This window comes from Thermobia domestica, chromosome 6, assembly GCF_964235325.1.
Source record: "Thermobia domestica chromosome 6, izTheDome1.hap1.1, whole genome shotgun sequence".
NCBI lineage: Eukaryota > Metazoa > Arthropoda > Insecta > Zygentoma > Lepismatidae > Thermobia > Thermobia domestica.
Genome location: NC_137459.1, coordinates 46,678,852 through 46,823,030, shown reverse-complemented (window position 1 = coordinate 46,823,030; position 144,179 = coordinate 46,678,852). Strand labels below are relative to the sequence as shown.

General features: G+C 36.0%; 2 protein-coding genes across 3 annotated transcripts; one reads left to right on the top strand and one right to left on the bottom strand.

Moving 5' to 3' along the window:
- The first annotated feature begins 25,159 nt into the window (after nucleotides 1–25,159).
- On the top strand, nucleotides 25,160–51,573 carry LOC145687974 (uncharacterized). The gene is made up of 4 exons (XM_081761595.1): nucleotides 25,160–25,414; nucleotides 37,452–37,574; nucleotides 42,505–42,691; nucleotides 47,138–51,573. The coding sequence occupies exons 1-4, from the start codon at nucleotides 25,351–25,353 to the stop codon at nucleotides 48,693–48,695; spliced, it is 1,932 nt and encodes a 643-aa protein (XP_081617721.1). The 5' UTR covers nucleotides 25,160–25,350; the 3' UTR covers nucleotides 48,696–51,573.
- A 19,650-nt stretch (nucleotides 51,574–71,223) lies between these two features.
- LOC145687973 (B-cell receptor-associated protein 31) lies at nucleotides 71,224–103,952 on the bottom strand. Of its 2 annotated transcripts, none has more exons than XM_081761593.1 (6): nucleotides 103,800–103,952; nucleotides 97,948–98,053; nucleotides 94,004–94,104; nucleotides 89,146–89,296; nucleotides 81,567–81,781; nucleotides 71,224–73,001 (listed from the first exon to the last, which is right to left on the bottom strand). In XM_081761593.1, exons 2-6 carry the CDS (start codon nucleotides 98,037–98,039, stop codon nucleotides 72,850–72,852), a joined length of 711 nt encoding a protein of 236 aa, XP_081617719.1. In that variant the 5' UTR covers nucleotides 98,040–98,053; nucleotides 103,800–103,952; the 3' UTR covers nucleotides 71,224–72,849. The 2 variants fall into 2 exon arrangements, with proteins under 2 accessions (XP_081617719.1, XP_081617720.1); XM_081761594.1 differs by lacking the exon at nucleotides 103,800–103,952 and adding an exon at nucleotides 103,342–103,607.
- Nucleotides 103,953–144,179: the final 40,227 nt, after the last annotated feature.

Below are 144,179 nucleotides of genomic sequence, written 5' to 3'. Positions count from 1 at the left end.
TGTGGAAAACTATTACAGTAACCTTATTTTCATATTCGTCCCATTCTATGCCCCGTCTGAGATACGAATACAAATAGCCCTTCTCCCGCATTCAAGTCTAATTTCACACTTCAACTCACGATGGTTATCATCATCCACGATGCACAACTGATAATTTGACAACTTATGTCTAGGTTAGGTATTCCCCGCCAGCCAATCCTCACGAGAACCTCTAAAGCTATAATCTGTTTCAGAAATGCATTAAAAACGTAGAATAAGATAGGCTATATTTACTGCTTGTGATGTAGGGATATAATTTACATAAACGTTCAATTGAGGGGTTAAGTAAGAGACCAGGCTAACCTGCACACAAATACATATTTAGCTCATCTACTTCATATTTTAAGAACGTTTGGTAGAACGCCGGAGCTCCTTGGGTAGGGTTCGGAACAAGACTCTAGCAGAGAAGGGGAAGAAAACCTGAGAGAATGTTTTTTTGTACAATGATTTTCTACCAAAATAAAAAAAAATATGAGAGTTTATTCTACATTAAATTCATTAATTATTATCGAATTGAAATAATAAAAATTATCATGAATAGCAGGGTGCGAAATGCTTGGGGAACGGGGGAATTCCCCCCACTAAAAATTTTTTAACAAAATTTCCCCCACAAAATCATTGCTGGGAGATAATAAAGTGAAATAATGTCAGAAGTTTTCAAAATAATTACAGTAATTCATATGAAGGGTAAGGGGAAAAAAGGAGGAATGTCACAAAACTACATTTTCGAGAAAACGGCGTTTTTATATTTTAAACCGCATTAAAAAGAATAGGACACTTAAATCTTTTGCCCCTTTTTACATGGAGATTTCGACATTTACGCATGCATGGCATATACTGTCAAATAGTACCAAGAGTCACCAACAGATAGGACAAAGCACCTGATAAAGGACACATATGGACATTCCTTGTTTTTTCCCCTTACCCTTCATATGTAATCAACGTGTATTTTCATATTTAATTATTAAGTGAACTAGTGGTAAGCGGTATACTCGTAATATTTAACTGTGTATAGTTTATTACTTATGGATGCCCAAATACATGAACTTTCTATATCGAAACTCTGAAGCGTAAAAGTGTGCAAAACTTTTTTCTTTTAACTCTTCAGTCGTCCAGTCTCCTCCCACTTTGATTTCATGATTTCGCACTCTGATGAAAGGTGTTCAATATCGGCAGGAAAAATATTAATACGTAATCTCCCTTTTACGTGCCCCTCCAAACACGAGCCCGGAGCAGTGCCTCGTTTGTTCTGCCCTAGTTGAGGCCCTGTAAGCTACATAGCTTTAGTAAAATACAGTGGTTAGGCAATGCTTTGACTTACAAATGCTTTGAAGAAAGGAATAATTGCAATTTTTGTTTAATCTTCCGAAAGAAACAACCACGGTATTAAAAATAAGGTAGGAAAGACAACCCATTTGTATGAAAATGAAATGAAACACACACCGGTCTATGCTTTCACCCAGCAGACAAATTGTTTGGCTCCCTAAAATGTGACTTCTGGAATCTTGCACTTAGGTTCACTGCAGAAGCGACGAAATGACTTGACTCCAGTGCCGTGCTGTGGTAACTCAGCGCCCGGGGCGAGAGTATACCACGGCGCCCTGTACATATGAGTGAGGTCGACGGACCAGCCACGAAGCGCCACAATGGTTGGCGCGAAGCATAAGAAAATTTTCAAGATTAAACCCTGCTTTTCCTTGATTGTGAGCACTTTTGATTACTTTTTTCCTTCCATTTTATACATGTGCATATGCATTTTCCTCACGAATTTTGCGCCCCTTACATCGGTGTCCAGGGCCGTCGCCCCGCTGTCTCCCCCGGCATGACACTGCTTGACTCATCCATTGTAACTTTCCCTCCACCGAACAACACCCTCAGAAACCTACTGTGATACCATTCCCAAAACACATTTTGTTGAGTTCTCCCTACTCGAAAAGCCCTGTAAATAGATAGTCTTACTGCAAAACAGTACTGAAACAAGCTATTGTTGCCCTTTGTATTAATATGATCACCTTTTTTTTTTTTTTCAAAGCAAAAGTTCTATTCACACACAAAGCAGACACGGTTACACAATATATATTCACTCTGGTACTACTATGATATTTTCTTCCCTATGATATTTTACTATTAGAAAAAACTCTTATATTTTTCAAATTTACATACTGTACATAGTAAAAAGTTTATACTAACCAATCACTGACTTGTTCTTATTTATTAATATTAATTCTTATTATTCTCTTATTAATCTCCACAATCTGTCTGTTGCCTTGTATACGCTCTTGTTTAAATTAGATTAGATTAGATTTATTAATCATTCTCTGGGCCATATTACATGTACATTTGTACAAAATGATATAGAACTCGTCAGTACATAATTTCGATACAATATTTAAAACAAATACAATGCTCTTGTGTTCAAAAACTTGGGAAAATAGATTAAGGCTAAACTAATTCTACAATCTACATAACAATAATATATATATGGACTTAATTACTATTTTAATTACTGTATATTTGTATTTGCATCTTAACTATATATATATACTATATATACTATATACTATATAACTACATGAACTGACATAAATCTAGTATATACAATTGCAATTTAATTACTTTTGGAAGTTTCAAAATTTGCTGCTAAGATATTCATTTACAGTATAAAATGTGTTTTCTAATAGCAGTTTGCGCACTGAGTTCACATAGAAACTCTTTCCATGACTATTTTTTATGTACCCAGATAGTTTATTATACAACTTTACACCCATATAGATGTGTGATTTTCCGTATGCAGATGTTCTATGATCCACAGTGGATAAGTTATCTTTTCCACGTGTAAGGTAGTTGTGAGTATCACCATCTCTTTTAATATTATCTAAATGATCCCAGTTAATTTTCAGAAGTTTAAATATGTATATGTATCAAATGCTTTTGAGTCCAATGCTCTACCTGCCACCGAAACGCCTCTTATGTCGGTCTTGGTTTTAATTTTGCACGCCACCTCTATTCTGCTTTTGTCAGTGGTACAATTTCCCGATTTTTCATTGAAGATTCTTCAAAGTGTTTAGGAATATCAAATGAACAAAAGTGAAGTGTGCTCACTTGCAACAAGTAAAGAAGCTTTAAACGAATATATCCATTTATTCCAAGATAGGAAACTACAGAAAATGTATGCCAAGTCTATAAAAGAATTGACGATAATTTACAGCAACTGGGTACCTAAGAGAATGTTACACCAATTAAGTCAATTGAACAAAACGGTGTTCTTGAAATTGCCAACTAGGTATTTTAATTTGCCAACTTGTTAAGAAATTGGTAACTTCGGGAAGGGAAAGCTTCCCCCTTACCCCACTTAACCACGCCCTTGAAGCCTACAAACATTTAACTAAGGTTATTATATCTCTAATATGGCAGGCAAAGGGGATGTGAAGCTAAGGTTGTGCACTTCCACGTTCCCATGGGACCTTATTCCGAAACAACTTCGGAAAATTTCAGAGGGTATTGTAATACAAAAGTGCAAAAGTTAATTATAATTGTTTGTTTATTATCGCAAACGTAGACGCAAATTTTGCATCAAGTAGACGCAAGCCGTTTCAGAATTTGGACCATGGTCCCGCCATCCTTCTTCCGCTTGCATCTTGCAAGTTTCCCAGGAATTCATTTGACAGAATTAGGAATAATATTACTGGGTTTTCGGCATCTGTGATATTAGCCTGTCACGTATGAGGGATGACGTAACTCGGGTATCACATTATCTGGGAAACTGGGGAAGGAAGAGGCCGACTGGGGACATTATATCAAGTACCATGCCTGGTATGAATGAGGAAAATCCAGAAAAAACTCAGAGTGACTACCCTGACAAAGCTTTTACACTTTTTCGACCGAGTGTTCCCATAGTGAATCGAGCTCAGGACTGCTCGCACCAAAAGATAGAGCGTTAGCGACTATGCTCTATTTGAGAGAAGCTGGGTTCAGTGTTTCTTCAAGCCATGCCATCGCATGAGGCTTTCCCTCACCGGAGTCACTGATCATCTTATATATCCTTGACCGGAGTTGCCCAATTGCCCTGAGGAACTAAAATAAAATAATTGTTGTTCTACGCCACTCTTGTAAAGAGTTCATTATTTTTAGAAAACAAGGTCCCTATGTATCATTGTGTAAACACAAGCATAATTTGAGTTTTTGTTTGCTATGTTTGAACTCACATAGATATTTGGCAATGAAATGTCAGTAACGCAAATTCTGCTGTTTACTATAATCTATCATTCTCAAATTTTACACTGAGTTACCACGAAAATTTTTATACACATACCTTGCATTTCGTTGCTTTGTGGTCTGCAAATTTTCCAAAAACACACGGAATGAGGGTTTACAAGGAGGGCAAAATCAAAATGCAAGACGGCTTCCTTGTGGGCCTCAATCTGCATCAACTTTCTGAACATCTGCGGGACAAAAGCATTGCAAAATGTGTGTCTAGGATATTTGGTGAGGAATCTGTGTAAAATTACGGATTGCAAAATACAGAATTTAAGTCACTGACGTCATATCGCAAAATCAATATGTGATATGGGTATGCTATTGCAAACCTAAAACGAAACTCTTGCGTTGCGTTGACTTAAACCGTTTCGGGATGACCCAAGGAGACTTAAGGATAACACTTTCTCGACGAAATTCTTGCTGACTGATCTTCTGACCTACATTTGGATGTACGAAAAATTTAATTTCATTCACAGAAGGGATCTAACATGGACATGTATTGTAATGCAATGTAAAATATGCCAAAAGCAATCATAACTACTTACCTATTATCGTAAACTAAAATGCAGATTTTGCATTGCGTTGACGCTAACCGTTACGGTATCTGATCCCTAGTTCCCTGAAATACTAGAATTGATAAAATGACTGAAGAAAACTTTCACCTGAAAGGTTGAAATCGAAATTTCAAAACCTTCCCTCCAATATGCAATATGATACAAATTCTACTTCCTTAATCGTAAACACTTTAGTAAATATTACCCATTCTAGGACTAATGTTGCTTTGATGCACTTTTCTATGTCTATCCAATATTGATTTTTTTTTTTTAAAAAAAAAAGCACTATATTGTAGCATAAATATCTTGGATATCATTCTTGGACTAAAATATAGTGTCTTCCTGTTCATCGCGTTGATATATAATTATCCTAGTGGCGGATCTAGAAGGTAAAAACTGGGGGAAACGCCAGAACCCAGACAGCGATAGGTATATCATGAGTTAGTTATAAACTTTCAAAAATATATAAATAATAGCTTAAACTTTTTGTCGCTGAAAAAACTGGGAGGGCCTAGGTCCGCGGGCCCGGGCTTCATCCGCCACTGCCTCGTGGTGGTTGTCAGATAAAAATAATAAACTTCATGAAAGTTCATTACTATTGTGTTTATTACATGAAAATTATTCTCTGTATTTTGATAAAGTGAAATTTGTTTCAAGAAACTAACAAGGAAGGATCATGATTGCGAGACACGGACTTTTGAGTCAAACATAGTCCATTCGAAAGACATATCAGAAGTATGTTGAAGCACAAAAAGTTAGGTGCTATGGACAATGGAATAATTCCCTGTGACTCATTTACTTTGTGAGGCATTACTGTAAATTGGAAAATTTTTAAATTTACCAATTTCATCTAGCTTGTAGTGTAATGATTGCAAAAACACGAATCATATATAAGGTATTGCTAATAAAATAGGTTGTAGAGAACCATAAGTCACATTAGTGTATAATGTATATATGTATATATCCTTGAGCTGGAAAATAAACTTAAGAGCGAACGTAAGATCCAAGTGGCCACATCTATCCAAATATGTTCATAATATGAAAACAACGAATCAAAACTTTTTTTACGCTGTACATTAAAAATGTTAGAAGTTCCAATTTAATTTGAAACATACACTACGACAGGAGAAAAAATGCCGTTATCGTTCTTTGATCGTGCAGTATCCTGACCGTGTGAGATTACTGCATGCTTTTGAAAGATTGGATGCGGTACTCAGTACTATTGAAAATGCAGAAAGTTGTTGAATTTGAAAAACTGATGCTTTAAGAAAATTAATGCGATATTAATTTGTACATACACCTGGAATTATACGCTAGATCTTCCAAGCTAGTTTTAGAAGGTGTGTACAGTGTCGGATTTTCGTATAAACTAAACAAGCTATAGCTTAGGGCTGCACTCTCTTGGGGGTCCTAAAAATTTTAAAGACAAAAATTGTCTGTCATATAATTTCCAAATAATAAGAGAAAAAAATAAGATAAAACTCACATATAAGAACGATATTTTGTATTGTTATGTACCAGGGTTGTTTTGTTTAAAACAAAATGTTTAAAACAAATGAATAAATCTTGTTTTAAACAATTGATTTTGTTTTAAACAAAAATTTTATATACATTTTAAACATTTTGTTTTAAACACGTGTGTTTTTTAAGACTTGTTTTAAACATGTTTATTTTTATTTTATTTCATTTTTATAAAAAAATCTGCCAGAAAAAGAAAATCATCAAAAAGTGCTTCTCATTCAAAAGACTTCTTCCCATGTGAATGTTTTGATTTCTCGTGGCTACAGCAGGTCAATGTGGTGATCTACAATTTATTTTGTCTCCTTTCCCCCCTTGTTTTAACGTTTATTGTACTGTTCAAATGCTTATCAGTTAACTTGCGAGAAAGTGTCGTAGTCGAAGGCTGCACTTTTTATAGAACTGATAAAAAAATAATTATCATGAAAACAAAATTTTGCGTTGTATTCAGAAAACAAAGAGATCTTTGCTAAATTGTGCTTCTGAAATATAGCAGGCATTCATTGATACAGTACATGTTGGTTCTCAGTCTTCGTACATACATACTTTAGAGCAGCTTTTCCCAACCGGTGTGCCGCGACACACTGGTGGGCCGTGAATGAGCCGCTGGTGTGCCGCGTGGAAATCAAAACAAAATTATTAATTCTATAGCAATCAAATTGCAAGACCTAGCGAAAATGTATATTTGTATTTCACATTACTATGAACCTCTACTATGAATCTACAATTTTAAGTTTCTTACTGTTACTTTTCTGTACATTTGTAATGTTGAAAAAGTATTTGTTGTCACTGTTATGATTATTATTGCTTCTTTATTGTTGCAGACTATTTCGTGACTTGAAATTTTAAATTTACACTGAGTCTTTTCAACTAAGCAAACATGCATACAAATTACCTACATTTGTGTTTTAAAAGTAAAAGAGATTTGTTTGTTCGTTCGTTATTAATGATCTTTCTTAGTGAAAGATTGGATGCAGTTTTCGACAAAGAAAACGTATTTTTAAAAACCTGAGTCCAACATTTCATTGCAATTGTTTTCTATTTTTAAATTAGAGTAAAAAATAGGCATAATGATTTACCACGGGGGAAAACCAGTGATCGAGCTTTCTTCTGTGTGAGAAGATCAGTAATCACAAATATATATATCACGGTATTTTATATTTACAAATAATAATAATAATATTTATGAGTGCCGCGGTAATTCAAGATACACCTGAAGTGTGTCGTAAGTTGAAAAAGGTTGGGAAATGCTGCTTTAGACAAAGAAAGAATCCGAAATGAAAGAAAGATAAACTCATGACAAGGTGCAATCTAGAAAAAAAAATGAAATATTTAATTGTACGTCCCACGATTATGCCGGTTAGGCTAAAGGAGACGGTGATTATGAGAAATGAATGAAATGGTGGAATGAAGAAAGTGGGAGGAAACGGGAGAACCCCGAGAGAGCCCACGAGCACGGTGTTTGTCCACCACAAAGTCCACACGGCGCGAGCTGGGATCGAACTAGGGACCCCAAGCACCGGAGGTGAACGCTTTACCGCTGAGCGGGTGCAATCTAGAGTTTTATATGATTGCCGCTACAGAGGGGCGTCCGTTTAGAGGTCATTCGCCCCCTAGCCTCAATTTCAGATGTTGGGAACAGTAATGCAGGCTTAGAAACCCTTTGCTCAGCAAAGTCCACAGATAAAAATTGAAGTCCTTATACCGAATAAATACGGACCTCGATCACCATTTATATCGATCGTAAGGAACTATACACCTAAACTGCTCTCTTGTTTATTTTTTTGGCCTAGGATTTCAAAGGTGGATCTACTTTCGAGTTACGGGCCTGCTTAAAATTCTCGAAATTGGGCCTAAGCAACGTTCCAGTTTTGATCATCTATATTTCCTCCGTATTTATTCGGTGTAAGAACCTCAAACTTGTTCTTTTGGACTTTGCTTATCAAAAGGTTTCTAAAACTCCCACTTTCTTCATTCTACCATTTCATTCATTACTCATTATCACCGTCCCCTTTAGCCTAACCGGCATAACCTTGGGACATAAAACTCAATTATTTCATTTTTCAACTTCAGTACCGTCAAGATCAGGCTTTTGATAAAGTAGCATCGTGAAAACATAATATGTGTATAGTATACATGGTGAGTTAAAATGCTTTAATATTCTGAAAAAGGACATTGTTTTCCGTTTTTAATGTGTGAAAAGCTTTCCTCGCCCTGAAAGTAATGTTCCCCTAGAACAACCTGCTGATTGCACCCCTGATTCTCCTGTAATAAAAGTTGAGTTCCAGTTCCAAATCGAAGAAAAATCCACTGGAAATTAGACGTGGGACTCAACGCTCGTTTTACTAATTGTTTTATATGGAGAACTTTAAAAGTTCGTATCATGACAACCAGTTGTCATAACAAGATGTACTTTCCACGTATGTGTTCGTAATTCTTTTCTCTACTTGGTAAAGTGAGCAGTTAATGTGCTAGTACAATATTTCTAATAAACGCCTCTGGTATTGTCAAGATTCGCAGTAGCGCGAGAAGTCAGCGTGCAGAGCTAGTTGTCGCGAATTGTCAACACCGCTCAAAGCCAATTGGACGCCGCGTGAAGCCAACTCAAGGTCATGCCGCTTATCATTTGAAACACACAATAGTGATGAGGGTTATTTAGGTCTACGTATATTTGAAACGCATACATATTATCAACACTTGCTGATCCATTGCTGGATTAAGATCTTTCCAATACTTTTTGACAACAATATATGTTGGGTAATTCGTTTCCTAGATATTTGCAGCAGTACCTAATATCGTCAAACCACCTTGTATTAGAATGCTGTGTAGGTCACTTCTTGTCACTTGTGGTATCCAGTAAAAAATTTGCTTTTGTCTACCTTGTTCGGTTTGTTTCCTAAGAGTTATCCTATTACCCGATTTTGAAATATATGTTTAAAATCATGTTTTAAACTGTTCAAAATGTTTAAAACGTGTTTTTTTCGTGTGTGTTTTAAAACATGTTTAAAACATTTTAAACACCTTTTTCATGTTTTAAACACATGTTTTGTTCTTTTTTTTAAAAAAGCTCTATTTTTTGCAACCCTGTTATGTACTATGCTCTTATCAAGCAAGTGATGGGGCCTCACTTATAATGAGGCCCTATTTTCCAACTCTGCTTGTAATAGGACCCTGTTACCCAGCCTTGCTTATAATAGAGTCCCGTTTCCCAGCACTACTTGAAATGTCATCCCTGTTTCCTAGTCCCGCTTGTAATGGGGCCACTGTTTCAAAGCCTTACTTGTAATGGCAGTCCTGTTTCCAGCTCCTCTTATAAAGGTGCCTTGTTTCCCAACCCTACTCATAATGAGGGCCCGCTTTCCAGTAGTGCATATAATGGAGCATCTGTTTCCCAACCCTGCATGTAATGGGCCCCTAATTCCTAGCCCCAGTTGTAATGAGACTCCAGTTTCAGAGCCCATTTTGCAATGGATACCTTGTTTCCCACCCATTTACATTTAGTTACTTTAATAAAACTCCACAGTCTAACTGTTACGGTACCTTGTACTTGCATGCTGAGAGAACTCTAGTGCTGCCCTTCCTCGTACTCTTTGGAGTACGACAAGAAATCGGGGCTGGCAAGAGTGAATTCATTAAGAAGACATGAAACGACAAGCTCGCACAGTAATTAATAGTACAATATCAAGAAATTACAACCCTAAGCGACGATACTTTTTATATTGCAGAATTATAGATATTTCGCTGTACATACACTGAGAAAAAAATTGTAGGTGGCGTATTTAAAAGGATAGGTAACATGCGTAATTCCTGTAGTTTTTGGATTTAACGTACCGGTACAGCAGACGTAAAACTGAAAACGCATGTTTTATAATACTTTCTGTATAAGTATTCCGCTCATACATACTTTCCGTATGATCTCACATAGAAACAATGTAGGCGGTCAGGATCTAACATAGAAATGGGCGTATATAACATATAGTTGACGAAGATATGCATGTGATATACGGAAAACTGTTAGATGCCAGACATCCTGCAACGGCATGATGTAACATCTAAGGACAGTGCCTATGTAACATACGGATAACGCATGTTCCGTACTGATTTCTATAGTAAGCAAGAGGATACCGTACATTTGTACGATATACCGCTGTCCGGAGAACAGATTTTTCTTTGTGTATTAGAAGTAGTGTCAAGAAGTATTTTCATAATATTCAGAATTACTATCCTTGCTACTCATTTTCATAGTGATCTATAGAGTGTCAAAATGGTTCACTAAAGGAAGGAAGAGGAGCATGGGTGATGCGTTTTCGCCATCTGAATCGTTCGTTTTTATATATGCAGTATGCACCAAAATGTACACTACTGACACTCGCACATCTCGAACACGTAGTAGCGTTTGTCGACGGGGCATAGCTCAAGTCGTGAAGATGCACCGAGTTTGAAAAAAAAATCAGAAAAATTCCGAGAGGAGTTTAGTAAGACAGCATTAAGGAACACAGTTATGCTATCTATTATTACGAAATTTCGCCGTTCTGGTGGTGTACTGTGTCAACGGAAGGGGAAGTCTGGTCGACCAGTAACTGTTTCGACAAAAAGTATCACGCACGTGTTTTCCATCAGGTGCTGCATTCGCCCCGACGAAGTCTACGACGAACGGTCTTGAAACTGAACGTCAGCAGTATTCCCATTAGCTGATATTTTAAGGACATAGATGGATTTCCGTACCGGATACAGATGGGACAACGATTGACAGAGCCATGATAGTGTATTGTGGAATATTTTTGGCCATGATATACGAGGATCCAGATTTCTTGAAGAATGTGTTGTTCTCCGGCGAAATTTACTTTCACTTGAACGGCTACATCAATCGCCAGACAACTCGCTTCCTTGGTTTTGAGCGGCCAGATGTTATCACCAGAAACCGCTACATAGTGCACGTGTGATTGATATGGTGTGCCGTCTCATGTATGAACACAAGAGATCTCGTACGCATACTACTTGAAAAAAAAACATATTTAATCCTCACAGTGATGTGACTGAACTGTGTTAACAAAATGTCTTACGAATATCGTATATGTGTATTGTATAGTAAAGTTGAAATTAGTGAACTGTGTGTTTTGAAAACTATAAATGTATATTTACTCTTTAATCCAATTGTAGTAAATCCTGAGAACATTGGTGATTAATCAGTGCCGTATTTATCCAATGAAATAGCATTTATTGATTTGTTTGAAGTTTTTGAAGAAAGACATACAGAAATCTCAAGTATAAGTTTTATACGAAAACGCGTGAATGTTTAAAGAACACTGAATTTGTTGGACAAATTATTCCATTTATCTTGCAACGTAAACATGAAATTTCACTATGTGTTAATTAATACATTATTGACATACAAGGTTTTAAGATTTCAAGTAATGAATTTATTATTCGTGAATTTTGTTTAATTTCATGCGATGATACAGCAAAAATTGCATTGTTAAATAAAAACATCAGTAGAATATAATTTACTACCGTTATGTTGTCAAAAACAAATTGATTGGTTAACATTAAACTTACAAGGACTAAGTTGGAATGATAAATGCGATTATACTGTATCACATATACGTCATCTTATATATATATATATATATATATATATATATATATATATATATATATATATATATATATATATATATATATATATTCTAAACAAGATGCAACCTTTTACTGGACAAGTGCAGAAAAATCAGTTTAGATTAAAAGGATTTTTGCATTAGATAATTTTATTGATTTAGAAAGTAAACAATGACAATCTTTGAACAAATTGCATGCGAACGTATTTAATTATTTGTGTTTGTTTCATGAACAAATTAATAATTCTTGAGGGTGTGCACTTCGTAATGCACAACAATTATGTTTTTTGGTCGAAACATGTAAGATCAGTAGAATTAACTAATTCATTTGCAACATTCTAGTTTTTGTTGCTGTTATTGTAAATGAAAATACAAGATTTAAAATTGTAAATAAAAGTTTTATTAATCTAATCTACTTGTTTTTTTCTTTTTTAATATGTTGGTTACATGGTTAAATACAATTTTATCATTTTGTTTAAGATTATTTTTATTGAATAAATTTGAACATGCTTCAAAACATTTCTTGCGTACAATATGATGTAGAAAGTATAAAAAAATATCCACAAAAGATGGAATTTCAATCTTGAAATGCGGAACTGTTTGTAAAATGTATTTTACAATTTTATTTAATTTTTTTTATTTCTTTTGGAATTAGTAATGTCAGGCTATGAAAGTAATATTCTCTTTGATTTCCATCAATGAATACACACACCAAATGTGAACCCGTAGAAGTAGAACTGTCCAAGTTTATTATAAGTCTACACGGTAGTTGCACACTTTTAGGTATTCTATCAATTTCATAAATACCATGCACAGTTGCATCAGTGAGTTTATCACGAAGTAACCCTTTTATTATATCATCGGTGTATATCACTTTTCCTTTTTAAAACACATCACATTTTATACACACTTGCGTATATGTTGGAAGGCTTAGTTGCGTATATGAAATATTCTCATGAATTCAAACAACACGTTGAAACTATTTTTGACAGATATTTTTGTAACTTTACCAATAATTATCAATGGTGCTAACGCCAGGAAAATACGTTTTAGACACTTCATGGTATGACACCTTGCAACTCTTTAAATAATCAGGCAGTATATTACAATATAGTATGTCTAACGCACGCGTTGTACCAGTAGGATACATGTAATTTGAATGATTAGAAGTTTACAGTTATACTTCTTTTACTAAAATGATGATTTTAAAAAGTATTATCGTTATATATATATTTCTATCTTCATCAATTTGAATTAGGGATTCAAACTGTGCATATACAAGTTATTGGTTCGGTTAAATTTTCAGAAAAGGAAACTGACGTTTTACAGGTGCATCATGCACAAGGTTCCAAGTACAATCATCTAATGTTGCTGTAGGTGATAGGGTAAATACATAAAGAGTATAACCGTGCGGATATTCTTCAGGAGTAATAGTACGTGCATCATCTTTATAATATAAACCAGTACCGGAAAACAGAGAATGGTAACATAGAACGTAGAAATCATTTATATTTTAAAATCGGGGTAAGTGGATTGGGAGCAAAAGATTTTGCAAGTGGCAAATAATGAATATCTTGAAAAGTTAATGTTCGCACTTTACCGTATTTAATATTTGATATTGTTGCAATACCCAATAGTCGTCTTTTTGTATCAAGTAAAAGCTGATATTTTATATCAGTATAAATAACAATTTGATGTGGATAACCAATACTAACGTACGGTTGTTTAAATCCGCGAGATTGAATTACAAGGTTTTTATTTTCAGGAAAACCTAATTGTAAAGCTAATTCTCGTGACATTTTGAAGACTGAACCGAACTTGTTTGAATCCCCGAATTCATAGTTGACGGATAGCTTAACCATTTTACATACACCATACTTTTCTTTCGGTTTAATACTTTTCCAATTAAAAATGTTTTCTTTGAATTAAGATTTACTTTTTGTAATTCTTGTATATAAAATATACCTTTAGTTTCTTTCCCATTGCAATCTCTTAATTTATATATAATAGGATTTGTCGGAATACATTTATCAATGATACAAATTTCCTGTGACCGAAATAAATTGCGAACCATAATTTCAAAATTCGGCTAACTCCGTTGCATTTATCCTATCAACTTGTCCCTGATTAAAATAATTTAAGTGTTCAAATTTATCATGTGCCCACTGGTAAATGACTTGTTCACGGAAAAATCCATGTGTAAACAAATCAACAATATCAGCACTCGACATTGAGTATTGTAAAATTACAGCCTGATTGTTGTAATAAAACTGAAAAAGACCTTTCACTTTCCCGTAGTCCCAGGCGTTGCTTATCCATAACACAAGTCTGCAAAATTAAACTTGTTTTCTGATGCCCTGGATATGTTTGCTGATTCTTATTGATTTCGACGTGCTGAAACCGAAAATGACCTCCATTGCCCTGCAGCACGTCAGGTTTTCAGGCAAATGAATAATTTCCTTTAAAATCCGTCACTTTTTTCGTGTTTTCTGTAAGTTTTTACTTAGGGACGTATTGCCCCGTCCCTGATTATCGTAGAAAAATGAGCCATAACTTTCTTCAATTGTCCGAGACCACACCTTTAGAAAATGTACGAATACTTTTAGTAAAATGTACAGATGGTAAGTTGTTGGCTCAAAACTGGGAGAAGGTGTGCTTTTCTTTAAAAATAAAAGGCAATTTTTGTAGGTTAGCAACCCTGCGTTGTAAAAATATAATTTATATTCGAAAAAAACTTAAATACTGGTAACACAATCTGCAAATTTCGTCAGGTTTGGATAAAATTGAAGTGTGAAAAAATATTTTTTGTACCTATTTCCTCCTAAATATTTCCCCAGTTCATCCTAATTAATTTAGAAATTTCCCATGCCCTCCGTAATTGCGCCAGAGAAATAAATTCTATATCAATTTATTCCCCTAACATCATGATTTCATACAGTATCACAATCATTCCGGTACCCAATACCAGGAGGAAAATTAGGTACACCGAATGTACGAAAAATTCCTTTATTGAAAAAAAAACAACAAACAACATTCGTTTATTTTTGGTTGGCAAACCTGCGCTGTACTTGCATGTAAACAAAATATCATCCAAAACATTCCACGCATCATACCCAAAATCATTCCACTACATATCGTAGATCCAGCGAAAAGACTGTCTACAACACATTTATCAAACTGGAATAAAGCTTCCCTGTCATTGATGCTTATGCAAGCACTTCTTTTTGCCTTGTAGACTTCTCCTGCTGTATTTCTGTTTTTAGAATGTTACTGGAATGTGCTTCACAATCATCCAACAAAAGTCCATCATCATGTTAACACTCCATTTGCCTTGATATCTTCTTTTCATTACCCTTAAGTCTTGATGGAACCATCTTTGAGAACGTTGATAAATTGCTTTACAAGACCTAACTTAATGTGGAGTGGTGGTAGCAGAACTTTATTAGCAGGAATTAGGCCTTCCTCACATTTTTCACTCCATGTTTGAGAGCATCTCTTTGGGGTCACGTTTGTCGGTACAATGACTTTCTTTGTCACGACTGTCCCATAAGCAAAGGAAACGTGGAAATTTAGTATAATCCGTTTGTTGTCCCAATAACATAGAAAGTACTTTAAAGTGACCACATACCAACCACCCGGTTCTTCATACTTGATTTTTTCGAGTACTAATTTCAGACTCTCATAACGTTAACGTGAGTGGTGTGGCCGCTGAGACTCATACAAAGTCCTTGCCGGTACGTATACCGTCCATTGTGTCTATGTGCAATATGCAACGCATAAAAAACGGACTAATATAAAACCTCGGAAATTTTCACGTTTACTAATTCATGTGGTACGTATGACAACCACTATGGGCATTTGCTATGCTTCATTACATACAGCACATCAATGGTGAAATATTTTCACATTCACATCAGTACTAAGTGCTAGCTGATAAATATGCCGCCCACTGCGTCTATGTGCTGTTTTATTACATAAAACGCGAAAAATTTTAACATTCATGTCAATACTAAGTGGTTGTTGGTAAATATCCCAACCACTGCGCCTATGTGTTATTTACAACACATAAATTGAATTACAATGTGCTAATACTAAGTGGTAGTCATCATATATACCGCACATATCTCCTATACTTTATTACATACAAATATAAACCGTTCATTCCAATACTAACTGATATGCGGTATGTTTGTTATGCATTGCGCATATCTGCTATACTTCAATACGTAGAAGCATAAAAACCAACTAATATAAAAATAATGGAAAAATGCACTGTTAATGCCAATACTAAGTGGTAGCCGTCAGCCATGCCACCCACTGCACGCCAATGCCTGTATTATGCAAGGCAGTCATGTTTTATGTTTAACATTATATTTAGTATATATTACGGAATCGTTGACGCTATTTTTTGTTATTCATATGCAGTAATGTATACTGTGTGTAACATAACATCGATTGCTGGTGGTGTTCTGTTATCCATTGCGTTTACTAACCATTTAACGTAATATTGTATACTGTGTACAAGGTACCAGTCGCTAACATCAATAGTGTGTTAGCTATGCAATTACTACGCACTGTGCAGCTATAATCAGCATCCGTAGGAACTAATGTATACTGTGTACATGATACCAGTCGCTAATATCAATAGTATGTTAGCTATTGCATTTACTACCTGCTATACATCTATTATCCACAACCTTAGGTAGTATTCTGTAGTGTTTATAACATAATATGCCTTGAGGTTATTTATTTCGTTTACTACCCCTGTGCATCTCGTGTACATCCATAAGCAATAATATATACTGTGTGCAGGGTAACGTTCCTTAACGTTCTCAACCAGTGCGATTACTATTCGCTGTGCATTTATCTATCGCATCCATAAGCAAAGATGTATGTCATGTACAAAATAACATCCCTTCCCGCTGTCACCCATCGCGTTTACTACCTTCTGTGCATCTAAATGCACTAATGTATGCTGCATATAACAACATTCGTTAACGTTTTCATTTATTGCTTTACTACACACTGTTCATCTCCTATGCATCCATACGTAGTATTATATACTGTATGCAAGGTATCAGTTATTGTATATAGAGGATTTTCATGGAATGGCACGTTCTGAACTGTTGAAACGGATTCTTCAAGAACAAAAAGGTATGTATTGTTGTTTTAGTTTTTCGAAAGTGTAGGCGAAGGATGCACTTTTTAACAGCAAACAATATTTTCTTGTTAAAGCTTTACATTGTGTCAGGAATTAGGACTACATATTAGGTGTCCCCTACAGGGGACACTGGGCATTAACAGTATTCTTTATTGGGAATTCTTACAATGTAAAGATTTGATGGGTTTACAGATCAGAGATGCATTTATTATTATGATGTTAGTATTTATACGTTAGTAACAATAGTAGTAGCAAAAGCAGTAGTAGTAGTAGTAGTAGTAGTTGTTGTTGTTGTTTCAAAATCCTTTTATAAAGATGGTACAAGACATGGCAGTACATGATGTACACTTCCGCATTTCTTTCAAATCTACCCATTCCTCTTCTTTTGGACTAAGTTTAGCAAATACCCACCGCAAAACCAAAATTTTAAAGATTTACCAGAGTGCATGCAAGTAATCTGTCTTAAAGCAAGGGACTGGTTTGGTTCGTACTTAAAAATCGTAGGCAGGTCGTAGAAATAACGTATAAGAATAATAACATTGTAGAAAGCTATTTATCAGATGAATTATATATAAAACAAGGAATTCCACAAGGATCTATTCTAGGGCCATTGCTCTTCCTTTTGTATATTAATGATTTTGAAAAAAGCATATCTTCGGCAGATGTTACCCTTTTCGCTGACGATACCACTCTGCTAGTGAGTGGAAGAAATGAAAAATTATTGGAACAGAATGCTAGGCAAACACTAAATGAAGTATCTATTTGGATGAAGAACAATAATCTTTTTGTTAATGTTGAAAAATCCATTGCTATATATTTTCATAAGTGCAGTAAATCAATATACCCTAACCTACATTTGAACCAAAATAAAATTAACTATACCTTGACATGGGAATTTCATATAGAGTCAGTTATTAATAAATTAAATAAAATATGTTATGCACTAAGGATTATTAGAAAGAAGGTAAATTTAAAATTAGCTAAAACCTTGTACCATTCGTGTTTTAACTCTATCTTGCAATATGATATCATGTTCTGGGGAAATTCAAATCAGATTTAACGTTTTCAAAATTCAGAAGAAAGCCATAAGAATACTTCGTGATAAGAAGTCGAATATTTCTTGTAGACATTTGTTTAAGGAGGTCAATATACTTTCACTGGATAGTTTATATTTGCATCGTCTTTTTTTGTATTTGAAAGAACACTCATCGGCATTCGTAACAAATAAGGATGTACATAATCATAATACGCGAAATAAAAATGATTTTCATTTGTGTAATCACCGTCAGCAATGTATAAAAAAGTGTAAGTTATGTTGGTGTTAAGTTGTACATGTTGCCTATTGATATAAAGTATGAAGAAAATATGAAAAGGTTCAGACAAAAGTTAGTCATTTCTATTAGAAAATTCTTGTTATACGATTGAGGAGTACGTAAATATTATGACAAGGTAATATTACTTTATTTTACTTATGTAAATTTTTTGTACATATGACGCATGTTACACTTACTTGAGGACATTCCTCGTACTTGTAAGTTCATACAAAAGAAATAAATACAATGTGATACAATGATTTGTTAGTTACGGAAAATGCTAGTTATTTTTTAGAGATGAGAATATTTTCAACTAGAGAACAAGATATTCCATAATATGACTTTCAATTAGAAATAAAGGTTCGAACTAACTTAACTTATCCTGATCCCACCTTAACTAGCCTAAACAATAGTAAATGTAATGATTTTCTGTTATTGCTTGGAAAAAAGGAAGTAATTATGTACTAATCATTGGCACTCAATTTCCAAATAATAATAATAACAAAAATACCTTTCTGCTTTTATTGTTATAGACTTTTGAAAATAACATGATTTTATTTTTGTGTCTTGCATATGAGCTCCTCATGAAGTTTATGGATTTTCTTTTCACTTTGAAACTCCACGAAATTTGTGACCTCCTGAACAGCGATGATATTGATGATGCTGATGACGTAACGCTAATTCCACCTGATGATGGTGATGTCACAGAGGAAGAAAGCAATGACGAGGGTGAAACAGACATCAATCATTTGCCTGGTCGTTTATTACGAAATGATGTGAAAGTTAATTTCAGTGCTGCCAACAATGATACACATGCAGAGGACAGAATGACACAAGACAAAGGATGCCCTTCTAAAACGAAACAGCGAAAACTTGTATCCTGCTTTCAATGGTCATTAAACTAAAATACATTTATAAACAAAAGTGGAAGGGGAGATACTGAAGAAGTAGTTCATACAGGTTCACTTGCTGATCTGCAACCAGTAAAGTACTTTGAAATGTTTTTCACCGATGAAGTTATCAAACTTATTGCCGAAATGTCAAACTTGTACGCTCTTCAAAGGAATCACGTTTTGAATGTCACTCCTGAGGAAGTAAGGGTGTAGTTAGCTATACTTTTGCTTACTGGTTATTTGTGCTCAAAATTCATTAGATAGTTTTGGGAGGTGAAAAGTGATACTCATAATGAATTAGTAGCTAGCAGTATGAGAAGAAATCGCTTCTTAGAAATTCAGCAATACCTCCATCTTTCTGATAACTTGAATCTACCTCAGAATGATAGATTTGCCAAAGTAAGAACATATCTTGATCTTATTAGTAAAAGTTGCCTTAGTAACTTCTCACATATTGCTTCTAGCCACATATCTATCGATGAAACGATGGTTCCATACTTTGGCCGTCATGGGGCCAAGCAGCACATTCATGGAAAGCAATTGCGGTTTGGATACAAATTCTGGTCAATGGTTAATCGATCCGGATATCTGATTTCGTTTGAACCCTATCAGGGAGGCAAGTTCGCTAAACTTCCTCACAAGATGAGTATGACCTTGGACCGGTTGTTGTCTTGGAGATGTAGTCACGCCTGGCCAAAGATTTAGGCCCATACAACTTTTACTTTGGTAATTATTTTACAACTTTGTCCCTGATCTCTGTTTTATCTAATCATGGAAATGGTGGAACAGGAACAATGCGCGAGTGAAGTTTGCAAAATTGTCCTGTAGAAAACAATAAGGTACTGAGAAAACAGCAGAGAGGAGAATTTTCTTTCAAGACGACCGAAGACATGTTGGTTGTCAAATAGCATGACAATAGTGTTGTTACCTTGGCGTCCAACTGCCACAGCATGCTCCCGGTACAGAAGGTTGACAAAATTGGAGTTGTAAGTGGTAAAAGAAACAAGATCTCAGTTAGCAGTCCTATTGCACAGACGTACAACAAATATGTGGGTGGTGTAGATCGCTTTGATGAAAACTTCCACTCCATGAGCATTGGTTTCCGAGGAAAAGTGGTGGTTTCGGCTCTTTGCTTTTGGTGTTGACACAGCTTGCCACAACGCGAGGCTCTTGATGAAATCGTCCAATAAAGAAGAAAGTTTGACCTACTGTGAATTTCCGTCGTCTTGTGGTTCAAACATATTGTGGTGTTTACGGAAAACAACCCGGGGCAAGCATACTTTGTGGAGCAAAAATGCAGAGTAGGGTAGCAGATGACGTCCGACTGCATAGTACGATCAGCGATCACAAGCAGGAAAAATGTCCACAGAAGAGGTGTGGTCTGTGTCCTAAACACACTAGAATTGTGTGCAAGAAGTGTAATATTGGACTCCATATTCAATGTTGGTATAAATTTCATACTGAAATGTGACTGTAGTACTTACAGAACTATATCCACAATAGTATGTGTTGTACCTATACAATGACAATGCCAATAACACTTTTATTCGAATAGGAAATATACTTTTATCGTTTACTGCATGTGTGTATTGATAAATACTGTTTAGTGGTCTAAGTTGTAATTGTATAATAAAACTTAGCACCAAATATAAGGTGGCATCTTATGATCATTATGAAGTACATACAAATATTGTTCCCCAAACTAACGAAGATACTTCATGACAGTTTTAATAGCTTCCATTGATAACAGATCCAATGTAAAGTGATTTTGTATATGTACTTTAGATAAGAGTCAATAACATGTTTTGTATTTCTATAATTTGTTTAAATGTTAGAAAATGGTACCTGTAATGCCCAGGGTCCCCTACAGGGGACGCCCCCCACTAGCGCCCCCTTCAGTCGTTTCCGTAATTTTTTGTACGTCCTGCATTTATAGACTCATACTAAGAAGATTCACTTGAAACCAGGCCAAATCATCATTAAATATCCATATGGGTTTTGATGGGTTAAGGAAGTAAGTAAAGTCTTTTTTATTTTACCTGTGTGTTACCGAGTCTTAATCGAATCACCGTGCCACTGCGATGACCCGTTTCAGCTCTAGCGTGTTCACTCTATCATTCAGAATTACAACGTTATATCCGGAATAGGTGAAATCGAGAATGGATATTCAGAGCAGAAAAATGTTCAGAAATCACTAGAAAATGACTCCCTTTTGGGTTATTTCAAATGAGATTTTATTCATATAAATTTGACACAATATTCGTTTCCATCCTATAATTCTTCAATTTGTTTTATCCACGTATGAAATGCGAAATATGTAAGATTTACTACGTCTATAAGGAACCAACAACTAATTTTCCTTTCAAACATTTATAACTTTTCATTATAATACAATTTGGACTTTTAGTGTAGGCTCTTTCTGATAGAAATTTAGCAGTAAAATAGCAATCATTCAGATTTTCTTTCAGTCTATTTTCTATCTTTCCTTTTTTTTCAGTTTACATTAGTAGTCTGGAATGGGAGGTATGACCTATGCTACATACTAGGTTTATTATGATGTCGTTCAGATCTGTACGTTTAATGGACACTACCGAATTTACAACTGAACCTCGCGGAAAGACAGGGTGTGTGTCAAACTTTCGGCATGATCCTAGATGTGTCTCGGAACTCTACAGTTTCACTGGAAAGTGAGTATTTAATTTGACTACCAGTTTGGTATTCATTTTGTAAGTACCTTAATGAATTTTTAAGCATTCTTCATGTATTCGACTAGTTCTGAAAAAAACAATAAAAAAACGTTATTTCTATATTAATGTTGGATTTCTGGAAACGGAACTTTATGTAGATTCTTTTCTTACGACGTTTAAATCCAATATTTTTATATGTGCTCCCTTTTCTTTTTCTTCTTCTATCTCCTTTTTCTCTCTGTCTCAAAACCGTACCTCTGACACATATCTATTGGTTTCAAATTTTCATTGAGATATTTTTTCCCTACATCAATTTATGAATCTCGTTTCGTCTCATTTTTATTCTTTCACCTTATTGACACTAATGCATTTATATTTTGAAATTGTAATTGTGCTCATGTTGTTGTTGACTATAGTATGGGAGAGAGGAAAGGAGGAGAGAGAGGATCTCTCTACCAGACACGATTACGGGATAAGGTATATATTGGATGGCCTAGCTGCAAGGTGTTAGCTGTCACTTTTTTATGAAAAGCGTATAAGTTCAGTAATTCTCCATGAATAGAATCAATCAGAAGCGTTTTATAATGAAGAAATAGCGACAAGAAATGTGAAATCTCTAATAATTTATAAAAATGACAATCTCAGCGAAATGCAGAAATCTTTTAGTCTGAGAGAAAAAAGGAATAAATCTCTCAATTCTAGTTCTATTAGTCTTGTGGTTCTGATTCTGTGTCAAAATTACTGACAGAAATAAGGACAATGAATTATGATTATTTTGTAGAACATTCCACTTTAATATCACAGGAATTTCATCTTCCGATTTGCTTAGTTGTGAAAAATTATACAATATATTGCTATACTATGTAACGTATGTGTACTGTAGCTGATTTCTGATGACAATAAGAAACAGAATTAAAAGATAAATAGTAATAGATTTGTATTAAGGAGAAAGTATAACTAATTTTATTTAACAACATTTTTTTGGCTTAAAATGTTTGTTCACCCCCTTTCCCCTCAACCTTAGATACCGAAATGGAAGAACACATTTATATTTCGATTGTTGATTCAAGTATACTCCATATCCTAAATTTTCTATATGGATCTTCGGAGAAGCGAGATAATAGGGGACCCCTAGACTAGCGACAGATGATGTAATAAAACTTAATTTTTGCAATAATGTATTCTAATGACAATTTTTTTATTACTATAAATTGCAATGTAAATAAATCCACCTGTAAATTTGCAATATTATATACTGTAATTTTTTAGAAAACAAAACTTTTCTGTTCCCCTCTCCCCCTAAAAGAAAGAAACAAGAAAGCACGTGTCCATTGCAAGTGCTTCGAACTTTTACCTAAAATTTATCATAAAGTTTTTTTCGATCCTCTCTCTCAGAGAGTTCCATCCCTTTTGGCCTTTAAAAATACTCATTGACAAAAACTGCACATATGACTGCTATATACAGACATGCTCTTAGGCAGAATCAGAGATTTGGAAAGGGGACGAGTTTTCAATAATAATAATAATAATAATAATAATAATAATAATAATAATAATAATAATAATTATTATTATTATTATTATTATTATTATTATTATTATTATTATTATTATTATTATTATTATTATTATTATTATTATTATTATTATTATTATAACAAATGGGTTTACAACTAGGGTCCCATCTCTTTATCTTGCATGGGAGACCGGCAAGTCTGCTACGCCAATGGTGTCTCTTAATCTTTGTTTGTCTCTCTTTTCATTTCCTGTGGATGTCTGTTGTGCTGCTAGGCGTTTATATGAAACCTTTATATTATGTAACTTTTCTTTTATATTTTATGTAATTCTTTTTTACGAGTTTTTTTAAAGGAGATAAACTGATTTCTTCTTAAATCTATTTCTTACCATTCATCGTGTTTGAAGTCCTTAAGTAAGATCATTGTGTAACTTTTTATATCATTCATTTCCCTCACAATAATTAAACCTTCATTCTTATCAATTTATTTTATTCTTATTTGCAGTTTGCCACACTGATATGTTTGCAACAAAATTTAAGTTTGCTGCAAGGCCTTTCTAATTCTCAATTAACCCTATGACCGTGCTTTTAGGTTGCATACTATTTCAGATAAAGGAGAATTGTTGGTGGTAATGCACTTTTGCCGTCGTCCATACAAATTCTGGTAAACGAGCTTTCCTTGGAGATTTGAAACAACTGTGTAACATATGTGCTGGTGAATTCTGTTGTAAAGTATGTTACAGTACAATGAATGTAAAGAAAAGTGAAAGTGTAGTTACATAGAAAACTTCACTATAGTCCGCCTTACCCGAATTGGCGTGTGGCATCAACCAATAAGCTTGTAGTGCCCTGTTACTAACTATTCAGGAAGGGATCTAATCATTCATAATTGATTGTGTTTGTATTTGTGGACAATTATGAATGATTAGATTCCTCCCTGAAGATTTAGTAAAAGGGTACTGTGAGATTATCTGTTGATGCAACTTGCCAATTCGGGTGACGCGGAATACAGAATGTTTCGTAGTACACGAATGTTTCAATATCTATCTATCTATCTATCTATCTATCTATCTATCTATCTATCTATCTATCTATATATATATATATATATATATATATATATATATATACAATGGGCTTTATGCAGAGTTGTTCTGACTCGTGATTAGCGCCATACTAAAGAGTTCGACTAACATATGTTTCCTGCAGTAGTCAGGTCTTATTATGAGGCTAATTACATCTAAACGACTCTGCATAAGGCCCAATGACTTTATCTATACTACAGTAAATAAAATTGAGCAACTGTATTCAACAATATAATAAATGAAAGCTAATCACAAAGTGATTGCAAACAAAATTGTTGGTTGGGGTCCGCCGGACCCCAAGTTCGCTTTAACGAAATCATTGAGAGGCTGGCGTTATATGGTTAATATTGGTTCTTTCATTTTTACCTTATCTTCATCTGTTCTTTAAGCTTCACCTGATCTTTAAGCATGTTTACAACACTCTGGTTTATTTTGCATTTTATAACAATATCTAAAGATTTATCTCGTTGATCCATCTTTGTCTTAAAGTTGTCGCTGATAATTGTCGGGAGTGTGAATATCGGAGAAGAAGAAGAAGAAAAATGCATGGGTGGATGGTATAAGTGTGGGTGGGTGTGTTGGTTCAAATATCCGTTTATAATGCATTAAACCACAATTTGAAAAAACAAATTTTAATTATACGTATGTGCATGTATGAGAGGGATTAACCAAAAGTTCTTGAGTTAGTTGACATCATTGTGAGGAGTGTAAAATGTTGTCGCAAAGGAAAGAGAAACAGATCATCTCGAACCCACGTGGAAAACTGTGGTCTTCAGGTATTGATGTTGAATAAGCTTTCTCTTTATGAACGTAAATGCCTAATTAATAATTACTGTGTTCAGAAATTGAGATCAAAATTATTTGGGTACAGGTAAAGGGCAAGATTCTAGAACACAGGTCCCTCTCTAGGGGCCATGTTAGGTGAATTACGATAAAGGTTAGGTGATTTCTAAATATTAACTAACCAAAGTACGACTTGAATAAAATAATTTCTTCCAATAATCTGCATTATAAAATAACAGGGGGAGTTACCACCCCCACATACCCCAAACATACTTTACAATATATGCTACTAGAAGAAATGGTAATAGTTAAGAACAGCTACTTCTCATCTCCCGTGCACGAGGATACATCTTACTGTTGCACTACCTAAACACCCTAAGTACAAGGGCAAGAACTCTGTCTATTACCTACTTTTTAACATCCTAGATAGTCATTGAATAATTCCTGAAAGTATGACGTTTCTCGTCCTTCCCTAAATGGGAAGTACGGCTCCTTAACTATAACCGAAGAAATATTTTAATGCACGTGGAATTTTGGTTAATTAATAATCGGATATAGTATACGTAAGACCGTCTGAGCTCCAGAAGTAGCTGGACGCTCATACTTTTAGGGATTATTCATTGAGTATCTACGAACTTAGAAAGGGGGTAACAAACCCACTTTCATTTACTTATCCACTTAGACGAAAATAAAAAAGAACGTATCTATTTGCCCTTGTACTTTATATGCTATAGCGCATTACATTATATGCAACAAGGATTTTGGTCTGCATCACGATATAAATTTTAAAATATTTAACATTTTTCGAATCGAAATCAACAAAATTTATTCTAGAAAGTAAAAATAGAATGTTAAGCACATGTAATGAAGACAGCGCAGTGATTTAATTTGGTAACGTATAAATATATAATATGAAGTATCCTCAGCACGGAAGACAGGGGGTTCTCATGTATACTATTACCATATTTTCGAATAATTTTATCGTAATTCACCCAACTTAACCTGAAAAAACAAAAGTAACTACGAACATCAATAATACCAGACAATGCAGAACAATATACCCATTGCGAACAAATGATTTTCAAAGAACATCACACTGTATGTCACAAAATAGATTTTGTTAACCCATAAAACCAAACACACACGAGCTGTAAAGCAATATTGCTACATATAAAAACTTCGACAGATTCACACAACACAATCACATACCACGTCTACCGCCAATGAATAATTCAACATCGACTACGAACACGAAACTGATTGGAATTTCCAAAATAAAAAGTGAGCTAAAAAAAATGTGCTCATAAAATCAAAGAAACAAAAGAAAGCTTTATTTTTCTAAACTTATAATTAATTAAAACATTATTATTACCGATACTTTATGTATAAAACAATAGACTACACATAACTAGTATGCTTAAGTAAACAAACATGGTAATGGACTGTTCAAAGATTAAGTTCAATGTTCTTAGTTTCTGTAATAATATATTTCAACGATAAAAAAGTCCAAAAACTGGAAGAAAAAAATGAAAGCTTTGAGTTTTACGTCCCATGTTCATGCCGGCTAGGCTAAAGGAGACGGTGATGACAAATGGACGAAATGGTAGAATAAAGAAAGTAGGAGCAAAAGGAAGAAACACGTGAAAACCCACGCACTGAGTGTTTGTCCACCACAAAGTTAACTTGGAAAGAGCAGGGTTTGTGTCCGGGACCCCATGCACTAGAGGTGAACGCTCTACCACTGAACCACTGCGGCTCCCAATTGCAAGAAAAAAACTCAGAAAACAATAAGGAACGAAAAGAGACCAAAACAAGATACGTAAAAGCAAGATTTCATTAGTTCTACAAAGGGAGACCTATGTTCTAGAACCTTCCCCAAGTGAAGAGTGGAGTTAACTTACCAGTATAGAATTACTACTTTTCATTTTGAGTGTGTAATTTCTCGTGCCCGCCTAAGGACACCAACTGCTCTGGGCATTGTGAAGTTCACACATACGTGCGAATACTATTTATTTATCCATACATAAAGAACGACATCATGGGCGCCCATCAGAAGAGGCAAGGTAGGGCGCTGGCCCCACCCCTTTAGAGGAAATTGTGCTTTGGAAGATCGAAAACCCGGTAGAAATTTTAGAATAGCTTCCCCCCCCCCCCCCATCCTTGGAAACCACAACATGAGCACCGTTGAACGACATATATCTTTATCGTTCTTTAGGAAATCTACTCACAGTATCATTAAAGTTTGTATCGTATAGGGCGAGTTGCATCCCTAAGTGCATGTCCACTTGAGGAGGGCGTAACCATTATTAGTATAAATACAGCGTTTCTTCAATATGGCATAAATACGACAATTCGAAAAAATTAACCAGATTGTGCAAGGTGGCAACTAAGTCAAGGAATATATATAAAGCTATGTATGTATGTAGAGAGAGAGAGATAATAACCCACGTAAGGCAGGGTGAAGCTGTAGGCAGTCGTGAGTCAGTAAGGAGCAAGCGTGGTAGCGACGATGGGTATACGCGTTAATGAAGATAGCCATAAAAGATTACATATTTCTTCTGTAAATTTTACGATTAAGGGCGCATATGACAAAATACTACCTTGGGCTTTTGTGCCGTATCGCCGGACCAATTTGAAAACTAAAAAAGAAAGCACAAAAATGTTCTGCATTCGGTTATATTTTGTTAGATTACATTAAATGACGTTACTTTACGTTAGAGGCATAAGAAACCACTTGCAAAACACAAACCAACCTGTGCTAGGTGACCACTAAAAGCATGAATGCTATCTAACAGTGTCAGAGCAGGAGGGCACCAGTGGGTCCGAGCGGAGCAAGGGACTGCGTTCGAAGGGAGCAGGCGCGTGAGCGACGGTGGGTATACGTGTAAGCGAGGGTAGTGACAACATGTGGGTTTTGGCGATCATAAAAATTTCAGTAGCACCTGTCATGGTTTCATACTTGAAATGCATCACTTGTCAACCCGTTCAGTTAAAAGTCTTTTACCTTCAAAACTGTGGCTTGTAAACTTTTTCCAATTTCCAGAAGAAGATCGTATACAAGAGTTTCCTTTCCTTAAATAAGTACTCAGCTAAATAGCCCTCAAAATGCTCTTCCTTCCTTCCCAACGACGGAATACTATCCTTGATATGTCGCCACCGGCTTTCCACTCCCTATGTGTGGACATACAACTGTTCTCCACGTAAAACTTCCTGGATCTTTCTGTACACTTCACCACTAACTTCTGTGCAAACAAATTCAATGATGTGGTTCACACGCACGTGTTTAAAGCCTTCGTCATTCAAACAGTCATACGATTTGAAAAAATCTGACACTACTGTTGTTCCGGGCATTATATGGCCCTTTATTATCTGAAGTAACGTTTGCTTGTCGTTTCGGTACAGTTACTACAAAAAAAAATTCTTGTTCCTGCCTCGTTCAACACCTCCAAATATCCACTGATCTTCCACACGCCTTCCTCTATTGTACTTTCTTCTTCCTATCTTGCTCTGGTCAATCTCTACTACTTCACCTGGCCCGCCAACTTTTATGCTATTCCGAAATGCCAACTCCAGACAAACTTCCCTGCAGAAGCTGCTCCAGTCCACTACACTGTGTGGATTACACTTCAGTTCATGTGCGATAAACTTCTGCCTATCCCGCTTCAATAAACACCAATACACCTAACTAACTAACTCTATGGCCTATGGAACCCGCAGGTTCAGTGCCGCGTTCACAAAAGCTCTCCACTGACTTCTATCCTTAGCTAATTGCATCCAGTTTCTACTTTGTATTCCTATCTCTGCGAGATCCATCTTAATATTATCCTCCCATCTGCGCCTAGGTCTTCCTAATGGTCGTTTTCCTATGGGTCTTCCAGTCAAGGCTTTGAAAGCATTTCTACTTTCTTCCATTCTAGCTACATGACCTGCCCACCTAAGCCTCCTAGACTTGACGACCCTAACAATGTTGGGTAAACCGTATAAACTATGTAGTTCCTCGTTATGAAGCTTCCGCCATTCCCCATTCTCGTTCCTCTTGGGTCCGAATATTCTTCTCAGGATCCTGTTCTCAAATACTTTCAGTCTATGTTCTTTCCTCTGAGTAAGTGACCATGTTTCGCAACCATACAGAACAACAGGCATGATTATCGTTTTATATATTTTAAGCTTCAAATTTTTCGACAGAATTCGCGACGACAAGAGATTTTGAACCGAATAGTAACACGAATTCCCTGCTTTTAGTCGACATTTAATTTCTTCGTGAATATGATTTTCATCTGTTAATATTGATCCTAAATATTTGAAAGTATCCACTTTATCAAAAGTATTATTTAATATTTTAACGCCCCCTCAATTTGCCATATTACGGTCCCGACGCACTTCCATGTATTTAGTTTTTTCTGCATTTACTTCTAAACCCATGTCCCTGCAAGCGTTTAATAAGATCTCTGCATTTATTTCTACTGTTCTCCTATCATCCCCTATTAAATTTACATCATCAGCATATGCCATCACCTGGTGAATACCGTTCAACTCTAGGCCCTGGTTGCTATCTTTGATTTTCCTTATAGCGTATTCCAGCATAAAGTTAAATAATAATGGCGACAATGCATCTCCTTGTTTCAGGCCATTTTGGACTTGGAAGCTCGTGGACAAAAATTTTCCTACCCGGACTTTACTTTGGGATTCACTTAAGCATATCTTAATTAATCCAATTAGCTTTCTCGGTATTCCAAGTTCTGTAAGAACGTAGTACAATGTTTCTCTCCTAACCGAGTCGTAAGCCTTTCTAAAATCAATAAATAGTTGATGTACCGGGATATTGTATTCCCACTTTTTTTCGAGTATTTGTCGAATGGTAAATATTTGGTCGATAGTTGATCGATTTCGTCTAAATCCGCACTGATAATCTCCAATAATTTCATCTGCGTATGGAGTCAGTCTTGCTAATAGAATATTTGAAAGGATTTTATAGGATGTTGACAGAAGAGAAATGCCTCGATAATTATTACAGTCAGTTTTGTCGCCTTTCTTGTGAATTGGAACAATGATTGATACTTTCCACTCTTGTGGCAATTCTTCCTTGTTCCAGATAAGGAGAATGAGTTTGTGTATCTTGTTCCACAATTTATCGCCTCCAGCTAAAATTAACTCAGCCGGAATTTCATCCACACCCGGAGATTTGTGTTTCTTTAATTTCTTTATAGCGGCTTCTACTTCTATTCGATTGGGTTCTGGAATATACGGTTCTGCGGTGTGTATCTCCTTTTCTCCACGCGCATTAGTTTTTGGCTGCGTGTTCAGCAAATCGTCAAAGAAATCTTTCCATCTATTTAAGAGGCTATCCGTATCAGTGAGAACTGTTCCGTCAGTTTTCTTTAATATATAAGCACGAGGTTGATATCCTTTCTTAAATTCGCCTATCCCCTTATACATGTCCCGAATATTTTTATTTTTACTATTATCTTCAAGTTCCTTAATTTTAGCTTTCAAAAAATCGCGTTTCTTTGTTCTAAAAGTTTTGGAAGTTTCCCGCCTGATATCTGCGAAATTTTGTGTAGTTATTTCATTCGGATTTTGTAGCCACCGTAATTTTGCCTGTTTTCTCTTCTCTGCTAGTTTAATGCATTCTTGGTCGAACCATGGTTTGTTCCTACGTATTTCCGCGTGTCCCAATTTTTCTATTGCTGAACTTTTAATGCTATCTCTAATTTCAATCCAAGTATCCTCAACACTAGTGCATTCCGAGTCTTCTAAAACCGAGAATCTATTCGAAACTTCAATCTGGTATTCCTTTCTTACATGGCTCTCTTCTAATTTCTTTAAATTAAATCTCTCCGTTTTCGGACATTGAATATTATCTTTATTGAACGATAATCTCTCCCGTATTATCGCTACTACCAGGTAGTGATCAGTGTCACAATCAGCCCCTCTAAACGACCGGACGTCAATTATGCTAGATTGTCTTCTTCTATCTACTAAAACGTGATCAATTTGATTATGCGTTTTTCCGTCTGGTGATGTCCAAGTGTATTTATGAACGTCGCGATGTGGGAACTTTGTACTCTTCACGATTAGGTTTTTGGATGTTGCAAAGTTCACGAGTCTAACACCGTTGTCATTACTTTCCTTATGCAAACTTTCGTTCCCTATAATCGGTTTGAAAATATCCTCTCGTCCTACCTTCGCATTGAAATCCCCTAATAGAATCTTCATATGGTATCGCGGGAGTTGATCAAATATCCGTTCCACTTCTTCGTAAAAACTATCCTTTATATCGTCACCCTTATCTTCAGTTGGAGCATGTACATTTAAAACAATAATATCACACCACCGTCCCTTGAGAGTAATAAAAGAAAGTCTGTCAGTAACAAATTCAACCCGTTTAATTGCTGGTAATATTCGTTTGTGAACGAAAAACCCTGTTCCTAACTGGTGATTTTTATTTCCTTCCCCGTAAAAGAACGTAATATTTCCGGAATTCTCAGATCCATTTCCTTCCCACCTAACTTCCTGAACTCCTACTAGGTCCATCCTGTATTTCTCTAACTCACTCGTAACAGATTTTAACGCGCCTGCCCTATAAAGACTTCTAATATTCCATGTTCCAAATCTCATGTCCATTTTCTTTTGCCGAGGTCGTGCCAAGTTATCAGTCCTTGTCCGAGGCTTTTGTGAATGTTTCTGAACAAGTACCTTTTTTTACAGGATGAGGGTGTTAGCCTTACCCAAACCCCCAAGCTGGAGGACCACTCCTAGTTGGCTGTCCGCGACTGCTTATTCAGTATATTCGCAGCTAACCTCTATATCTAGAGGCCTTCTCCTCGATCCGCAACCTGAGGACGCGCCATGCCGTGGTGACAGGAACCCACGAACACCAATACACCATAAACAGTAACACTTTTTCCAGAGGCTACCTACCTCCTTCAAAAAACGTGCCTTTCGTTGCAGCTTTCTGCCACTTACACTGAATCCCACGTGCCCTTTTACCACACTTAAAATAATGTGTTCCTTTCTTTTTTTTGTATTTTCAACTGATTTCCACATTTACCATGCATGGTTCGCCTGTTCAGCATACCGTGTCTTTCACAAAATTTCAATAATTGCCGTTCGTTATTCTTATACACTTCCACATAAATAAGACATAATATGTCACAGCCTTGACATAGAGCAACCATTTCCACACTGCCTTTCGAGTTACTATATCATAAGGAATGTACCTCTCGGCGAAATAGTCCTTCCGCCTCCACGTACAGTGCCGCTTAGAACATAAAAAAAGAAAACAACTTTCTTCACTTTTACTATTTCCTTTACCTCACTTTCACTCATTCATCCTCACAAACTTAAATAAATTCTTCAATTGACCTGGTAAATTTCCTAAAATTGATCCGCCAATACGGCACTTAACCCCTACCTTGTAATTTTATATTCACTACTCTCTCCTCAGTGTTTAAGAACTTGGAAAAAAAAAAAAGTGTTCGTTGCAAATGGTGAGTTAGCACATTGCTTTGATTTCACTTTGTAATGGCTTCGTTATACAACAGTATACATTGGTTGATCTATATCTACGTTATTAGACATGCCAGAGATAAGATCCCAACATATTTTGATACTGATTAAAAATAGTCTGGCATAGTAATGGGAATTGTACAGTTAAAATGAGTAAGTGCGTATGAAAGAGGATTGGTAGGATATTAATTTTCATAGATGACGGTATTTTTCACGGGTTAAGGTCCATTTCTAGCAAAACTTTGAAAATTTACCGGGAAGAAATGGATAATTTTTTCGTTTGTGTTCTTGATAATATGTAAGAAGAGCGGAAGTTATGTTACTTATTTCTACTTATCTCTTACCCTGCCTTACTCTTTTATACCTTTCTAAAGCGGTCCTAAAAGTTGATATTCCTAAATTTTCGTAGCTGTTATTGCGCCTCTTTTGTCGGAAACCAGGTAGATGACCAACTTCGGAATAAATGTCTTTTTCCCAACGTATGAAACCAGTATTTCATGCTTACAAGTGTAATGTTAAAAGTGTGAAATCATTACAAGGACTATATCAGGGTTGGCTGGTTTAAACCATCTTTTCTTTTTTTTTTTCTTCAAAAAAAAAATACCACCTGGTTTAAACCAAAAAGAAAAAAAAACGAAAAATGCTTCAAATCATGTGAACTTTATGGTGAGGTTTCGACATATCAAACCATCTGTCTTAGTTTTATCTCGTTTTCACCTTTTAATCAAGGTGTCCCATGTTCAATTCTCGGTCGAACCATAACCCTTCTGTCATGTGTAAACCAAGTAGCGGTTTGGATGTCACTTTAAAGCGAAAGTCTTCCTTATAACCTCGGTATTACATAAAGATGTTAAGCCTAAACACACGAAACGAACCCAAATTGTATGGTTTTGCTTGCCTGAATGCTTGTTGCTTTATAAAGAAGCAAAGGTTGCCTAAATGTAGTGATAGACATTGACAAAATTTATCGACTGCCTACGTAGCTTCCAACATTAGCTTAGATTGGACTTCGTTTTAATTTTATTGAATGATATCTACATACTAAATTTAAAATTTAATACCCAGTTTTAGCGTACTGATTATGATACGTTGACCTTAGATTTTACATGCAAAACAACAACGGGATTAGCTTTGCATGTATGGTAATAACAGGATTTTCCCAATGGCTAACGCGGGAGTTTCCCGATTTATATGTAATTCTGTATAATGGTTTCACTTGTGCAACTATTTATCTTTTTGTCCTGAAATTGCTCCTACAATTATATTAACAAGCATGTAAAGATCAATACAACTTATTTTTTTGAGGAGTCCTTCATGAGTGAGTCGGTAGACTCATTGCATTTGTGGCCAATTAGTTCCGGTTTCGAGTCCAAATGGAGGACAATTTCTCTCGGATGTAAGCCGGGAAGCTGTTTGGATTCCGCCTTAAGCTTGTAAGACCCCTTCCAGCATAACTCTGACGTTGAAATAATAATAGCATGGCGAAGCAAACTTATCCTCCTCGGACACCATGTCGCCAATAGGCGACATGTGAATTATACATGATGTATACACTGAGTCCCCATGTTGCCTATAGGCGACATGCACTCAGCGGACAAATGACAAAGATTTAAGAAAGAATAACTGGAAATTGGCTAACAGGGTATACAACCGAAGGTAACTATAATATTAGAACATAACATGTCTACCCAAAAAAATTGCTGGGACCGAGGAGGTTATTTCTGTCCATATATAATACATAGAGCAAATTATTTAAACCAAAAAAACTTGGTTTAAACCAAAAAAAATAGGTTTAACCCCCCCCCCAAAAAAAAAAACTTGTTTCTTCAATAAAAGCCATGGTTTTTGCCAACCCTAGACTATACTAAGATTAAAATGAATGAGTAGATATCAATGATATGTAACATACTTTTTATTTTCAGTACCTTCCGTACAGATGCACTCTGTCGCGGATGCGTCTGCTCGCAGCGGACTCATTCTCCTGCTGCGCTCCTGCTCTGATTCGATTAGATAGCATTCTCACTTTTAGCGGCCACCTAGTACAAGTTGGTTTGTGTTTTTTCCGGAAATCGTTTTTATGTCTGAACGCGTACTTATACCGGGAAGAAGTAGTCTTCGTAAAGTGAATCAGCACCAATGAGTGCAACTCTATCCTAAAAAAACAACTTCTAAGATGGTGTGAATCTTGTGAAGATATAATTGCATAAAATACAATAGCAGGTTCTGGAATATCACGTAGTCATTTCCAGTGCACGTCAGTTTGCACACATTTTATCAGTCTGTATGCGATTATTAGGACATGTGCCAAGGTAATAACAATCCATAACGCCTTAGAGAATTATTTAAAGCAAGAAAGGTCAAAGAAAAATGCTTTTCTTAATTTGACAAACTATATTTAATCTGCACCGATATTTTGATTACTTATGTTTTGAAATACCATTACATATTTCTTCTGTAAATTTTAAAAATCTATGGTACTATAAACAACTGGCAGCCAAAGATCTGCTCATTCTACATCCGAAACCTTCAAACACATAATACTTTATACAGAATTAAATCTGGAATGGATTTTGTGCATTGAAGAATTTAAAGATGTTTAGTGGGATCTATAGTTTGTCATAACATATTAATCATGAACTATAAGACTTATTTTGGGCGGATATCTTTGTCATAGCGGAAGTTTAATCATCCTATATGTATATATCAAATGTAGGTTAAAACAGACTTAACTGGGTTATTTATTTTACAAGGAAGCCAAGTAAAACAGCTAATCCAAAAGCTTCTTTTCTCGTGGCTTTCATGTAACTGGAAAATGCCAAGTAACGAGAGACTAATTTCAAAGTGAAAGTAAGAGGCGTACGATCTATGTTTCAGGTAGCTTCCCTGGTCTTTATGTAGAAATAGTAACTTGTGTTTTGTGTTGGAAAGAAAGTGTACATAGATGATTTGTACCTACATTTTAGATTTTCCCTAAGTATTTGTGGTAGTTTTCCTAAATTCTACTTGCGTTAATTGTTTCCAGTTACTACATCAAATTTCTCACTAATTTTTAATTTTACTGGAATAAGTTATATAGAAGGTCCATTCTATCTAAAACTTAGGATAATTGTTTCAATACGAGTGCAGTCCTCTGAGAATAAACACTATAATTGTTGATCCTTTTACAAACTTAAATCTTACCAATAAATAAAAGTGTCGCAACTTTGGAGAGTTTTCTGAAACATTAAATGCATGTGTAACGGCAAAAATCGTAACGACAGTGCAGTAAGAAAGCGTGAAGAATTCTACCAGCCTTAGAATTGTGTAGAGGAACTAGTTTCTTGTCTCACTTCTTACACTTAATATTCTCGTTCAGTTCAGTGATGCAATTAAAAAAAAAAAAAAACTCGATTATGGGAGAAGGAAAATACTTGTGTACATTCGTTTTGAAAGTTGACAGTTCATTTGTAAATTCATGCTAACAGGATTGACAGTTAAACGAAAAGCTATATTTTGTACAAAATTTCACGCAAGTAATTTACTTCCCGTCTCTGAAATCACAATGTGGAGTTAGGTTAGGACAGCGTCCTCTAGTCTTTTTTTGTGTGTGTTTATATGAGTTCTAAAAGGAGGGTTTGAAGTATAAATTTATGTTTGAACTGGAACAAATAAAAGGATTTATCAATATTCAAATATCTATAAAGTTTCGGACATACTGTTTTCTCAAAAGCACACACACTTTGGCTTTAGAGAGCTCTCGTATGTTAGGGAATAATATTGTATTCCAGTTTTGCATAAAAACATTCGTTTATTAATATTCGTAACCATTGTCATGTATGGAAATTTATGTTATTAAAGTAAGAAGTTAGGATTTTATTTTTTTTTAAATTTATTTATTTATTTATATATATATATATATATATATATATATATATATATATATATATATTTTTTTTTTTTTTTTTTTTTTTTTTTTTTTTACGGCTTCTAATGAAGGTAAAAACTCACCTAGATCTTTGGTATACAGCATCATTTTCGCTTAATAAGATACTGTTCCTCTAGCGAAAGTGTTTCCACTCAAGGACAGTGCAAAATTGTTTTAAAAAGGGTATTTTGTAGGGAAATTGTAAAAATTTTTCCTCCGTTACTTCCGTCTTGTACGCAGTACTGTTACAATCTGTATACCATCTGCAAAACTGCTTCATTAGCTTTCAAACGAGGTATAATATGTAATATAACCCCAACTACAGGGTGTTCTAGAATGTTTCAAATGAAAATCGGCAAGTGCGAGAGGCAAAAAAGATTACCCCCGCCTCTATCTCCGGAATGAGGAGGAATAAATCCTATGTTCACATAAGTATTTTTTGCTTGGAATGACCTCCCCTTTCACCTCCCAAAATCTTTGACTTTCCGCACCGGATACCCTGTATATACGTATAAAGTTAAGCTGTGGAAGTAGGAAGTGATGTTTATCAGTGAAATATAGTAATCTGCAGGTAATGAAAAATAATATTTTAAATCATGAATATTTAATACTTTCAGATAAGAACAAATTAGGTCAGAGGATGCTGGAGAAAATGGGATGGCGAGAAGGTACTGGTTTAGGTCGCAATAGGGACGGAAGAATAGAGCCACTTGGAGTGCGTCAGAAAACTGATAACGAAGGTAAAACTATTTGGTTAAATTTTCTACCACTTTCTTTCTTCCTCTGTAGACAAAACCCATTCTTTTTCTTTACATGTCAAATCAAACGGATGATGAAATCGATGTCAGACTATTTTAAAATTTAAAGCAACCTAGTACTTTAAATTACAATGAAACATAGCAATCTATGCTTTTGAGATATCGTTTATGTTTAGTCAGTTTGATTTCATTTCCTATGACAGTAATTAAGCACAAATTATTTTTCTCAGCGATAAGCAATTTGCCCAAAATACTACTTGTCTTGTTTGGTATTTTGAAATAATTAAACCGTATGTTGTTCGGTCAGTCCTTGTTAAATCGACCTTCATTCTGACTGACCGTTTCGAAGTTTCATAAATTTGGGTGTACGTAATGTAGCAGTAGAGGAGAGAGAGAGAGAGGGAGGGGTAGGTAAGTGTGTGGGAAGCAAACAAAGAAATGTATAATACCAGACTGTTTTGTATAGGTAGAGAATATGGTGTAAAGAAAAATCGGTTGCTTCCTTAATTTCTCATACTTGTCTAATTCAACCATTTTAAGAGTCCATTAATGTAGACACTGGATTGTTTAAGCACAACAGGAATTGTTCAGTTCGTGTAGTCTAAATGGAAATGAAGTCATTGAATTTAACGTCCCACGATTATGTCCTTTAGGCTAAGGGAGACGATGATTAAGCAGGTGAATGATGATGGAAGAATTGGTGGAATGAGAAAGTGGGAGGAAACGAGTACCGCGAGAAAACCCACAGACGCGATGTTCACCACAAACTTACTTGGCCGGGAATCTAACCAGGGGCCATGCACCAGAGGTAATCGCTCTACCACTAAACAACCGTACCGAATGTGGTGGTTCATTTAGACTTATCTCCGAATCCAAGAGTGAGAATGTATGGCTAGTCAGATAGCAAACTGACTACCATTATCGTGAGTACGCCGGAACGGTAAGCCAAGAACCTGGGCAGTTCTCGGGACAAATGAGTTATATTGACAAGGTGTAGTTTATTATTAGGGGTGAGTTTTTTAGGGTGATTTTCTGGAAAGCAACTCAATTTTATTCATACTTCGTAAATATATTTTCATTAATAACCTGATAATGTCGCATTTCTCATTTGTCCTGAAAAATCCACAAGGGGCTGTTTACTCTTGAGTATGTCTTTTTCGGACGATTTTCTCAAAATGTAAGTCAATTACATTCATATTTCGTAAATAAATTTTTCGTTAATAACTTCAAAAATACGATATATCATTCCTCATGGAGCAATGAACAAGAGGTAGTTTACTGTTGGGAGTGAATTCCTCTCAGACTATTTTTCAAAATCCACTCAAACGATTTTCTTCATATTTCATAAATAAATATTTCGTTAATAATGTATGATGTTGTGTAAAGTATATCTTATGAAGATATCCACAAGAGATAGTTTATTTTAGGGACGAATTTCCTTTGATTGAAGTTTCCCTCGAAAACCCGTATAATTTTGTTCATATTTCACTATAATAAATGTTTCAGTTATAACTGTAACATGAGGTGATTTACAGATGTGGACAAATTATTTGCAATTTTTGGTAATCCATGCGAATTTGTTGATTTACTGTATTTCGTAAATTTTGTTGAATAGAGCTAGTCATTTGTGAGAAACCACATGACAGTGTTATTATTGAGCGACATTTATAAGTTGTTTACGAATTTTATCATGGCAGGCGAGTGATGATTAATCCAGTAATCTGTAGCAACATGATTGCATGTGGTTTCCAGGCGAGGAATGTTTGAATCGAGGAAAAGACAAGGGGCAAGTAAATTCGTCTTCGGAGATAAAATCACTGATAATATTCAGTTTAAAACCTTTCTTGATAGGAAAAGAATTTGCTGGAGCAGTTACTGGTTCATTTACGAGTGTCTTGTGTGCATGTAGTGGTTCAAGGTGATTTTGTGTGTTTGCTTGGAGATTATTCTTTGAATTATTGTAAACTGTGATTTTGGAAAAATTAGGCACAAGGAAAGATGTGCTGCCAAAGAAACGAGCGATAATTCGGACTCTGTTGAACTTGAAAACCATGTCCAAGTTGGAGATTAGCAGAAACTAGGGGTCAGTGCATCGTATGTTACAAGATCTACACAAAACTTAAACCGTGGGAATGCACTGTCACCAAAACGTAAAGGTGGTTTCGGCCGAAAATCATCCCTGACAGACTACTGGTAAGGGAATCAAGAAAAAATCGCCGAGCAACTTCTACACAACTACAGGGAATGCTCGCAAATCCTGGTGTCCATGTTTCATCGAGAACTGTTCGTCGCCAATTGTTTGAGAGAGGGCTGAAAGCTAGGCGTTCCAGAAAGAAACAAAAACTGACTTCGGCGAAGGTGAAGAAACGGTATCAGTAGGCCAGGTATCACCAGGATTGGACTGGAGATGATTGGGAAAAGGTATTTTATTTGTCATTTGAGTGTAATAATACATCATTTATCATTTAAGTGTAATTTGATAGATTGAAAATGTAAAGGTTGCATGTATTGTTGATTACTGAACGAATTTTGATGTGATTCATGTGGACTTCAGTAATTTTAAAGTCATTGAAACATGGTATTCAGTGATGAGACTATAATTTCTGTAGAAGAGGAGAACTTGCAGTATGTGATGAGAACCGAAGGCGAAGTCTTTAAGACAGAGTATGAAAGACAAAGTATGAAATTTCAAACACGAGTGAACGGTATGGAGCTGCATTAGTGTGAAAGAAACGGGACGTCTCTATGTAGCAGAAGGAAATATGAACACAGAAAAAAAACAAAAAGTCATCACAGAACATCTTTTGCCACAGTTGCGTGAATGGTTTCCGTCCGGGTACCCGATTTTCATGCACGGCGGTGCGTCATGCCACAGGGCTAAGGATATTTCCAAATCTTTGGAGAAGAAAGGGCTCAGAGTCCTTCCGGGCCTGGAAACAGCCCAGATATGAACCCCAAAGAGTTCCTGTGGACCCTTTCTGAAGAAAAAAGTTACGAAGTAGCACCCAACTTCAAGAAACCTGCTGATAGAAGTGATGAAAAGTGTATGGCACTGTGATCCAGAAATAAAGAACTTTTGCTGTACGTCAAGGGTTTCCATACAAAGCACTGAAATACTGTAACAGTACGTAGAATGTAGTGGGATACAAAATTGTTCAGATATAAAAATGTTTACACAGGTATTCTTATTTTAATTTTAATTTTCTTCAATTTTCATGTGAAAATCTCTAAAATTGCTAATAATTTGTCCACGTCTGTAGTTTAAGAAATTGGAGCGACAAGGTTTAATATAGTAGTCCATACCTTTATTTGTGTTTATTTAACTGAGTCTTCATATTATGTGTTGATAATGTGACTTTCTGTTCTCCTAAACTATAAATACAAAACCAAAATCCAACCGTTTTCTCAAAAAGGATCTTAAACGGATATGCAGAGCTCCTTCGTAGCTAAGCGGTTAGCGTATGCGCCTTTGGCGTGGAAGACTTGAGTTCAATTCCCAGCGGGAGACAATATGGTTCAACTCCCACTTTAAGTTGTAGGTTCACGTCTCGTATAGCCTCTGCTGGAAGGGATGAATTGAAAGTCAAATCAAATCAAATTCCACGGATGTGCAAGACAGTGGTAGATTCTCTACGAAATCAAATGCAAAATGTCCACAGCCTGAACTGGTGTTTTTGCTGTAATTGATTCAGCATCTTAAGAGAACATACCATCACCTACCAATTACCGAAACCGGAAGAGATTGAAATTTACTAATATTTCAGGTTTCAAAAGTGATTCCCATAGAGCAAAAGTGATGAATGATATCAAGTAAGCAGTTGTTCGGAATCGATTCAGCATCCCGAGAACAGGTTTCATCTCCTCCAGTTAATATCTTCCATTCTAACCAGAAGTAGTAGAGATCAGCTATTTCCGGTTTCAACGTTCATTGCTATAGAACAGAAATGTTAATAGACATCGACAAGCGTTTTTCTTGCAATCGATTCAGCGTCTTAAGAGAACATACCATCATCACCCGTAACACACTAGCAAAACCGGAAATGGTTGGAAGTAACTAGTACTTCCGGTTCCAATTCTTATATCCATACAAAAAAAAAAAAGAAAACAGTAGGGCATATAAAAGAGCGTTTTTTAAAATAATAATAATACAGATTCAGCGTTCCAAGAATGAGTTTTGTCTAGACACTAATCAAAGGAGGAAACAACTTTTTTTTTTTTTTTTTTTTTTTTTTTTTTTTTTTTTTTTTTTTAACCACACAACATCCTCTATAAGTGCGAATTCTATAACACGCAAAGAGTGAAAAAGGGACCGACTGGACCGAGATGCGAACCCAGGACTTCCGGCATGCTATGCCGATTGCGGTAACCACTACGCCACCAATTCCGCTTCTCAGAAGAACAGCCACTCCCTCTCGAGGTGCTCGGAATATGGACATAGGATTGTCCAATCACATCAGAGATTGTGTAATATAACCCACGTGGTCCGAGATAAGAGCACCGATCTCGAGAATGAGTGATTGTTCTGGGAAGAGGACTGGGTGGCATAGTAGTTAACACATCAGCACGGTATGCCGGAGGTCCCGGATTTGAGTCCCAGACCAGTCGGTCACTTTTTCACTCTGTGTGTTACAAAACGGAAATAGTTTGCGACAGGTAGTTTTTTGATTCTGTTTCAACCGATAGTTATAGATGTACTACAAGTTTTTGAGTATTGAATTCGCATAGTATACCTCTTTTTTAATTTCCGAAAATGTTTTAAATCTCATCTCCTTGCTTTTATTCTGGTCTCTTCCCCATTTACCATGTTTGCGCAACATAGATTTTACCAGTACCACTTAATTAAATATGCGGTAATTTCGTTACAAATTTTGAAGCAGTGCTAATCGATACTTTTTCAATTTCATTTTTGCAGGTTTGGGGTACAAAGAGGCGAAACGAGAGACTGTGTGTCCACAGATAGATGATTTTAATAAGATTTTGGCGGAACTGAACCAGTCTGTTAATCCACAGATGACGGAGCCTAGTATAAACACACAGGATAGCAAGCTCAAATTCTCTTCATTAGAGGAGCGAGCAAAGGGAGCTCGGACAAAGATACAGTAAGTAAATTGAATTTAAGCAGCATTTCGAAGGTCTTGTCGATATTGTACATTTGAAATACGACCCCATCTTTAAAAACATTTATTGTAGGTTCAGATTATTATAAGTGCCATAGCTGGTAACTTAAAGCTGATATGTGCTTTTTCATTATACTGAATGTACGGTCTTCTGACGTTCTAGAGTTCAGGTGTGTTGTTTGAATGTAGGGAGAGCCTATACTTTATAGATGACTGCATGATAGGTATTCCACTGTTGTTTTTCCTTTGAAAACAGGTACGCATGTCTAGTACCACTCCAAATTGGAAAAATTGAGATGTAACAAAGACGTCAAGTAGTCGGACACAAGATTCTGCTGCATTAAACCTCATAGGTGTGTTTCATGAACTTAAATGTTTACTATGTTTTTTTAATTATAGTCCTTTTGTATGAACGCTCCTTGCTCTGTAGACTTTATTATATGACAGATGAAAACCAGTAGAATTAGCCAAAATATTTTATAATGTTTCTTTCAGAACAGTTATTAGTAGTAGTATTATTATGGATGATTATAAGCTCAAATGATCCACGTAAGAAAATAAATTATTCATAGGAAGGGAAATGAAAATGTGGTTGAATACGTTTTTCACAGCAAAACAGAAATATATTCACAAAAACTTAAATATATATCTTGAAACCTAAACATTTTTCTGCGTTTTCACCTATTTGCCTTAACGTGCCATCAAGTTTTCGATAACCATGTGGTAGAATTCGTTCGTCTGGTCGGTAGACCTTTGATTCACAACTTTATAGTGACCTCACTCTTACTGTGGTAGTGTTGGCCTAAAATTACATTCTTTACATATTCCGGAAAGGTAAAAGTCTGACAGCACCAGATGGCCCCGCGTAGCGTAGTCGCTAACGGTCTCGTCTTCGGTGCGAGCGGTCCCGGGTTCGATCCCCGGGGAGGGGGGCGACTCGGTCGAAAAAGTGTAAAAATACCTTTTTCAGGCCAGACACCCTGAATGAGGTTTTTCTGGGTTTTCCTCATTCACACCAGGCAAATGTCGGGGTGGTATCTCAATTATAGGTCCTAGGTCGCTTCCTTCTTTCCCCAATCCTTTCTTGCTTCCCTTTCCCCGGATTGTGTGCTCGCCGAGGGACGTCATCCTTCAAAATGTGAAGGGCTAAATGGTCTTAGATACCGAAAGCCCAGAAATCTAAATCCTAATCTGACAGCACCACGTCTGGACTATATGCTGGATATATCACAATTTTCTAATTCCATAACTAATTTAAGCAACTCTGCAGTAGCAACATAGAGTATGCGCATTATAATGAAGAATGAGTTCCAAAGACTTTATGGAATGTGTTAGGCGCAGGCACCTCGTAGATGTTCCAATGTGCCACAGTATGCACTAACATTGACAGTTTGACCTTTTACTGCAAACAGCAATTATCACACCCTCGCTGTCCCAGAAGACGTGAAGAAAAATGTTTTCTGTGAACTAGGTTGTATTGAATTTCTAGGTTGAGGTAAGTTTTTTACATCACACTATGGCCTTTTCTTTCTTGGGTGTAATGAAATGCTCAAGATTGTCACTGGTAACTTTGCAGTAGAAAAATGCGTTTCCATTCCTCTCGTATCGAAGCAAATGCTCAATGCAGCTTCAGGGGAATTCTATCGTGGATATACAGTGAGCATATCTCAGGAGACCCAAGTTCTATTCCCGATTTAAGCTCACGTGCTTCGATTGGTTTGAATGAGTCGAGATTTAGCGTCCCCTTTAGCAGCGAGCCTATATGAGACGTGAACTTGCAGCTGGACCATATGAGTATCCATCAAGAATCTAACCCAGGTCTCCTGCGCCAAACGCGTACGCTAACTCTATAGCCACGAGGGAATAGGGTTTGGATCCCATGTTAAGCTGTAGATCCATGTCTCATAGCCTCACTGCTGGAAGGGACGCTAAACTGCAATTCAACCAATGGAGTAGGCGCTTTATGGATTGCTGTATGTACTGCCTTATGAAATACCCACTTCAGCTACTATTTGGATTGTTGGATCCCGTTCAGTCACTTAATTCATGGCCTCAGTATTTGCCTGTATGGGATATTCGCAGCCCTGGAACAGGTTTCATCAAACACAAACGGGTCCTGCATTGAACCTTCCACAGCAATATGTTGCACACAGTTTACGATAAATTTCAGGCACTTCTGTCCTGTTGACGTAGAAACCTGATTACATCTCGCAACTCCATCGTTTTAAAAGTCTCGAGAGCTGCTATATTAAAACAACTACTATTCAGCGTGCGCGAGATGCAGGCATCTGCCATCTCGTTCAAGGTGAAGTAATATGTACGCGTATATTTGAAGAGTAAAATGTTTTAATGATGACATTTTTGTCTTCCTGTGAAAAATTTTCTCAGTTTCTTTTAATTTTGCCTTGTAACTTTAATATTCGTTCTCCTTGATTTAGTTTTCCTTATATAAGGCAAGACTTATTTTCAAATCTAATCGACTTTCCTTTTCCTACTTTTTTTTTTTTTCCACCCCCTCGAGTTTGTTTTCAAATCCTTTTAACTGGTTTCACTGGGGAAATTTAATGTCACTTTTAATATAGACTGATGTAGTCAGAGCTAGAAGAGTTCGAAGCCCACCTTGTTCCCCCTATACGGGTGCCTGGATCTATTATTGTCCAATGATTTGAAGAGTGATAACGTTGGTAGAAATTTGGAAGGTATCAATTTGCTATGAAGCTGAAATTCCTGGTGAGAACTATGTTCGTCATCTCCGTAAAACTAAGTTTATGGTGTATTTAATATAGATTTGTTGTTACCAAGGAACTTTTAACTCCACAAAAATGATGCCGAACTGTCAAGGCCTGGAATCACAGAAGAGATACTGCGCTGCAAACTGAGACTCCTACCAAACGACTATCGCATTAGTGTGCTTTAAAAAAGTCAGCATTTTGTATCTGATCTTTGATTTCATGTCACATACAAACCCAAAATCGTGTTTTGATAAACCAGAATTTCAAAATGCTTACTCGATACTTTGATTCCGTGGCAGAGCCATTTACTTCGATTCTGTGGCAGTAAGAAAAGGAAAGAGAAAAACATGGAGTTGAAAATGGCTCTGCCTGCTCTCTCTTGATCGAGAAATAACTTGAGCAGAAAATATTAGGGGGGCGCGGTGGCTTAGTGGTAGAGCGTTCACCTCCGGTGCTTGGGGTCCCTGGTTCGATCCCAGCTCGAGCCGTGTGGACTTTGTAGTGGACAAACACCGTTCTTGTGGGTTTTCTCGGGGTTCTCCCGTTTCCTCCCAATTTCTTCATTCCACCATTTCATTCATTTCTCATAATCACCTTCTCCTTTAGCCTAACCGGCATAACCGTGGGACGTAAAACTCAACGATTCCATTTCATTTTTTCTGTGAATATTGAATTTCTGTAGAATTGTAAATTACTCAGTTATTTTCATTACAATGACATTTACAGGAATAACTTAGGGGGCCGCGGTGGCTTAGTGATGGAGCGTTCATCTCTGGTGCATGGAGTCCTTGGTTCGATCCAAGTGAGCATTGAGTGGTGGACAAACACCATGTACATGGGTTTTCTCGGGGTTCTCCCGTTTCCTCCCTTATTCTTCATTCCACCATTTCATTCATTTCTCATCATCACCGTTTCTTTAGCCACACGGCATGACCGTGAGACATAAAACTTATCGCATTTCATTTCATTTACAGGAATAACTTATTATTTTTTAAATATGCCCTCCCCCCCCCCCCAAAAAAACTTAGTTTTACAAAATGGCTTTTGTTGGTTAAGAATTAAGACGAAATACACAAAAACGACAGAATCATATAGCAACGAGTACACGAAGCAATTTGTGGATGTGACAAACACTAAGCCCATGCAAAAATAAATAAATAAAAATAAATAACTAACATATATACCTGTCACTTGGGCATAAGTTCTCACAAACAGAGCAGCCCGACTCCCTTTGCTTTATCTTCGTGTAAAAACATTCTCAACATCCAATTTGCCCTCCCCGCTGATCTAGCGGCTAACGCGTGCGCCCTTGGTGCATGTGGTCCTGGGTTCGATTCTCGATGAGAGAACATAAGAATTTGAACGCGTTACGGTGGTTGAGATTGTGCCTTAAGCTTTAGGGCTTCATCTCATATAGCGTTGGTGCTAGAGAGGGACGATACCCTTCAATAAACAAACAGCTTTCAACCTGGCAGCACTATTGCTACTTCAATATGGCACTCAAGAGAATGCTTCATATCTACTCTTCTGTTCACATTTAGTTTATTTGTTCATTTCACGAATAGGCCTTGTAGATTAATAATGCGCAGTCTCTCTCTGCAGAGTTGGACACTTATCTTTTCATTTTACAAATATTGGAGTGCATATATGATACATGTTACATTTATCTTTCTTTTCTCGTTTTCTTTCTTTATAGCTATTCAAGACTAATACGTGGGAAAGACTTAAGTCAGCAAAGGATAAAGGATGTCGCCTATCTCGTGGGCCTCAATCCAACCGAAATCCAACAAGCTGAGGAGGACAGCCAGCGGAGTGGTGAAATGCTTGGCGATGATCTTTCAACAGCCAAGCAGCCGATTGAGAAACCTTACCGTGAAGATAAGAATAGTACACAAAGGAAGAAGCAAAAGCGTTCTCACTCGGATGTAGGTAACAGTGAACTTTCTCTTAGAGATGAGTGTAATAATCTAGAAGAGGCTCAAAGTTTGGAGGATCAACATGTCAACAGTGAAGCGACTAGTGTAACGTGTTCAACAAAAAAGGTGCATAATATAGAAGAAACGTCTTGTATGGACAACGAGTATAGTAGTAAATCGAAAAAATCCAAAAAACGAGATAGAAAGCACAGGAAGAAAGAAGAAACTTACTTGGATGAAAATGTAAATACGGTTAGTATGTCGGAAGCAGCTGTAGATGAATCGGGAGAAAAGATTAGTACAAATAAGGATTGTTTAGAATGTTCTGAATCTAAGCTAGATGTGACAGTTAACCCCAGCGAACATGAAACTCGTACTGATTGCCAACGGGTGAGAGTTAAGCGCTCCAAATATAACAAGGATAAAGAAGAGATATTGATGGACGTGAAGCAAGAAACTAAATTAAAGCGAAAGGGAAGAAAGACCAAATTTGAGGATGAGAACGAAACCAGCGTTGGTGTACATTGTGATGTTTCTGAAGATCCGATTCGGAGTAGTGCGCTTATTACAACTAAAGAATTGTCAGAAAATGTGGGCGAAACGGTAAAACAGAATTTTTCAGAAGAATTAGGAAATGCCGAGAAGCGAACGAAAAGAAAGAAAAGTAGTAAAACACGTCTCAATGAAGATGAATCAAACACTTGCGCTGATGATGACTTAGGTGATGTTTCGGAGTCTGAACATATTGGTTCCGGTACAGAAAAAACAAAATCAAAAAAACGGAAGCGCGAACATTTATTAGAGGATAAACTTCCTTGTGATACCGATAGCGAAATTCCTAAGTGTAAAAATAGATCGTGCGCGTCGAGTGATAAGCAATCGGAATCTGATGAAAAAGGTGACACAGATGTACTCGAACACAACACTAGTGGCTCGTATGAATTGAGCAATATTTGTGAAATTTGTATTAGGGCCCAAGTGCCAAATGTTTATTGTGGAAGAAAATGTTTCGAACGTAGTGAAGAAACAAATCAACCCATAGATGATTATGACCAAGATGTTACATGTTCTTCGATGGGGCCATGCCGTAGTGGAACTCCTAAAAAGAATGAACTTGATGATAAAATGTTGGGATTGGAGGAGTTCGTGTATAAAAACAAAAAGTTGATCAGTGTAAACGATATCATAGAGATAAAAGGATCAAACTTGCAAAGTATTAAAGGTTATGGTGTGTGTGATGCGTGTGCTGGTTTTCAAAAGGACCAACAAGCTAAATCAGTCCCAGGAGATCCCACTCCTTTAGAGAAGCTAAAACAACTAAGCTGTAGTCACAAGTAGTCTTCCCGTTATAATGTTAAAAGATGAATTATTGAAAGCGAAGATCGAACAAAGCTCATAGAAATCCCTTCAATAGATTCTGCAAATTCGTGTATTGTCTAAAGTGTGTGGGTATATGTAAAGAGTTGGGAATAATGGAAAGTTTTTTAATGGTTAATCTTGACAAATGCGTGATATTGTTATTATTTTAAACTCTCCTGCATTATTCGCGTATAAAATATAAAACTGAGCAATTTGTTGAATTCAAAACTGCATGAATTTATCCTCACATTAAAATTTCTGGTCAATGTAGGCTGTAGTAATGAAATAAGTTGTATCACTATAGCATTTTAAAAAACACATAAATGAAATAAAGGTACTCCAGGTTTGTTTTCGAGCATGTTTCTAGAACATGTATTTCCATTTGCCAGTTGATTACGAATCAACTACAGTACCAGTTAAAATGTTTCCTGTATACTATTTGAGCGATACAGACTATGTATATTTCTGTGTTATGTATTTATTTATTTATTTATTTATTTGTTTGTTTCTTTTTCGATATTAGTCGTATTTGACAAACGTGTACTTGAAGAGTTTTATAAGAATGAACTGCAGACTACATTTAGTCATTTCTATCCAGATTTTATGTCTGGATAGACAGAAAAAATAAACGTTATTGTTTGAATCATAACTCAAGATTTGAAGTCTCTCTCTCAAAATCTTTAGTATTTTTAATCAGTCGTTTAACATGTATGTGCATATGAAATGAATTACTTAACATAAAATGAATTATGTCTGGATAGACAGAAAGAATGAACGTTATTGTTTGAATCATAGCTCGAGATTTGAAGTCTCTTTCTCAAAATCTTTAGTATTTTTATTCAGTCGTTTAACATGTATGTACATATGAAACGAATTACTTAACATAAAATGAAATTGACGGGAGTGACGTATACATCAAAACGTTCCTTACTGTATGGTCTGCATTCGGAAAACTGGCTCCCGTTCCATCACATCGTCCTTCAACAGCTATCTGAAGATCTTGTGATCACACGATTCAACCTTCTCAGTAAACAATTCAGTCATACGAGAAACTTTACTCTGTAAAGAAATTTGTGAAATTCGCTTCTCACAGCTACCTTACTGCCAACAAGTCCATTTTCTACATAAAAAATCAGTCTTAGCTTTATTCCATACTTAGCCTCCATATCTTCATTACAATAACTGCTCTCGAGAACAGCCTATGCCTTCAATGAAATACCAAAAACCCAGATCTAAAACTTGCTATTTGATATCAAATCTTCCAACATCCCATCATGAAAGTAGCACAACTTTCCATGATTGGTATAATTGTGATTTTTCAATTTCATAACTAAATTCACCGAATCAGAGAAACACTTAACTCCCCTCTCCATGCGCATCAAGCAGCGCTCAAGTTTCCCATGTGCCCATCTCAGAACACAAATCCATCACAACAGTATATTCTATCACATTTTCCGCATATCTTTAAAATTCATCCCGATACTCCTCCATGCTTCTCACAAAAGACATATTACCATCATATCCTGAAAGCATGCCCATCTCACTACACTCTTGTTTTCTAATAACTATTTTTATTGTTACCAATTATTTTTTGGTACGATCTTACCCCAAGTATTTCCTCTCGTTGTGTATTATTATTATTTAATTTAAAAATTTTCCGTGAACAGTTTTTAGAATTTCGTTTCCGTATTTACTAGTCTTTATCTTCTAAGTATTGTTATCAACCAACTTTCCCCATTAGATTCATACATATAGTGTCAACTGATGTTTAAAGCCAGTAGTTTTATAAAGGTCTACTTCAAGTACTGTAATATTTTTAGTTTCTTGAATAACGTGTGAAATTAGTTCTAATTTCTGAATATTTGTTCACTTGTGACAGCGTGTTCTTTCGTTTTTCGACTTTTGACTGTTATCACATCTTCTATCAGAACATTGTGTCACTCATTGTCGACTACAAATTACTTGCATCAAGTTCTCGAATAACATCGCTAGAAAAATTGATCTTAAAATTTTGTCGTACTTCGCATGCATGCATGTGTGTTAAAGTTCACCTGAATTTATAACTTCTAACCAAACATTTGAATAGTTTAAATTTAGAACGTGCCCTTAAAATGTCTTTATTTGGTTGCATTTGTTCGAGAGGTTCATTCCCTTTGCGGATTCAAAAGTTAATTACTTTTGGTTGGTGCTATTTCTATGTTTTGTTATGCATTACATATAAATATAACAACATAGTAGTCAGCATTATCTAGCAAGGTGTTTGATATTGTGTGTTGAGACACCCCACATCCCCGGGAAAGAAAGTTGTTAGTTACTACTACTCCTTTTTTTATGTACCAGTATTGATGAATTGAGCAACGTATGTATTCTAAGCTAATGTAGAAAGAGAAAACGTGAGTCAGTGCGTTTTAAGTTGTTACAATTTGTTTCTTACCTTATTAAATTCACAAAAATGTTAGTTGTACTTTAACCACCATTGCACAATACATGCCATTGGTATTGTATTGGTTACTTATTATTGTTCATGAGTCTCAGGGGTCCATACTTCTGTATTTTTCACTTGTGTAAAGATTTTTTAATTAATATATTTTAAATATTAAACTTGTACCAAATTGTAAATTTCATTCCTAAGATAATGTAAAATTTAAAAATCCTGAAAATGAAATACATAAATACAGGAGATATTACAAACATGAGTTAAATTGTTAAAATTATACTGTAATTGTTGAAAAAAAAATACAATATTTGGAATGCAGGGCAATGTCTCGTTAAACATTTTATAAAATTTGTGAAGAAAATGTTACATTCTGTATTTTTAAAGCTTGAGAATAAAGTACTTGTATTTTGTTATACCATAGTTCTGTCGGAAAAATATGATTTTTTTTTTATAGCTATCCACACAGAAAGTTAGAGATATACAAATGAAAATCTTAAATATTAGTGTAAATATATTGCCAGCTCGCTTCCGGTCTAATCTGGGGAGGAAAATATCCGAACGCGCAAAAGTTGAGCTGTTCAAAGGATAATTACACTGTATGGAGGAAAATTAACTTAGTTCCTAGGGAACTTGAAATTTTTCATTTAAATAATAATAATTAGTAATTTTTTAGTAGTAGTTTATTAAAGAAAATTTAAAATTCACTGATTACAAAGTACGTTGGATCTCTAATCTATACAATAATACGCTCATACGAGGGGAAGTCAAAAAGTAAAGGGACTCAAGAAAAAGCACATTTATTCTATGATAGTAAATTGAAACATATATTATTTTTCTACATAATCTCCCTGTACTTCAAAACACTTTTCCCAACGTTTCACAAGTTCTTTGGTTCCGTCGAGAAAAAGTTTTTCGGTTGCACCTGCAACCAATTTTGCATCGCATCAAAGACTTCTGCATCTACAGTAACGATTTGCTGTAAAGATCTCTCCCCTCGCGACGATAACGGGCCAGATATTTACGAGAGATGTCCAACCTTTGTGCCTCCCGTGTCCCTCACCGACTTTCAAATTGTTCCTCAGTCGTTGACGTCGATGGCCTGCCCGATCTTTCTTCGTCATATAAAGTAGTTCTTCCCTGTTTGAAACGCGCTATCCATTCCTAGATCTTGCTTCGCGATAAACACCTGTCGTCATACTGCGCTTGCATTCGACGAATAATTTCCGCAAGTTTAACATCTTCCGCAAAAAAAAAAAGCCTCATTTTCTCCTTGGTGCAGATCGACAATGTAACTGCCATGTTTAACGGTCTGCTACACACCAACGACTAACGAGGGAATAAGAGTGACACGTTGCATAGAAGTGTTGCAGACGACACTAATTTAGCGCTGGATACTAGCAGTATTACCAAACCCTAGTGCGAAAAATCGCGAAAGTCCCTTTACTTTTCAACTTGCCCTTGTACGATACCCAGTAACAATTTTTGGATGCAGCGGGCGCGGTGGCTCAGTGGTAGAGCGTTCACCTCTGGTGCTTAGGGTTCGATCCCAGCCCCCGCCAAGTGAACTTTGTGGTGGACAAACACCGTGCTCGTGGGTTTTCTCGGGGTTCTCCCGTTTCCTCCCACTTTCTTCATTCCACCATTTCACTCATCTCTCATAATCACCGTCTCCTTTAGCCTAACCGGCATAACCGTCGGACGTAAAACAAAGATTTCATTTCATTTCATTTTCAATTTTTGGATGCTGTGATGTAATTTGTAGTCTAGACAAAAGTATTTTTACATGAACTTCATGCCATCGTAACTGGCCAGAACTCAATAGATTAGCTGGAGGTAGTATCACATTTGATGATTTGAGAACACACTGTCGTAACTGCCACTGTTTGTTTCAGATGTACTCATATACAAACACAATAGAACTTGTAGGTCTCCATAAGGCAGGTAAGACAGCAAGTGACATATACAATCTCATGCACCCACTCGGGATTGCCTGGCCATAGAATAATAACTAGCAGTCGTCCACTCGTACGGTTCATTGACATACTGTAAGATCTCCACAGGCTGTCAGAAATGTGCACAACTGAATGTTAGGAAATTTGGTACAAAAGCAGAGTTTGCATAGAACATGTTCCGGACACTGCGTGAGGATCTAGTGATTCGGGCCCATAAATATCGTAAAGGATCGCAGCTGTGGTCGAACAGAGTCATAGGAGCATTGTAGTTTCTTCAGTGGTTCATACGTGATTCACACCTAATTTTGGGAACAAAAGAGCTTTTATCATTGAGAAGTTCTTGAACGCCCAAAATGACCGGGCGCATGCATCATTGTCCAAGAAACACACTTTGCTTCTAGAGCGCAACATGCTACCGCGGTGACAGTGTGCTGAGAATCATATATGATGGATTGACATTTTCACTTACGTGAAACGATTGAAAACACATGCTGTGAACCAATGTGATGTTCTGACACCTGTATTTGAATCTGTCATGCTCACTGGGTCTTCCAGCAGGATTTAGCTCCGGCCTACAAGACGTCTACCCAGACGTGGCTCCAATATTATCCTCACGGTGGATAAATGGCTGCTTGGCATCATCACAACAACTCCGTGGACTATGTTGTGATGAAAATTGGAGGCCAAGGTTTCATCGAGGCAACGTCCTCATATTGCGTACCCTGCGTACTCTTATAAGAGCAATAGCACCGTTTTATTTTGAAGTGATGCGTGCTGATATTGATACTGACCAACGTGATTACGGGCCTGTGGCGGATATTTTGAATAACCTGTACTGGATTATAGCTAATAAATCTTCGTATAGAATATAACCCATACTCTCACGCGCTCATGAGTACCACTTACCAACATTGTGTATCAGACTATTTTTTTCTCTTTGTTAGGCTAGGTATAGAGAGATTTAAAACACATTGAATGGTATAATGTTTTTAACTCAAATAATAAATAGGGTAAAGAATTCAGTGTGTTAGTATCAGCTTTTTCTGCTGTGACTATTAACTGAGTACCCTATCTGAAATTGCAGTTGGAGAATTCATTCAATTCCCAACAGGATTTAAAATTAATAATAACTACGCTTCGATTGTCAGCCAACTTTACTGAGCGACTTTCTGATCTCCAGGTCGAGGACTGAAGTCTGTTCCTGACTATGTGTGGGGAGGGGAGACGTTAGTTTCGGCAATATCATTGCCTTCATCAATTACTATTATGCGTACTTTCAAAGCTACAGTGGGCAGTATTAATGTTTATGTAGTGTAAAATTCGTAGCTAAACACAATGTAGCAAGTTGGATATTTATCCGTAAAGAAGCATCTTTTTCAAGTATGTTTCTATTATATCTACTTCATCTGGTACGCTGCAAAGTACCTAAATAAAAGAAGGGCCCACTCTTGCCATTCAAGAGAAACTACCAAGAAAGTAAGCGCAAGTAGGCACCCATTATTTAAATGTAGTTTTTGGATATATTAAGTAGATTTTGCAGCATTCACGCGCACACATTTTAGAAGGCTTCGAAAGACACACTTGAAAATAAAACCAGGTAGTTAGAAACGTGAAAATGAAATCTTTTAGTTTCACGTCTAACGATTATGCCCTCTAGGCTAAGGGAGACTATGTTTAAACCAAGTGAGCGATGGAAGAATTGGTAGAATGAGAAAGTGGAAGGAAACGGAAGTACCCCGAGAAAACACGGACAGAATGTTGTCCATCACAAACTTTCTTGGCTGGGGATCGAACCAAGTATTGTTTTCTATCATACTTCGGTTTGTATACAAACAATAGTAACATATTCTGAGTTTCTGCAAAAAAGAGAAACCCAACGGTAGAAGAAACAGAACAACAACAACAAAGAAGTTACAAAAAATACATTATGTGGCATTAGTGCAAAAATCTTTCGAGAGCTGAGAGCGGCCTGTCAACATTTTGCTCATGGTGAAATTTCCCAAAGACCATAAATTCATAATTTTATCAGTAACAATGAGATCTTTAACTATTCATTGTAGGGTCTTAGTGGCTCAATGGTAGAGCTCACGTCTAGTGCTGTGGGTGGTCAGTTGGATTCCTGCTCCTGTGGTGTGGGCTTTGTGGTGGACAAACAACGTTTTAAGGGCTTTTCTCAAGGTTCTCCCGTTTCCTCCCACTCTTCATTCCATCTTTTCATCATCTGTCCCAGGGGCGTGTAGTGCATATTACCGCTGTTACCGGCGGTAACGGTAAAAATATGACAGTTTTCCGTGGTTTTCATATGTCTCTAAATTTCATCATCAACATGGGAAGATGTTTACATATTTTCCTTTTCTTTATTAAAAAAAAAAAAGTTCAGACGGCCTATGCCGCATTTACAATGTGAATGAACACCATGCCAGCGCCAAATAGGAATATATTGTTGTTGATACCGCAGATTTCATTGGTAACGCGAACCCCGATAGCGGTTATTCACAAGTACCTTTCAGCCAGCCAGAAGTATCCTGCGCGCTCGTATTTGGACTTTGGGAATGGCCCTTATGTTACCGTTCGGCTGAGTGGAACAGGAAAAAATAGGAACGTTCCCTGTGAAAACAAGGAGAATCTAGAATATCATCAGCATGTTTACCCGCTCTCCTCTCGCTAAATAGGATCGAGCTGGCAGTGATTTTACTATACTGTTTCGTTTGCTTTCCCATTCCAAGAACGGAAATTTGGCTGTAATTTCCATATTCGTAAGGTTATTATATTGTCTTAACAGTATACAATTTCAGACAAATATAAGTAGCAGGTTTTTCATAGTAATAGCATTGAACACCTGCCACGGTGAGACTGTATGTTCCAAAGTGCATGACTTATATGTTAAAATATCATTTTCGCATGACTTTGTATATTAATATGTTACCTTTAGATTTGAATAATATACCAATAGAGAACAAGAAGAATATATTCCATAGGATATTCTAACAAACCGATTTAATGTTTGCTTTGATTCAAAACAAAGTTTCTTATTGACTGTTAATTTGAGCTATGGGAATTTATTATTATTATTTACTGAGATTTTCTTGCTGTTTAAATGCTAGAAAAAATTAGATGGTAGTTGTCTCGTGCCTTAAAGAGCAAAGATATTGTCAGTCTCTGAAGCGTGTCATTAAATATACAGGAATGCCCATCGATGAAACATATTGTGCTATATGTGAACTGTTTCAAGATCAAGAGGGAATAGTAATGATAGTTAGAGAGAAGTAGAAATGTTTCCGGTGCTCTTTCTAATTCGAATACTTATTATTATTTAGGATTTATGCTAATTGAAAATAATTTGTCTTTAATTTAATATAGAATACTTTCTATTCAGCAAACTTGCAGCTCTAGTCTAGTAGTTGAATTTGCACTTTGATGCAGTTTGATGTGTTTGAAAAAGAACTGTGCAATCGTCTTCATCATACCGTAGTTTAACAGTCTGACTAGTTTTCAATACGGAATACTTGTTGCTCAAACAAAAGCTGGAGCTTCGGTTATGGTTGGTGAGGTAGAAGGCTAATTTTTTCATAGTTACGCCCATAGGCTTAATTTAGTTTTAGAAAAGTCCGTTGATTGTACAAAAGAGTGTAAGCTTTTTTTAACTATGTCTTAACTTGCGTCTTTTTTCTCGAAGTCTTCAAAAAGAACAAATGCTCTGCATTATGTAGTCAACAAAAGTACCCCAACAGCCTCAAACACAAGGTGGAACTATAGAAATAGGATAAATGATGTACTTTATAGCTTACAAGATGAACTGTTAGGACTGTTTAAATCCACGACGAAAACATCGGTAAAAGGGATCTCAAATCAGAGTTCGTCTACCAAAATTCTATCAAACCCTTCAAAGTTTTGGCTTCAATTTTTTACTTGAACTGTTTTATGTTATAGGATAAAGTAAGAAATCTTGTTCAATATCTCAGAAAAGAAAATTCATTATGTAAGTTACTGTAGAAAGAAAATAGATGACTTTGAAGAATATCTAAGATTATTGAGAGACGGTTTCGATTCTATCTAGTAAAATATGGAAGAAACTGAATAGCCACATTTTTCAAAAAGATCAAGGTAAATGAAGTCAGATTTGACCCCTACCTAAAAAATTGATGCCAATGCCTATAGTTTGAAATGGTTGCTACACTAAAAGGAAAAAGTACTAAATTTTCTGATGTTGAAAAACTAGAGATACTTGTAATATCAAAAACCGGTAACAATCGTCAAAGTGTTACGCCACGCCAGTGATCTGTCCGGCCCAAAATTGCGTAAAGGGCTTGCAAATTGAATGTAAATTGACGATTCCGGTCAGGTGTAAATGGTTCAGTACTCCTAAAATTGCATGGCTTTTTATAACTGAAACAGACATAACAAGCTTACAACCACCAAAAAAAAAAAAAAAAAAAAAAAAACTCAAAGTGGCCAAAATGTTGAAACGTGAGTAAATTGTGTATACATTAAAACGTTAAACCGTAAATCCTGATCCTGTGGTCTTGTGGCTAATGTCTCGGAATTGGTATTACCCACTGTTCATTATCTTGACTGACGTTCTCCAGGATGATATCTTAACTACACACATAGCACATACTATTCCTGGAATATCACCGATCTGGCGTTGAATAACCGAGATTTGCAGTAAATCCAACCAGTGGTTCTCAAACTTTTGTTTTGCGACAACCCTAACGTCCCTAGGTTCGTTTCTAGGCTCAAGGAATCATCGCAACTTTTTAGAGGTGTCTCTAAAGAGTGCAATCATCAACAGATTTGTGCTAGTTAGTGCCAATAATCTTCAGAACTTTTTCCATGGTAGAAAACTAACTAATCACGAGAATTCTCAACGCCGTGCTCATGTTAGAACAACATCTACAGACAATTAATTTCTTCAGTTTCGTGGTTCTAATCAGTCATTCAGACTCACAAATGTGTCGCGGCAGTCCGGTTGATAATTACTGAAATAAACGTATTTCTAACGTGTAGGGGAAAGTAATTGATTATTCAATACGGACGCTTGCAAATTTATATTAGTAACACAACACAATGCTTAGCACAAGAATTATTATGCGAATAATGGAATGATAAGGAGTGTTCTGTCCAGAGGGAATTTTGATCTTTAAGTTTGGGACTATTAGTTTAACGTGGAAATATTTGTATCCCTAGTGGATATCGAACCCGCCACTTTCTGGAAATTGAATAATAAAGAATAATACAACTGATCTATTTTGTGTTTTAATTTAGCGTGAGACATGACTACATCGCTACCTTAATTTATGATTCCACTTTTAATATCCTTACTCTGAAACTAGCAGGTCTTTTCCGTTTGGTTAGCTTTCTCCATTTTAAAAAATTCATCCTAGCAGCTAATTTAAAGACAGAGAGAAACTAATATCAGATTTGGGTTGAGTGACCTTGATTATCGAGTTAAAATTCACTAATTCGAAAGCTGGTTCGAGTTCAGTTTGTATCGAAATATGGGAAAACATGTTTCAGAGTTTTCAAAAATTCCGCTCTTAAGGGGGAAAACTAGGGTCAATTCTATAACATCCAATTTTCCCTTTATTAAGGAAGTGTCTAATATGAGGATTCGCTTAAGTTGAAGGTGTGAAATTTGATTTATAAACTCTTAATTGAAAATAAGGGAAACATTTCAGTTTCCGAAAATGTTCCCCCCCCCCCCGTAGAAGTGAAACTTTCGAAAACGCTGAAACACTCATTCCCTTATTTTTGCTTAAGAGTTTATATACCTTGCACACCCATTACACACTGATGAAATATGCAATTTTGGATTATGTATGTATGACTTCCTTTATGTTAATATGGACCGCCACTCCATGTTTTCTCGAATTCGAAATAGAGCATGTTGAAATTTAGTTTTTCAACGATTTTGGGCAGCCCTAGCTCTGAAATTATGCATTTTCCCCCTGCAGGTCCATATAAACTTTTTATCGTATTTTGATGTGAGGAATTGTCTGTTACAGTTCGACGGTATTAACGTCCTGTAAATTTGTCTCGATACGCTCTTGCAACTTTTAAACTAATGGACAAAATTTAAAAAACTGCTAAAATTTTCTTTTACCGTGCAAATATCAGCAGAGGACATTGTTTGGCTTATGCTGTGATACTACAAAGTTAACAGTGTTACCAACACTACGTAAAGATGTATTTTTTTTGTTTTCAATGGCGCTACATCTCAGGATATTACATATTTCAAATCTGTATGTTAAACGAAAACCTATAATATTCATTTATTGTGTTGTAAACTAAGGATGCGACAGTATCACAAACATACAAATTTTGGTGCTCTCTACAATAGTAATTACGCAAATGAGACAGGGCAATGCACACCAAAGTACTTTGGTGTCTAGTACTGTGGCCATGATATGACGAATTTCGAATGAATACGAACAGTTACAAGGGATTGAAAATTCGTTTTTCAGAGCCTGTGTTTCGAGAAACTGCTTAGGTAAGTAACATCATCCAATTGTATAGGTGGTTTTCAATACATTCGAGGATTGCAATGCCGTTTACAGCAATTTGATATCTCAAACCGTTCTGGAGATATAGTAAAATCTGTTAAAATTTGCAATACTGCTTAAAATTATGTAATGCCGAAAACTTATCTATCTATTAAAATGCTACAATATCAATAAAAGTGCATAAGCTCCAACCTCTAATTTTTGATTTCGACCCTTTGATTTACGGTTATTTATGATTTCACGTTTAACAAAGACGTGAATAAATTCAGTTTCACGTACTTTAACACTAGAAGGACTGGAAAAGTTTACCCCCACTAAGAACTAAGCGGTCAATTTGACCGCTACATTATATTTGAAGGTGGAAGCGGGTTATTGGGAATTTATTGGATATCTTCTGTGGTATTATTTTATGACATCCGATTTCCAATTTGCTACTAATAATTTTGAATGGTTTGATTACTTCATAATAAGTAACTACAAATAAAAATTTCTACATAATATATTAGGTAGTAGAATTTACTTTTACTGCAGTGCTATAAGTATGTTATGTATTTCTACAATAAGGAATATAAATTTAAAATATCTTAACGCTGTGTACTTATTTTAGACTAAGTTTTGAAGTATTTAAAATGGTACTTTGCAAAGGAAATAAATGTTTTAGATTACCGCAATGTCCTGTATTGTCTCCAGAACTATAACAGTCATATGCAAGAAACTATTTCTTTAAATATAAGAGTACAACTATATTTGAATAAATTCTCAATCTATTAAATTCTCATCACAGAATATCTATTGCGTAGTGATGGAAATCAGTTTTCGTTTTATACGGAAACAGTTTACACATAAACCAATCACTTTTCTCTCGCAGTCTCTCTTTCGAATTGAGAGAGAGAGAGAACACTCAATGAGAAACACATTTCTTACATAACACTTGATTTCTGATTTTACCGACACACTTCTTACTATCTTGCACACACCTGTAATTTTATTGCTATTACGTAGCAGAACTTGGCATTGTTTTCTCATCTTGAACCGTGGTTGCTCATCATCATCCGAGAAACTGTCACTCTTGTCCTGTACATCTGTACATGCTCAGCTTTAGTCAAACATTCTGCGAGCTGTCTCAGAATTGTCTTCTTCTTATATCTTTCCGTTACTTCCTTATAAATAATCCAGGGTTTGAGACATGCTATATCTATCACATTATAAAACACGTGAACCGGCCACATTCTACTGGGTGATTTTACAGAGCATTTCCGAAGCATTTGGTCAACGACAACGACACCAAATTTTGTTTGGTTGTAATAAAGTACAGTCTCAGATTTCTTCTTACCTTGTGACTCACGAGTTGCCTTATGCATAGTACTAAAAGTAGCTAGACTCGTGTTCCTCTTGCATTTATACTCTGTCAGTATGTTATCGCTACTGTCTTTGTAAATGTCAGTCGTATACAATTCCTTATATTTAGAATGGATAATATGTCAGAAATGTTGGTAACAGGGACATCTAATGATCAACTTTTCATTATTGCCGGAAACTTAGATCGTAATAACTACAAAGCATGCATATGTATACAGGGTGATAGGAAACTCCACCGACAAAATTCGGGAGGTGATTCCCGACACCGAAACAAGAAAAAAAAGTCCTTTTGCACTTTTCTCTAGGACACATAGTTTCGGAGCTACATGATGCCGAAAACGGGGCAAAATACACTTGCTCTAAATCTATATCTCCTCTATTTGCTATATTTCCTCTATTTCGAAAGATAGAGGCAAGGCGGTATGGTCACCTCAAAGGAACGAAACCTGCTCTATTCAAAGATGGGTATGTCGCAATCGTGAAATTAGTGCACAAGTGATTCCCCTAAAAAGCATAGGGACTCCCGGATAAACTGTCAGGTAAAGATACGTCAAAATAGGCGTGAATGGATAGGTTTCCCACCTGGTAACCATGCCGAGATCTCAAACAGAGAGGAAATGGTGGACACGTCATATTCGCTATGTGTGGTTGCATAAGGGTTCACCACAGCGAAAATTAAACTACCGCCAATTTTATAGTTTTTCTGTAATATGTTCAAAATAAATACAAATATTGGGAAAGTAAATACATAGTGCGCTAGATATTATGATTCTGCATGTGATACCGTCATCATAACTCACTTATCTGCTTTCCATTTGTAACTGCCGAAAGATTTAGCATTTTTGCGGGTTGTGTAAATAGCGACACATTCAAAGAAGATAGGTGAGTTGTGATAACGGTATCACATGCAGAATATTATCTAGTGCACTATGTTTTTGTTTTTCCAATAATGTTATTTGTTTTCAAGATATTATTAAAAAAAAACTTTAAAATTAGCGGTAGTTTCATTTCGCTGTGGTGAAGATCCATAACCACCAGGTACTGATGGTAAACAACAATGCAGTGGTATTAATTATTCCTGCCAGGGATATTATGTTATTTTCATGATATAAGCCGGGGATAAGCTTTTACGTGAGGGTGATTTCCCCATGCACCCCCTCGTTTATTCGAACACTGCTGACAGCAAAACATTGACTATTTTCGGGAACATTGCACGGTCACAAGCAGAGGGCCATAGCAACCATACGGCTAAACCACACTACATACGTACTTCGTTGATTTGTCTCGACAGGACCCCAAGTTGCCAGTCCAGGTCATTCCGATGCACAAGGAGTTAGCACGGAAGAAACACTGAGTGCACAACCAACAGACAATACATCACCATTGAGCAGACCTACCTTGTCTGTCAAAGTCATCCGTGAAGTTGAAGTGGGCAACTACTACGTTGTGTGTTGTGAATCACGTTCATAGTGTAGTGTGTTGTGACAATGGCCCATTACACCAATCAGGAACAGGCCGAGATGATTTTTGTGTATGGAGAAGCACATGGAAATGGTAGGCAGGCAGCCGGATTATACAACGATCGATATCCCAATAGACGCCAACCGCATCATACAACATTTGCAACGCTGTTTCGTCGGTTGTGTGAGACCGGAACGTTTCACCCTGCCATGTATGACACGGGAAGACCACGTGAGGAACGCACTGTGCATGCCGAGGAACATATTTTACGACATGTGCTCGATGATCCGAGTGTAAGTTCCAGGGAGCTTGCCCGTCAGCATAATGTCAGTCATGAGAGGGTGTTGTCGATCCTTCATGCCAACAATTTTTACCCCTATCATTTGCAACGGGTATAGGGTCTATCGCCAGGGGAGTTTCCTCCCAGGCTGGACTTTTGTAATCAAGTTCTCCATTTGGTAGCAACAACTGTCGGTTTTCTCTCGTCCATTTTGTTCACAGATGAAGCCCAATTTGGAAGGAATGGTATCCAGAATTTTCATAATAATCATCTGTGGTCTGTGGATAATCCACATGGAATGGTACAGGCCCGCCACCAGCACAAATTTCGTATCAACGTTTGGTCAGGGATTCTGGGTGACCATCTCATTGGACCAGTTGTTCTTCCATAACGACTCACTGGGCCTATCTATTTGAACTTCTTGCGCGAGATACTTCCTACACTTCTGGAGGATGTGCCGTTGGTCTTACGACAACGTATGTGGTATATGCACGATGGTGCCCGACGCATTTCTTTCGCCCCGTGCGTGACTATTTGAACACTGTTTTCCCGGGCAAGTGGATCGGCCGTGGCGGTCCTATGTAGTGGCCTGCCCGGTCGCCGGATTTAAACCCTCTGGATTTCTATTTATGGGGGCATCTCAAAACTGTTGTTTATGCTACTCCGGTACCGATATCCAAACGTTGGAACAACACGTCCGAGCCGCTTGTGACGCTTTGCGGAAAGAACCAGACACGTTTCGACGTGTGCGCCGGTCTGTGCGACGACGTCTGAATGATTGTGTTCAGAGTGGTGGACGCCATTTTGAGCATCTTCTTTAGTTTTGCCACAGGTAAGACTGTTGTAAGACTTGTGAAACCTTTAGTGTCATTCTTTGTGATACTTATTCATCACGGACACCAGTACGAGCTGTAGTGTATCATCCTTGAAAATACAGTCCATGTTTGCCTGTACGCATGCTTACTTTTGTCCATGTCTTCCATGCCTCAGTTGCCTACTCTGTAGGGCCTACAGCGATTCTCGGCCCTGCAACGTCTGCGTACTCTGCTTGTTGCGGAATCGCTGCACCAACACCCATATCCGGCGGTGTTCCCTTGAATTGGTCCCCGATGCTGCAATGGGGAATCCCCACTTTTCCAGCTCTCACCTCACAGTTCGTACGTAAGCCATACTTTACACCAGTGGCGGCTCGTGGAATTTAAAAGTGGTGGGGCACATCCAAAATACCTACGTACTAGGGCGTCATATATATATATATATATATATATATATATATATATATATATATATATATATATATATATATATATATATATATATATATATATATATACAGGGACGGATCCAGAATATGATCAAGGGAGGGGCTAAACCATATTTTGCCGTTTTATCCAGTGTAAAGCAGGATTGAAGCCCATTTTATTCAGTGTATACCTGAGCGTCAAGGGGGGGCTATAGCCCTCCCCTTGGATCCGCCACTGTATATATATATATATATATATATATATATATATATATATATATATATATATATATATATATATATATATATATATATATATATAGCTTTAATAATCTAATAATTTTCGTACACGCTTTTACTGAAACGTTTATTGTACGTTCAATTTTTATCTTTGAACACTTGGTTTATGGATAGCTCTAGTCTTGGTGGGCCTAATTCTTTTGCTAAAAGATTACTTGATTCATCTCACATGAATTATGACACTACACAAAATAAACATACTACACTGACACTGACTAGGTCGGAATAAGCGCTAATAAGACCATAGTTTTAAAAATAAGCCCGCTCACCAGTGTCCACGCTGTCTATTTCGTTGTTAAGGGGGTAGCAGTTTCATTCTTTCGGCTGCAAGCCATCGCGAACACATTTCAAGGCAGGTTAAAGGGTTGCTATGTTATGAACAATTGTTAAGATGGGGGGGGGAAGAAAAAATACTGCAACGGAAAAAAGACTACTAAATCTAACAGAAAACAGAGTGACTAGTCTCTTGAATCCTGCCATCGTTGAAGATCAGTAGCGTGATATTCAGGGACGTATTTAACATTTTTGCCGCCTTCGAGCCATAATAAAAATGCCGCCTCGTCAATAACAATAAATTAAATACCAGTATAGAAATTCTGAGACAGTTGCTGATTATGAAACCAAGTTGATGAGATAAGCCAAGTTCAAGAATAATAATACAACATTGAAACATTCAAATTTCTTGCTATGGCGGCTCGGTTGATATGTTTGAAAACTGTAGGTAATTCTGGAAGTTTATCAACAAACTGTAGGTAATTCTGGACGCCCATCAGGGAGGCAAGGTGGGGCGCTTGCCCCCCTAGAGGAAATTGTACGTCGGAATATCGTAAACGCAATAGAATTTTTACATTAGTTACAGCAAAATTTAAACCCATATTTGAAATGTCGAGTATACTTGCTCCCCCTTGGAAACCACAGTATGGGCGCCCTTGTCAACAATGGAAATGTTTTAAAATTACGATAAAAGAATAAGGTGTCAGCAATACGAGAGGGGAAATAATTGATGTAAATTAATAACTGGATTGTTAATTACTTACTTCTTGCCAAGCAGATTCTTCTTCTTCTTCTTTTTTGATATTTACAAATGCAATAATCCCGTGTCATATTGCCATAACTATGCATAATAAATAAATACCTGAAATTTCCAAAGCTGGTATTAAAAAAATGGTCTCAGAAAACTCGCCGTCCCAGACCATGACCCAATGGCTCATGTGTAAAAACGCCCCTGATTGATATTTTGTGTAACGAATTATTTGTTTGTTTCAACAACAATTTGTTTCAACTACTATATGTCCATTTCCTTCAATTATGTGTGGTTTCTTTATTACTTTTCTGGGAAACATTTTATACGTAAAGTGTAGCTCCTATTTGAAAATACGATTGCACATGCCGGTTGGTAACTTCTGCGTGTAAATTTTAGAAGGTCAATGTATTGTAAATTAACTGCACCATGGTGGCAACCCTTAATATGTCATTCGCTATACCCTGAAAGGCCAAGCATAAGCCTTTTCCATCCCCAAATTCTGAAAATGGCTTGACACTCCTTCCCCCTTCCCCCTCCTTCCGTTCCCCTCTGTACAGAGTTGAGTTTCCTTGTGGCGACCTTCTTACCGCTGTATGTTCCATAAGACAGAGCACAGCGCCTCATGCGACAGGTCTCAACATTACTGTGCCCATTTTCAATGGACATAGCCATAACATCCCCTGCCACCTCTGATGATAGGGCTACTGTCAAAGCATAGAGATTGTAAGTCCGCAGCCAAAAAACAACCGTCGCTGTGTTGCCAAGTTTCGTCTATCCTACGAGAGCGCATAACCACAGCCTCCTTCACTCGCAAACACGGCTGTGGCGGAACAAATACAAACATTACAAAAGAAAAAAGCTTCTGTTAATGTATTAGTACTGATTTAATAATTGCAGTTCTATTTAGATCATGAATGGGAGGGCACGTGACCGGGTGCCCCTTAAACAGATCCGCCGCTGCTTTACACGTCATAGTACATACGTCTGTTTCGCTTTTCACTGCCCCTACCATGTCTGCTTTGCTGAATCCCCTTCCTGTATGGACTCCCATTGCGCAGTTCCATCTGCTCCATTCAGTTTGCACCATCAGTTCCCTTGAGTATGATTTTCTTTCTCATTTTGTGGATCGACGTCACTATCTCAATTCGTTCGGGATATATTCTACTTTACCCACGGTGTGTGGGCGATCTTTTGCTCTCTTGCTGGAACACGCCGCCTCTTTCGACTTCTGTTCATGAGTTGTTTCCAGTTGTGGAGTCACCTCCCGAAGTGTATTCATCCACACTTCATATCCACAACTTCATTGTTGGTCACCATCAGTACCTGGTGGTTATGCAACCACACATACCTAATATGACGCGTCCGTCAATTCGTCTCTGTTTGAGATCTCGACATGGTTACAACTAATTATGGGTACCAGGTGGGAAACCTATCCATTCACGCCTATTTTGACGTATCTTTACCTGACAATTTATCCGGGAGAACCTACGCTGCTTTGGGGAATCCCTTGTGCACTGATTTCACGATTGCGACATATCCATCTTTGAATAGAGCAGGTTTCGTTCCTTTGAGGTGACCATGCCGCCTTGCCTCTATCATTCGAAATAGAGAAGATATAGTGCTCTAAAGTGTATTTTGCCACGTTTTTGGCATCATGTAGCTCCGAAACTGTGGCCTAGAGAAAAGTGCAAAATGACTTTTTTTTCTTGTTTCGGTGTCGGGAATCGCCTCCCGAATTTTGTCGGTGGAGTCTCCTACCACCCTGTATATACAGGGTCAGTCCTTAAAGTAGTAAAACTGATTTTTTTCTTTTCTTTTTACAGACTGACGGCGGTCACTCCACCTGTTGTTGGTTGAGGTGGGTCTAAAGAAAGACAGGAAGCAGCGCCAGTCGGCTGCCAGCCATAGCAGGGTAAAGATCGCTCGTCATCGTAACCTCTGCGAGTGACCCTCGTCACGCTGCGTCATGGCCAATCTTTTGGAACAGTGTTACGCCATCAAATATTGCGTGAAGCTCGGTAAAACTGGGAAAGAGACTTATGAAATGATCAAGAAGGCGTACGGTGATAACGCCATTGGAAGATCGAGTGTGTTTGAGTGGTACAAGCTGTTTAGGGAGGGGAGAGAAGTTGAAGACGCTGCACGGTCAGGACGACCTTCGAGCTCCGAAACGGAGGAAAATGTTGCAAGAGTGAAGAATTTGCTGGACAGTGACCGAAGATTAACTGTTCGCATGATTGGCGATGAAGTTGGCATTGCTAAAACCCAAGTTCACGAAATTGTGCACGAACAATTGCAAATGAGGAAAATTTGTGCAAAGTTGGTGCCGCGAGTGCTGACAGGCGAGCAAAAGGACGTTTGCAAACGGATCTGCCAGGACCTTCTCGAAGAAGTGAGTGAAAATCCAAACTTGTTAGACAATGTGGTGACTAGAGACGAGACGTGGACGTTTGAGTGTGACCCTGCGACCAAACGTCAAAGCGCGGAATGGCACACCCGAAATTCCCCACGCCCCAAAAAGGCGCGCATGACGAAATCAAAAGTGAAAAGCATGCTCATTTGCTTTTTCGATTCACAAGGAGTGATCCACAGGGAATTTGTTCCACACGGACAGACTGTCAATGCAGTTTTTTATGTCCAGGTCCTGGAACGGCTGAGGAAACGCATCATCCGCGTCCGCCCAGCCATCGCCAACTCTTGGCGACTGCATCATCACAATGCGCCGAGCCCCACAGCCTTCCGAGTGGTGGCGTATCTGGCCCAATATAACATTGCAACCTTGCCTCAGCCACCATATAGTCCCGACCTTGCCCCACCAGACTTTTTCCTCTTCCCCCGCCTCAAAACCACCCTGAAAGGGCATCATCACGGCTCGGTGGAAGCATTACAAGAGGCCGTGACGAGGCAGCTGAACAGCATTCCAGTTTCCCCCTTCCAGGAAGCGTATGAAAACTGGAAATCCCGCTGGCAGCCGTGTGTGGATGTAGGAGGATTATATTTCGAAGAATATTAAGCGTAAGTGTTATTTCTGTCAATATCTTATTTTTAATTGACTCAGTCCTACTACTTTAAGGACTGACCCTGTAATATATATAATGTGTGTGTGTGTGTGTATTATTCCAATAACAATAACTTCACACACCACCATCGCAACGAAATTACGGACCATTAATTGCAAATGAAATAGGTTTTCAGTGTCAGTATAAGCAAGCGGTCAAAATGACCGCTTCGTCATTCTGGGTGCATTGCGAGATAGTGCCGCCCCTTCATCGAGTATGGTAACCTTGTGATATCATCGAGTATGGCAATGTCCCTTGCATTGAGCAAAACTTGAACGTCTTTTGTACATTAGTTTAAAAGTTACACAAGCGTATCCTAATAAATGTTTCGTCCTGTGTATATACGCCCTCGTATATCGGGTATTCTAAAAATGTCGCCTACAGACTACAAAGCAATATTCTACAAGTGAAAAATATACTTGTAAATTATTAATTGCAGCTTTGGAAAATTCAAGATTGCTAATAAAACTCCAACTGACCAAAGCAGTATATATATTTTAAGATTATATATTTGTGTTACATAGCCGAAACTCTAACACAAATATATAATCTATACTGCTTTGGTCAATTGCAGTTTCATGAGCAATCTTGAAAACTATACATAATTATATACCTTTCAGAGACGAATTACACAATTCACGGCAAATAAATAATCATGAAATAGGTCTACCAATCATCAAATAGTTACACTGATTCTTTCCAGTGGCAGTTAAAGTAGATAGAGGTTGACACTGGCACTATCTATTAACGTAAAAACCGACGTAAATGTTCGGTGAATTCGTAGAGCAATGTTAATGGACGATGTTGACACATAATGAAATTTTTGTTTTCCCATAGCGGCTGAAGTAGGCCGATAAGAATATACCATTATATAGTATGTTCGCTTCATTTTGACCTGAAGAACTTATAACCGCCACCAGGTTATAAAAGTATTTTTTTGTGGACGCTCTGTATATTTCGTAAAGTCAGTGATTATTTTTTCGATTTATACTTTATTCTGCGACGCAAGTAAATTCTTTCTTCGGTGGGAATTGCTTCCTTCCTACGCAACTGGACAAAGGAGTCTCTCATTGTTTTTTCATATGTATATTTAAAACATTGCTTTTTGGTGAGAACATTTCAGTGAGTGACGGACCTTTTCAGTGTTTCTCATTGACTTATTAATATGCACAGTATATATTCTGCAGTTATTTGGAACTGAATTAAGTGCTTTCTTTAATCATTTATGGAAATACTAGCTGACCAGATGTTCAAGTGACCAGAGTGACGCCTGTCGCACTGCTTTTCCAGTTCCTTATCTGTACTTTCACACGCCCGAGTTACAGCAATGTCTCGTGCGTCGTGGCCAGTGGACTAAAATTAACATAATTCTTTTCCATATTCTGTTTACATGTACATACAGGTGATTTAACCTGAGTGCTTTTAAGAATGAACTGCCAACATTGATTAAAGGACCAATGCAGCTCGTATCTTGAATCTCTTGGTTCGGGGAGTGTTACTCCACGTTTCGAGGTAGCAACCACGCACGTCGCGTCGAGCTTCAAGTATAATATTGTGTTAATGGGAATAAGCTATTAGCCGGTGAAGGACGTTTTCTTACGGCTAGCCCCAATCAATAAGCCCCAGGTTCATATACCTAGTGCGATAGTTATAAACGCGCCCTCCAACATTAGCATTCCACTTTGGAGACATTTCGCTGAAGACTCGTGTCGACTCTTCAGGACTGTTTGGAGCAGCAACCATATTACTACGTGGGATTATCCAGGCGACACTTTCCCCAGTGCTAATCCCTCAAGTGCGTCAATGGTGTGGGAAAAATATTTATAGTGAAATTTCCATTATAATCTTCTATATATATATCAAAGTGATAAGGGCTACAGTATAGTGAAAAGTAAAGTGTGATATTAATAAAGCAAATAATTATACATAATCAGTGTTGTGTTGTGATCATTTCTCTTCATTTTTTTTCCTTTTAATAGTATTCTAATAAATAAGTATAGTGTCATTTAACCCAGTGTGTTTTCGTTGTGTGAGTGATGTTTGTGCGCGTTATGGTCTGGATGGCCGTCTGATCGTACGTGAGGTTTTCGAGTTGAGTTGATTTTGAGTTTAACGTCCCGTTCAGCAGCGAGGCTATATGAGACGTGGACCTACTGATTAACGTGGAATCCGAACCACATGAGCTCCCGCCGGGAATTGAACCCGGGTCTCCCGCGCCAAAGGGTGAGGTTTTCGAGACGAGACATCCGAACCTCTCGGCGCCTAATGCTCATCTCATCATTGACCGACGAGGAATTTGGGAACAATTTTGTAATCCCTTCTTGGAGAGGTCCTTCAACGTCCTACCCAGATAAGTCCAGGTCTCAGGAGAATACTCATTGACAGGACTACGAAGGACGGACCACGACCAGGCGATTACAAATAAATGGTACCTGAACAGCGACCCGACACTCTGGGCGATTACAAACTTTTGTCCGTGGGTGTTATTTTCAGAACAGCCAATGTATATATACAAATCACGGGTGTCCCAAAAGGAAATTAAATTGAATGGTTGAACATCCTTCCCCCTTGACGAAATTTTCCGTTCACGACTGTTCCCCATATATTGTAAAACGAACGTGTTCACACTGACATTTTAAAATTGTTTTTTTCTCCTTTTTCAATACATATCAGGAACTTGTACTTGTTTGTAGTAGTGACAGAAGCAAGTGATATTCGCCCTCAAACATCTCAGCTGTAAAATTTTGTGGTAGCTATCCGACACGGAGATAGATAACTGTATTGGGAAAAACTGATCCATAATTTAAATCATTCCAAAATCAATAACACATGGAAACTGAACTATAGGAAAAATAAGTTAGGAGTATCTCGTATAAGTAAAACTCGGGAAAGGTGAGTTGCTCTTTATTTTTAACAAGACTAACACAATACATATGTTACAGGAAGTTTCAAAATTATTAAATTGTACAACTGAAATTCGTTACATTGGAATTGACTTAACAAGACTGATTAAGGATGCCTATACACAATTTAGTGTTATTTTATTTATTTATTCTTTAAAAAAAAATAAAAGCTACCCACCCTTCTTTCATAAAGATACTTTCATTTATAGGTAGAATGGATTAGGCAAAATTTATTTTATGTTTTCCCAGTCTTTATTAAAAGCCTTAACTATTAGAGCATTCCACCTATAAATGGGCGAGATTTTTAACTTTAGTAACGAAATTCTTTGAACATTAGACACTACTTCAACTTCAGGAAAATTAAATCCAACTTTCAAACAATGAAAATCATGCACAAGAAACTGTTTACATAGTGGATGCCTGTTTACTATCAGACAGTGTTACATTGCAAGGCTTCACGAGATCTGAAAATTAATCACTATGTAAGCACACATACACAAAATATGAACTTAGAACATGAAGAAAAAAGAAAACGGATCCATGTTCAACACAAAGTGATATAACAAACACGAATTTTGTTCCCATTTTTGAAGTCCTTCACAAGTCATCCTATATTACCAACCATGGCCCACCTATTTGTTTCTTAAGTGAGTACCTCATCGTGATATAACTTCACAAATTTTGTGAATACCAAGTGGATTATACGTGAAGTGTTAATATGTGATTTCAGTTTTTCTATTGGTGTCAAACCAACTTAACGTAGCTGAGCCACTACCCTTGATACTACAAATATATTCTTCTCTACAAATCAAGTTCTTACCAACGAGAATATCTGAGATTATATTCGATAAGTATTTCCTTTGCATTGAACCGTAAATAAGTGATTGAAACGCCTCAATGTTCTGAGGATTTAAATACTTATCTTACTAAATGTTTGTATCACAGGATCAAATCATACATTAATCGTCTTGCCCATACGCGTCAACAAATAATGTATCACCTTATTTTAACTTTCATGAACTCAACAAATATAAAATAAAACCTACATAAAAAGCTGAAAAAAATTAATACAGGTAGAACAAACACGATCAAATTACTGGCATATCTTATTTATAGTTTTGGATTGTGATCGGTACGTTATCCTGTATAATGGCCATTAATATCTTAAAATATTTAATGAAACAAAAATAACCACACACTCAACGAACAAATAATAATAATTCCTGGTTTTAATCTAACTTCCCTATACTTTCACCTTACAACTACTCCTCAAATTATATAAACAAGTTTTTTTTGTCAAAGCAAATTTTTGAATATAGAATGTTCCACGCTACTTTAAAGCAATGTAGTTGTATTATTATTCAAGAAAAAATAGAATATAAAAATAAAACTGAAAGGATAATATCACTGACGTTTTTAAATCTGGTTAGGAAATATTAATACGAAAGCTGCGTCGCAATCCCTGGAATTCGTTACTCCATGTTAGCAATCGACATTCCGTATTTGCAGCAAATATAAAAAGACAATGACACAGTGATGTAACCCGACTTGGGTGTTACATGTTTTTCACAAATAGAGTAATCATGAAAATGTCACATATTGAGTAATGTTTTCACTCATTCTTCTTGTCCTCCGCGTCGCCACTCTGCACTTTAAGTTTCCGCTCAAGCTTATTATGTTCCTCCAAAAGACGATCGTATTCCGTTGTCAGTGATTTGGCTTGTTGTATCATGGACTCCTTATCTTTCTTCTCCCGTTCCAATGCTGTAAAAGAATAAATCCTTCTTAACACATTTGGTACCTACGGAATTAAAATATGACTTTTCAATGCCTAATAGTGCATTCTGTTAGTCTCTTGATAGTTCATATTTGGATATCTGTATGAAATTTTACACAAGATATGTATAACTTGATCTTAGTCAAAAACTGCCGAGACACAACTCGTAACCCCCTCCGAGAAGAGAAGGGGGAAATGGCCTTAGGCGCGCAGAGATTCCACACTAAAGCATACCTTTCGGACGACATTTTTTTTTTTAAATTAAATATATTTTTGGGCATTATTAGTATCTACGGCCTTAAGCACGTCACATATGAGAAATGACGACCCTCGGGGAGCACACTATCCAGGGCAGGAAGGAAGGGGCCTAACACCTGCATGTTAGGTACCATCCCGGCATTTGCCTGGTGTGAATGAGAAAAGCTCATGAAAAAACTCACTCAGGATGGCTGACCCGAAAAAGCTGTTACAATTTTCGACCAAATGTCCCCACCCGTAGTCAAATTCGCGACCGCTCGCATCAACGGCGAGAGCGTTGGTGACTACGTTAAGCGGGGCACAAAAGACGACGATAAACGTCTTATTTACAGCCTATAGTATAAGGAGAACATTTATTTAAAAAAAAAAAAATACATCTAATAGTTTAGGATATTTACCGAAGACAAGAAAAATCATTTAAGTCCTCTTATCCCTAGTTAGGGGCCGTATTTCGCAAAATATTGTCTTATCTACAACTATATATATATATATATATATATATATATATATATATATAGGTACAGGATGGACCGTTTATGTTGATACGATTTTGTAACTTCTGAACTAATAAACAAAAATGGCTGAAATTTTGTACTATGCAAATATAGTAAAACTGGTTAACAGTGTTGCCAATTCAACATAGTTACATTTTTTTCAAATGGTACTACGACAGGTTACTGAATATTTCAAATCTACATGTTAAACGACAACTTTCAATGTAACATTTGTTGTTCAGTGATGCAAAGTTACTGTATCACAAACACCCAAATTTTGGTGTCCTATACAACAGTAATAACGGAAGTGAGACGGACGGGGCAACGCAAATCAAACATACTGTAGTGTTTTAATACTATGATCATGATACGGCGGATTTCAAATGAATAGGAACAAAGATACAAAGAATTGAAAACTGGCTTTTTCCAAGAGCCTTTATATATATGGCTTCAAATAAATGTGAAGATCGTATATCTCAAACCATTCTAAAGATATGATAAATACTGTTTGCAACACTGCCTAAAATGTAATTCTGAGAGCTTGTAATTACACCTATCAAAAAGCGTTTTCAAATGTTACCAAAAATACGTCATTTTAAGCAATATATCAAATATTTTTTTTCTTATCTCCGTAATGGTCTGAGATATCGAATTGTTGTAAACGCCATTATGATCTTTATGTCTATTTAAAAACCATCTATGTAATTTGATATGATACTTATCTAAACACTCATTCGAAATAAAGTCTACAATATTTTCTTTGAATATATAATATTTTTATTGAGTAGGCTTATGTAAGATTTAGAAACCTTTTACTGAGTAACTCATATTTAAGATTTTTAATACAAATATCATTTGTAATATGTTTATAAATGTTATGTTTGATTCGAACATTTTATTCTGTATTAAGAACAAATGAAACTTTTTTGTTGAATTGAAAAATGTATAATCATTTTTATTAGTTGTGGCATAACTGAAATTTACATTGAAGGAACTCATAAGTGATTTAATAATATTATATACACATTATGAAGCAATTAAAATAAAAAAGGAAAATGTGAATAATTTACAATGGACTTAAACACATTGATGAAACGGCCCACGCTTTTGTTGTTGTATGAAAATTCAAGATTTCGTGTTTTCGAGTGAATTCACGGATTGCAATACTCCAGCGTAAATAACTTAAAACAACTTTAACGTTTTGTGGACCACTTGAATATGCAACCCAATAGTACTGTGAGTGTATTATCATGAAAAAGTGTGAATCGTCAAGAAATTAACTGCCAGGATTCTTGTCCACTCTTTGGGCACCACCAGTAGACATTCCCGCCCAGCGCCAGATATAACGCTATCGTTATGTATCTTTTAATCAACCCTCGTATACAGAACAGGAGTTCTTAGAATCAGTGCGCACCGAGACAGAATTCTTGGAATTGGAGCCGCGAACTTTTTTCGTTCACAAGTTTCTGTGTGTGTGTGTGTGTGGTTGCTCACCCATTTCTCTCTTCATATGGCCGAATATGGTAAAAGAATTCGACTCAGCTTAATTTCCTTCTCCCCACCTTCGGAAGCTGAATTACAAGGCTAAAAGGTAGAAGTGGACTATACGTCATAATGTGCATATTTTGTATTAATTACGGATTATTAATATTATCACGTGTTTAAATGTGGTTAATGTGCTTTCAGTAATCTAATAAGTACTCAATCATCTCTTATTAGTGAAGCAGTTACCTAAAAACTAAATGTGTGGGAACTATCTTTCATCCCAATAATGTATTCATGCGCGTCCATTGTGCGAGAGGAAAATAGCAATGACTAGGCTCGAAAAATGGCACATCAACCACGAGAGAGAATAGAGTACATTACTCTCCACTCCAGTTGTTTTCATTTAATAAATTTTCTACAATGAAAATTCTCAATGCAACACTTCGTTACTAATCCTGTAACTAAGATAATAGTTTAAGAAGAAGCTTTTAATGATAAAGTGCTTCAAAGTTATAATTATCTATGAAATCTAAAAAATGACGTAATGAAGTAGCCTGTGTCAGCTAGGATGAAACCAGCATGGGGAAGAAGGGAACATCCCAGCTAATAGTGCATAAAATCTTCATCTCCAGTGAACAGAATAAACCGTGGAACCAGCATGCGGGAGGAGTGAAAATACTTTAACAAACAGTGCATAAATTCCTCATCTCCAGTGAACAGTGTTTATGCCAACGTCTTCGATGATTCGACTTTCGTTACCGTAAATACGGTGCGCGGAGATATCGGTATTCGGTTGTCAACGCTATACGGGGCCACATTACTACAATCTGAAAAGTATTTTAGTGTTTGTAAAATGTGAAGTGCCACAATAATTAAAAAGCCTGAAATATACGTATTTAATATATATTTTGTGGGTGTCAATTGATGCACAAGTGAATGCAGTAAATATGTAAAAGTGTGCATGTTATATAATAATATTTTGTGTTATAGGATAAGTGTTATGCATGTATTTGTTTCATTATGTTTACAGTTTCAGCAGTGCAACAGGTTGGTATTATTTTTCGCAGAATATGTAGATTAAGGATATCTATATGGCACCCAACGTTCCCCGAACTTCTGGCCGTTAACTGGGTAACCACAAATGAAACGATCAACTGATTCAGCTGAGATGGAAACAGGGAATAATCACGAGCACGGTATATACCAAAAGTCCATGGTTCGAATCCCGAGTTTCACCAGTTTTGTTCTCAGTTGGTTAAGGTTTACTTGTGCGTTGGTATCATTTAGTCTAAGAGTCTCTTTTCTTTCATGAATCAGTACAAGGACGTGCAGGGATCAAACCCGATACCATTAAATATATTTATACAAACGGTAACCCACAGGGAACGAACCCAAATCCTCTCATATATGGAATCGAACCCTGATACTCTCATATTAAGCATATTACAAATATACTCTTACACACACACACACATACATACATATATATATATATATCGGGTTGTAAACTTAATTTCTGACCCACTCTGTTTTTCAAGTTACTTGATTTTTCGCGTTACACAGTTCTCACAGATCATCAAACTGACCTCTATAAAAATCCATATCTTAATTACCACTCTTTCATATGTTAATTTTGACCGAATAATTTTTCATATCTATGTCACTTCCGCTTTTGTGTATCTGTGTATGTTGTTATCACGAACCTGTGTTGTTTACATATACTGCGCATGACGAGGTCTATTTTGTAAGCAATACTGTTCATTATCAGACAAATGATTGCACTGTTGCCTTTGGCATTATTTAATGAGTAAACTGTAAAACTTCCAGCGATACTGCTTCAACCACTGTAAAATTGTGAGCATTTGTTTGGCGCCACCTGTGCCGGAAAATTACTCAAACGGGTCAGAAATTAAGTTTACACAAGAAAGAAATCAGTTTGATCACCTTTTAATGTAAATTTTTGGGTAAATTTGCACGGATTTTGAAACCACATACGTGTATATTTAAAATGTACTCTCTTTAAAATAAGTGGTGCGCTTTTTAAAGTGCAAACTCACGTGCAATAAAGTACAATGTCAATAGATAGAGAAATGCTTCGCCATAAAATTCAAGTGCTTAGTGCTGGTGGTAAAAGTATCCGAAACATAACTAAGAAACTGAGAATTAGACGAAACACTGTAAGGAAGTGGGTGCGAAAGAATGAAAGGGATGTTAAGAATGCACAGAGAACAGGGCAGCCAACTAAAGTTACACCAAGAAAAAAGAGGCAAATACGGGATTGGGTTAAAGACAAACCAGGCCTTGGAACAAGAACTGTAGCTAAAAGACTGAACTTTTCAGAAAGATATCAACCTCAGCGAAAGAGGATTAGTCACATGGCAGTCTCTAAATATCTTCAGACTACTGACTGGGGAAGAAAATGTTATATGCAGCCTAGAAAATTACTGCTTTCGCAGAAAAACATATCGGACCGGTACAACTTTTGTAAGAGACTGCAAGATGAAGGCTTTGCTGATGACTCTCGTGAGGGACAGATGAAACGTGCTCACGTGCTATTTACCGATGAGAGAGTGGTGGAGCTCTTTCCTGTACCGAACCGGCAAAATCATCGGGTTCGAACATCGTCTTCTGAAACGAACCCTCCTATACGGAGGCCCAAGTTCGGCCTAAAGGTTATGGTGGCAGGAGGAATTTCAAACTATAGAAAAACGGAACTCACTGTTGTTGAGAAAGAAAAGACGACTCACTCCCAATACTACCGAGATAAAATACTTCCAGTTTACCGAGCGGGTCTTACTAATCCCATCATATTTCCTGTTCAGCAGTACGCGATTTTGATGCAGGATAAAGCCAAATGTCATACTGTAAAGGCAATGATGAATATGAATCGCCAAAGAGCTCCCCGGAGTGTGGAAAGATTGGTCAGGTAATAGTCCAGACCTTAATGTTATTGAGCACTTATAGTCTCGACTGCAGGACAGCGTGTTTCAGAAACTAAGGCCTCGCAAGAGAGAAACTTTGATTCAACGCCTCAAGGAAGAGTGGTGCGTCATCACACAAGAGGACTGTCACAACCTTGTGGAGAGTGTCCGAACTAGGATCTTACAATGCTTGGAACGTCAGGGAAACAGTACTGATTACTGATAAAGTGAACATTTTTCTTTTCAAAAAAATCTATGTGCAACGTTTCTTCATTGTATTCTTACTTATTCATGCATTTCATAAAATTTCTAGGTGGGTCAAAAATTAAGTTTGCACCCTATATATATATATATACATACAGTGAAACCTCTCTAAAGTGGACAGCCGTGGGGAATCAAAAATTGTCCGCTATAGAGAGGTGTCCGTTTTAGAGAGGTTTCGATATTTTCTTACGTAATATAGTAAATAAGGTGATATGTAATTACAAACTATTGAAGGTAATTTATCAAACCGTTCTATGACTGTGGGCATGTCGACATCTGCGGATTCTCCACAAATCACTTTGAAAGAAATTTTGTGTCTAATCCGAAACTTCTCTAACCACTCGTTCGAGACCTTGAAATATGAAACATTCATTTCTGTTGCTACCTTCAAATTCTTAGCTTTTAGAATCGAACCTAACACACGACTTTTTTTCATTCCGTACTCTATAAAAACATTCACTTGCACACCAACTTTGTTCATAGCAATGAGACAATATTTTTATTGTCATTTTTACACCACAACTTTATTAACTTGTCTTGGTTTTATATTATCTCAGGTGCTTGTGTTTTACTGATACAAAAATTTTCAGCTATCCTTCGCATACCTGAGTATTCTTCGAAAATTCAATCAATTCGATTTTAACATTACTTTGTGGTGGACAAACACCGTGTGCGTGGGTTTTCTCGGGGTTCTCCCGTTTCCTCCCACTTTCTTCATTCCACCATTTCCTTCATTACTCGTCATCACCGTCTCCTTTAGCCTAACCGGCATAACCGCGGGTACAACTCAAAGATTTCATTTCATTTTTCGATTTTAACATTAGCGCTTCTCGTGGCATTTTGAAAGCTCACAACAACTTACACCTTATTGCTTATTCGATGCACAATGACTTTAAAAGATTTCCCTCTACAAATAGAGGCACTAAGACAATATGCGAATACGCGGACAAAAAATACCAAACATGTCTTCTGCTTGATTCCAGCGGAACAGTAGAATGACGTGTCATCCCAAATGGCAGGCAAATGTCAATCACTTTTGATTCTAAAACAGGTTGGGTGGGAGTGGAATGCAAGCAAAGGATATGAGGTTGTTGTTAAACAAAGATACTTCATCTGAGTTTCTGAACAGCCAGTTGACGAGGAAAAATGTTATTACAATGCTTCCTTGGTGATACATGTATGCATTTCTGAAAATGTATTTTTTCTGTACTTTTCAACTTGTTTCTAGAGAAAGTGTCCGTAATATGGAGGTAAATAATACCTATAAGAGACAGAAAAGACTGTCCGTGTCCGTACTAGAGAGTGTCCGCTTTAGAGAGGTTTGTCAACATGGTTTTTCCCTATTACAGTGTTTGGGGATTACAAAATATGTCCGTTACGAGAGGTGTCCGCTTTACAGAGGTGTCCGTTAGTAGAGGTTTCACTGTATATATGTATATATATATATATATATATATATATATATATATATATATATATATATACACGTAGAAATACTTCGCCCGGAATAGGTATGTACTACTGCGTATGTGTGTGGTGGGACGCAGTGGTGAAAATGTTGCGAATACATTTAAGTATTGTGGAGGAATCTATTACTTTCGGTCATCATACGTCTGAGAGAAGATATATCAGAATTTGCTTTATGTAAAGGAAGGTGATCAAGAAATCCAGTGAGAATGATGTTTTGTACACCCTCCCGTCAATATGCTCCTACCAGCTATCGAACCCATGGCCGTTTGCACCTAAGATCTAAGAGAAGCGTTTGCTACTAAGATGTAATGCAACCAATGGATGGATCGATATCCAATATCTTATATGTTCAGAAAACAACTGAGGTGCCTATTAACACAGGAAAGAATGTGTTCTTGAACAAGGCTGCGTGAAGGTGTATCTCCTAGTACATGCACTACTGTTGGCTTCATTATCGCCACAGATATAGCTCATCACAACTGCAGGTAAATACTATCCAAACACTGATCCCAACGTTTAAGAATATGGTTTTATTTGGAGTTTAACGTGGAATCTCAATAACACGTTCACTTAAGATAATCCCAGTGCCCAGAGATAAAAATCAAGGGAAATGAGGTCAGGTGGCCATTCCACCGGAGCATGGCGCCTAAATATGGAATGTCTAAGGAACAGAGCTGCCATAGCTACTGTAAAAATAATAATAGTCATTCCGGTAGGTTACCAATTTCACATAGCACGATTACATCCTTAATAGCAAAATTCCATGAAATGGTAAGTGTTCTGAATAAACCTCTCAGTGGTACGCCTAAATTTGCTATTGACAAGGGAAGATCAACAGAATTTACAGAGTCCGACGTGTACTACATGCCGTATGTAACCACAATCAGGAGTTAACCAGACATCAATTGTGCTGACTGCATATAAATCAGAGGCACACATTTAAAATCCAATTGCAACAAAGGCTTTCAGAAAACTACCCTGATGTTTGTAATTCTACATCTGGGCTTTGGACCACTATGAAAGAGACTTTTTTATTTCTAAAAGCAGTCTCTTCAGTGATGAGGCTTTATTTTTAGTAGGAGGTTAACTATCAGAAAGGTACTGATGGTTATAGGCACTGAATTGACGGAGGCATCCAAAGAGTTTGTTTCATACAAATTTATGGTATGCTGTGTTGTGGAATATGGAATCCCATAATTTCGTTATCACCCTCAGTGCTAAGCAGTACAATAAAAGAGGTGCCCATGTTCTTTTGCGCGAGGAAATGTGATTTTCTGCTCTCGATTTTCTTCAAGATTTCGCTTCAAGTATCCTGAGATAAAGAATTACTTATTGAAAGCTCCCTGGTGAAACTAAGGGGAAAATCATAGAAATTTATTAAGATATATTACGGGTTAACAGCCGGAGAAGGCTACCTCCATCATAACCGAAATTCAACTACTACCGTTTTCCTATTGTGTGTATTCAAGAATATTTCCTGGAACTATAAGACATTAACATTTCAATATTTGAAGTTGACCTAGACTTCGGCCAACTATTTGTTCCAATCTAATGGAAGTAAGGATGATTCCTCTGGCTTCCAAATCCTCAACTGAGAGCGAAATTCTACTTTAGTACAAAAATGGAAAGCTCTATCCCATCATACAAAACACTAAGTTACCTTCAGCTGCTGCCGCAAGTTTCTCCTTCAGCTCATTAATTTCCTTGTCATGGGCTTCATTCTTGTCATTCTGTGCCGCTTCTCCTGACCGTCCTTGATTTTGCAGCAAGCTACGAGCTGCAGTGGATGCTGACTCAGCTTGCCTCATTGCTGCTGCAGACTCGGCAAGCAGTGTGGCTTGTGTTGAAATCAGGAGAACGAGCCGTCGAATCACTCTACAAGAAAAAACAACAGAACATTAATTGACAACTATGTTAAAAATTATTTTGGTACCAACCATTACATTTTGTTATTACAAATTTCACAATTTACATCAATTTAGTGTTTGCAGCAAATGTACGCACATGCATCAAGTTGCAAACTATCTTGCCTTTGCTGAAGCCCAGGTGCGGTCGTATACTTTGTACACGATAACCCAATATGTATAGCAAAATTTACATTCAAGGCAATGAACTGAGTTTTGTGGTCACCGTCTACAAGTATCAAAGTACAGATGTAATTTGGAGATATCTACACATGGAAATTATAATACTGTTTCATTTTACCTGGTTGTGAATAAATACTATATTCTCGTTATGACAGACGTGTGACAACTTGCGATGAATGCCTAAGTATATGGACTTCTGTATCCATTCAGTTGTGATTGTGTAGGTGTCAACAAAAGTATCAGAATTTACCTAATCCGCTCGAGTCAGAATTCATTTTGTTTCCCTGCTTTCGATGATGACAATTTCAAAAAGCTTCATTCTCAATGGATAAAGATGTTCTCTTCTAATATCTGCCTATTTACAACCGACACTCTGTTTCCTTCAAATGTTTAGCTATGTCCCCAAATGATTGAAGTTGGAAGATCACTATATTTTGAAGTGTCTAATATGTTCTTCAATTCTGATAAAGATATTCCTTTTCGGTCCTTGATATGAACACATATTGGTAGGCTCAAGATGAACTAAAAGAGTCCATGACACTTATATATATATTTTTTTCGATATTCTTTGGTACACAAAGATCCTGTAAGGTCTACAAGCAAACGAAGACTTGGCTAAGAGCAACACTCTCTTCCATTTTTTTTTTTTTTTTTTTTAAATCAATTGTGGTTCTTAATTTTAAAACACAACGAAAGCTACAAAAATGTTCAGGAAGCACCCTTAAAAATTGTACTGCGAAGAAAGAAACAACAATAAACGGAAGAAACTTGGGAAATATTCACTTATACTTGGCTAATACAGCCTTTCCCAACCTGGGGTCCGCAAGACGATCTAAGGAAGTCCGCAAGCCAATCTGAGAAAGACACATAGTGGTGAGAAATACATTTCTTTAAGTTAAATAATGGCAAGTCAATTTGCGTGAGAAATGATATTCTACTTACAAGAAGTTGACTATACTCCATCGGCGATACAATAGATGACTCTCGAAAAGGAAAGAGGGAACGAGAAATTCTTACGGGAATGAAGGAATGTGTCATTCTTTCATTTGTCAAAAATCCTTGACTAAGTTATTTTCTGTGGCACATACATTCTTCCCCTTCACCCTGCACCCTTCCATTCCAAAGAAAAACACACACACACACCCATATGCTAACATGGGGAAGAAATATATATACTAACCGTATATATTGCAAGGGGTCCTTCACATGTATTGCCAGGGTTTGAAAAAAAACGGCCTTTTTTGAAAAAGCTCAACCCACCTAGGCGCATGTGGGTTTTTTCGTTTATCTGCGGGTTTAGTTGTTTTTTTTTTTTTTTTCGGGGTAAAAGTGTTAAGATGTAATTTATATTTTAGGATTGTCATTGTCACAACTTGCAACAATTTTCTACTTACTGCTGTTTTGAAAAAAATGGCCGCCATTTTGAAATTTTACATTCGATCGCCGAGAAAATCTATACAGCAAATTTAGCCTATCTCGTGCTTCCACCGTCAAAATTTCAACTTTAAAGACTGAAAATTGCGCTTCGCAGCGAGGATACTCGCTGTTTTGAAAAAAAAAAAAAAAAAAAAAAAAAAAAAATGGCCGTCATTTTGATATTTTACGTTGGTATGCCGCCAAAACCTATACAGGAAATTTAGTGTGTCTCGTGCTTGTATTCTGAAAATTTTAACTTAAAAGGCCAAAAGTTGTACCCAGTAGTGTGTGTTAGAGGCAGACAAACGAGTTGAGTTGATTTTGTGTTTAACTTCCCTTTCAGCAGCGAGGCTATATGAGACGAGACCTACTGGTTAACGTGGAATCCGAACCACATGAGCTCCCTCCGGGAAGCAAACCCGGGTCCCACGCCGAAGACGCGTACACTAACCGCATAGCCATGGAGCTCGGCAGACAAACGAACAAATGTAGATCAAGTCATCCAGAAGCCTGACTGACGTTCGCCAAATATAAATACCAAAAAGGGGTCTATAAATTTAAAACAAAGACACAATTCATGTTGTATGAAATAAATAAATGTTTTAAAATGTCTTATATGAAATTAACATCTTCCAACGTAAATAAACCTGCTATATTTTCTCCATGAGAATACGGGACACGTCAGATCCCCCCCTTCCTCAGCTTTCCAACACAATGCAATGAACTGTAGTTTGGTTATGAACAAAAGTATAATAGGGCGCGGTGGCCCAGTGGTAGAGCGTTCACCTCTAGTGCATGGGGTTCATAGTTCGATCCTAGCTCGCGCCAAGTGAGCTTTGTGGTGGACAAACACCTTGTGCGTGCGTTTTCTCGAGATTCTCACGTTTCCTCCCACTTTCTTCATTCTGTCATTTCATTAATTTCTCATCATCACCGTCACCTTGAGCATAGCAGGCATAACCGTGAGACTAAAAGATTTCATTTTTTTTCAATAATATAATAGGCGAAAGTTCACTAAGCAGCAGCTGCTTTTCTCTGTTCGTACCCTGCAATTAATTGTATAGACTGAAGATGCCTAAAAACTTAAGATGTGCTATAAAAATGCTTTACTGGAAAACAATATGCAAATTATTCAAATCAGTGGTACAATCTACTTTCAGTATTTTTCGCGCTTTTAGCAATATTTATTTACATGGCTGTATCTGCCAAAATTACGTTCGTCAGTTTAATCTGATGAAAAGCTGATTTTTCTCCTTGTGTCGTGTGTAATTGTCAGGACCATATTTACATTTTTCTAAGACCTGGACCAAAGCACAATTCTGTGTCCTTAGCCCCTGAAAAAGATTATAATTCTTGTTAACTTATCTAATGTGTTGCTGAAGGAAAGGTTAGTCATCTTCATTGTGTTTGTAAATGTAGAAACACTCAAAGCTTTATATATATATAATATAATGTTCCGAACAGTATCCGAGTTTCCATCAAGTGCAATGGAAAGAGTATCATTGCAAATTTCGCTCGCTATCAAGTCGAACAGGGTGGTGTTATAACTTCCTCGAAACTGTTACATGCAACAGCGTCCTGTTCATTCACTAATTACAGGATTCCCAGCCAATGTCAGAATTTTTTGTTTTTCATTTTTCGAATAAGCTGATATTGATAACAGAAATGGAACGGAGTTAAAATACGGGACATTTCCCTTCCCGACTAAATTTACGGAGACGCGGGACACTCGGACCTAAAAACAAGACACTCCCGTTTTTTACGCGACGTATGGCAGGCTTAAGCGTAAAATAAATAGTTTTATTGTTGAAGTATTCATTTCCGATCCTTCTGCGTTTAATTCGGGAATTTCCCGAGCACTTCTTTCACGGCGTGTAGATCAAAACTTCCACTAGTACGTAAATTTGAACTCAGCACTTGAAACAGTAAGCGTTACATAGTCTTCGGAACCCCGAGCATTAAGCTTCTTAAATTTCACAAGAATTTTTACGCTATTGCTGGTGTTGATTCTACAGAATGCTTATTGGAAGAGTAGCAACAAATGACTGAACTAAACAGTTGTTGTTGGAGAACCAAATTTTAGTTGAAGAAACTTCTGTTTTACATCAAAGGTAAGAAATAATACTAATTGTTTTACTAATGTATTTACATATATACTATTAGTACTGGCACCTATGACCTTAAACCAGTCAAACGTATGAGTGATAATGTCCCTCGGTGTCGCCAAGTCGACGAGCATACTATTCACGGAAACTATTTTCTAAAGTACAAAATTGCTTATTTTACTTCAAATAGGCTATAAGCATAATACACACATTAATTTGTTCTATAACTATCTCAAGCTAAGGTAAGTTTTTTTCTTTTTAAAAAATTCATTTAGTGCATACAGAACTTTATAAAGGTCTTATGTTGAATGTTGTTGTATACCTTAACGTGAAAGCCTCTAATTCGCCCAAGTCAAGTCTAAAATCTGATAAAAATCACTTACAATGTGATCACCTTAGTTGTACCAATAATATACGAACAAATAGGTCAAGAACCCAGGTGGGTTTTAAAGTGTTTTTCTTTTTTCAGGTTGGTTCAACCCGAAAAAACCCACCGGGTTTTTTCGAGCTGGGCCCATTTGGGCAAACCCTGTGTATTGCAGACTCTAAAGAAGGCTTCAGTGTGAAAAACGTTGAGAAAGGCTGGGCTAATATACAAGGTGTTCCAAAACAACATCGATAACGTTTAGGTGATTCCTGACACCAAGGTAAGACAAAAAGTATAGACCAATCTAGATGCACAAATGATTCCTTTCAGAGTTATAAGCTACCGAAAACATGAAAAATTAACTTTAAAGGTCCATAGCTCCAAAACTATGGGACCTACCGCAGTCGGGTCAAAACTTCGCTTATGAACTAATATGTCCCCAATCCAAATATCCACGTTTCAGAATCCTAAGGTACTCACGCAAAAATTTTATAGAGGGAGTTTGGCTACAGGCATATAATTTGAAGTACTCCCAACTACCTCTATAAAAACTGTTGCAGAAGTACCGAGGATTCTGAAACACGGATATTAAGGATAGGGCACATACTAATTCTTGAGTGAAGTCTTGACCCGACTACAGTAGGTCCCATAGTTTTGGAGTTATGGACCTTTAAAGTACATTTTTTCATGTTTTCGGCAGCCTGTAACTCCGAAAGGAAGCATTTGTGCACCCAGTTAGTCTATACTTTTTGTCTTAATCTTGGTGTCAGAAATCAACTCCCAAAAGTTATCGGTGGTTTTGAAACACCCTATATATGCAATATAGGGTGGACCATTTATCTTGATACGCCCTTGTAACTTTTAAACTAATAAATAAGAAACGCCGACATTTTGTACCGTTCAAATATCAGCAGGGCGACATTGTTTGATATACTCTGCGATACCACCAAATTAACAGTGTTGCCAGAAAATAAAGTTATATTTCTTTGAAACGGCACTACGTCAGGTTATTACATATCAAATCTACATCTTAAACGAAAACTTGCTATACCACATTTCTTACTCAGTGCTGCAAACTACAAATGTTACAATATCACTAACATGCAAATTCTGGTAGCCTCTATAGTAGTAACAACGCAAATGAGAAGGGCAGGATAATGCACATCTGAAATATCGTAGTATCTAATACTATGGTCATGATGTAAGGGATTTAGAATGAATAGGAACAAAGATAAAAAGGATTTAAAACTTTACTTTTTCTCAAAAGCTTTTACTTCGAAAAACTGGTTACTAAATGACTCATCGAACTGCATACATGGTTTTTAATACATGTGAAGGTCATAACACCGTTTACAGCAATTTGATATCTCAAACCGTTCTGCAGATATGCCAAATAATGGTCAAGTTTGAAACACTGCTTAAAATTGTGTAATTCCGAGAACTTGTTGTAATTACGCCTAGCAAAGAGTACTGTTCTGATGTCATAGAAGCAAAGTAAATTACAAATTGTTTTAAAATGTTCTCACAAGTATGTTGTTTTAAACAATATATCAAATTTAACCATTTTTTTCGTTCTCCAAAATCGTATGAGATATCGAATTGCTGTAAACGGCATAATGATCTTTTATGTCTATTGAAAACCAATTACGTAATTCGATGGGATACTTATTTAATTTTTTTTTTCGTAAAAAAAAGTCAAATTTTCAATTTCTTGTAACTGTTTCTACTCGTTCAAAATACGTCATATGATGACCACAGCATTCAACTCTAAATACTTTGGACGTGCATTACCGAATCCGCGTCACCTGAGTTATTGCTGCTGGAGAAGTCCCAAAACTGATTGTTTTTCGATGTTTGTGATACTCTAGCGTTCTTAGTTTGCAATACTGCATAACAAGTGGGGGTACTGTTAGGTTTTCGTTTTACATGTAGATTTGAAATATGTAATAACCTGACGTAGTGCCATTCGCAAAAATACAACTTTATATTGGGTTAGCAACATGGATATTTTGGTTGTATTGCAGATTGCGTCAAACATCTGCTGTCGATATTTCCGTGGTATGAAATTTCAGTGTAAGTTACAGGGGCAAATCAATATAAGTGGTCCACTCTGTAATTACTAGAACTAACCACTGCGTATTAGAATGGCACATTTTGCACACGAGATACCGTGGGTGTCCTTCTGAGATCCAACTTTATTCGTGCAGGTGCAGGAAAGTGTTTGGAAGAAAATACATTATAAATGCAGTTCTTTTATTGCTCCTTTTTCGTTCTGCCGACAGTTCATAGCGTTTTTATGGTAAAGAAATAAATAATATACGTACGAAACATAACACATGACAAAGTAGCTATTTATTGGACCAGCTTCTTTGATTTCATTGGCTGGTTAGATTGGAGTTTTGTGTCCCTTCCAGCAGCGTAATTATATAACACGACGACCTACAGCTTAATGCGGAATCCGAACTACACTAGTTCCCATCGGTAATCGAACCCGATCTCTCCCGCCTCACCTTATAGCTACGAGGGAGCTATGTTTTATTTTATTGTAGTATGCTCACATTCTTGCTACAATAAGGCAGTTACCAAGAAACACACACCAATTTTGATTTTGCTATCTTTTCGCATTACGGAAATTACTAATGTTGCACATCAGATGGGAAAAAGAAGATCAATTATAATACCAATACCGTAGGTAGGACCCCAACCAAAGCAACAACTAAATCTACATATCAGCAATACACCAATATTATATATATTTGGTATATTGTACATACGCTTGGTAGGAAGTACAAGAAAACATCGCATGGTAATCTCTTCAATTTAAAAAAGCTGTCATGTTAAATACTTCTGAAGTACAAAATAGGCCCCTGATAAAGAGCAAAGTCCCACTTCATTTTTACTGGGGAATTTGAGAATTAGTTAATTACTTTTTACCACAGCGATGAACCGAGCATGGAACTATTGCTAGCTTCCTCGTTCTGCAGTCATCGCCTCTCTCTCTCTTTATGGGAGGGTAGGTAGTGAGAGGTAAGATTATTGTCTTACACGTTCTCAATAGTGTAATGAAAAATATAGGATATCCATTTTCTCACACAATATAATAATACACATCCTTAGTGCGTGGTGAGATTATTTTGTTATAAGAGTATACATGAAATTGTACAATGTTTGTGCACTTAAGACGACATTCCAAATATTCAATATGGAGTTTAGCATAGAACAGACAAGAAATTCAAACGTTCCAAAACACAGTAATATACTTACAGACTGAGGAACAAAGCAAATCCAGATATGTAGAAATTACGCTGCGCTCGGAACAACCTCATATTGACCTGCATCTCAGCATCAAGGTGTTGATGTGATTCAGTCTCAGCTGCGAATTTCTCAGAATATTTTCGCATTTCACGAATAGCATCTGCAAAAGAAAATCATGCGAAGTTTTACCACCACTTATAACAGTAAACAAATTAAGTATTTCTAACTAACTACACATATGGAATCCATCCTATGACAACAACAGTAATATAGTTACAGAGTCAGAAGTCGCAACATAGGAGAAAATTCGTATTGGTCTCCTTAACGGCAATTGTCGACCAATTTGATTTAGAAACAGTTGATCTTCCTCTTTCTTTCTTTTTCAACCCCTTTCTAGTCCAAAAACCTGTAGCTATCTGGATCGAATGAACATTTTCTATGTTGCCACTTCGGAATCAGGAAAACTGTCACTGTTGTTTCCGAGATATATATATATATATATATATATATATATATATATATATATATATATATGAAATGGCAACGTTTCATTTTCATTTAACATTAGGCGCATAAAGAGTACCAGCCCAAACGGCTCGTCCGATTTAAAAAAATTGTTGCAGCACTGATAATAACAGAATTACCCTATGTTAGGGGACTTTTGAGACATCCTGTATGTAAAATTCTTACACTTAAGAGTTTTCAATTTACTATGCAACCCGGAGTGTAACTTTTGAACGGGAAGTAGTACACATATAATGCTCATACCTAAATGAATCCTTCTCCATGTAGATGTTTTTAAATCGGAAAAATATGATTAAATTTCATTAGTGTCTACTTAGTGTTGTCTGATGTAACGGAAAGTGTACATGAACTTTTAACAAAGCATGTAAAATGGCACATAACAAATACTTACGGATATTCTGTTGTTAATTTTCAGTTTGCTTAGGTGCAGTACCTTGGAATCAATAGTAGTGAAACAAGAGTTGTTGATTTCTACTGACAGCTAGTCAGACGACACCTCTGTAAGGGGGCACTAGGAAAATAGTTGCATTTATAAATTAAGACAATTGGGAACACTGCTCGTGTTTCAGTGAGAAAAAAAAAAAAGTATGTTTCGAAACTATATATATTGTAAGAATCCCCACGTTGCCGTACCAGGCAATGACCACGTGTGAACTACATGTGTTAGTAATAAATAAAAACAAACAGACGACAGTCCCGAAGAGGAGTCGATCACCATCGCCAACAGTCGGAAGGACGAGAATCAACGATGGAAGCCGACAAGACAGAATAAAAAGGACCTGCACACCTCGACCAACATCAATCTTCCCGGATTGATCACAACACCTAAAACCCCTTTCACGACGCTTGGTCACCGAGAGGTACCTATCCTTATACCCACGACGCTTGGTCACCGGGTTCCTTTCCTCTTTCTCACGACGCTTGGTCACCGAGAGTACCTCACCTCAAAGCCCACGACGCTTGGTCACCGGGCTCCTATCTAATCTTACCTAAATATTAGAGGAATACTTGTTATAATTTGTGTACACAAATACTTTTATAATAAAAGGGTGAAGGGAAAAGTCCAAATCCCGAGTACATTTTATTGCTCTACCCAAGAAAATTTACATGGTGGAGGCTCCGGGTATCGATCCCGGTACCTCTCGCACACCATCATGGAATTACTTAGACAATGAAGAAACTTGGAAAATGTCTTGACAATTTAGTATTTACTATGCTACGCGGGACCACGTCAACTGGCCCGGTAATCTTTGTTTTTATTTTTTTTTTATTTCACTTATATGGTAGTGTTACAGCCGAAGGCGCTGCTCTTCGTTACTTGGCAGAAACCTTATTTTCCCTGTGCAAAAAACGGGCATTTCAGCTACCGTATTAATTATTCACACTGACCAAACTATTAAATATATTAGGAACACTTGAGTAATAGTTCCGGCAATGTATCATCACCTTCGTCGGACAGCTAATGATAAAGACGATGATTACTGCCGATACCGTTACAAATATTTGTATTATATTTCATAGTTTGGCCAGTTTGTGGTTTATCATACATGTTGAATATATCGAAAGCTATAATGAATATACATAAAGAACTGGGAATAAAACTAGAACAATTTTAAACGCCCGGTAGGAAGGAAGGAATGTAATAATAAATCATGTTTTCCTTAAATAATGCTGGCTGTCAAATGCCTATAAATAATTAATGAGGTAATTCTATCTAAATGCAATTTCGGGAGTGCTACTACATATTTTGCTTATTTGGACATTGTCGTTGTCAACAGCGAGGCTATATGAGAATATAGGACACAGACTACCACCAGAATAGTGCTTCTGATGTAGTGATCCTATGCTTGAAGCAATGAAACAATCATTTAACATAGTGATGTGTCACATATCAGATTTATGTATTACTTGTAGCATTCGCTTTAGTTTGCACTTTATTTTTCTTTTTTTTTTCTTCTTTTTTTTCACTAATAATTATGTGCGTTCCTAAGCGATAACGTGGGATGAGACTGGAACGTGAGTGTGCGATTTTGTAAAACTAGTACGTAAAAAGTTATCATAAAAGGTTTTATAGCTACAGCATGTATTAAGAGAGACTGTTTCTATTTGTTAACTATTTGAAAAGTACAAAGTAGAAATACAGTGTGCCACAAGTATTTTTGGAACTGGGAAAAAGGTGAACTAGTCTATTTATTCTTCTACTAGTAATACATTAACGATTTTATTCCGGGTACAGTAAATTTCAGGCAGCAGTTTGCATAGTTGCAGAGGAGGTTCATCTACGTAGCTAGCAACTTGAAATGGAAAACAAACACAAACAAACACAAACACACACACACACACACACACAAAAAAAAAAAAAAAATCTGAATACATGTGACTGTGTAGGGTAAACTATTCCAAACATTCTGCAGAAACTAGTTTCTCTAATTGAGATGTAATATAAATGGTGTATCCCACAGAAAATATCATTTGCATTGCATCTGAAATGAACAAACAAATTTTTAACACGTGGTAAAAGAAGAATTTTTGGTAGTCGAAAGATGTAAATTAACCTTTATTTTATTAGTTTTTAAGGCTACAAAAACGATTTTCCATAATACACGTTATATTAAATTCACACACAGGAAGTCGTAAGTGCTCAAAATCTTCAAAACAGGGGTTAGCTACAATTCCCTTCCAAATACAGAAGTGGTTAAAATAAGTGATTGTGAATATTTAAGCACAGAAAATAATAATAAAACTGTACCTTTACCATATGGTAGGAATTATATAACATAAGGTAGCTATTCTGAAGAACATTTGGCATACATTTACATCAATACAACATATTACTTATGGAAGCAAGTGAGTGAGCTATGCGTGAATGTACAGCTTATTTACTTCACGCTTCCTTCCCTTCCACAAAATATCGACCACAAAGAACACTATCTGAAAGGTCATTTAAATATCATAGATTACTCGTTCACTGAAAGTAAACAGGGTGTCTATTAAAATTCCAAAATGAAATTTCGTGCCTTTTTCTTTACCAAACCATAAAATTTTTTAACTTTCTCGAGAGTGAATTTGGTTGTGAATTAGGCCGAATTTTCATGCATGCGATAGAAGGGTCCTTTGCTTGCGATTTGGTAGCGTCTAAAGCCAAGCATAGACATTTCTGGTGGTGAATTTTCACGTTTTATAGAACAAAATTTTCCAGTCTATACTTATATTTGCACAGAAAAAAAAAAGTAGCTGAAAAGCTAAATTTCTTGACTTTCATGACCGTTTTCTAATTTCGTGACTTTTTCAGGACTTTCGTGACCGATAGATACCCTGGTAAAGAATGTGATACTGCCATTATACGAGGGGTGATCAGAAAGTAAGGTTACAAAGCCTGTAGTGAGACATGTATATATTATTTCATACAACCGATACTAGTACATACATTAGGTTATTTTTCGACATAGTCTCCATATAGGTTGAGGTAGTTGTCACATCGTGGGATGAGTTTGAAGATTCCCTCCTGGTAAAAATCCTATCCTTGCGTGTTCGGCCACGTTGTCACGAAGTGTTTCACTTCCTTCGGTACTGCAGCATATCGTGTACAATGTGACGAACGCTTCCGAACGACATTCCCAATTCAGCCACCAGATGCCGTAACCTGATCCTCCTGTTGTCTTGAATGAGCTCCTTCACGCGAGCTGTGTTGAAATCTGTTGATGCAGTGCTGAGTCGGCCACTGCGCTCCTCGTCAGTGACGTTTTCTCTACCAGCCGCAAACTTTCGACACGATTCTACGACATGCTTACGAGACATTACAGTCTCTCCGTAAACCTCTACCAACTGCTGGTGAATTTCAACCGCAGTTAGATCTACATGTTTCGCCCACAGAAATCGAATAACAAAGCGGACTTCTTCGTGAGACCAGTTTTCCAAACGAGTTTGCACACAGGTACGAGTGGCTGAAACTCTGCGCAGTTGCCAAAACTCCATGTATTAAAATTACAGCACAATCCCCATTCCTCTGTAACAGGTGAAACTCCAGAAATATCGGCCTTGTAATCTTAGATTCTGATCCTCCCTCGTATTACCTGAATGCTGCTCTATGTGTAACTTAAATAAAAATGAAGTCTGACCAAAGCACGTACTTATTATCACTAATTTGTGATACAGTTTCGGCAACATTATTGCCTTCATAAGTCGCATGATTTGATAACAAGTCTAATAAAGTTTATGATATACTGTCGAAACTGTATCACAGATTAGTGATAAGACAAAATAAGTGCTTGTTTTCTTTGATCAGATTTTATTTATAAGTGGGACGCCTATCGTCGCTTAAGCAGTTCGTAATTGTACTTACCAAGAAAGAACAGGATGAGGGTAGCAAACAAAACGAAGAAATATACTGAAGCTTGACTGGCAAGAGACTGGAGAAATCTTGATTTGAAGATCTTCTGCCATCTAGAGAAGTAAAAAATAAATAAGTAAAAAACAAATAAGTACAAATAAAAGACACTCAGTGTCAATTTTCTAATGCTGCTTGTAGACGATCCAAGAAAGCTTGAACAAGAGTCTCGAACGGACTTGAAACAACTTTTACACGATCATAGAGGTATTGAATCTGTCTTATATTCTTATTAATAGATGGGAGTCTAAAACAAGAGACTGTAACTATGAAAACAAATGAAAGCGAAACTGCGTAGTGATTTAGTTCAGACCTGCGCATGAATAGCTATAATATTAACATATTTTTCGTAACTTTCTGCAGGCATTTGTAATTTAATGGATTATATTAAACAATTTAGAAAACAGGTCAATTGATTTTGCAGCAATCCCATCGAATTTTCACTAAGTAGTTTGTCCCTTTTACATTAAATGCGAGTTAGGTTAGGTGACGTTAAAAAAGTAAAGTGCTGCTTAGGTATAAAATCGTTTCCTATACTAAACTTTAAAAAAAAAAAAAAAATCTGATTCTTCAAGTGGCGTGCTGATGACAAAACCACACTCAAAAAGAAAAAATCGAACTGTTTCCTAAAATTGTGTCTATCACGAGGTAATGACTGACTTTTGATTTTATTTATGCTTTGGCACCGAAGACTGTTTAAAGAAAAGACTGAAATCACAGAAAACCAAATGAAACAATGATAATATTTTTCAGCTACAGGACTTACCGCCCATATCTGCATCAGACTTTCTTCATAAATCTATCCCTGTTTTGGTACTGGTTAAGAATAACCCGTCAAACGAATAGTAATTTTACTGTTAAAATGTGTGAGTGTGTATGAAGGAGAATTATCTGGGATACCGTAATAATTCCTACTGTCGAAACATGACTGCATAATGTAGGAAACCAGTATTTTATGTTTAGAAGTTTAATGTTACCAATATCAAATCATTACAAGAGCTGTAGTTCAGTTTAAATGAGTGAATACGATGTCAAGGGTTTGTTGCACTATTCGAATTTATACATGATTCTTATTCTTGTACTATAACCTGCGTCGATGACGCGCCTGCTCCGTATGGACTACTCTCCCGTGGAGTCCCTTCAATGCTCCTGCCCCGACACTTAAATAGCATCTCGATTTTATTTATTTATTATTGTTTTTGCACAATCTTGTATGTAGCATATGTTAGGATGCACATTTGTACCTTAGGGGAAAGCAGTAGTAAAATTAATCTGCACACGTGAAAGCAACCTCTATCTTAAGAAATAACTTCTCAAATACTAGGTGTGGATTTCGTGATAAAATAATTAGAGTACAGTAGGATAACATGTAATGATTTCCAGGATACTTCAGTTTGCGAGCATATTATCAATCTGTACGCAATTATTTGATACTATCAGAGATTAATAACAGTACAAAACGTCTTATTAAATCAAGAAGTCAGTTATATATATATAATGGACTCTTCTTTCTTAATCTATACCCGGTATTCTTGTATATTAAATTCTCAAATGAATACTTCTCATTGCCTCAAAATTTAACGAAAGTTATGGGCATGCAAGCATTATAACTATATAAATTGTGAATATTATCAACAAAAATACTAACAATATCTTCCGACGCAAATATTAGCTTTGTTTATTATAATGTCAGATATCACTTGGAATATCAGATAATTATGGAAAAGAGTAAGGAAAATATATTTATTCAACTGCAGCTCTCTCTCACGACGCCATCATACTTGTTTTGTATTTTCCTGCACTCAAACTCGAACGTTGATTGGCTATTGAATGCTCTTGAATTGGATTGTTTAGAACAGGACCGAAACGGAATTTCTTGAACGAAACTATTGAATTCAAGAGAAAAATGACGTCAGTGCTGACGTCTTTTTCATCAAATAGTCTTGAATGGTCTTGAACAAGAGTCTTGTTCAAGCTTTCTTGGATCGTCTACAAGCAGTATAAGTCAAGGATGAAGTTTTAAAATTTTCGCATTTTTATTAAAATAGTAAGTAACTGTAAACATATTTTGTTTAGCAAATTCATTTTCGTACTTGCCTTCAGTTTTACATTCAAGAAAGTGACGCAGCTTAATACTTCAAGAGGTAAAAAGCATTACTTTGTATGCGTGGTAAGAGAACTTCTTGTTAGTTACGTCGCTCTCTCTAACTTCTTCAAAGACTCCTACCGTGCTGCTAGACTTGTAACAGGTAACTGGATTCTTACATTTCCGTATGTGTCCTTTTCCGTAAGATACGGAAATAAATTAAAACAAATTTTGAAGCAATAGTTAGCTTCATTTATTTCTCTTACGGAAAGGAAGGAATTCACCTATCTAGTACTAGTCTAGCAGTGAAGTAGATTTTGAAAAAGTTACCAGAAAGCGACGAAACTGTAGGGAAAGTATTTTCATCACGGATACAAGGTAAAGTCTTTTATCTGTAAGGATTCAATATGTATCCTATAGTTACTGTTATCAAACACGTCGAGTTTATAAGATAACTCTCTGCTCCTTCCAAGTCTGTAAGAGCGGGCTTCGCTCACCACTTACCCCTATTTGTTGTTCAATTAACACATTCCAAGATGATGTATCTCTATCACAAAATTATTTCTGCCACATGTTACTGAAAGTTCAATGAGTGTTCTATATAGTAAGATGGATCTTAAAGGGCTACTAGAAATGAGACAATGTTACCGACAATGACTGCATATACTTGTACAAATAATAGAAATTCATAGTCTCGCTCTCTTAGTCACTAAGTTTCATTGCGTTGTAAAGAAGGACTAAACAAAATTGGAACGTATAACAAAATAATACGATGATCTTAGATCAACTGATTAATTAGAGTTTAACATTCCTTTCAGATCCGAGACTGTGAGATGAGATAATACCTGAAACTGGTATCCGAACTCTTAGTTAAGTTCGTATTCAAGACAAATAAATCCACCGGGAATAACAGCATCTGAATTTTTACTTTAATTTGTTGTTCTTTCAGTGCTTAAAGTTTTTAACACCTATTGATGCTCCTCAAGCTTCTTTATTTCTAGAGATAATTCTCGTTTCTCAGGCTTTTCGCTACGTTCCTTTCAGATCTGTCTTATTTTTTGAGGTGCTTTTCATCTTGTGTAGGCAGCTTTTACAACAAAACTGACTTCTGTGAAACAAAGCAGATTTATCCAACGTCCGGTACATTCTAAACCAATTGCTTGAATGACTCATTTTAACTTCCAGAGCCGCGGTGTCTCACTGGTAGAGCGTTCACCTCTGGTGCATGAGGTCCTTGGTTCGATCCCAGCTCGCGCTTAGTAAGCTTTGTAGTGGACAAACATCACGCGCCTGGGCTTTCTTGGGTTCTCCGGTTTCCTCCCACTTTCTTCATTCATTTCTAATCATCACCGTCTCCTTTACCCTAGCCGGCATAATCATGGGGCGGAAAACTTTTAAAGATTTCATTTTAACTTCCCTGACTTTCCAGATTGGCGTGAACCATGTTATTTCTACATCTGCATTAAAGCTGTCCAGGTAATGAACATCACTATACTTTGTCACACACTTGTAAACAAAAGGGAGAACGGAAAGTGGTATAAAATGCCGGCTGATTTTTCTATTATTCACTAAATGCGTAAGAATACTTTAACAACGTAGGATTTTTCTATAATTTGCGCACTTCTGTATAATAAATTCTGGTGCTCACGTGCTTGCGGACGTAAAGTTACATTAAATACTGTAATGGTGATTTTATTTTTGATATCGTTCATATGGCACTGTAAAGCTGAAAATAGATGAGATTAAAATTATTAATGAAACAAAACAAAGGTTAAACGATACAGTTCTATATGAAACACGATCGACCACTTACCTTTGAGGTGATATTATTGGAAAAATAAGCAGTAACACCACCACTATCTCGACATATAGAAATGTTGCTATAATCGTCCACTGTATACTCATCTTGAATTAATTACCTGTAAAGAAAATTGAAATTATTGTTCCTTTTCAAGTACAAGATTTAATTATTTGCACTGCGTAATCATAACAAGTATATACCGGGTATATCAAAAGTCCAGGGTCATAGGCCAATCCGCTTATGAGGTACGATATAAATAAATTTAAAAAGACATTGGAAGTAAGTTTTTTAATCTGAAATGGTGAAATATTTCCAATTGGACCAACCGTTTGAGCTCCACATTGATAAGGCGCCGTATGTTAAATGAAACAGCAACGTTACCAGTTTAACAGACCGTTCGAACGAAACGTACGGGCACGCAAAAATGACGAGGGGAACGTGCACATTGTCGTGAGGGGAACCTAGTACCCCTCTCAAATCAATTCCCAACAATCCTCTATTCTTGGTATCGTGAGGGTCCAAGGGCGTAACCTGTAAAACTGGCAATGTTACTTTTCCTTTTAACATACGGCGCCTTACCAGTTTGGAGACCAAAGGACTGATATGACTGCAAAAAATCCAACATTTTAGATTGAAAAACACTTATTTCCAAGAACTTTCCTCTAGTTCAATTCTTTTCAAATCTTAACTCATAACGGAGCTGGCGTATGGTCACGGACTTTTAATACATCCGTTATACATACACCCACACACTTTATAAGGGAACATTCATCTTGAAATGTTTTTTAACTTTCAAACTAATATATAAATAGGCTGAAATGTTGCACAATCCAACGTCGACAGGAGACAATTGTTTGACATTGCAATACCACCAGGTTAACAGTCTTGACAATCCAACATAGAGTTCTATTTCTTCACATGGCACTACGTTAGGTTATTATACGCTTCAAGATTAAATGCTAAACGGAAAAGCGAACACTGCAATGCACAAAGTATCTTAGTGTCAAATACTATGATCAAGAGATTATGTTTTTCAAATAAATAGGAAAAAAGTTACAAGATTTTCTTTTTTTTATATATATATATAATTTTCTACATACATAATTTCGAAATCTGTTATAAATAAGTATCACAGCCAATCAATAGGTGGTTTTCAATAGACGTAAATATCATAAAGCTGTTTCCCGGGACATGGTGATTTATGTAACCCGTCTTACCGCTCAGCTGCACCTTTCTACGCGCATGATCTGCATGCTTTCTGTGGCTCGTTTCTCCTTGCAGTGGTTTGAGATATCAAATTGACGTAAACTTTATCGTAATTTTTTTATCAATTGAGAGTTCTTATATGTAATACTGAACTCATCATTTTTTTTTTTTTCGAAATATAGCTTTTTAAAAAAGACGGCGAATTTTCTATCCCTTGTAACTTCGTTCCTAATTTTCAAAGGAAGTCATAATACGAGCACAGTCATCTAAATACTTTGGATATGCATTGCCTCATCCGTCTCAGCTGTAGAGGCCTCCAAAAATTTGAATGTATGTGATTCCGTACCGTCAATAGTTTGCAACACTAAACAATAAATGAGATATTGTAAGTTTTCGTTTAACATGCAGATCTGAAATTCCTAGTAATCAGGCAAGGTACCTTAAAAAACTTTATATTGGGTTGGGAACACTCTTCATCTATTGGTATTGCAAAGAACATCATTTATATTTATATATATATACACTTCAAATATCAGTGTTTCGTTTTAATCTACATTTTATCAGAATTTATTTTAGAAATTACCCGGGCGTGTCAAGTTAAAAAGCTTACCCAGTACATATTTTAAAGAGATATTTCAATCACTCTTCTTCATGTAACATACAAATAAACAGTATATATATATATAATGCAGCACATTCAAGTGTACACTATATAATATATTAATCCTCCTTGATTGAATTTGATAATCCTAATTGCATCCTAGTACTCCACATAAATTCCAGATTACTTATTAATTTATTTACCTTCGTAGAATATCCAGCACAATATCCAATATCCACAAACCAAGCAAGAAAAGTGCATTCTATTGGTAGTTATACGCACTGAATAAGTACCAAAATTAGAAGGTCACTGACCACCAAACACATTATAGTCAGGACGTTCTTAATTTTTTTAAACAAAAGACTAATCTTCCGCTGAGGGCGGCCCCAGATGGCACCTATATGAACCTGTTTTCAACGTTGTATTACTAAGTATTACCTACAACGTATCATTTCAATATAATAACAGTTAATCCAGTTTCATCACTCCTAACTATTAATAACAAATATTTCTTATTTTCATGATTTCTTCCCTCTTCTCTAAGTACGTATGCATCTATATTATATTCCCGAGCAAAATTAGTAACTCTAAACTATTCTAAACTACGAATTGTAGACAAGTAACGAAATATATACATATATAAAATATATCGTGTGCATCAGTGCGTAAAACACGAATCAACTTTAAAACACAGGCCAACTCGTGCTAAGTGGTCACTGAAAAGTGGGGGAAGGCACTCGCGGTAGCGCGTCCGTATCGAGTAGGCACGTCAGCGACAGTAGGTAGACGCATAAACGAGAATAGTGGAAAAATACTTCACTTGGGATAAAAACAAATGCTACGGGTGCTACAGAGCTTTGTGATATTGACAGTTTTGGCGCGAAGCTACTTTGTCGGGGGAAGGGAGGGGATCAAGTATCAGTAATGCCTGCTATCTCATCAAGAACTAGTATTTGTTTAACTTCTGCCGTAAAGTTTGCGTTTATTAGGGCTTAGATTTCTCTACTCAGCTAGGAGGTCCAGGGAAAGTAGCTCAGATAAATGAATCTGAGTTCGGGAAGCATAAAAGTCACTGCGGAAGATTGATTGACGGTATATGGGATCTTGGGGGAAATGAGACAGGATCATGGCAAGTATTCATGAGCGTATACAAAATTGTTCAGCTGAAGTTCCAGTCTTCAGTTCTTTAGCCCTGATACAACCATTCATAGTGATTGCTGGAACTCTTACGATAGATTGAATGAGGTGGGATTTGAGCACTTGGCAGTGAATCATTCCTTGAATCCTCAGATCCGAGTAACAGGCATTGAGCGTCTGTGACGTGAGGCTGGGGACAGCATACTAAGATATGGTAATGAAAGGCACCATTTCGCTGAACATCTGCCCTCCTTTCTTTCCAGGAAACATCATCTTCGCAAAAGATATTACACAATTTCCTTGTGGAGGCGGGTAGACTATATCTACCTAAAATGTGAGGTAAGGTTAAGTTAGAATAAGATAGGGGTTAGGTTCAGTTAGCATACGGCTTAGGGGTCCTTTCTGCTAAACATAATCACAATTCACCTTTCTTATAATTCACAAACATATATTCTATCAGCACCTACACATTTTAGTGCTCAAAATGAATTTACGGTCACCACTGGGTCAACTTGTACAAGGTATTCATTACGAACTAGTTTCGCATCTGATGCGCTTCAGACAGGGCGAAGCCGGAGAGCCCACGCGGCAGCATCCGTAAGAAGACGTGTTAGCGACGGTGGGTATCCGCGTTAACGAAGTTTTAACATTAGTATCGCAAATTTTGCATTCGTGGAGACTCCATTTGCTTGTAATATGTGTACTCTTGGTTCCTTGATATACATATACTTGAGGCGAGGTAACATGGTACACTTTTGCTTATCAACATGTCATATTACCACTCTTACATAATAAGGTACCAATAACACATATAACACAAAAATATAAGATCTCTGCGTATGCTATAAATCTCACCATCGATGTAAAGCATTGGCTTCATCTAATATCACATCAATATGCGACTTCATAAAGCCACAATTTAACTTCGCTCTTCCTTCTAATCACTCACCCTTCACTGATAACTTTTGTACTTTTTTGTTATTCTCATGCTGATATTTCGTGTAATTCTGATCATTTTTCGGTAAATTTTGCATTTCGTTGTCACCATTTGCGGCAGTTCACTCAAAAAAGGCTTATAAGAACTGGCTGATGCATAGATGGTTCCACATGTTCTAGCTACATAATTAGGGGGTTAAGTTTAGAGTTACCCCTCCGCTTTTTATAAAAATCAGGAAAATTTACAGGAGAAATGAGGTAAGAGATGATAATTTGAAGTTTTTATTTGATGTTTAGGAATGTAAGTTCGGCAGGAGAGTTATGTTTAATACGAGAAAAGATATGTGGAAGTTAGAACTATTTGCCGGATGCGGAAGCATTGCGGAAGGTTTCAGCAGCATGGTAGTTGTAAAATATGGCGAATATGGAGAACAGATGTAACGGATGCGCAAAAATAATGAAGAAAACCTTTTAAATTTTTGTGAAACACACGGAGTACTGAAATTAATTGAAATGTAACAATGTTTAATACTTTAAGCACTGTTTTTTGTATGTTGCAAAGTCCAAGGGCAACTTCAGACTGGAGGGGCAACTCTAAACTTAAGCCTAATTAGGAGCCAGAAAAGTACTTATACACTAACATTAAAAAAAAAAAAAAAAAAAAAAAAAAAAAGTGCTCTAAATTATGGAAATCGTGCCTTTACCAAAAATATCAAACATTGGAAAATGTGAGCATTTACCTCACACCTGTACATGAATCAACAACTTTGGAAAAACTCGGAAAAAACATCCACTAGCAACAGAAGTTTTAATTAACTTACGCCACTGAACATAGAGACAGTAATCTCAAAAACAGCTTTCTGAAGTTTAGAGCTGTATTAACATTCACCAGTTTTTAACATTATACAAAGAAACGTTACGAATAGTACTGAGGCACATCAGTTATAATATTCACAACCATTACTCAACGAGTTATGCAACATTATGCAACTACAAGTGACATAGCAGTTTTATTGCATGCAGACACTTCTGCAACGGAGATCATTCGACATACACCTAAATCTTGCAATTACTAGCATGAGGTTAACCAGAATACGATATTCAAATTGAATAAACGCACTCTGGCAAAAAAAAAAAAAAAAAAAAAAAAAAAAAATACTCGCAATTTTTTCATTCTCCTTCAAAATTACCGTATAGTAGTAAGGTTAACGCACTCGCTTTCAATATGTGAATTGCATATTTGAACTCTGCTGGAAGCAAAAAGCTTTGAATAAAGCCCTCGAACAGACTGCAATTCTAATTGTCTGTGTACACTTATTATGAATCAAAACCTGTACAAAATACGCTAGTTCCACGTTACAAATATCACTCCAGCGGGAGTGCAAGAGATGAATGTAACTTCTTCATTAACACTGGCTTAATTAAAATAAAAGGTAAAATATTTTGTGACAACAAATTACAAGTTACAAAATGATTTGCAATAAACGTGATAATTACGGTAAAAATCCGATAAAACAAAATCTTACCTTTACACTGCCAGTACTACAGAATCATAAAATACCTATTATATTGTTCGTAACATAATCGCTTCTTGTATCATTACATATGCTACCTTAAGATCAAATCTTCAGAGCTGGGCAGAATTTCTGCGGTAACCCACGGTTATGTGAGCCTTGTAATTACTTGACAGTTTCTCTTGTAAACAGTTCAAAATTACTGACTAACTATACAATATATCACTCTTTACGTGCCAATCATTTATATAACTATCAATGATCTCTTAAACTTCTTACATATAATTTTTCATGTCATGACTAAACAATGACTCAGGTATTCTCTTCTTTCCAGAAACAAGTTGAATATTAAAAAATTCAAAAACATATCTTACAAATAATAAAAACGAAATTGCTGAACTTCTAAAACATTATAAAAGGAAACGCTCCTGCCTTATTAAAATTTGAAAAAATACATAAACTATACTAACGTTTAAACACCAATTCAAACAAGAGAGAACAATTCGAATCTTTTCCAACAAGCTATTTTTGGAAAGTTAATAGGCACACTTCACCATTTCTTTCGTCAGACAGCAAATATCAAAAACTTATTCTTATCTTCTCAGAGCAACAAATATTCGATTCTTACACAAGGGAGCCTCATTACGGAACGGTTTCCACAACGCAACGCAAAATTAGCTGTCTAGTTTACGATAAAAGTTATAGCAATTTCGGTGTTGGTAATTTCTTGATGACCACAATGTGTGGTTCTAAAAATTGACCTATTAGTCTTTACATGGCAGTGAAACAAATATTTTCTATGAAATCCGGCGTTGCCAACAAATTCGAACTCGGCGATAATGAACGGAATGTCTTAAATGTTTTGGCGAAGAAAAAGTAGCCTCAAAACTCCGAATGCTTCGTGTTGCATTATTCTCTACTGTGCAAAGTAGCGTAGAATACTATGAGACGCTGTCTACCCTTTCAAATTAAATTAACATACTTTCAGAATTTCCTTATTAGTAAGAATTAATGTACATTTTATATTGTAGAAGAATATTGACATAATAGGAGCGGCGATAGCTCGGTTCATAGCAATAATAGTAAAATCTGATTTACAAATAATTTTATTTTTCAAAACTGGGGAACTAAAGTTCTGTTTCTGTCAAACAGGTAACAGAGAGTCATGAAGAAATATGTCTCAAGATGGCTGAAACAAGTCAGTAAAGCACACGCTGAGAAGTGACGCACGCATGTGGCTATGTGGGGGCCTCACTCGGTGAAATAACCTGGCTAAGAGGCATTTGGGAAAATGTTTTAGCAGAACTGATACCATATTCAGCGCAATGATACTATTTTAAGTCCAGCATAATTTTGACCCTTCCTTTAAGATATTCAACATATTTCAAGGAAAAATTCAAGACATAATAGTCATCCAAAACTAAATTAATAACTACCGTAACAATTACTGAAAGTTTTATGAATAGGGGAGACCGGTGCTGGTTGACACAGGGGTAGGATGACACACTGCAAATTAAATCCATGTTTAGAGGTTGGTAACCCCGATACTCAGGTCATAAGAGTGGCTACCTATAGCGGGGTTGCTGTTGTACTTTCATGGATATAGGAGAGCGTTTCAAGAGTTGAGAAGAAAAACGCGTTTCTTAAAGGGGGCAGTAAACTTTTATAATTCTAGTTTTTATGTTATTTGAGGTAGCAATTTATTAGTAAAGAAAATAACAAGCGACGCATTTCAAAGATTACTATTTCGCCTACAATAGGCATTGAAATAAACAGTGTATGACTCATAGTCATTGTTTACGGTAGCAAAAAAGTGATATGGCACGATGGTCGACATAAAAGGCTTGGGGTATATTGACATTTCTGTTAACCAGCCCAGTGTGGTGCAGAAAGATGTTTTGAATGTATTATGTTAAGTCTTATACAGAATGTTCTTTCATTTTCAGAATTTTGATATTTCCTTGTTTCAGTTTGGTACTGTAGGCCTATATTTATTGATCAAAATTTCACTTTGCTTCATGTCAACCAGCACTTCAATATTCTCTCCCCAACTCATCTCTCCCCGAACACTTTCGATTTAGCAAGTCTATTTTCTTGGTTAAGAGAGCTTTATTTTTCACACTTTATTTCATTGGCTAAGCACGTAATGATGACAAAAGGGGGGAGGAACTTCGAAAAGGTGTTTGCTGCATATCTGTCTAGCATTTCTGATCATTGAGACGAAGGACAATGTTTCTTGCATTTCTAAAGCAGCAGAAGAGTTTGAAAGAAATAAACACCAAACGGAATAATATGATTTTTAAAGTTAAGATGGAGCCAGGAACGGTGAAATGATTTTTCTCTCGTAATATAGATAGGTGGAGACCTACCTTTGTTTTTCTAAAAAATGCTTAATGAAGAATAGAGGGAAAGTAAAAAAAAGTGGAGGGAGAGAAGTAAACATATTCAAACAATTAAGTTTCTTTAGTTTACGTCATTAAGTCTATAATAGGCTACCACAAGAAGTACAGATCGCAATATGTCATTATCTATACCAATAATATTCCAAACGAATCATGAATCCAATGCTCACGTTGCAAGAATTGGGCTCACGAGGCATGTATTGACAGAAGCAAATTGTATTTGTCATAATTGTGATTCAATGGACGATATGTCTGAGTGGAAAACACGTTTTCAGTTGCCTACAGTAGACCTAAAACTCATTTGCATTATTCGCATTCAATTGTTTAAAACAATAGTCTTAGTAGTCATTTTCGTACTTATTAACTAGAAGGTATAATTTGGAAATACACTTAATATGAAAGAAATAGATACGAAATATTTCAGTATATTAGTGTGTCTAGTTGCCCCATGCAGTGTGTCAACCAACCCAGGCTCGGGACTAGTTGACACATTTCACTTAATGTTATTTTCACACGTCTAGTTTCGATAGTATAATACCGATAATATTCGACGTTGTTTTAATTAGTAGAAGAAAGTATAACGAGTTTGCGAATACTTCCTTTCCTTTTCAAGAAAATTTACCTTATCAGTTATAGCCGACAAACGAGAAAGTGTGTCAACCATCCCCTGTCTCCCCCAACCAGCAATTCATATAAATATTTCATGATCTAGCTTCGGCTTCTGTTTAATCGAAATATCAGAGTGTGTCATCACTGCGAAAGACAATATCAAGCGCGGGTTTTGTAGTCTTCTGAATTATTGTTGCTTTTTTGAATTCGTTAGCTAAAGGAATGTGTGAGTTAATTACATATTATATGCAAACTAAATGATTAGATATAGATTTATTGCACCAGTTGTTATTAAATGGCATGTTAAGCTGTCGTATGAAATTTAATATCAAGTTTAAAAACATAGCCAACTTTTGAGTTTACTTTTTGAATCAGAGATCATGCTTTATAAAGCGAAGCAAGTATAAAGATTATACCATACATACGAAGTAAATTATTAATTTCATTTAAATTGCAAAACCTTTTAAACGGGACGACGGACAAAACATTCAATTTAATGTATTCAGTGTATGCACCGAAATTCGTCAGAATGAATTAATATCGATATACTGAATTGGTTTAATCATTAAGGGCTTTGTTGATCCCAACTAGGTCCCCATATGTTATATACAATAGTGCAACCTCGTAAAAATCAGTTTGTAACAATATTTTGTTAGTCAGCAGTTTCGCATTCTTTCCAATACGAGGCTGTATGAGACATGGACCTACAGCACATGTTTGTTCAGAACTCTAATAATTAAAGTTTATAACTAGAAGAAATAACACTGTGTATCAGGCAGGCACCCAGATTTTTTCGGGAAATATACAAGGTCTATGTGGTTCAATAATACAAGTCACAATGTCTATTGAGTGGGTATTATTCTGAACCCGAAAAGATGATAAATAATTGTAAAGTGCTTTCATCTACAAATTCAGAAAAATGACAGAACTACTTTGTTTTTATAAGAAGTGAAATATTACAGATTAAGTGTAAGATCAACTCGTCATGCTACATCAATCATTTCTCTGCTAAACAAGTATAGTTTTATTTAAAAAAATAAAGAACAGTATATTAGGAAGTTTTGGGTGGATCCGGACCCGTTTGACCCCAAAGTGGGTGCGTCGCAAAACTTAACCCTACGCTACTGACTGTATAACCAAAATATGAGGAGAGATCAGTAGCATAGACGGGAATAATGCCCTCAATTTTCGCCAATGACTTTGATAAAAATTATCTGTATTTTAAGGGATTTTTACCTTTTTATCCTATTTTTCGGATATTTTATACGCTGTTACGGTATTTTTCTACATATTTTATACCCTTTCACACTGATTTTATATTGTTTTATGCTATTTTATACTATTTTTCGAGTATTTTACTCTCTTTTATAACGATTTTCACACATTTATAGTGATTTTCAGGCTTACTAGCTAAATGAAATAGTTATATTCATATACTCTTGATATTAATCCCTTATTTATTTTAATTAAACTGGATATTATATCTTACGATATTAAACTGCTTATATGTGAAACACTGGATTTACTTCTTTTTTGTTGAAGAATTTAAAGTATCTGGAAACACTGCGGACATCTGAGCGGAAATAGGGGAATCAGAGGATTTTATGTCATTTAATGTGGAGCGAGGTTCTTAGAAGAAGCTAATTTATGACTTGTTGGAAATGTCCATTTAAAGTTATGTGTGAGCAGGGAGACGATATTTTATACTTACAAGATCATTGTTTATTGTTCTTGACGGACATTGTATTTTGTCCGTTACAGAGAGAAAGAATATGCAGTTGAAGTTCCAAGTATTGGAACATATGTGACACACATATGATGAACAATATATTGTGTTTTATTTGGAACCGCGTAGTTTGAGAAGAATTTTAGACTGTGTTATCGTTTGACAAGAGAGTGTGATATATATATAGGAATTGTTCTCTATTTAACACACTTACATTTTCTTTTGAGACCACCTAGAGTTTCATGTATTCTTTGATCTTGACTGGAACTACGAGAGAATGGAAATCACCTGTATTTTTTGAGAATCATTTTGGAAATTCAGAGAATTTCTTGTTTTCACTATGCTAGCTGTTTCTTAAGTGGGTCTTTTTTAGAAATAATTGAGACTACCGCCTGACGCGAGTCTCGTTACGTCTCATTCTTTCAGTTTGAACGGGTGCATGTGACGTTACACAGGAAGACGTAGACTATTGAATCGATTTCTTGGAAGTTTGTCATTTTGCTCAGCTGTAGGTCCGGAGAAGCCTGATAGCATTCTAATTATTGTTGGTAGGACGGATTTTTGTGATTCTAAAGGAAAGAACTGTTGGATTTTGGAAAGGCATGGAAAGACAATTTTCTGTGTATCTTTGTTCTTAAGGAACGTATATAGAATGACATTGGTTTGTAATACCTGCACGGGAGTTGCATGGAATAGATCACTTTGAGAGAATGTTTCATCTTGTGAGATGAAAGAAATACGAGTTTTGAATAGAAGAAGCTATTTCTATTTTAACTTTTGGTCCTGTTAAGAATTGAATATAGTAAAGAAAAAGTATATATTGTATTTGTGTCCTTTTTCGGTTTGAAGTATACTACCTTTATTTGTACTGTTTTTACCGGACAACAGGAGACATTTTTATGGAAAACAGGAAAGGAGATAATATATTGTGAAGGTTAAATAGTACAAATATACTTTCGTGGTTCGCTCACGTAACCTTTAGTGTTTGGAAAAAGAAGAAAAGAGAGAAAGAAAAATAATAAAATTTATTTTACAGCTTTTGTGTACACTAACAGACTGCAAACCAAAGGATTAAAACGCAGGTATATCTATCTATCAGTACTGAAAATAAAAATTGGTTATTTACCGTATTGTATTACTAAGTTGACTTCTGTTAACAAAAGGCGAAACTTTGCGTTAGATTGCTTTACGGCGGAGCACATTTGTATTATTGTCCGTTCTTTGATAAGAAGGGAACAGAACTTGACCAGATGTTTATTGTAGTGAGCTTTCTTTGTAAGGTAGATTGAATGAACAGAAGTTGACCGCGTGTTTATTTTTTCTGTTTTTTTTTGATTATATACTTATATAAGATTTGATGAGAAGGAACTTAAAATCATATTTGAATTGTGTTTGTGTGAGATGGTGTTTGTGTATTTCTGGTGTTCGTAGAATGAAATTTGAATTAATTGACAGAAAGGTAAGTTGTTATTTTTATTTAGTTAAGATGCGCTGTTAACGTAACGCAGGATTAACATTACGCATCAAATTTGAATATACTAAGATTTAGATGTGGGCATCTATGCCACTACACATATATGAGGGGGCTTGGTGAACGAGTAAAGCAAGAAACACAGAGGGAAGTGTTGTGGGACCTATATTTAGGTACCATTTCGGAATTTGCGTAGTGTAAAAACAAGGAAAATTTCGTTCAGAATGGATGGACTGAAAATCGTTCTTTACCTTTCGATTGGTGGGGGAATTGAACTTGTGACTGCTTACACTGAGAACTCAAATACAGATAATGTTGGAAGATATATTTATATGATTGTAAAACAAATTATGCTAGTTTGAAGATGCTTCGTTCAGCACCGAGGCTATAGGAGACGGCTTAGCTTGGGGTACCTGCCGGGAATTGAAGCAAGGTTTCTTATACCAGAGATGGAATACTATCTGCTTAGCAAGGAAGAAGCTTTATTATTATTATTATTATTATTATTATTATTATTATTATTATTATTATTATTATTATTAATTCAGCGGCTATTTGCGACGGGTCGTACATATAAGGCTAGTTTTAGACGAAAGCATTTATCGTAGCAGATGTGCTGCCAAAAATCACGTATAAAATTCTATGGCATCGAAAGTATATGATGCTTTCACACGGTATCATTTTGATAAGCATCTTGTCGTAACGTATCAAACAAATCACTGGAGAAAAGCGCAATTATGGCTCAGAAACTAAAAACAGAAATTTCAGTAGCTATTTCTTCTAAAGCCCTTTTTCGCAAATGCTTATTATGATACACAGGACTTTTAGCTTTGTACAAACTAGGATGCTCCTCATATTTTTCAATCAGCATCATAATAGCATTACTATTCCAACTCGCTTTTATTTACTACAATTCAATTTCCCACACAAAAAAAAGAGCATGGATATTTGGCACAAAATCTTTCGCTTCCTTTTAACACACCACGGCGCTGCAATCCGACCACAAATGCTGGGGTAAAATGCTACGAAATACAGCATGTTCTATCGGCTAGAAATGCCATAGGATATGCCATGGAATGGGAAATGCTAAAGCATTTACTACTTTACATGGTAGGATATCAATGATACGATTTTTGCTACGATGAATGCTACCGTTTAAAACGCCTAAAAAGAGGCAATTTATTTGAATCGTCCCAACTCTATGTTGAATGTAGAAATTGATCATTTGAAGTATTAAGGCTATATTATTTATTTCATTCATATTATTATGAATAATATTCTATTATATACAGGGGGATGTGAACCACATACGGTACTCTGGGGAGCAACCAACACCCTGTTTTTAGCCAATGATTGTGTTTTATTCGTTTAATTAATTAATTAATTAAAGTTCTTACTTAATGATGGACGGAAAAATGTCCGAGCAGTCATGAGGGATATAAGATGTCCTATAGAAAGATAGTCTTTAAGAAAGACTTGGTTAGCATCCCCCTTGCAGCCGCCATTGTTTTGGAAGACTGATTGATTTCTGTTCATATATTGTTTAGGACGGTGTACGTTGACTAAATTCACCACTAGGTATTTACGAAATTTCTGGAGACGAGAGTAATTGTATTGTAGAGTTCCTTTTAGCAGTGGGAACAAAACTGAAAATTTTTCTTGTTTTCTTCTACTTGTAAATTGATTTTTAGAATGGGCGATGCATTTCCCTTACCTAAATTGACAAAAGCGGAAAAGAAGTTTACATGCACTCCAAAAATATAGAAATTACATTAGACAGAGTATGGCACTGACCGACATTTTTTGATGATACAAATTTGACCTTGTAAATGTCCTGTTGCATAAGTATGTTACTTTGTTTTTAACTGTTTTCCGTATTTAAATGTTATATTAGATACTGTTTTTGGAGAATGAACGCTTTTGTACACTCAAAGAACACTTTATAAACACATCCACGTAATATAGTTTCCTCAGCATCTGTAGTAAATGTCCTTTTATTTTTAGTGTGGTGTAAAATAACTAAGTGAAAAAGAGAAAATAAAAATGAAATATTTGACTTTTACGTTCGACGGTTATGCCGGCTAGCCTAAAGGAGACGGCTGGATATTACAGATAATATTGTTTTCCATCGTGATTTCTACTATCGACTGAGTTATTTAGACGTGCAAGTATTTGATTAAGTATGTATTTGTTTCCTTCTTTTTTGTATTCCAATGCAACGTTCTGTATAGTTTTCCTAGATGATTTAGAAGATACTGACGCTCGGAGGATGCTCTGAATGGCATAGAAATTTAAATAATAAAAACTATAGTAGTACCAGTAGAAAGGGAAGTACGCGAGCAATAATATTTGTTTACGTAGATTTTTTTTCTTAAGAGGCGTCCTTCGTTGTTTATTGTACGGGCATTTACATTAGAGCAAAGATAATGTTTAGCAGGTGTTACTTGTATGCGCTCGACGGCAGGAACAGGAATCGCAGGAATGACTATGGGGCATTGTTTCATGTGGCGACAACATTACATGAATTTAGGAAGAATCGTTGTAAATGCTGTTATTTGCGCATTAACTACTGCTTCTTTAAATCCTAAATAATAAGTTATTTTTTCGAGAAGTGTTTTATTTTGATGCTAGGTTCTAAAACATTTTGACGACTAGTCAGGGTAATGAAAACTCAATTTCTGTACATTTTCCTGGGAAGTTAGAGTCAAGTCAAATTTTTTGGAAGATTTTTGAATCGGGAGGATATTACTTACAAAATAATCAGAAATGGTCTATTGTTTATACAGGAAACGTAAGACGAATGGTATTTAGATAAAAGTTTCCGTACTAATAATTTCAGTTTTCATTCAGTTTTCACTTTTCATTTCTTATTCTGTTTAGTAAGTAAACTGAACTAATTAGAATAAATATATGTATTATTACTATTGATACTAGTACTTGTACTGTTATTATTAATACTATTATATTTACGCTAGTACTGTAATAATTTTATATATCATTAAGTAATATTATAACGATAACGTTATATATACTCATTAAACAACCCTCGTATATACACCCGATCAGCGTGACAAAAATTTGTAAATTAAAAACCGCGAAGTTTTTCTATGTGTGTGTGTGATTGGTCGCCCATTTCTCCCTTCGCATAACCTAATTTGGAAGAAAAATTTGTCAAAGCGTAGCTCTCTTCCCACTCCTTTACGAGCCAAGCTGCAGAGCAGCAAACTACGTTTTATAATTTGCATATTTTATTATAAATCGTAATTATTCACTTCATCCTCTATTTAAGTGTAATCAATATATTTTAAGAACGCAATAACTAATCAATCAGTTCCTATCATGGGAGCAACTACTTAAGAACTCAGTATTTTATAGGAAATATTTTTGTTCTAAGTGTATTTATACGCACTCATTGTGTGAGAAAAGAGTGACCGTTACACAAAGCGCAAAGAGTGGGTGTTTAGATGCGCTTCGATAAAGAGAACTTTGTCATGCATTCTATATAACACCCACTATTTTGTGATTTCAGTGTAACGAATATACCACAAAATTAGTATCTTTAATATTCTAAAATGCTGCGGTCCATTTAGTAACGCCAATTCAGTTCAAAGCGTATTTTGAAGGAAATTGCGCAAAACGAGCGTGAAAGATGAGTTATTCTGCAGTGAAGCTGTACTTTCCCGACTAATAGTAGAGTGACAACCTATAAGGAGAAACCATCACAATGGAACCTAAAACTCTAACCTCGAAAGTGTAAGTTTTCTCACTTTGGATTGTGCGTACTTTTCTGGATATTCGACCCTCAATACCGTAATTAAATGCACGACGCAGACAGTGAGACTGCATTTAATGTTTACAACCACAAAATTTGTTACATACAAAATCCTTCTTTGAAACATATATTTTAGTATCAACTTCACAACATATATTTGAGTTGAGTTGATTTAGAGTTTAACGCCCCGTTCAGCAGCGAGGCTATATGACACGTGGACCTATTGATTAACGTGGAATCTGAACCACATGGGCTCCCGCCGGGAATCGAACCTGGGTCTCCCACGTCAACATATATTTTCATTAGATGTAATTTTGTTTTACGATTTAAGTTAAACACATATAATTTTCGACAGCATGTATTTAATGATTACAATATACAGAATGCTGTCAAATATATACTTTAGTATCAAACTTTCATAACATGCATTTTTATTTGCTAATATATAGTTCACTAACCTGCAATTTCATGTAATACACATTTTTCCTTCCAAAATTTGTATACTGAAATATAATTTTCATGTAAAGTAATATTATGTTTTTTCTTATTACAGTATCCCAGTGTCTCATCCGCAACTGCTACTGAACTGTGAAACCAACAATCAGATTTGTAAACTCTGACCAGAAGTAATGTTAACTTTTTACATTTGCTTAGTACAGATTATATTTGATACTTTTAAACTGCTTTAGTAAAATACATTTCAGTAGCAAAACAATTGTAATTAAAGTTTAAAAATTTACATTTTGTTATAAACTTACAACTTCAAGAATTCTAGATTAACAATACACGAATTTAACAAAATTAGATATACATTCGAAGAATTACATTTTACAATGAAAGATTTTCGTGTTATGAAGAGTAAGAAAGAAGAATTGCAAATTGCTTTTTCATTTTTAAAATTGCCATTTTTTTTATTTTCTTTTAAATAACCTATTCCATGCTAACTTATCTTTATCTTTTTTTCTCTCTTTAATGTCTGTTAAAGTTCTTCTTCCTTTTATGTTTTTTGTTTTGTTTAAAACTAACGTAAACCTTTTTCTAACAGCACATACCGCAAACTAGTAAGAGCAGCTACGCTTCGATCTTTTAAATCCTTTGTTTTAACTAACGTGTACTATGCTAGTTTACCTTCATTTCTCAGATATTTTCCTATTTCTACTATCTATTTTTCTTTCCTTTCTTAATGTTACTTCCTTTCATTGTTTCGTTTGCTGCGCACTGTTTTAAGAAATCGCTTCAATAAGAAGCTCATAAGAACAGCTGTGCTGTGGACTTTTAAACAATTCGTTTTCTAACCTCCAAGGTTCGCTTCCTATGGAAGCTCGTTTACATATTTTAGAGCAGCTATGCTGCGATCTAGTAAATATTTTTTGATTAAAAACTAAGTTAACCCATTTTTATCTGATATTTTCTGTGTTGAATTTCTTTGTTCCAAACTAACGAAGCTAGACGAACATTTTTTATTTGATATTTTTCTGTGTTGAATTTCTTTGTTCTAAACTAACGAAGCTACGCTAACCTTTTTTCTTTAATTTTTGTCTTGTTGGATTTCTTTGTTCTAAACTAACGAAGCTAAGCTAACCCTTTTTTGTTTATTTTTTCTGTGTTGAATTTCTTTGTTTTAAACCAACGAGGCTAAGCCAACCCCTTTTTTACATTTTTCAGTGTTGAATTTCTTTGTTCTAAACTAACGAAGCTAAGCTAACGCTTTTTATTTTGTACTCTTCTGTGTTGAATTTCTATGTTTTAAATTAACGAAGCTAAGCTAACCCCTTTATTTGAAATTTGTGTTGAATTTTCGCCTAATTCCTAGCTATGCTATTTTCTTTCTTTTATTTTTCTGCTATGTTATTTTGGTTTGATAAGTTTTTCTAAACTATTTTACCTATGCTATATTTTGATTTAATTTTCTTTAATTTTATTCTTAACTATGTATGAGTTTTCTTGGTAATCGCTGTTAAAAATATTTTCTTAAATAATTAGAGAATACGAACAGAAATGTGTAATTTATCGGTTTGCAACAGTTCGGCTTATCTCACAGTACTAATTATCTAAGAACGAGCTTTTATTATAATCACAATTGAAAATTGTTCCGAATATGATCAGAATCCATTTTGACCGGGTTACAACTTTTAAAAACGAGTTTCCAAAGGAATTATAACATTCTGGTAATGATGTTCCTCTGAGTTTGTGTAACAAACCAAACACAAAAATAAATAACCAAAGTTTGAAGTTTCAAACGAGTTTTTTAATATGAGGAGATATCAAAAATACGAAAGAATAAATAATTGTGAGTTTTTTATACAACTTGCTATTAGTATTATCATAGTTTTTAAAAACTTTCTAGTTTCCACAGAAACTATTTAAATCACAAAGAGGTTGCTCTTATGAGTTTTCTCTGAAAACGAATTTAAGTGAGTAACAATGTTAAAAACCTTTAAATAGTATTGTGTAATGTTCATGAAATGCATCGCAATTTAATATGCGAATTTTATGTTTTACATTTGTAAGTAATGTTCAGAAAATTTTGTTAGTGTGTATGGTCACGTGATTTTCAAGAATTATTTGTGATCGCGTGATTCTTATAGACTAAAGGGGACTGGCGACGTGATTTTCAAAGCGTTTTGGTATGAGATTAGTTTGTCTGGGTACAAGATTACGTTTTTCGTCTGTATAAGAGTGCAAAATCTCCGCGGCTTTACTTTAGAAGAAGGACTGCTGCTGTGAAGACGTTCCTTATTGCACTCTATGTGTTGTGATTGTAAAAATACAACAGCTAGATAAAAATTAATGGCCTTTGTCATTTAGTAGTATTGGAAACTGCGAATGGATTTGCTGATAAATTAGAAGTACATCTAAGGTCAACAGAAAAATATACGGAAACTTTACCATTACAGTTACTGGAAAGTGCTAGTGGAATTGTCGATAAACTTTGAACTCCACCGTCGGCAAACTGCATAAGTTACGGGACATGATCATTTTCAAGTGGAATTGTTGATAAAGTTTTAGCTATATCTTTGGGGATTTGCAAGAATTGAAACATCGTAATTTGGAAACTTTTAAGTGTATCATTGTTGAATACGAGTTAATTTAATTATAGTGTAAAAATATTTTCAGTCTCTAACAAACAATAATTGAAAAATTAAGTACGTATTTTATTTAAACAGTGATACAATGAAAGGCCGTAATGTAAATAATACCACGCTGGCAGCGGAAGAAGCCCGCGGATAACGAAATCCTAATGAAGTTTTATTTACGTGGGAAGTGTTGACGCAATGTCATACTACGGGTGTGAGGGGGGGCCGCGGTGGCTCAGTGGTAGAGCGTTCACCTCTGGTGCTTGGGGTCCCGGGTTCGATCCCAGCCCCTGCCAAGTGAACTTTGTGGTGGACAAACACCGTGTGCGTGGGTTTTCTCGGCGTTCTCCCGTTTCCTCCCACTTCCTTCATTCCACCATTTCATTCATCACTCATTATCACCGTCTCCTTTAGCCTAACTGGCATAAGCGTGTGACGTAAAACTCAAAGAATTCATTTCATTTTTACGGGTGTGATGGTAAGAAATGAAGCTTCTTTCAAGCTATTACATGCGTTGTTCTCGCATTTTGGCAGCGATTTTCATGCCGTTTTCAAAGTTGTAAGTCTGTAGAGGATATTATTGATATATATCATGTAGGCTTTTTACGTCAAGACAATAAGAGGAAATTAGGCCGTTGATAGTTTATGGAACTGTATCTGCAGGGAAAATTGGCGGTTTAACTGCAGCTGAGTCCAATGAGTTTGTTGGTATTTTTGCGGAGCCTTACAGTAGTTCTGCACCGGAACCTGTAAGGTGTTGTGCTGGAACAGATGAATATTGTCTTATTGTTAATAGTACAACCAAGTATTATACCAATTTTGGACTGACAGGAAAGGAAATTACAGCTGAACATATGAGCACCAATGGAATTGCTGACCCGAAAAAAATATGTTCATTCGTCATTTGAAATTGTAAAGGAGCATACGTTAAACGACGTCGACGAACACATGTGACCATAGAAATTTCTGCTTCCACGATCAAGAAGCCAATATACATGTGGTATCAAAAGTCAAAATTGATCCCCGAAATTCTGTTTCAAAGTATTGAAATTGTCTTAAATAGTAATGAAAATTATTTATTTGGTGACAAAGTAATATTCAAAATTTATATTTCCGATTATCTTAAGGATAGGGGTCCAACCCGGGGCTCAGTGGAATATACCGACCTATGCCACACATGAAACACTGTACTATCCCAATGGAAAAGAATGTGTATTGTCCTTCCAAAAGTATTGTCCTTAGGATAGCTTGGACTGATCACCGTCATACCCAACTTTAAAAGTTAGAATGCCATCCTGAACGTTTGTTGAAACAAGCAAAGCATTTGTGTGTCAATGCTAAAGTCGACATTATAATCCGGGATGGATGTACGATTGAGGATGCGAAAAAGTTCCAAAATAAGCTATCGCTTAAGTACGAATCTGTTATCTATGAGAAGAACCGATTGACTCGAAACTACACTGTTATTTACCCGAGAATACGTGCATAAAAGGAAATTTTGATTCTGTACACTGAAGAACACTAGGAATTAACTAAAAACATTATAACTTTATTCAACAAACAAGGATATTGTCAGTATTGTATGGAAGGATATTATCATCCAAAAAATCATAAGTTTAACTTCAAATGCACGATGTGCAAGAAGAATAATGAGCTTTCTAATAACGATGATGATATTAAACGCGAATGTGATAATTGTCATAGACTGTTTTCTTCAAATGATTGTTCTTCCAGTCATAAAACAGTGATCGCTCGCGGGAAGACTTTATACGAAACAAACAGACTCTGTGTCTAAGTTGGTGATATGGTTGACATGCGAGGCCGTGAGTCTGAACATGAATGTGGTGAAAGTTATTGTAAAACTTGTTATAAACATGTGAACGATGAGCACGTTTGTTTTGTTCAGGCTGCTACGGTGCAACACGTAGATACGTTTTTGTACATCATCTTTGTTGTAGAAACGATGTTACTCTTTAAAAATAAGCTGCAAACGAAAAACATCTCGCAAATTTAGTGAATTGTATTCATGCCTGCTACAAGTATAAGGATACAAAGTTGGATGATCCATGCCTTGTATGCGGAGATAAAAATTTATTCCGTTTGTTTGATTTCCAGGACATTGATGGATTTGTTAATCATGAATTAATAAGTCGACCAAGGTTTAGAAAATCATTGGACTTTCCGATAATGGAAGTAACTATGATATGCAGTTCAATGCTAAACGTTTGATAATCACCCATCATCTTACACATTCAATGATAATGTCGGGGCAAAAAATTCTTGAAACGAAACTTGGTAATGATTTATTTTCGTCACATGCATATATATATATATATATATATATATATATATATATATGGGAGTTAAGCTGTCGAAACTTCCAAAAACTTTAGGACTTTCTGAAAATTTGTAGAAGTGAGATTTCCCATACTTTTTTAATACTTTGGAAAATCAAAATTATGTCGGTCCGCTTCCCGTGTTAAAATACTTTGAACGTGATTCTCGAAGCACTGAAGAGCGACAGCAACTTATCGCCTGGCACCAAGAACGTGCTGCAAGTAGACATCAGTATGATCTTCAGAAGAATATGGTGGCATATTGTGAAAATGATGTCAAAATTTTAGCAGAGGCTGTAATTAAATTTTCAAGCTTAATTGAGGATAAAACGAATGGTATTCAGTGCTATCGTATTTTATATTTACCGAAAGAGGTTATTCCAATTATTGCACCCTATGGGTTTGACCACCGTGATCAGCAAAGCCGGAAGGCGTTATATTGGTTACGGTACTTAGAACGTACCAGGGATAATAGAATTCGCCATTCCGGGAATGGATTGGAAAAACGATTTGGGAGGTATAAGGTAGATGGGTTTGAGCACCGCACGAATAGTTTTCGAATTTCATAGGTGTTACTTCTATGGGTGCCTCAATTGCTATCCTGCACTTCGACACGTGTCCTTGGATTCCACTTGTAAGCAAGGTACATCCCTACAAGACTGGTTCAAAGAACCACCACGAAAATAGCATTCCTTAAGAAATTAAATCCTAATGTCATTGAAATGTGGGAATGGGTGAAGTCTGATAAGACCTTGCAGGAGTTTATTCAAACTCCGTGTAGGGATCTTGTTGAGTACATAATACCCAGGATATTTTTATGGTGGACGAATCGAACGTTTTGTACGAATTTACCAACGAAGAAACCGTGGATTATTATGATGTAACATAGTTATACCCTTGGGTGGTGGCACATAAACCGATGTCCGGAGGTAAGCAAAAATTATACAAAGGGACGGACTTTCCAGAAGTGGAAAATAATGAAGGGTTAGTGAAATATACCGTCTTACCCCTAAAAGATTTTTATTTTCCGATTTATGGCCGACGTATACGTGCAATGGCCGACTTACGTTTGGGTTGTGTCGTACGTGTATAGAGGGAAGTATTAACAATTGAGTGCAAAGCGATTCTGAGCGTGCTTTAACGGACATCTACCGTACCCCTGAACTCCATAAAGCTTTACAGATTCTATATAAAATTCTACAAGTGATTGAGATCTGGGAATTTGAGCTCTTAGATCCTGAGGAGGTAAATTCAGATGGGCTGTTTGAAGACTATGTGAATTCCTGTCTGTTTGAAGATTATATGAATTCCTTTCTTCAATTGAAGCAGAAAGCCTCAGGATTTCCTGCTTCTTGCAAAAGCAAAGAAGATAGAAAAACGTACGTTGCATATTATGCCCTTGGAGGCATACAGTTAACAGAATAAAACATTAAATCGAACCCTGGTCTGAGGTATATTTCTCATATATTCCTCAATTCATTGTATGGAAAATGGGGACAGCGAAGAGACTTATCTATGGGCACAGCAATACGAGGTTCAAACTATATTGCCCATTGGAGAGCGGCATCTCGTTGTAACGTATAAAAACAACGAGAACAAAAAAAAACGTGGAAGTTATCGAATGTTGTGCTTGTAGCATTAATCACCTCGTGGGCACTTCTAAAACTTTATGAATTATTGACAACTGTAAGGCCTGATCGCGTGCTGTACTGCGACACTGATAGTATAATGTTTGTACAGCCGCGTAATGAGAAACCTCCGCATTCTTTGGATTCCTACCTTGGTGAACTAACTAACGAAGTTACGGAAGGGTGGGAAATTGATGCGTTTATTGGATAAGGACCAACGAATTACGCGTATCGTTTGAAAGAAATTGGGACAGGGAAAATAGATTATTTGTTTAAAATTAGGGGAATAACTTTAAATCATCGGTCGCGGGAGGAAATTATTTTTGATCATTTTTATAATTTAGTTCAGGATAAAATTGAAAGGAAACAGTTAAACAACCCAGGGACGATTGTTTGAAACCCAGGGTTTGTCATTATGCATAGGTCCGAAACTGAGACACATCAAAAGGTTGACAATAAAATCGACGGTTAAATCCTGACAGCAGAATGGGCTTCAGGACATTGCTATCCGGTCCCAAAGTATTAGGCGTGCCGAATGATTGGCATTATTTGTATGAGTATGTGAGTGAATGTATTTTAAATATTTGTATATATCTTATGTAAATAACAAATGTATGAATGTAGAATGAAACAGCGTGGCAATCGTTCCTCGTGATTCTAACATACTGACATAGTCATGGTATTCTTGGACGATTTACAGTAGTAAATTTCATAAATCTTTCACGAACCTTTACACCCGTCGGATTGCACTTCCAGACGCGTATGTAATGTAAATATGTAAATATTGTGAATATCAAAGTGTATATTGTAAATATTGTATAATGTATATATATATATATATATATATATATATATATATATATATATATATATATATATATATATATATATATTAGGGAGGCAACGAAAATTCACTTTTGTATTTTTAATGGTCTCAGGGTCAAATTTTGTTCCTTTTTATCTCAAGTGTTTACTACAAAAATTTTGAAACAATCACACAATATTTAGTGGTCGCTAACGCATTCATATATTCACTTAAAACCACTAAAATGTGAAAATTCACATATAAATACTATGAAATTCAAAACGGTTTGGAAGCAAGCTTTAGTAGCATTAATATTTTTCCAATGTATATTCGCTATTTAAGTTTTCGAAAGTATATTCAACGCAATAAACAAAAAAGGCTTTGACTGAAAATGAATTTACTTGTGGTGTGCAAATTCCTTTCTCTGCTGCTCTAGAACTTGAAGAAGAAATTGGGGCTGATCTTCCTCATTGGTCAGTTTTCCATTGAAGTTTTGAATCAATGCAATCCCTCGGTCTGCCAAATCATTTACAACATGCAGAGCTTTCACACGCTCTCGAGACTGAAGGAAAATATTGTTCGTCTCCCATGTTTCAGGGTTTTCTAATAAAAACTGCGTGGAGATCTCTAATGCTTCAAATAGCTTTCTGGTGTTCCTAGAAACGAAGTCACTAAGGACTTTATGCAGCATGATCTCCTCATACCTTAAGCGCATGAGTTCTTCTTCTGCACGTCCATTTCTACATAACGCTCTACCCATGTCTTTCTTCATTGCTGTGGGATCTTCAGGATCAAAGAGAAACTGGGAGCAATAAGTGGTTTGCTCAAATACCGCTGATGTCATGAGAAACTGTGCATTGCTGTTTCTGCAATTTTTGCATTAACATTCTTGTTGGAATGAATGCGTCTTAAGAGATTCAGATCATTCCTTGGAGCTGAAAGGGCAAGAGGAAAGAAATACAATGCCTTACAATACATTGCGACGACAAATATATTGAAGTCGCGAAGCCTGTTCAGCCTAGGAGTTGTAAGGTAGAACTGTGACCGGAAAATATATATTTTCAGGCAATAAATGAATTTCGCCATCCATTGTGCACGATGCTAAGCTCCAAGGACGTAGAATGTGATACCTGCTGGAAGAACATCACTAAGAAATATGAGAGCAAGTTGTAAAAGTTCTCTGTAATCATCTCTGGGTTGATAGTGCTTCAGTTGCTGCTTGAAGGAAGATACCAGTTCATACTTCTCTGGGTCTAAATCTCTGGAACAGCTTCGTCCTGGATTCCGGTGTCGAACTTCAGCTTGCCAATTGAGTTCTATGCCTCAGAGAAACGTTGAAAGTGTTTTATGTTCGGACCCATTGAAACATCGGAAACCATGTCGAACACACTCGCCACAATTAGTTCCATTATCTGATGCCTGCAAGGAACTCTGATCTGGTTCTTCTACATTTTCTGTTCCAGCAGGGTACAAGCTCCATTTTGTGACTCCCTATTAGATGCTGTTGTCTCAAAGCACTTGAAAGTCATAAGTGGTCCTGACATAGTCTTATGTAAACACTTTCTAGCACATTTATGCATTTATGTCACTTGATTTTTGTTGCAAAAGTCATTGATGTGTCAATTGTAAATACAATTGAAAGAACTCAGAAGCATGATTTTTACTTTTATAATAAATGTTGGACTGTTGGTAACATTTTTTGGTAACGGGTTCGTACGCATGGCCCGTCGATTCTCTCCAAAATTTATTTCTAGAAAAAAATCTCATCTAAGAGATAGCACCCATCAGCGAATTCTCCTGGGAAAGAACATAAATACTTACGAAGAAAGCTTAGGCTGGAAAGAACAGTGACCAGGGACTAAGTAGAATTACTATCCAAAACTGCAGTCATGATTTCCTAAAGTGTATTTCACATAGTATCCTGTTTTCAAATGTCAAATAATGGTAGTAAATTCTAGGTTAGAGAAGAAAATCTCAAGTAAAATGAAAAAGTCAAATAAAGTTACAAGCGCCCAATGTAATATACTCCTCATGAGCCCTGTATATGAGACCTCTAAACATATCATCATCAAACTTCACAATGCGTCTGAACACATTTAGAGGTCATATATACTGTAAGTATGAAAACTGTATCTCAAAGAGGAAAAGTTGGGTTGATCTAGGTTAAGACACGCTGATTTTCGCATGTAATGTTAAGTTTCGTAAACGCAGCTATAAGTTTGAGCGTGTTGAGCGACCTTTAAATATTAAAATATTTTAATGAAATTTTGCACACATGCTTAAGTGACCAATAGGAATAAATTTAGGGGATGAGACTTCGTTAAAATATATTTCGAAATTTTCCCATATAACTGGTATACAACCTTATATATATATATATATATATATATATATATATATATATATATATATATATATATATATATATATATATATATATATATATATATATATATATATATATATGTGTGTGTGTGTGTGTGTGTGTGTAATTATTATATATTGTGAATGCATTTAAAAATACTATAAAAATATAATAATTTTATGATATTCAATACTTATAAATATATCAATAATAATAATCTCCTAATATATAAAAATACTATCAGTAATCAATAAGATAACATGGATATCATAGAACAAGAATTGATGCTAATAAGCAATTAAGACAAATTTCAATTACATGTATTATTTCTAATAAAAATTACCTATGTACTACAATTATTGGTATCATCATTAAGTATGTTTAATCTGCATAAGATAAAATAAGAAAACATATTCTTCATATAGCCAGGGGTGCCCACAAGGGGGGCTATGACGCAAACTGCGTCATTGAAATTTTGGGGGGGTTAAAAATCTATATAAATATGTTTGATGGGGGGGTAAAATTAATCGAAAAGAAGATTTTTTCATGGAAGAACACCTACGAATAGACAATTGGGGGGGGGGTGCTTCATGGACATAAGGGGGGGTGGGCACCACTGATATAGCATCATATTAAGTAATACATATACATTTATTTACGTGCATTAATAATACTTTATTTGGCGCTCGAAACATATATCCCAACAATTATTGGTATCATATCAATATGTGTATGTATTCTATATAAGATAAAGGAAGAATGCAAGTACTTCTTATCCGCAAAAAGAGTATCAGTTATCAATACGTAATATTCTATATTTTAAAATTTTTAGTATTCTTAATATTATAATATCGATTCGTATAATGCTTCGTTAAACTATTATTTTGTTAAATAATTGATATTCTTAAACGTTAAGCGTACATAGTTTATAAATACATCCTTCAAGCACTATTCGTTCAATCCAAATTAATTCCACTGCCTTTAAACGCGCATAGAGCAAGTTCTGATCCGCATAAAAAGATAAAGGTGACCGCAAGTAACAAAGCATGTAAATCAGTCCCCTTGACGGCGGTAGCACAACAAAAGAGCAAGTCCGTTCAATGGTATAGAAACAAAGGTAAATAATTTTTTTATTCTTCAGCGGTCAGGTCTACCTGCTGATACATAACGTTAAGCTCATAAATTAGCTTTTCCTAAGAACCTGCTCCACATTAAGTGACATAAAACCCTCTGGTTCCCCTATTTCCGCTCAGGTGTCCGCAATGTTTCCAGATACTTTTAATTCTTCAACAAAAAGAAGTAAATACATCTGTTTAATGTTTTACATATAAGCAGTTTAACATCGTAAGATATATCCCGTTCAATTAAAATTAATAATGGATTAATATCAAGAGTATATGAACCTAACAATTTCATTTAGCTGGCAACCATGAAAATCACTGTAAACGTGAGAAAATCGTTATAAAAGGGAGTAAAATACCCGAAAAACAGTATAAAATTAGCATAAAATAATATAAAATCAGTGTAACAGGGTATAAAATGCGTCAAAAATACCGTAACAGGGTATAAAATATCCGAAAATAGGATAAAAAGAGTAAATATCCCTAAAAACAGGTAACTTTTATCAAAGGCACTGGCAACACATTGAGGCAAAAGGACGGGCAAAACATTCCCGTCCATGCTATTGAGATAAACATGACCAGAACTTACCAATATATGTTGAGAAAAATCTTCGGGAAAGACGTGTAAGCTTCAGTAAGAAACAACCTCGTTAAAGAAATTCAGCATAGACTTCCTGAAAGACGTCTTTCAGCAAATATCGCTTTTCCGTATTAATGAAGATTTGAACACAGTGAAACAGTCTTTTACTGACTTAGCTTTAGCTTTCACTTTACAATTTGAAGAGAATATCGACAAAATTGAAAACCAGTGGCGAATATAAATTTCATGAAGTGGTTGAATAAGGCCTGCTTTACATTATGACATAAATCCTAGGAAATATCTTAAGATTTATCTTAGGACAAATATCTCGTAGGAAATCTATTTGTGCCATACACGTGAAGATTTTTCCTATCTCACATCACATACTCGACAAGCACTGTTTTCCAGTGCCTTCTGCCTTGCATGTCTGTTGTGATAGAGCGTTAACTTTGTATTATATAAACATGTGTTTTCCTCGTATGCACTAATAAATACGCAAATAGCATCTTTCTTCTCTTATGGTAACCTCACACAGAGGTTGTACAAGAGAGATACAGCTGCCTTATAGCTAAGTCCACTATGGCCCTGGAACAGTGTTGCCAGGTTTAAAGATTAAAAAGTAGCAACGTTGTGCTCCAAAAGTAGCAGATTTGATCTATTTGTAGCACAAACGAAAATGAATTATTTGCAACTATATACTCTAACTACTCACTCTTCCTTATTGATTTAATGTAAATACCTGCAATCGGAAATACGTTAGATATTTGGGTTGGCAACGGTTAGGCAGCGAGCTGTTTTGGACTGTTGGCAGTGGTGTGTTAGGGCAAACTTCACATTACGTCACGAGCAATACAACTGCAGTGTGCAATGAACTGGACATTTCCAAGAAGATCTGTTTGCTTAAGCCAGCTTTGTGGACTCTGAAACACATTTTAAAACATTTTCATTACGTTTATCCACTGTTATTTCTCATTTATTTAATTTGGGGCCGCGGTGACTCAGTGGTAGAGCGTTCACCTCTGGTGCATGGGGTCACTGGTTCAAACCCTGCTCCCGCCAAGTGAAATTTGTGGTGGACAAACACCGTGTGCGTGGGTTTCCTCGGGGTTGTCCCGTTTCCTCCCACTTTCTTCATTCCACCATTTCATTCATTTCTCATAATCACCGTTTCCTTTAGCCTAACCGGCAAACCGTGGGACGTAAAACTCAAAGATTTCATTTCATTTCATTTTTATTTCTTTAATTTATTTGCTAAATTCTTTATCTGAGAGCCAAAAATTTTGGAAGTTTTTATTGTAACTGCATTTACTTATGTTTTATAATGTATATATATAATGTTATATATCTTAATATGAATGATAAAAAAACACAATTAAATTATAGCAGGCCGTACTTGAAATGGCGTATGACCTTCAACGCTATTCTCACTTCGACCAATCCAGTTGCAGCGATGTTGCCAGCGCAATAAAGTGAAATACTACTTCGGCCGGAACTATGATAAAAATTTGATATTTTTGATCTAAATTCATAACCGAGAGTTGTAGAACTTATTTTTTCTGAGAATATTGGTGAAACAACCATGTTTCTAGTTCATTTTTTTTCGTATTTTACAGCTGCTTTTATATTCCTGTGATTTCTTAATGTGATTATTCCTTCATGTTAAAAGTTGATTTTAGTAATGAGAATTACCTTCAAAAAGATTAATTTTATGAATCTCCTCTAATTTTAAATTTCCGTTGTGAACCAAGCATTATAGCTTATCCAGACTTAAGAGTGGACTGTTGGTCTTATGAGAACAGCGATGCCAAGTTGAGCATTAAAAACACATGCAGAACAGATCGCGCTTCTATTATAGTGCCGACTGATGTTGCCAACTCACGTAGTAAAAAAAGAAATCCACACAACAACGAGTATTATTATTCAGAGTGCCCGCGTGAATGAGTGGTTACGCTCGCCGCCTTGTAATCAAAGGGTCCTGGGTTCGATTACCGGTGGGGTCACAAGTTGTTCGAATCTCGCGTTAAGCTGCAGCAACATTTCCGCTCTCTTTCCTTTTTTGATTACATATTTTTCTTTGGTTGAGATAGAAAAAAAAAGAAAGAAAAGGAGATGGAAGTAAAATTTTACTTTTTCTTAAAATCAGAAAGATTTCATTCAATTCTTTCTGGCCGTACTTTTATTCCTTTTTAGCTACCTTTTTCCGTACTTGAAATCAGTGGAAGTGACAATAGGCCTACTAATGAGCGCACGAATGTAGGTTGACACTACGGTGAAATTTCTCGTCAGTTGGCAACGGTATCTTTGAGCAGACAGTTTTTGTCACGTGAAAATGCACCGGCAACGTTTTAGCAGCCGTTTCGCTTATCGTGTCTTCCCCCTTCGAGTTAAAAAAAGAAAAACTAGCCATTAAAAGCTAACTAAATACTTTATAAGTAAAACAGAAGTTACGAAAATTATTTTTGTATCATCGGGAATATTTAACATTCTTTAAGATAAACTACAGTAGTGAAATCTGTTCTCTTTAAGGGGATAAGTACGCAGAAGTAAAAGTCCATAAGCAACCACAGTACAGATTTAACTCTGGACGAGCTATAGGTCACTTTGGTGATTACATAAGATTTTTCCAGCGGAACTTTGAATAAACGAGGAAGGGGTGAAAGTACTATTGTTAAAATAGTGATAAACCAGGTTGAGGATGATCGGAGAAATGCCCCGAGGGGAGACTTTTCCCCTGGAGTTCCATCTGAAATCATCACTGGCTACTAGTCAGCTATTTGGTGTTTGTTCTCTACGGGTTTCTTTTGCCAAGGCTTTAGTTTCGGTTCTTAATAATTTTAAAGACCAGAGAAGGGAAAATCTCTTTCTGTCAACCGAGTGATGTAAAGAGAACAAAAATAAATCTATGAAAACTTCTTTTGTTCTCTTTTCAATTCTATGTTCTTCGTACCTGCTAAATCCGTGGGCGAAGTTAGTAACTTAACATTCCAAAACATAATTCCGCAAGCGAATTTCGGGGAACTGGATATACGAGATTTGATGAACACACACTGCATTGTATAGAACATATTCATTCATCAACGAACTTAAAAAGTTCGTTACTGATTTCTCTATGTCTGTGTGTCTGTCTGTCTGTCTGTTATCTTCATTTTTTTAAAATTTTGAACCCTGCATTCGATTGAGCATCAAAAACTATCAGAGAAAGTGATTAAAATTTTCGCGTCACTCTTACCGTTCCCGAGATATTGGCCAAAAAACGGCCGATCTCCAGAGATTTAAGGACCCATATCTCGGGAACCGTGGGTCATACAGAGATCATATTGGTATTGATCAATATCTAAGAGAATGGTAAATATTTTGCTACCAAATAGATCATCCACATTCATACAAAATTGGACAGATTGAGCTCTTATTGATTTTAATGTTTTCGATATTTGTTAAGACAAAAAGATGTTTTACAATAGGTAAATTTTAGTACATAAGTACAGTAATATGCAGTACTTTTCTACAAGACAAAAATTAAAATCAGTAATTGTTTGTTACTCGGGGTTGATGGCTAAAAGGAACAGCAGCGCTTTCTCAACATCCGGTGCGACCGACTTGATGTACGACTTCAGTTTACACCTTTCTGTTTATTAGAGATGCTTCCCTCCCTATGAAGGTCAATGACTTGCTTTCCCCTTCTGCAGTGGTAAGAGGTAGGGGCGTTTCCTATCAGGTTGCTGGAACAGACTTTAGTGTTTGCTTTTATACTTGTCGTTTGCGTGTGCAGAGTACAATTTTTTCCATTATGTATTATATATACTTTAACCAAAAAGTAGGACATCAAGAGCAAAATTCTTATTTATTTCGGGCAACTGTGGCTCAGTGGCAGAGCGCTCACTGTTGATATATGGAGTCTCGAGTTCGATCTTAACTTTCAAAGTGTGCTTTGTGGAAAACAAATACCGTGTGAGTGGATTTTCTCGATGTTTCCTCGTTTCCCCCACTTCTCCATTGCACCATCTTTCATTACATCATCTCCCTTAGTCTGGATGAATAAACGTGGGACGTTACATTAAAAAAATAAATTAAATTAATAGCAATGTTCACATTTACACAGCTCCATATAACTATAAGCCTAGCCATTAACTGAGACAGCAACACAGTAAGTGATGCTGCAACAGCGTAAATGCAACAAAAGTCTAGTGTGACCAGATCTGGAGATAAAGCTGGATCGCTAGTCACCATTAGGGTAAAACTTTCTCAACAGATGGCAGAGCACATTGCGACGCACGCGATGTTGCCACATGAGTTACTGATAGAAAAGTGTTTAGATACGATCACATTTTATATATAATTTACTACGAAGAGAAATGAGAGTTTTATTTCCATTTTACTCAATACTGCCTGCTTTAAAATGTGAATTAATTATATTCTTGGATCAAAGGTAATTCTTTCAACTCATAAAACGTTATTCGTATATTTCTCTCAAACTAGATGTCTTTAGGGCGCAGATTAAGAAATCGTATACCAACACAAAATCGTCACATAAATTTCATCTTTTGGACAAAACAGACTCTCAGTATGCTCAAAAATGGTATTTTATAAGCGTAGTTGCCATTCTTGGTGTAGCTCTACTTCAGAGGCTTAATTTTCATGGTTAAAATTCCAGCGTTTTCAGGTCAAAGCGCAAGTCAATTTGCAATTAGAGGAAAACTATATAATTTTTATAGTAATAGATTTTCAGAAAGTTGCAGTGGAACGTTATACATTTATTTATAACTAGATGTCTCTTTGGTGCAGATTAAGAATATGTGTACAAATACAAAATCATTACCTGAGTACATGGGACAAAACAGAATCTTAGTAGTTCAAAAATGGTATTTTATAAGCGAAGTTGCAATCCTCGGAGCTGCTTTAGTTTAGGAGCTTAAATATCATGGCTAATATTCTAGCGTTTTCTGGGCAAAATACGGCTTAAACTGCGTTAAATGAAAACTGTTACCAACTTTTACTAGGTTGCTTACTTACATAGGCAGATTTCTTCCAAGTGGAATGAAGAATCTGAGACTTATAGGGCCTTATGCAGAGTCGTTTTGACGTATGGTTTGCGTCATACTAAAAGCCTGATTACTGCAGGAAATATATTTTAATTGAAGGCTTTAGTATGGCACTAATCACGCATCAGAACGACTCTGTATAAGGCCTGTAGTGAGTAAAGCTACGTCATTAGCTCGGGTGTTAGGATACCGAAGGCGTTATTTGAAATTCTCTAGTTCAATATTCCACGATTATATTCCGAAAATAAAAGAAGCAGTGATGGTGACTATCGAAATGGTGGACTGAAGGAAGTGGTAAAACACCGAGAAAATCCACGCACACTATGTGTCCTACACAAAGTCCTCCTGGCGAGAAATGCGATCGAACCAGCTATCTCGTACGCCAGAGATGATCTATCTACCCAGCTATTTACAGCTAATTTTATTAAAATCTACTAGTATATTTAACCTACTTCATTTCTCCAAGTGTTTTGCAAGTACTTGCTTTTGCATCTTGATTGCTGTACTTCATATAACATATGATCTTCTACAATAACAGGCTCAGGTATGGATTCTCCCGTCTAAGTAGTAGTGAATAATTCACTTCATACCAGTGAGAAAATTTTGCCAATAAAACCGTTATCAGAGGGCCCTAAAAGGGCCTAAACCAGTATGTTGCTATGCTAGAATAAGGAAGTATACTCTTGGGCGCTTACCGGCTGTAGAATCAAGATGAAACATGCCTTTTTCGTGTTCTTGTCGTGTATTGGCTAGTTATTTGAATCCCAAACCCCACTCCTCCTGCGAAGAGCATAAGGGGAAAGTATGTGATTCTTTAAATCATTCCGCTAGCAGCTGTTGCAAAGGAAGAAACGTCAAATTAAAGATGGCAATGAATTTATTGGATAAGCTTAATATTCCATCAATGGTACCCTTTACAAAAATGCGAGATTTGGAGATTGGCGTACCATTTCGTATTGTAAACTGTGAGATAATTACAACGATATATGGTAGGAAGGTATGTGTAACATTTGAAGGAGGCGAAAAAGTGATTTTACCAGGACACTGTACTGAAAAATTGGAAGCAGATAATGGTGCATTATTAACGTATTTACAAAGTGGAAATGCATGTTTAACATATAAAGGAATGAAGATTAATGTATCTGGACGTAACATGCACGATCATGAATTTACTGAGTTGGTAAATTCATCGTAAGTGTATGGTGGCATGTAGAAACAAGGTGAAACATGAATTTTCCTCTTCGTCCCCTCCTCTTCATGCATGCGCAGCCATCTGTATGTATAGTGTCGTTATTCTGTGTAGACCAGCTACTGGAGTAACATGTCTCTGAGTACTTGTGCATCAACTATGGATACCAAGAAAGAGTACTTGTTAAATGTGGAATATGGTCTTAATTCAATGAAAACCAAATTAATTTGTATTGGACTGGATAGTTATACATTTGAGCCAGTGATTCGTGTTGGTAAAGGACTTGTATTTGGAGTGGAGTTAAATTTGGCAGAGTGGGAGAAACTGGTACATTTGACCCCGCTTGTTACGGACTATTTAAATTCTCAAGTGGAAATTACATTTATAAAATCTCTTGGCCAAAAAAACGAACTGGTGGTACGAAAACTAATGGGTGAAAAATTAGTGATGTTAGAGAAGAATCGAACACTTCATGTTCCTCGAAACACTGTGTACTTAACTTTAAGTGATTGGCTTTATTTCTTGGAAATATTACCGTGAATTGAACATGCTGTGAAAAACAGTAAAGTTTGCAGTGTTGTGCTACGTGAATATTTTGACTTGTGTACATATACTATTCGCAATCATGTACAATCGCAGTGTCTTACATGTAGATTACTTGCCGGAATCCATACACGTGTAGATGAACAAAGTACTATTAACGGTGTGAACATCAGTTTTCCAAGTGTATCTCTTAATAAGAATAGTGATGTGACCGTTGACGGTGAAATATTAAAATTGGAAATGAAAGTATTTTGCAAAGAAAAACTCATAGATTCAATTATGGCTGATTTATTTGAGAGTGTACAGACACAACCATGGTGAGGGAAAACCGATACTCAACCTTCGGAGGGTATCAACGAAGTGGACGTCTGATCATAAAGAAGAAAATTGATTTATACTAAGCAATGTAGTTTTAATTTTTTTGTGAAAGTGAAATGTTTTATTTGTGTTTTGTGATCGTTTCATACACTTCAATATGATAGGATTTTTTATTAGTGTACTAATTTTTTATGATAAGAAAATCTTAACATATTTTCCATGTATACTATAAGTGTTACGTATAATAATAATAATGAATTCAAATACATGAAATTATTGTTAAATAAAAGCTAATATTTGAAATCATTATTATTATTATATAACTCTGTCTTAAACATGATAGGCCTTGTTTATATTGAAAAAAACTATAAAATAATTAATATTAAATTTTAAAAACAAAGACATATCATCACCATAATAATAATAATAATAATAATAATAATAATAATAATAATAATAATAATAATGAATTTATACTTATTTAATTTACGAAAGAACAACTGATTAAGTATTTGAATTCATTATTATTATTATTATTATTATTATTATTATTATTATTATTATTATTATTATTATTTATTTATTTATTTATATGATTACACCATTGAATTAAAAAAACCAGTGCTAGATTATTTTTAAAACAATATGAAATTCTTTAATTCAATGAGTTTTAAAATATGTTTTATGATATATATTTATTTAATTGTTCATAAAACATATTTATTTATAAGGGAACGGAAGAAAATAAGAAATAAAACATTTGTTTTCAAAGAGAAAAAAGAATGATACAAAGTACTTATTGATATACTATTTACACAAGAAAAACGAATGGTATAGTACATCTTTTATTTTTTTAAAAAAAGGATTTCATCAATTCTTTCTTCTTCGTATTCACTGTACAAATGATTTTCAAAAACTCACTTTTTACACAATACACACAGTTCTTGAACAGTCTGTCTTTGGCCACTTGCTGATGACTATACAGATGACATATGACAATTCTGCTGCTGCTGGTGATAATGTTGGAACGTAGATAGAAGTCATACTGTACAATGATGCTGCCCATACACCCCCTGACGATCTTTTGCTCTCTGAAATGAAAAAAATTGAAAAATATAACTTAAAATTTATTTTATCTATAATCATGAACAAATAAAACAACAAATGATAATATGTATAAAAAACAAGTTATAATAATAATGCAGAAGGAGAAATGACTACCTGCAGTAATACAAAGAATTTAAGGCTTATTTTATCTATAATAAAAAGTATCCAAAACAAACTAAGAAGAAGAAAAAACAGCCATAATAATAATAACAATGAAGATATGAGAATATGAATACGGAAGAAATGATTACCTGTAGTAGTAAATACAACAGTTTGTGGTCATTTTTCTCGATTTGATGAGAAGGTATAATGAAATTCATTTAAGGACTTTCGTTTAGCTTTAAAGCAAAGGAATAGGTATGAATAATGTCCACATAGGGACGATTTCATTCTTTGAATTTGTTTATTATTAAATGTATAAGAAAGTGAATTTCTATGTAGAAATTGAATATGTTGCATTACATATGGAGGAAATCCAAATGTAACGAAGTAGCAGGCACGTCCATCAATATTAATATATACGGAAATCCAATGAGTACGGATTTTATTAGCGGGATCTGTATTTATGATGATATCTGCTGGTAGTGGAACATGCATTGGTAACTCATTCGCTGCAGATACACCTATGAAATGATTATGAAATAAAGAATTTGTTTGAAGTGCATGCAATAAATCTAGTGTAGAGGACATCATGTATAAACATGTAGACATGTACATATATGTTACGGTATTTAAATGATAATAATAATAATAACGTACCTTTAAAAATCCATGATGATGATCCACTTCTAAGAGAGATTGGAACTCGCCATATGTGATGCATGAGACAGGTGCTGGTAGAGAATTCTTAAAATGAACTTCCACACTAACACATCCATGTTTGATGAGATTCCAATGCTGCACAGCGCTGACTTCTCCATCTTGCGTAATGTCGAAAACAAAGACAGTGTATCCTTGAGGAAAGGCAAGGCGAGGAATATTGTTGCCATGATTGGAAAAGTGAATACCTGATCCACACAATAAGGTATGATACGAAGAAACATAGAGATTGTTTTCGAAATTTGGTTGTAAAGGTTTTAAAGGTACAGGATTTCCATCAATTATAATGAGAAGAAATTGATGCCAAATGTTTGAAATGAAATGAAGTTATCGTTCCTGTATAGGCATCATTTTGAGTAAATGCCACAATCACTCGAGTTGGAAATACTCCCATAAATAAATTATCAATTGTTTTTGATTGAAGATCCTTTGGAATGACGAATGACTTCATTTGCACTCTTGTGAGAGGATATTTGGCTGTTGTTGATTGTAGAACCTTGTTATGTGCTAGTTTTATTGTAGGACTAACATTAAGCTTTTTAATGTGTAAAGCAGCGTCTAAAATATTCATTTTAGCCTCAACAGACGAAACTAGCGATAAGACAAAAGTTTGGCTTTGCAGGAATTAACTTGATGCGTAATTCTACTCCTTGGATTAAAACTTTATCCCGATTAAAAATATCACAATGAAGATGTCCAAGGATGTCGAGTTTGGCACTGTTTTTTGTTAATTCATAACATTGTTGAAATCCTCTATTACAACTAAATGTTGCATCCATATGTCCAGCAGTATCTTGAGATCGGAATGCACATTGAAGATGAGTATTTTTAGCAGAATCATCATAATTTCACAGTTTTTCGATGTATGATCGATATGGATGATTATGAGATGGAAATGAAATCAATTTGTTATTTAAATACACTTCCACTTCACTGAACATAGAATTTAAAAAGTCATTAATAGGAGCCACAGCTTAATCACTTTCACCAAACGCTGATCCATCAGGCTTAACGATTTAAGCTTCAATGTAAACAAGAGTATGTGGTAAGTCTATGTAATCATCACTTATTCCTGGGACAACAAATTCTATAGGCGCATTTTCAGCTAGTGAACTGTTGGTTAGTATGTAACAACATGATTATCCAATATACTGGTTTGCGTTGGTTTTGTAGAAAAATATCTAGTTCACTTTTTACACACTCGCAGGATTGATGATGTAAGAAAGCCATGATGATGATGGTTTAATCAAAGATATCGTGTGATAATTTCCTCTTCTTATACGACTGATTTTTTTTGTTTTCTTCGTACGTTTCCTCTTGCCCTTCTTCTTCTTCCGCTAAATGATGTTTAATGATGAAGGGTTAAAGATGGAATGACGTGTAATTCTTCTTTTCCTTCGTTGATATTCAGATCCTAGCATAGATTTCAGTTTATTTTTAGCTTTTTCTTGTAAGATGGACTTCGCTTCTCCCATTCGTTGATGAAAGGGATCGTTAATAGGTTGTTTATCAATGATGACATTATTAATAACATTTGGTCCAGATTTTAATAATTCCTTTCCTATTGTTTTAGCTCCTTGTTTTACTAATGGCATGACAGAACGAAATAATCCGCGAAGGAAACTTTCAATACCATGTCCAACTTGATAAGGTGATCCAACATAAACGTTTCCAGTTCCAGAAAGAGCTTGTTTTTGATAATATGATAAATATGGATTATTCATATTTGTTGATGTTGGCGCACTGGTCGAAAATGTAGTTTCACGCATACAGCTCCGAAAGTGAATGCCATTGGAGAGCCTGTACTATCTCTTATATCTATTTTGATATGATATGTTCAAAATGCATTTTCTCTATAGGCACATAATGTGGAGGATTAAAAATTTCTATAACACTACTTCCAAATGTATGATTCACAGGACTCATATTTATGATAGGTAATAATGGTGCTACTGTATCTCCAACAAATACGGATTGAATTATATAACAATATACATACATTGTAGATTGAATTCCTAAACGTAAATTTGGAATGCTTTGGCCTTGTTGCATATCCTTTAAATCAACGTTTGGAATAAATCCCAATATCGCACAAACACTTGGTGATAATGCAACGTCTACATCTATGGCTTTATGAAGACGTCGTATAAAACAGGTATTACTCTCACGAGTGTAGGAAATATGTAAATTTGTCAATCTGTTATACGTATTAATTAATTTTATCAATTCTGAAATGTCAGTGTAATAACGTACAGGAATAGTTACAAATTTCCATTCATCACTTTTTGCAGATTTGTAAAAAAAATATTATTTTCTTCATTAATATTTAATATTGAATGAGGATAATGAATCTCAACACTATCCACTTCCCACATTTCATGGAATTTCATTCTTCGATGAAGTTTCGTAGTGTATGATGTTAAGGTGTTGTCAGTAAAATATTCCGTAGAACTACTACTGGGAAGCGTAACGTAAAAATCTCCGTCAGGCTTCATTGTACTTCTCAATCTTCTTTACGGATGATGCAAGAATCCAGGAATCGAAAGAATAAGGATATCCTTTCCAATGAACAATATATTCTTTTCTGCTACCTTTTCTTCTTGTACGTATGATTTTATCTATGTAAAACGTCTTTGCTACCGTCACAGGTTGTAATTCCTCTTTATAAAATAACCCATCTAGTGATTTCTCGTTTAAATATTCAATTTCATAAACAGGTGGATCTCTTGGTATGATCTTCTTCACTTCAAATATTTCCCACGTACAGTTTTGCATGTATCCTTTATCAAATGTACGTTTAGTTTTACAAATTCGTATACTATCACCAATCCTAAGATGTTTTGAGAAATCTGGATTCTTCTTCTTCTTTATTTTATTATCATACTGATTATGCCATACTTGTAATAGGTTATTTTGAGAAAAATTTGCAGGTGACATCTTAATGCTTGAATGATAACCTTCATTGTATGATTTCACAAGAAGAGGTAATACATTTAAATAATTATAGGTGTGATACTTCGTGAAATACTTCCATATTTTTTCTTTTAGGGTTCTGTTAAAACGTTCTACAATACTAGCCTTTATATCAGGATTTTTAGCTGTAATATGTTTTGTTTTCCTCTAAATACTTCTGTATTGTTTTATTAGTAAACTCACTTCCATTATCTGTTCGGAATGTAATTGATTTTCTGTCTTTGAAAACAATTTTTAATGCTTTTAAAACATCATTTGCACTTTTAGATTTTAATGATACAGCCCAAGCATATCGACTGAACACACCTATCACTGTAAGAATATAACGATATCCATCATTAAATTTATGAAGAGATTGAAGATCATTAATATCACTTTCCCACTGATGATCAATATTATACACTACATAGAAATCTCTTTTAAAACGACGACGTACTGGGTTGTGTAACGCATATGTTGTTTGCTTCAGTAACCACTTTCTTATACAGTGTATAGGAATTTTCATCTTTGTAGCTAACCACAATTTTTAGCAGTTGAAAACGAAACAGGATGTGGAGGGTTGTAGTAAACGTTGCTTAATTGTTTGTTTATGGTTTCCATCTTCACCATACATGTACGTTTCCTATTCCTTATAAGAGATACTACTTTTTCCTTTTCTTCTTCTTCGTCTTCTGCAGACGATTTCAGAGGTATTTTTCCCTTGACGATGATGCTACTAGTGATGCTTTAGTTTGCCGTAAAATACATGACAAATGTTTTGGATTTCCAATAATTTCTTGAGGTGTGTTATTAGAAGATAAATAATAACAAAATTGTTCCCAGCCAGATGGATTTGTGTGTTTCCGTGGTCACGACACATCACAAATTAAATCTACAATATGAGATCCTTCTAGTTTACCGCCTTTGTTGTAAACAGTTCCTTTATTATCCCACGTGATATTATCATCATGTTTCATTCTATGTAGTAGTAATTCAGCTTTTTTACGAAACATTTTGGGTATAGATAACAATATTTCTTTTTCTACTTCAGGCTTCTCTGGTTTAGTTGACGTAATCGAAAGTGTCACAGGTTCTTCTTGTTTTCGTATTAAATGTTAATAATTTTGAAAAATATTATTATATTGATTCCACTTTTCTTCATCACTAAGCTATGATAAATGTAAAATTTGTTGCATTTCTTCATCCAAACGTTTCTCCAGAGCTGCAGCTGCTGATGATGATACTGGTATTTGTATACGAATGATTAATAATTTAAGTGTAACTAAAATCATTTTCTTTGCATGTTCCATTGCACTAGCAGAATAGTTAACGTGATAATGCAGCACTTAAAATAGGAGCTAATAATGCCGGAATGAATCCACTCTGCTGCACTAATAAATGCTTCTTCTTCTTTTGGATGGAGTTTCCTTTCTTCACAAGATAACGAAGCGTCCTCTTGTATCGCTTTAATCTTGCTTTCTGTGTCTTTGTAAGAGGTACATTTCGTTTTAATACATTATAACAACATTCGCAAATACTACGAATCAGTGAAGAGTCTGCATTGGTCACTATAGCTTTATGTAATTTAGGATTTGGTTTGCTCAGCGTACGAGGAAGATCTCCGTGTTTTACTCTTGGAGACATATTGCCAGAATGAACAAACACAGTTTAAAACTAACATTATAAACACATATTCTTCTTCTATTTCGTTGGAACATAAACGTGATGATAAATATCAGGAAAGATATTTGTTTGAAAACGAAGTTCATCTGGTGTATCCTGTTTGAAATCAATAAATAAATATCCATATGCTAACTTTGTTGAGTCGTTGAAACTTTCTTGAAGAAATTTTGGATTTCCAGGAGTTAGCTGATTATTCATATGTTTAATTTCTGACTTATCTCTTGGATTTTTAAACAATACGAGATAAGAACAATTCCAGCTCATATCTCTGCTTTCTTTTCCCTGAGGAAATATGTTTTGTGTAATACACCCTCCATTCCAAAAGAAAGCGAACTTTTGAAAACAAATAGTACCACTAGTGCCATCGGTTGTAATATTTTACCGATAGATGGCGTAGTCCCTCATTGACAACTGGTATAAATGTCATGACATTTGGATGCACGGCAACAAAGTTATTGCGTTTCAACTGTCAGTGTGTTGTGTACATCGGTCGGAAAATGAGTTTCAAACAACGAGCTGCAATTGAGTTTTGTGTTAAACTGGGTAAAACTTTTAGTGAAACGCACCAAATGCTACAAAATGCATATGGTGATGAGTGTCTATCCCGTACGCAAGTTTACGAGTGGTTCAGGCGATTCAAATCGGGTAGAGAGACACTGGATGATGACGAAAGATCAGGCCGTCCCAGAACCGGATTATCGGAAGAAAACATCGAAAAAGTGCGTGAATTCATCAAACATAACAAAAAATCGTCGGTGAAAGTTATTGAAATGGAATTAGGCATTCCTCAAACAACCGCATACCGCATTTTGACCGAAGTTTTGGGCCTTAAGAAGGTTAATTCGCGGTTTGTACCACACAAACTCACCGAAGACCAAAAAGTTGATCGAATTGCGCATTGCAAAGACATCGTTAAAAGTGCTCGGCAGGATCGAAACTTCTTGAAATCGATTGTAACTGGTGACGAGACGTGGTGTTCTGAATATGAGCCCGAAACAAAGCGGCAAAGTGCTGAATGGAGAGCGCCGGATGAAGGAACACCCAAAAAAAGTCGCTTGGTGAAGTCAAAAGTTAAGGTGATGCTGATTTGTTTTTACGATTCAAAAGGAATTATCCACAAAGAATTTGTTCAGCCCGGCCAGACAGTCACTGGAGAGTTTTACTTGGGCGTCATGAAGCGTTTGCTGGCAAGAATTCGTCGTATTCGGCCCGAATATCGCGAAATCGGCAGTTGGACTCTTTTGGACGATAATGCACCATCACATTGTTCGCGACTTGTAACTGAATTTTTGGTCAAAAATCACATTATTCGGTTGCATCATCCGCCCTATTCACCAGATCTCGCTCCGTGCGATTTCTATCTGTTCCCGAAACTGCATTTGGAGATGAAAGGAAAGTGGCACGCATCGATTGATGCCATTGAGAAGGCGACGACCGCCGTCCTAAAGACCATTCCAATAAAGGACATGGAGAAGTCGTTTGACAACTTGTTGGAGCATGCAAATATGTGTATCGATGCAAAAGGGGAATACATTGATTAATAAAACTGATTTGTTCCAAAATGTACATTGCTTTTTTGTATTTTTAAAACGTTCGGTTTCTTTTGGAATGGAGGGTATAAATAGTACACTAAGATTTCTATGATGAGAAACCTTTGTAAAGAAATCAACTATATTGCGATTCACTTCACACATACAATCATCAATAATAATAAGATAAGGTCCAGTTTAAGGTAAAAAGTCCTTTGTTTGAGGTAATTCTTCAATAAATTGTACTTTTGTCGAAATTTCTCTGTATGCACTTTGCAATTCTGCTCAGTATCAATAAACATGACGAAACGATGTATTAACCATACGTGATAAATTAGACAGGAATCGTATTAGAAAGGAAGTTTTTCCTCATCCCCTTAGTCCTGCAACATACTTGAAAAGGGATGTTTCCACGTCGTATCCATGATTAGAATATGATAATTCTCTGTTCATGCGTATATTTATAAATGGTCGTATTAAATTTGCCTTCTTCTTTTGTTGGAAGGAGTGTAGGCATATGGAAGAGTTTCATATGAATTTGGAATTCTTCGTCGTTTTATATAATTTATCTTATAAACTTTTGTTTCGGGCATGCTGACGATAGTATGATCCTTCCTGCGGCAATTTTTTCGTTGGTAATTTTGACTTCAGTGGGACGAGATTCTTCTTCTTCTGCCTCCTCTTCATTATCTACTATCATTTTCTTCATTACATCAAAATTTAGGTGTTTGGATGATTCATAGTTTAATGAAAAACCCCGTATCTTGCATACTTGAAACTCCTTCTTCGTACTGGGATCAAAAATACGTAACGCATAGTTCTTGGGTCCAGCCGAGACGTATTCTGAAATACAGGCCTACTTACCATATTCGAGCAATTCATTTGTTAAATCTCCTAAAAAGTCACCAGTTGGACTTGTACTTTCACCAGGTTTTTGCGTATAAATTACTGAATCAGTATCAAAATACAATACTCTTTCTTGTAGTTGATCTAAATACTTATATAATTCTAATCTTGCTTGTGCTGTTGTGTACTCGGCTATGACGCCGTTTACTGTTGGTAGTGAAACAGGAACTTCATCTGTGTATTGCCAATATACATATATCATGTCATCATTTACTGGAAATATTTGATGTACGTCTATATCATGAGATGTTAATTTCTCACATAATTCCTTGGGGTCATTAATAACGTTAACATGCCCCATGTTCTCACGTTGACCAAATTTCCAAAAAATGAATTTAGCATTAATTTAGCTAAACTCCTAAGTGCTGGATTATGTTTAATTTTCTTTTCATCTAGACGTATTCCTTCCTTTTCATAAAATTCCTGAATGTACTTTTGCTTTAGCTCATCTGTTTCACACCATGATGCCTAACCACTAGCTTCCGTCTTTGCTTTCAGGAAGGTGTTTATGTACTCTCCAAATTAGCCGCCACTTTTTGTTTCTTTATCATATTGAACAACATCATATGCCCAAATTTCATGAATATCTATTATTTTGTATCCTTTTTCTATTGCTTTTCTGGGCCGCGGTGGCTCAGTGGTAGAGCGTTCACCTCTGGTGCTTGGGGTCCTGGGTTCAAACCCTTTCTCCCGCCAAGTGAACTTTGTGGTGGACAAACACCGTGTGCGTGGGTTTTCTCGGGGTTCTCCCGTTTCCTCCCACTTTCTTCATTCCACCATTTCATTCATTTCTCATAATCACCGTCTCCTTTAGCCTAACCGGCATAAACGTGGGACGTAAAACTCAAAGATTTCATTTCATTTTTCTATTGCATTTCTTACTTCATCTGCTACCCATGTCCCATGTAGAACTCGCTTTACATCGCTGTGATTACAAGGTGTCTGGTTTAATTCATCACAACATGTACGACAAAGTGGAAACATCAATCTATCATTTGATTTGTAAGGTAAAACCACATGAAAAAGAGTTTTTGCAGGAAAAAATACTTAGCTTAACTAATCCTTCTACTTCATCAATGTTGGGAGTATTTGAATCTGCAGGCAGATAGATAGTGGGATGATGAATAGGAAATTCCTTAGTCTTAGAGATATACGGGTAAAGGGAAATAACATCCTTGTATGAAACAGTTTCTCTTTCAGACTCTTGTGCTTTATGATACAAACGTATGACATTCACACGTCCTCCATAAAAAGTGTCACGAGGATTCAACGGTGTTTTCTTTGTGTATGGATGGTTACTAACATACTTCTTCATCTCTTCGTTTCCTGCCAATTGTTTTTTAAATTCACAGCCCCATATTTCGTGCACTTCACAGCCAAAATGTTTTAATTTTTGAATCTTCTTTGTTGCTTCATATCGAAATTCCATGGTATCTGTAGCATTGTTATATATGGGTTTATCTCTGTCGATAGGGTAGCAGAAAATACAGACATGGGTCCAACAGGCTTCATGCTCCCATACGTGTATTCTTGCTGTATAGAGATCTGTCCATTCACCATCTACTTTCATTAAAGGAATTCGTTTTTCCTTACTACGTGCAGCATTGATAATTTAAATGTTTCTTGTTTTTTTTCTTCCTAAGCTATCCATTGTACTGCTTCAATTGATTGTACATCTCTCCCTCGATACCCGTTCTTTGGTATAATACCAATCGTGTTTTCCTTTAACCTTCTTACGTCCCTCGGGTCTATTTTGACCCAAAGCGATTTTTCAACTTGATTATCTCGGACCCTATGTGAACTGTGATCATCGTGCTTCGTGACTTTTAGTTATTTTACCAAATATGTGTTTTGTAAAAATTTCGATTCAAATCTAAATCCTGTTACGTCACAGTAGAAAAACTAACACATAAGTTCCTAGGGTCCATTTAGACCCATTAGTTCAATGACTATTTAAGTGACTGAAAAATCATTATTGAATGGATTTCTGATGATAATACATCCACAAAACAATGCAATAATAATAATAATAATAATTATTATTATTATTATTATTATTATTATTATTATTATTATTATTATTATTATTATTATTATTATTATTATTATTATTATTATTATTAGTTATTGCACTGTCCGAAAATAATTTAGTTTCTTCCAGTATACTGTACTGGCAAAGTTGTTTAGTTTCTTTCAGATACCTTGTATTGGCAACATTGTTTAGGTTCCTTTTGAATAAGTTTTTATTCGTAGTATTGCTTGTTTCCTCGTTGTGCAGTAATTACAGACCATTTTGGTGTCCAAAATGACTGCTTTGACATCAGAAGAATTCAAAACTTTCTTACTTTTTCTGACGATGAACTGACATCGGAAACGGAGGATCAATTATCAGTGCAGGATTCTTTGTCTTCGTCTTCCCTGTCTGATGAAAATTCTTCGGAAAGCTCTGATTGAAAACTGCATCAAGATCTCCCTCGTGGCTAAGCGGTTGCGCCTTTGGCGTGGGACACCCGGGTTCGATTCTGGCGGGAGCTCATGTGGTTCGGATTCAACGCTAATCAGTAGGTCCACGTCTCATATAGTCTCGCTGCTCAAAGGGACGCTAAACTAAAATCAACTCAACTGAAAACTACATAAAACAAACAAAAATGTGCTAAGAAAAGTGCAGCCCAAGAAATCGTACGATCGCTCCGTGGAGAGACACAGGAGGAGTGTGTTCATCAAACGACGAGTAGCCCTGATGTTCTGAGGAAAAGAGGTATTGCCACACGTGAAAGGGAACAGACGACAAAAATACGATCAAATACAGTTTGTGAAACAAATTTATCTGTAAAAGACATCCCAATCAGATTTGTGAGCAGTCAAAAACAGTA

Bases quoted from the DNA above. Each gene is read 5' to 3' on its own strand.
- LOC145687974 (XM_081761595.1), top strand. From the start codon at position 25,351: ATGTTGTCGCAAAGGAAAGAGAAACAGATCATCTCGAACCCACGTGGA. The intron at 25,415-37,451 runs GTATTGATGTTG...TAATACTTTCAG, and splicing joins TGGAAAACTGTGGTCTTCAG to ATAAGAACAAATTAGGTCAG. The intron at 37,575-42,504 runs GTAAAACTATTT...TCATTTTTGCAG, and splicing joins TCAGAAAACTGATAACGAAG to GTTTGGGGTACAAAGAGGCG.
- LOC145687973 (XM_081761593.1), bottom strand. From the start codon at position 98,039: ATGAGTATACAGTGGACGATTATAGCAACATTTCTATATGTCGAGATA. The intron at 94,105-97,947 runs GTAAGTGGTCGA...TTACTTCTCTAG, and splicing joins CCAATAATATCACCTCAAAG to ATGGCAGAAGATCTTCAAAT. The intron at 73,002-81,566 runs GTAACTTAGTGT...ATTCTTTTACAG, and splicing joins ACTTGCGGCAGCAGCTGAAG to CATTGGAACGGGAGAAGAAA.